Raw genomic sequence first — 111010 nt, 5'->3', positions numbered from 1 at the left:
AGGGGGAGAGGAGGGAGAGAGGTGGGGGAGGGAGAGAGGAGGGAAACAGGAGGGGGAGAGGCGGAGGAGATGAGGGAGACAGGAGGGGGAGGAGTGGGGAGAGAGGCGGTGGAGAGGAGGGAGAGAGGAGGGAGACAGGAGGGGGGAGGAGAGGAGGGAGAGAGTAGGGGGAGAGGAGGTAGAGAGGAGGGAGAGAGGAGGAAGAGAGGAAGAGAGGTGGGGGAGAGAAGGGGGTCAGGAGGGAGACAGGTGGGGGAGAGGAGGTACAGAGGAGGAGGAGAGCAGGAAGAGGGAGAGAGGAGGGAAACAGGAGGGGGAGAGGTGGAGGAGATGAGGGAGACAGGAGGGGGGAGGAGTGTAGAGAGGAGGAAGAGAGGAGGAAGAAAGGAGGAGGAGAGGAAGTAGAGAGGAGGGAGAGAGGAGGAAGAGAGGAGGGTGAGAGGAGGAGGAGAGGAGGAAGAGAGGAGGTGGAGAGGAGGGAGAGAGGAGTAGAGAGGAGGGAGAGAGGAGGGGAGGAGGAGAGGAGGAAGAGAGGAGGGGGAGAGGTGGGAGAGAGGAGGTGGAGAGGAGGGAAAGGGGGTAGAGAGAGGAGTGATAGAGGAGGTGAGGGGGAGAGGAGGAAGAGAGGAGGGGGAGAGGAGGGGAGAGAGGAGGGAGAGAGGAGGGGGACAGGAGGGAGACAGGTAGGGGAAAGGAGGTACAGAGGAGGAGGAGAGGAGGAAGAGGGAGAGAGGAGGGAGAAAGGAGGGGGAGAGGGGGAGGAGAGCAGGGAGACAGGAGGGGGAGGAGTGGAGAGAGTGGGGAGAGAGGCGGTGGAGAGGAGAGAGGAGGGAGACAGGAGGAGGAGAGGGGGAGGAGAGCAGGGAGACAGGAGGGGGAGGAGTGGAGAGAGTGGGGAGAGAGGAGGTGGAGAGGAGGGAGAGAGTAGGGGGAGAGGAGGGGGAGAGGAGGGAGACAGGAGGGGGGAGGAGTGGAGAGAGTGGGGAGAGAGGCGGTGGAGAGGAGGGAGAGAGGAGGTGGAGAGGAGGTAGAGGGGAGAGAGGAGGGGAGGGGGAGAGGAGGGAGAGAGGAGGGGGACAGGAGGGGAGACAGGTAGGGGGAGGAGTGGAGAGAGTGGGGAGAGAGGCGGTGGAGAGAGGAGGGAGAGAGGAGAGAGGAGGAGACAGGAGGAGGAGAGGAGGGAGAGAGGAGAGAGGAGGAGGAGGAGGAGGGAGACAGGAGGAGGGAGGAGTGGAGAGAGGTGGGGAGAGAGGAGGTGGAGAGGACGAGGAGAGGAGGAGGAGAGGAGGAAGAGTGACAGAAAGAGGGAAACAGGAGGGGGAGAGGCGGAGGAGATGAGGGAGACAGGAGGGGGAGGAGTGTAGAGAGAGGAGGAGAGAGGAGGGAGAAAGGAGGAGGAAAGGAAGTAGAGAGGAGGGAGAGAGGAGGAAGAGAGGAGGGGGAGAGGAGGGAGAGAGGAGGTGGAGAGGAGGGAGAGAGGAGGAAGATAAGTGGGGGAGAGGAGGGTGAGAGGAGTGAGAGAGTAGGGGGAGAGGAGGTAGAGAAGAGGGAGAGGAGGAAGAAGAGAGGTGGGGGAGAGCAGGGAGAGAAGAGTGAGAGAGTAGGGGTAGAGGAGGGAGAGAGGAGGTAAAGAGGAGGGAGAAAGGAGGAGGAGAGGAAGTAGAGAGGAGGGGGAGAGTAGGGAGAGAGGAGTGAGAGAGGAGGGGAGGGGGAGAGGAGGGAGAGAGGAGGGGGAGAGGAGGAAGAGGGAGAGAGGAGGGAGACAGGAGGGGGATAGGGGGAGGAGAGGAGGGGAGGGGAGGGGCAGAGGAGGGAGGAGAGCAGGGAGACAGGAGGGGGGGAGGAGTGGAGAGAGTGGGGAGAGAGGCGGTGGGGAGGAGGGAAAGAGGAGGAAGAGAGGAAGGGGAGAGGAGTGAGAGTGGAGTGAGAGAGGAGGGGAGGTGGGAGAGGAGGGAGAGAGGAGGAAGAGAGAAGGGAGAGAGGAGGGAGAGAGGAGGGGGGAGAGGAGGGAGAGAGGAGTGAGAGAGGAGGGGGAGAGGAGGGAGAGAGGAGGAAAGAGAGGAGGGAGAGAGGAGTGAGAGAGGAGGGGAGGGGGAGAGGAGGGAGAGAGGAGGAGGAGGGAGACTGGAGGGGGAGAGGAGGAGGAGAGGAGGGAGACAGGAGGGGGAGGAGTGGGGAGAAAGGAGGTGGAGAGAAGGGAGAGAGGAGGGGGAGAGGAGGAAGAGGGGAGAGAGGAGGGAGACAGGAGGGGGATAGGGGGAGGAGAGGAGGGAGAGAGGAGGGGGAGGGGAGGGGGGCAGAGGAGGGAGGAGAGCAGGGAGACAGGAGGGGGGAGGAGTGAGAGAGTGGGGAGAGAGGCGGTGGGGAGGAGGGAAAGAGGAGGAAGAGAGGAAGGGGAGAGGAGTGAGAGTGGAGTGAGAGAGGAGGGGAGGGGGAGAGGAGGGAGAGAGGAGGAAGAGAGAAGGGAGAGAGGAGGGGGAGAGGAGGGAGAGGAGGAGTGAGAGAGGAGGGGGAGAGGAGGAAGAGAGGAGGGAGAGAGGAGTGAGAGAGGAGGGGAGAGGAGGGAGAGAGGAGGAGGAGGGAGACTGGAGGGGGAGAGGAGGAGGAGAGGAGGGAGACAGGAGGGGGGAGGAGTGGGGAGAAAGGAGGTGGAGAGAAGGGAGAGAGGAGGGAGAGAGGAGGGAGAGAGGAGTGAGAGAAGAGGAAGAGAAGGGGGGGAGAGAAGGGGGTTAGGAGGGAGACAGGTGGGGGAGAGGAGGTACAGAGGAGGAGGAGAGGAGGAAGAGGGAGAGAGGAGGGAAACAGGAGGGGGAGAGGCGGAGGAGATGATGGAGACAGGAGGGGGAGGAGTGTAGAGAGGAGGAAGAGAGGAGGGAGAAAGGAGGAGGAAAGGAAGTAAAGAGGAGGGAGAGAGGAGGAAGAGAGGGAGGGAAACAGGAGGGGGAGAGGCGGAGGAGATGAGGGAGACAGGAGGGGGAGGAGTGGGGAGAGAGGCGGTGGAGAGGAGGGAGAGAGGAGGGAGAGAGGAGGGAGACAGGATGGGAGGAGAGGAGGGAGAGAGTAGGGGGAGAGGAGGTAGAGAGGAGGGAGAGAGGAGAAGAGAGGAAGAGAGGTGGGGGAGAGAAGGGGGTCAGGAGGGAGACAGGTGGGGGAGAGGAGGTACAGAGGAGGAGGAGAGCAGGAAGAGGGAGAGAGGAGGGAAACAGGAGGGGGGAGAGGTGGAGGAGATGAGGGAGACAGGAGGGGGGAGGAGTGTAGAGAGGAGGAAGAGAGGAGGAAGAAAGGAGGAGGAGAGGAAGTAGAGAGGAGGGAGAGAGGAGGAAGAGAGGAGGGTGAGAGGAGGAGGAGAGGAGGAAGAGAGGAGGGAGGAGAGGAGTAGAGAGGAGGGAGAGAGGGAGAGGAGGGGGGAGAGGAGGGAGAGAGGAGGTGGAGAGGAGGGAAAGGGGAGAGAGGAGGAGTGATAGAGGAGGGGAGGGGGAAGAGGAGGGAGAGAGGAGGAAGAGAGGAGGGGAGGGGAGAGGAGGGAGAGGAGGAGGGAGGAGGAGGGGAGAGAGGAGAGGAGAGAGAGGAGGGAGAGAGGAGTGAGAGGAGGAGGGGAGGGGGAGAGGAGGGAGAGCGGAGGAGGAGGGAGAGACGGAGGCGGAAAGAAGCGGGGAGAGGAGGAGAGGAGGAAGAGAGAAGGGGGGACAGGAGGGAGGACAGGTGAGGGAGAGGAGGTAGAGAGGAGGAGGAGGGAGAGAAGAGGGGGAGAGGAGGAGGAGAGGAGGAAGAGAGGAGGGAGAGAGAGGGGGAGAGAGGAGGGAGAGGGGAGTGAGAGAGGAGGGGGAGAGGAGTGAGAGAGGGAGGAAGAGAGGAGTGAGAGAGGAGGGGAGGGGGAGAGGAGGAGGAAAGCGGAGGAGGGAGGGAGAGAGGAGCGGGAAAGAAGCGGGAGAGGAGGAGGAGAGGAGGAAGAGAGGAGAGAGGAGGGGAGACAGGAGGGGGAGAGGGGGAGGAGAGGAGGGAGACAGGAGGGGGGGAGGAGTGGGGAGAGAGGAGGAGGAGGGAGAGAGGAGCGGAAAAGAAGCGGGGAGAGGAGGAGAGGAGGAAGAGAGAAGGGGGACAGGAGGGAGACAGGTGAGGGAGAAGAGGTAGAGAGGAGGAGGAGGAGGAGAGAGGAGGAAGAGAGAGAGAGGAGGGAGACAGGAGGGGGAGAGGGGAGGAGAGGAGGGAGACAGGAGGGGGAGGAGTGGGGAGAGAGGAGGTGGAGAGGAGGGAGAGAGTAGTGGGAGAGGAGGGGGGAGAGGAGGGAGAGAGGAGAGAGGAGGGGAGGAGGAGAGGAGGGAGAGAGCAGGGAGACAGGAGGGGGAGGAATGGAGAGAGTGGGGGAGAGAGGCGGTGGAGAGGAGGTAGAGAGGAGAGAGGAGGGAGACAGGAGGAGGAGAGGAGGGAGAGAGGAGAGAGGAGGGAGACAGGAGGAGGAGAGGAGGGAGACAGGAGGAGGGAGGAGTGGAGAGAGTGGGGAGAGAGGGAGGTGGAGAGGACGAGGAGAGGAGGAGGAGAGGAGGAAGAGTGAGAGAAGAGGGAAACAGGAGGGGGAGAGGCGGAGGAGATGAGGGAGACAGGAGGGGGAGAGGAGGGACAGAGTAGGGGGAGAGGAGGGGGGAGAGGAGTGAGAGAGTAGGGGGAGAGGAGGTAGAGAGGAGGGAGAGAGGGTGGGGGGAGAGCAGGGAGAGAGGAGTGAGAGAGAGTAGGGGTAGAGGAGGGAGAGAGGAAGAAGAGAGGTGGGGGGAGAGCAGGGAGAGAAGAGTGAGAGAGTAGGGGTAGAGGAGGGAGAGAGGAGGTAAAGAGGAGGGAGAGAAGGAGGAGGAGAGGGAAGTAGAGAGGAGGGGGGAGAGTCGGGAGAGAGGAGTGAGAGAGGAGGGGAGGGGAGAGGAGGGGGAGAGGAGGGGGAGAGGAGGAAGAGGGAGAGAGGAGGGAGACAGGAGGGGGATAGGGGGAGGGAGAGGAGGGAGAGAGGAGGGGAGGGGAGGGGAGGGGCAGAGGAGGGAGGAGAGCAGGGAGACAGGAGGGGGGAGGAGTGGAGAGAGTGGGGAGAGAGGCGGTGGGGGAGGAGGAAAAGAGGAGGAAGAGAGGAAGGGGAGAGGAGTGAGAGTGGAGTGAGAGAGGAGGGGGAGGGGGATAGGAGATAGAGAGGAGGAAGAGAGAAGGGAGAGAGGAGGGAGAGAGGAGGGGGAGAGGAGGGAGAGAGGAGTGAGAGAGGAGGGGGAGAGGAGGGAGAGAGGAGGAAGAGAGGAGGGAGAGAGGAGTGAGAGAGGAGGGGAGGGGGGAGAGGAGGGAGACAGGAGGGGGAGGAGTGGGGAGAGAGGAGGTGGAGAGAAGGGAGAGAGGAGGGAGAGAGTAGGGAGAGAGGAGGTAGAGAGGAGTGAGAGAAGAGGAAGAGAAGGGGGGGAGAGAAGGGGGTTAGGAGGGAGACAGGTGGGGGAGAGGAGGTACAGAGGAGGAGGAGAGGAGGAAGAGGGAGAGAGGAGGGAAACAGGAGGGGGGAGAGGCGGAGGAGATGATGGAGACAGGAGGGGGAGGAGTGTAGAGAGGAGGAAGAGAGGAGGGAGAAAGGAGGAGGAAAGGAAGTAAAGAGGAGGGAGAGAGGAGGAAGAGAGGAGGGGGAGAGGAGGGAGAGAGGTGGGGGAGGGAGAGAGGAGGGAAACAGGAGGGGTAGAGGCGGAGGAGATGAGGGAGACAGGAGGGGGAGGAGTGGGGAGAGAGGCGGTGGAGAGGAGGGAGAGAGGAGAGAGGAGGGAGACAGGAGGGGGAGAGGGGGAGGAGAGGAGGGAGACAGGAGGGGGAGGAGTGGGGAGAGAGGAGTGAGAGAGGAGGAGAGAGGAGGGAGAGAGGAGGAAGAGAGGTGGGGGAGAGGAGGGTGAGTAGAGTGAGAGAGTAGGGGTAGAGGAGGGAGAGAGGAGGTTGAGAGGAGGGAGAAAGGAGGAGGAGAGGAAGTAGAGAGGAGGGGGAGAGTAGGGAGAGAGGAGTAAGAGAGGAGGGGAGGGGGGAGAGGAGGAAGAGGGAGAGAGGAGGGAGACAGGAGGGGGATAGGGGGAGGAGAGGAGGGAGAGAGGAGGGGAGGGGAGGGGCAGAGGAGGGAGGAGGGCAGGGAGACAGGAGGGGGGAGGAGTGGAGAGAGTGGGGAGAGAGGCGGTGGAGAGGAGGGAAAGAGGAGGAAGAGAGGAGGGGGAGAGGAGGGAGAGAGGAGTGAGAGAGGAGGGGAGGGGGAGGGAGAGAGGAGGGAGAGTGGAGTGAGAGAGGAGGGGAGGGGGAGAGGAGGGAGAGAGGAGGTAGAGAGGAGGAGGAGGGAGAGAGGAGGGGGAGAGGAGGAAGAGAGAAGGGAGAGAGGAGGGAGAGAGGAGGGGGAGAGGAGGGAGAGAGGAGTGAGAGAAGAGGGGGAGAGCAGTGAGAGAGGAGGAAGAGAGGAGGGAGAGAGGAGTGAGAGAGGAGGGGAGGGGGAGAGGAGGGAGAGCGGAGGAGGAGGGAGAGAGGAGCGGGAAAGAAGCGGGAGAGGAGGAGAGGAGGAAGAGAGAAGGGGGACAGGAGGGAGAGAGGTGAGGGAGAGGAGGTAGAGAGGAGGAGGAGCAGAGGAGGAAGAGGGAGAGAGGAGGGAGACAGGAGGGGGAGAGGGGGAGGAGAGGAGGGAGACAGGAGGGGGAGGAGGGGGGGAGAGAGGCGGTGGAGAGGAGGGAGAGAGGAGAGAGGAGGGAGACAGGAGGGGGAGAGGGGGAGGAGAGGAGGGAGACAGGAGGTGGAGAGGAGGTAGAGGGGAGAGAGGAGTGAGAGAGGAGGGGAGGGGGAGAGGAGGGAGAGAGGAGGGGGAGAGGAGGGAGACAGGTAGGGGAAAGGAGGTACAGAGGAGGAGGAGGAGAGGAGGAAGAGGGAGAGAGGAGGGAGACAGGAGGGGGAGAGGGGGAGGAGTGGGGAGAGAGGCGGTGGAGAGGAGGGAGAGAGGAGAGAGGAGGGAGACAGGAGGGGGAGAAGGGGAGGAGAGGAGGGAGACAGGAGGGGGGAGGAGTGGGGAGAGAGGAGGTGGAGAGGAGGGAGAGAGGAGTGAGAGAGGAGGAGAGAGGAGGGAGAGAGGAGGAAGAGAGGAGGGAGAGAGGAGTGAGAGAGGAGTGAGAGTGGAGGGGAGGGGGGAGAGGAGGGAGAGCGGAGGAGGAGGGAGAGAGGAGCGGGAAAGAAGCGGGAGAGGAGGAGAGGAGGAAGAGAGAAGGGGGACAGGAGGGAGACAGGTGAGGGAGAGGAGGTAGAGAGGAGGAGGAGGAGAGGAGGAAGAGGGAGAGAGGAGGGAGACAGGAGAGGGGGAGGAGAGGAGGGAGACAGGAGGGGGAGGAGTGGGGAGAGAGGCGGTGGAGAGGAGGGAGAGAGGAGGGAGAGAGGAGGGAGACAGGAGGGGGAGGAGAGGAGGGAGAGAGTAGGGGGAGAGGAGGTAGAGAGGAGGGAGAGAGGAGGAAGAGAGGAAGAGAGGTGGGGGAGAGAAGGGGGTCAGGAGGGAGACAGGTGGGGGAGAGGAGGTACAGAGGAGGAGGAGAGCAGGAAGAGGGAGAGAGGAGGGAAACAGGAGGGGGAGAGGTGGAGGAGATGAGGGAGACAGGAGGGGGGAGGAGTGTAGAGAGGAGGAAGAGAGGAGGAAGAAAGGAGGAGGAGAGGAAGTAGAGAGGAGGGAGAGAGGAGGAAGAGAGGAGGGTGAGAGGAGGAGGAGAGGAGGAAGAGAGGAGGTGGAGAGGAGGAAGAGGGAGAGAGGAGGGAGAGAGGAGTGAGAGAGGAGGGGAGGGGGAGAGGAGGGAGAGCGCAGGAGGAGGGAGAGAGGAGCGGGAAAGAAGCGGGAGAGGAGGAGAGGAGGAAGAGAGAAGGGGGACAGGAGGGAGACAGGTGAGGGAGAGGAGGTAGAGAGGAGGAGGAGGGAGAGAGGAGGAAGAGGGAGAGAGGAGGGAGACAGGAGGGGGGAGAGGGGGAGGAGAGGAGGGAGACAGGAGGGGGAGGAGTGGGGAGAGAGGAGGTGGAGGGAGAGAAGAGCGGAAAAGAAGCGGTAGAGGAGGAGAGGAGGAAGAGAGAAGGGGGACAGGAGGGAGACAGGTGAGGGGGAAGAGGTAGAGAGGAGGAGGAGAGGAGGAAGAGGGAGAGAGGAGGGAGACAGGAGGGGGAGAGGGGGAGGAGAGGAGGGAGACAGGAGGGGGAGGAGTGGGGAGAGAGGAGGTGGAGGGGAGAGAGGAGTGAGAGAGGAGGGGGAGAGGAGGGAGAGAGGAGGAAGAGAGGAGGGAGAGAGGAGGTGGAGAGGAGGTAGAGGGGAGAGAGGAGTGAGAGAGGAGGGGAGGGGGAGAGGAGGGAGAGAGGAGGGAGAGAGGAGGAGGAGAGGAGGGAGAGAGGAGGGGAGGGGGAGAGGAGGGAGAGAGGAGGAAGAGAGGAGGGGGAGAGGAGGGAGAGAGGAGGTGGAGAGGAGGTAGAGGGGAGAGAGGAGTGAGAGAGGAGGGGAGGGGGAGAGGAGGGAGAGAGGAGGAAGAGAGGAGGGGGAGAGGAGGGAGAGAGGAGGGAGAGAGGAGGAGGAGAGGAGGGAGAGAGGAGGGGGAGTGGAGGTAGAGAGGAGGGAGAGGGGAGGGGGAGAGGAGGGAGAGAGGAGGAGGAGGGAGAGGAGGAGGAGAGGAGGGGGAGAGGAGGGTGAGAGTCGGGGGAGAGGAGGTAGAGAAGAGGGAGAGAGGAAGAAGAGAGGTGGGGGAGAGCAGGGAGAGAGGAGTGAGAGAGTAGGGGTAGAGGAGGGGGAGAAGAGGGGGAGAGGAGTGAGAGAGGAGGGGAGGGGGAGAGGAGGGAGAGAGGAGGTAGAGAGGAGGAGGAGGAGGGGGAGAGGAGGGGGAGAGGAGGAGGAGAGGAGGAAGAGAGAAGGGAGAGAGGAGGGAGAGAGGAGGGGGAGAGGAGGGAGAGAGGAGTGAGAGAGGCGGTGGAGAGGAGGGAGAGAGGAGAGAGGAGGGAGACAGGAGGGGGAGAGGGGGAGGAGAGGAGGGAGACAGGAGGGGGGAGGAGTGGGGAGAGAGGAGGTGGAGAGGAGGGAGAGAGTAGGGGGAGAGGAAGTAGAGAGGAGGGAGAGAGGAGGAAGAGAGGAGGGGGAGAGGGGGAGGAGAGGAGGGAGACAGGAGGGGGGAGGAGTGGGGAGAGAGGAGGTGGAGAGGAGGGAGAGAGTAGGGGGAGAGGAAGTAGAGAGGAGGGAGAGAGGAGGAAGAGAGGAGGGAGAGAGGAGGGAGAGAGTAGGGGGAGAGGATGGGGAGAGGAGGAAGAGAGGAGGTAGAGAGGATGGAGAGAGGAGTAGAGAGGAGGGAGAGAGGAGGGAGAGAAGGGGGAGAGGAGGTAGAGAGGAGGGAGAGAGGAGAGAGAGTAGGGGGAGAGGAGTTAGAGAGGAGGAAGAGAGTAGGGAGAAAGGAGGAGGAGAGTAGGGAGAGAGGAGTGAGAGAGGAGGGGAGGGGGAGAGGAGGGAGAGAGGAGGGAGAGAGGAGGGGGAGAAGAGGAGGAGAGGAGGGAGACAGGTGGGGGAGAGGAGGGACAGAGTAGGGGGAGAGGAGGGGGAGAGGAGGTGGAGAGGAGGGAGAGAGGAGTGAGAGAGGAGGAGGAGGGGGAGAGGAGGGAGAGAGGAGTGAGAGAGGAGGGGAGGGGGAGAGGAGGGAGAGAGGAGGTAGAGAGGAGGAGGAGGGGGAGAGGAGGGGGAGAGGAGGAGGAGAGGAGGAAGAGAGAAGGGAGAGAGGAGGGAGAGAGGAGGGGGAGAGGAGGAGGAGAGGAGGAAGAGAGAAGGGAGAGAGGAGGGAGAGAGGAGGGGGAGAGGAGGGAGAGAGGAGTGAGAGAGGCGGTGGAGAGGAGGGAGAGAGGAGGTAGAGAGGAGGAGGAGGGGGAGAGGAGGGAGAGAGGAGGGAGAGAGGAGGGAGAGAGGAGGGAGAGAGGAGAGAGGAGGGAGACAGGAGGAAGAGAGGAGGGGGAGAGAAGGGGGTTAGGAGGGAGACAGGTGGGGGAGAGGAGGTACAGAGGAGGAGGAGAGCAGGAAGAGGGAGAGAGGAGGGAAACAGGAGGGGGAGAGGTGGAGGAGATGAGGGAGACAGGAGGGGGGAGGAGTGTAGAGAGGAGGAAGAGAGGAGGAAGAGAGGAGGGGAGAGGAGGAGGAGGAGAGGAGGAAGAGAGGAGGTGGAGAGGAGGGAGAGAGGAGTAGAGAGGAGGGAGAAAGGAGGAGGAGAGGAAGTAGAGAGGAGGGAGAGAGGAGGGAGAGAGGGGTGAGAGAGTAGGGGAGGGGAGGGAGAGATGAGGAAGAGAGAAAGGGGAGAGAAGGTACAGAGGAGGAAGAGGGGGAGAAGAGGGAGAGAGGAGGAGGGGGAGCGGCGAGAGGAGGAGGAGGAGAGGAGGAGGGAGAGAGGAGGGGGAGAGGATGGAGACGGGAGAGGAGGAAGAGAGGAGGAGGGAGAGAGAAGGGGGAGAGGAGGAGGAGGAGACGAGGGAGAGAGGAGGAGGGGGAGAGGAGGGAGACAGGTGGGGGAGAGGAGGTGGAGGGGAGGAAGAGAGAGAGAGGAGGGAGACAGGAGGGGTGAGGAGTCGAGAGAGTGGAGAGAGAGGCGGTGGAGAGGAGGGAGAGAGGAGGAGGATAGGAGGTAGAGAGTAGGGAGACAGTAGGGGGGAGGAGTCGAGAGAGTGGGGAGAGAGGCGGTAGAGAGGAGGGAGAGAGGAGGAAGAGAGGAGGTAGAAAGTAGGTAGAGAGGAGGGAGAGAGGAGGAAGAGAGGAGGGGGAGAGGAGGGACAGAAGGGGGAGAGGAGGTAGAGAGGAGGAAGAGAGGAGGAAGAGGGAGAGAGACAGGAGGGGGAGAGGGGGAGACAGGTGGGGGAGAGGAGGTGGAGAGGAGGAGGAGGGAGACAGGAGGGGTAGAGGTGGAGTAGAGGAGGGAGATAGGAGGGAGAGAGGAGGGGGAGGAGGAGGGAGAGAGAAGGGGGAGAGGAGGAGGAGGAGAGGAGGGAGAGAGGAGGAGGGAGAGAGGAGAAGGTAGAGGAGGAGGAGGAGAAGAGGGAGAGAGGAGGAGGAGAGGAGGGAGACAACTTAGTCCTGAATAGAATTGGAATAAAAGACCATCAGTTTAACTCTAAACTTGTTCTCTTTGACTCTCAGTTACTTGAGTGAAAACAAGAATCCAATCACAAACAATTCCAGCTACCAAAAACCATCCAAGCTTTATCAGTCAAGATATCCTAAAACAGCAGATGCAATAATAAACTTGATCAGAGAAGCGTATTTAAAGATTCTACTTTGTCTTAGTTCAAGTGATCCAGCTGGATGTCGTCCCCCAAAAGTCAAAGCCTGACAAAAAGTATCATCATTAAACTTTCTATGAACGAACAACAAGTCAGGAAGTAAAGAAAGAAAAAAGCCATCAGATGTGTCAGATGATAAACTGCAGCTGTGTCGTGTCTTTTTCTCTCCATCAGATTTCTGTGAACTTGAACTGGACACAAACTCAGTAAACAGAAAACTCAAACTGTCTGACAACAACAGGAAGGTGATGAAGGTGGAAGAAGATCAGTCATATCCTGATCATCCAGACAGATTTAACAGGTGTCCTCAGCTGCTGTGTAGAACTGGTCTGACTGGTCGCTGTTACTGGGAGGTCGAGAGGAGAGGAGGTGTTGAAATAGCAGTGAGTTACAGAGGAATCAGAAGGAGAGGAGACAGTAATGACTGCTGGTTTGGAAGGAACGATCAGTCCTGGAGTCTGATCTGCTATAATGATGGTGGTTACTCTGTCTGTCACAATAAAAGAGTAACGTCATCCTCCTCCTCCTCCTCCTCCTCCTCCAACAGAGTAGCAGTGTATGTGGACTGTCCTGCTGGCACTCTGTCCTTCTACAGAATCTCCTCTGACACTCTGATCCACCTCCACACCTTCAACACCACATTCACTGAACCTCTGTATCCTGGATTTGGGTTCTGGTCAGATGGTTCCTCAGTGTCTCTGTGTTCTCTGTAGGAGGAAGAGTCTGTGGAAGTGACAGCAGCTTTAAATGTTGATGGTGGATGAAGTTTCTCTTTGGTTCACCGTTGAATCACTGATTGTGATGTCAGAATATGTTTTGTGTCAGAAGTAGTGAAATGATGTCCTCACCTCTGAACTTTGACCTTCACTTCCATGTGGACAGATGAAGGTCAAACTGAGCTCTTTGGCTGATAAACATCAGCAGATTCTGGAAACCTGCTGCAAGACGGCCTGAAAATAACTTTTACACTCGTCATGAATCCTGTTGAAATGTTTTCTGTGTTTGAGTTGATGAAATAAAACGTGAATATTTGAATAAAGTTTCATTTAATGTGTGTTTTCTGCCGGGTTGTTTAATATGTTGTTAGAACAAACTGAGTCCACCCCTGTGTGATCTCCCTGAAAGGTTCTGCTTCTGTTCTGCTTCTTAATGTGAGAAAACCAACAACGACGTCACCCGTCGGTTTGTGAACGGATGTTTTAAACCCTCCGTTATGACATTCAGCCGTCGACATCTCCGCCAGAAATGACCATATTTGGACGAGCTGGGGAGGAGGGAGGGGTCTAACGGAGACGGAGGACACTATGCCCCGCCCACCGATACAGGAAACATGACTTCCTCCCAGGCCTGTCAATCAAACATACACGCCCCCAAACATAACAATGTTCAAGGTGTGAACTACTGCCCGTTCTGTCATCATCACCTACGACTCCACGTCATCACTTGAGTATCAATGTCGTCGTCTCCGTCCTGTCGTCGTCGTCTCCGTCCCGTCGTCAGCACTGACTGTTTCCTGGGCAACGATATCTGGCCTCAACTTCCTGTTTACGGCCTACAAGTGTGAATCATCCAGAACGTTTTGTCACGATGTGAACGAACCAAACCGTGGTTCAGTTTGATCCGGACGGAAACGTTCTCTTTTAGTCAGATCAGATTCTGGTACTTTGGTCCGAGGCTCCTTTCACACAATTCACAATTCAGTTTATTTTAATTTAAAAAATCAAGTAAAACGTTCGATATAAAGATAGAAATGCTCTATAATTAAAATCCACTAATTAAAGTCAAATCAAAATGACACTTTTATAGACACATATTTTCTTATGTCAGCTTTTTGTAATTTTTCTTTTCTTTTTTTCAGAACTTTATTGAACAAGATGTAAGTTTACAAACAGTGTAGATTAACACTCATTATTTCGTACAGAAAAGGCAGCAATGTGGAGATAACCGGACAGTAAATAACAAACAACAAAAGAAACAAAGAAAATACAAATGAAGAAACATACATCGATTTAAATACAGAAATTCCCTCGATGCAAAAGTAGTTTTGTTTTGTGTTTGCGCCCCACGGTAGACGTCACGCGTTGGGGGCGTGGCTTTACGACACTCTGAAACGCTATTGGCTGAGCGTTAAATTTGAAACGTAACGGGAGCAGCGAGCAGCAGCTCGGAGGACGGAAACACCACAAACGATGGAACTTATCAGCAGAAAACGGATTTGTTCATCCAGTCGTCCCGATAAGAGTTTAATATATCCACAGCAGAGGAGTTAAATTACTTGTTTTGTTCAGACGTCTTAAAAACTCTTCAAATGGACATCGCTGCGTATTTACAGGAAGTCGCGCGGACGTTAGCCGGTGTTAGCTGACTGCTAACGTGTTGCTGTGTTATGAGCACTTTATAAAAGATTTAACTTTTATAAAATGGCCTTAACGTTCCTTCATTTTCATGGATTTCTCCGACTTTATTTTTGTAGGTGTTTTGAAGACAGTTTGTCCTCGTACACGGGAGACGACCCACTGGATCCGTGGGACAAGTGAGTAACGGGATTGTTTTTAAATGAGGAAACGTTCGTCTCTTTATTGTCTGTAACGGAGAGAATTAGAGAAAACACACTTTAACAGCAAAAACAATACAAATGCACATCTGAAATCACACCAGGCATCACTTCAAACTATGGACATAAGAGACATTTGCATTAAAAGCTTGAGTTGTCATGAATACAGACTCAGCTCCGAGTATGAAGGTATCAGCTGTGCATCTGTTATATTTCTTTAAGAAGTGTTTAAAGAAGTCTTCCTCTTGTGTTCCAGTTTTTATTGACCTTTAAAAGCTTCTTTTTTTGACCTTCCTGTGATTATCCGGTTCCTACCTCAGATCCATTTGTTTCATGATCTTATTTTTTTAGCTTCATGTCTCCCAACCTGGATGTTTTGTTATATTGTGTGATTGACAGCTCAGTGTCCCCTCTCCTCCCCCCATCAGGTTGGTGGAGTACCTGGAGCAGATGCGACCGGCGGAGGGCGGCGGGATGTCGCTGGTGTTGGACAGCCTCGTCCAGAGATTTCTGAACGTGGAGCGATACGCCAACGACGTCAGATACGTGAACTACTGCATCAAATGCGTGAGTCCGGACTTCAAACACGACGACGGCGTGAAGCGGTCACGCCTTTTTCCTTCTTCACGCTTCTCTTCCCGCGTCTTCGGCAGGCGAGGCACCGGTCCGACCCCGTCGCCCCGTACGGCCACGTTTTCGGCCGCGGCGTCGGCGGCGGGACGGCCGCCCCGTACGCGGCCCGGGCCCGGCGGCCGGAGCTCTGGGGGACGGACGAGCAGGCGGACGCCGTGGACCAGAAAGCGGTGGAGAACCGGGCCCGGCCGGCCGACGCCGTCCTGCACGAGTACAGGTAAACCAGATGTTTTGGAGGTGTCCGATTCAGCGCTTCAAACTGTAGAACGACGTGTCACCGACAGGACCTTTTTAAATCCTGCAGGCGGTTTCAGACCAGAACCAGGATCCCGGCGCCGGCCTCAGGTGGGACTTCTGGTTCTCCTCCGTTGGTTTCTTTTTAAAAGTCGCGTCTGCCGTCTTGACTTTTATTTCGTGAAAGCGGGTCGGACCGCGCTGCAGAACTCCCACTTGACCGATCAGATGTCCTCCGACGGACAGGCTCAGAGCGTGGTGGGTGTGCGTCTCCGTGGTAACGGTTTAATAACGCCACGTTATCCTGTGTTTTAGTTTTTTAAACCTCGCTAACACCCTCTGTGCTCTCTGTCCCAGCCGTCTGTGGAGTGCCCGTTAAAAATGTCTCTGAACAGGACGACCGTGACGTAAGTGGACGGTTTCAGTTTTAGGATCTTTTTTTTAGATTGTATTGTGTTGTTTTTAATTAGTTGACTCAAATAACTCCAGGATGTCTCATCCACGGTCTCCTCCGCAGAGTGTCCCGCTCGGAGACGTCGGGGACGATCCCGTCCGGCCGGAGCTCCGGGGTTCAGAACGTGTCCGAGTACCTGGAGGACGAACTCGTCTGCGAAGGATCCCAACTTTGTTTCGAGGAGGTCCGAGCTCAGAAATACTTCCGTAAACTCCAGGAGAGACGGGAGGAGCAGGAGGAGGAGGAGGAGGAGGAGGAGGAGGAGGAGCGGAGGGAAACCGGTGAGTCAGCGCTTTCTCAATCTACCGTTTAAAAAGAAAAACCTTCATTAAGTGAGATTATGACGTGGTTTTTGGTTTGGCTTGAAGCAGAGAAGGAGCAGAAGGAGCAGAAGGAGCAGAAGGAGCAGAGGGAGGGAGTCCGCAGCCTGACAGGTCTGATGGAGATAATGAACCAGGATCTGGGGTGTTTCGGTGTTTCAGGACCGGCTGAGTCTCAGGAGGTGAAACTTCAAACTCCTTCAATGCTGCATTAACAGTTAAATATAAAAACTACAACAGAGTAAAAAGTAAAGAGACAATTAAATATTTATTCAATCAAAGGCTGCTTTTAAACATCTGAAACCTGGTATGTCTGGTTCTTCAACATTTAAGCAGGAAACTCATCTCATGAGAAAACATCCTTTTCCTTGTTTTTTTCAGCTCTGTGCAGCAGAACCAGCCACCAGTGGGAACCCGGATCCTTCCCAGCATGCCTCTGGGTGTCCCCGACCCTCCGACCGCCTGAGCAGCAGGAACTCTCTGGGCCTGAGGTTGCACACCGAGCCGGCCTTCATCCACGAGGCCGCCGAACCTCCTCCTCCTCCTCCTCCTCCTCCTCCTCAGCAGACAGACGCTCTGCGCTCTGAGATTTCCCATCATGCCTCTGTGCCGGCAGATGCGGAGCCGCCGCTCCACGAACCCGCCGATGTTCCCCACCAGGACGCCGGAGAACCGGAGGAGGCCGACGGCATGCAGCAGGGTGCCATCGCCCACCGTCAACAGGAGGGAGGCGCTGGGTGAGCACAACCGTCGGATGGGGAGGGGGGAGGAGGTGAAACTCATGTAAAACTCCTCAGATTACATCTCAGTGTTGCTATGGAAACGTAAATAGAGCTAACCCTACTTTTACTGTGAATTCACCGCAGCTCTCCGAGCGCACCGTTTCTAGTTGACGTAGTTTGTCCGGCGCCATCGAACCGTCTCCGTGTCGTCTCTCAGGTGTGATCAGGGACACGTTCGCGGCCCCGACGTTCCTCCGAGACCCGTTCGGCGACGCCTCGGCGCTCCACGCCGCCGAGCGGGAGTTGGACGCCGGCGGCCCGACGAACGGTAAATACGCAGCGAACTGTGTTTGTTTACATGAAGAACATTTCTACAAGTGGAATCTGTCACCTGTGTTGAACATCAACTTCTGAACTATTAAATATGATTATTATTGTCAGTATTCACCTCAACTGAAGCCAGTTTCCTGCTGACCTTCATCCTCCTTTATGATTGACAGGAGGCCCCTCCTCGTGCATCAGCCCCCCTCCGCTGCCCCGTTCACCATCTTCCAGGACAACAACCACAAACAAAACGGAAGGTAAACAAAACAACAACTCAATCACATGTTTTTGTCAGACTGACTTTTTGTCAGTGCGAGCTCCGTTTCCACAGCAACACACGGGGTTTGACTAAGAAGTGGAAAACAATCGGCAGACTCTCATGGTTTTACTTCGTGGTTTCTGCTCAGCGCTGCTGCTCGTCCCACCGAGAAGTCCAAACCCGTCCGAGCTCTGGCTCCGGTCGCGCCGCCGAAGGCAGACAAACCCAACGTGAGTTCGTTTTTACGAAGACGTCGATTCGTCACGAACACGTTTCGTCGGCGAAGTGGTGAAACAGACGTTGTTGTTTTTGTCCCCGTCTCTCCAGGACACTCCTCCCGACCCGATGCCGGACGAGAGCACCATGTGGGGCGCTCGCTACAACTCGCTCCACTCGCTGGCCGCCTGTCCCAACAGCACCTTGGACTTCGCCATGTTGGCCCAGTGCGTCTCCACGCCGTTCACTCACAAGACCCCCCTCAGCGGCAACTTCTACCAGGACCCAGGTACCGGTACCGGACCCGGACCTCCCCGCCTCACAACACGGTTCTTTTTCTTCTTCTTCTTAATCTGGTGACAAACGAAGACTTTTTCGGTTCTTCACAGAGAACAACGGCGGCGATGCTGACGACGACGCTTTCATCCGACGTCAGACCCAAAAACTCAGGTAAGCGTTGTGTCCTCAGGTAACAGAGGTTGTGATGAGCATGTCTCACTGACTGACCGACCCCCCCTCCTCCCACCCTCCCTCCCCCGGTGTCTCCCCCCCTGCTGCCCCATCATGGAACAGAGTCCGACCGACGACAAGCTCTCTGAGACGGCCGTCAGCCAGCTGGTTCCCTCCTCGGCGAGGCAGGGCACCATCGTTGGGGAGGGTCTGGCTCAGCACTGCCTCGCCACCTCCTCCGTCACCTCCTCCATCACCGTGGTGCAGCCTCCTCGCCCCGCCGTGCTGTCCTTCAGAGACCAGACGCTTTGTCCCGCCGACTCCTCCGGGACCTCCGCGGCCTCGGCTCGACCCGGCAGCGAACCTTTTCAGATCACGGAGGATCTCGGCGAAGGTGCGTTCGCGACCGTTTACCAGGCGACGAACCCGGTGACCTCGGAGAAGGTGGTTTTAAAGGTGAGACGTCATCTCCACGATTCGCTCTCTTTTCACAAAACTCCTCAACGGATGTGATTCTTTCTTTTTAGTGACCGCAACATTAGTTTTTTTAGAAGATCTGCAGAACTTGAAAACTTTCCTGCGGAAACAAAACAAAGAAATTCCCCAGAAAGGGTTAAAAATTCTTAAATTAAATTCTTTTAAATGTCCTGAATATAGTTGAATGCAGCATTTGGACACATAAAAAAACACTAAAGCTAAATCATAGCTGAATCATTTTCTTTTACATAATGAAAGCCAGTATTTTGAGTCCCTGAACCTAATTTAAACTCCTTTTAAAGGATTTAATAAAGTTGCAGCGCCCCCCAGTGGTCCATTGGTATGAAACAACATTGTTTTTTTAATGTGTTGTATGTTTTTTTTGTCTAAATCTCAGAGATTTGACTTTTCCTGTGAAACATGTCCAAACAGTCACAGTTCAGTTTATTGGATCTGAGTGACGTTGGACAGAAAGACTCTTGACGTCCAACGTGTCTCCCTGCAGGTCCAGAAGCCGGCCAACCCGTGGGAGTTTTACATCCACACGCAGCCGGACGCCCGGCTGCAGCCCGCCGTCCGTCACCTGTACGGTCGCGTCAGCTCCGCCCACCTCTTCCACGACAGCAGCGTGCCGGTCGGCGAGCTGCACGACTACGGCACCCTGCTGGTCCGCTGGTTTATAACCGCTCCTTCACGCCCAGAGAGTCTCTGCTCCTTTTTCCACGTGTGAAGTTTGATTCTTTCTTTTTTTCACCTCCACCTTCAGAGCGCGGTGAACGTCTACAAATCCCTGAGCGACGAGGCGATGCCTCCGCCGCTCGTCCTGTACTTCAGCGTCTGCATCCTGCGCACGTTGGAGCGGCCGCACGCCGCCCGCATCGTCCACGCCGACGTCAAACCCGACAACTTCCTGCTGGGAGAGCGGTACGCCCGCGACACCGTCGATTCTACCGACGTGGACGCGTTGACTTTGGAAGGAAACGTCTTCGTGTGTTTGTTTTATTTTTTCAAAGCTGCCGCTGTGTTTTTTTGGAGGTTCCTGGAGAACAGCTGCTTCGACCCGGACGGCGTGGACCACGGCCTCGTCCTCATCGACCTCGGACAGAGCATCGACATGCGGCTTTTCCCAGAAGGCACGGCGTTCACCGCCCGCTGTTTGACGTCGGGCTTCCAGTGCACCGAGATGCTCAGCGGGAAGCCGTGGAGCTACCAGGTGAGGACGCGCTGCCGCGGTTTGTCTTTCACACGTCTCTCCGTTTTCCTGCATCTTCACCTCGTGTGTTTTCCAGACCGACTACTTCGGGCTCGCCGGGACGGTCCACCGCATGCTGTTCGGGACGTACATGCAGGTGACGAACGACGGCGGCGTGTGGAAGACGAACGGCGTCTTCAGGAGGTAACGTCCGTCTCCGGTCCGTCTCCGGTCCGTCTCCGCAGAGTCGTTTTGTCCGATTAATTTGTATTACTTTTAGAAACACCAATATTGTGACAACAATACGAGTCCAGTTTGAATCGGACCGGGACCAGAGGTCGTCTGACCGGGTGGAAGCTAACCGGGACTCTTCTCGTCCTCCGGGAACCCTCACGGCGACCTCTGGCTGGACTTCTTCCACGTCCTGCTCAACGTGCCGGACGGCGGCTCGGCGCCGAGCCTGCGGAGCCTCCGGTGCCGGCTGGCGTCGGTCCTGCAGCAGAACTACAGCAGCAAGCTGCCGGCGCTGCTCAGACGTCTGGTGGTGCTGCTGCTGGAGAGCCGCAAGGCGCCGCGGAGATGACGGGAAACCCAACCACAGAAACGGGTTTCAGAGAGAGAGAGAAGGGTTGAAGGTCAAAGGTCACCGCAGGAGCAGCGCTTGTTTGGACATTTAAAAGAATGAAGTCATTTTTATGTACTTTACTTTGGAAATTGAATTTTCTCGGCTTTCAAATTGTAAAAACTAGAGTTTGATTTTGTTTGTTTTAAAGAATAAATGTGTTGAGGTGCAGATTGTCTTCTCTTCATCTTCAGCTGCTCTTCTAAACTTCTCTTCTGATTTCTGTTTTTATGGAAATGAGTTTTGATATTTTCTTCCGTCACGTCATATTTTCTGCTTTTCGCCTTCAGAGAATCGGACGAGTCGAGCGGAGCTTTGTTCGGCTGTCGGACATTATTAGTAGTCAGAAGATCAATAAGAGAGAAGTCAAAACTATTTGAAGAATTATGTCAAAATTGTGATAAAAAAAATAATAAAATGTAATTATGCGATGAAAGTAAAAACATTTGTATGAATTAGTCCAAAATTCGGAGAAAAAAAAGTCAAAATTATTATTAGAATTGTTCAAGATTGTGATAAAAACAATCAAACTTGGATAAAAGTAAAAAAAATAATTCTAACTTAGTCAAATATTTAGGTTAAAAAAGATAAAAAGTCAAAATTGTGATTTAAAACATGAAGTGTTTCCTAAGACAAAATTTGAAATCAAAAAGCTCAAAAGGTTTTACTTAAAAAAAACAACAACTGTGTGTGTGTGTGTGTGTGTTGCATGTTGCGTGTTGCGTGTTGCGTGTTCAGACCTGCAGCTGCATACAAACATGCAGGAATGTTTGAAGTGTTTTCAGAGAAGCTGCAGCTCCTTTAACTCGTCTCCTCTGACAACATGTTGGACTTTCTTCAACTTTGAATGTTTATATATTTATATTTCCACAAATTATCACTGTTGATACGATATTTTCTGTTTCTTCCATCAATCAGTTGTTTGGACTGAATGATGTGCAAGAAGGAGGAGGAGAAGAGGAGGAGAGGAGGGAGAGAGGAGGGAGAGAGGAGGAGAGGAGGGAGAGAGGAGGGGGATAGGAGAAGGAGAGGAGAGAAGGAGGAGGGAGAGAGGAGGGAGAGAGGAGGGGGATAGAAGAAGGAGAGGAGAGAAGGAGGAGAGGAGGGAGCTAAGAGGGGGAGAGAGGAGGGGGAGAGGAGTTGGAGAGGAGGGAGCTAAGAGGGGGAGAGGAGGGAGAGGGGAGGAGGAGAGGAGGAGAAGGAAGAGGAGGGAGAGAGGAGGCGGATAGGAGAGAAGGGGGAGAGGATGGAGAGAGGAGGGAGCTAAGAGCGGGAGAGGGGGAGGAGGGAGATAGGAGGGTGAGAGGAGGACGGAGAGGGGAGGAGGAGAAGGAAGAGGAGGGAGAGAGGAGGTGGATAGGAGAGAAGGGGGAGAGGATGGAGAGAGGAGGGAGCTAAGAGCGGGAGAGGGGGAGGAGGGAGATGGGAGGAGGAGAAGGAAGAGGAGGGAGAGAGGAGGTAGATAGGAGAGAAGGGGGAGAGGATGGAGAGAGGAGGGAGCTGAGAGCGGGAGAGGAGGGAGAGGGGAGGAGGAGAGGAGGAGAAGGAAGAGGAGGGAGAGAGGAGGCGGATTGGAGAGAAGGGGGAGAGGATGGAGAGAGGAGGGAGCTAAGAGCGGGAGAGGGGGAGGAGGGAGATGGGAGGAGGAGAAGGAAGAGGAGGGAGAGAGGAGGTAGATAGGAGAGAAGGGGGAGAGGATGGAGAGAGGAGGGAGCTGAGAGCGGGAGAGGGGGAGGAGGGGGAGAAGAGGGAGATAGGAGGGTGAGAGGAGGAGGGAGAGGGGAGGAGGAAGAGGAGGTCACGATGTAGTATGATGTAGTCTGATTTTTTTTGTATCATATTTTAGACATAACATCATGACTTTTTTTTATCATATTTTGGACGACATGTTATAGTATGATTGTTTATTCAATTTTTAGATGACTACTAAATGACAGATGGTGAAGTAGTTAGCACTTTAGGCTCCCATGGAAGAGGTTATAGGTTTGATCCCGTTCTCGCTATTTTCACAGTGTTTTGCATGTTCTTCCACTATCTGACATTTTCATAGTATGACTTTTTTTTTCATATTTTAGCCGACATGCTATCATGAGTTGTTTTTTGTTTTTTTTAATCATATTTTGGACGACATGTTATAGTATGACTTTTTTGTCCATATTTTAGACATGTTATAGTATGACTTTTTTGTCCATATTTTAGACATGTTATATCATGACTTTTTTGCGACTTTTTGGAGTATGACCTTTTTCTGAACTGACATGCCTCAAATTACTTCTCACCGTGAGTCAACTCAACCAGTACACAATGAAAAAAAAAAGTCTCTTTTGGACTTTGTTTTTTTTTACCTGTGGCTTACCCTTACAGGGACTCGCCTTAGGAGGTCTTGCCCTCCGTGAACCATGTGTGTTACCTCGGCGGGTAAACCGTGAAACTCGTGCGTTGTGTTACCTCGGCGGGCAAACCGTGAACCTCGTGCGTTGTGTTACCTCGGCGGGTAAACCGTGAAACTCGTGCGTTGTGTTACCTCGGCGGGTAAACCGTGAAACTCGTGCGGTGTGTTACCTCGGCGGGTAAACCGTGAACCACGTGTGTTGTGTTACCTCGGCGGGTAAACCGTGAACCACGTGCGTTGTGTTACCTCTGCGGGGCTCGAACCCGTGTCTTCATGAGGTCGTTTCCAGCTGGGAGTCGGCGTCGTAGACCGCAGGACTATCTTCGGCGCCGGAGAATCAGTCGTGGCAGGAGAAAGTCACTCAGAGCTTCCAGAGACTCAGCCGACAGTCTGGTTAACTCAACAGGTAAAAGATTCTACTTCACCAAGGTTGATATTAATGGTTCAGATTCCACCTGTTGATGGTGATTCAACTTTTAGTGAAGTTGAAACGTTTGGGGAAATTGAAAAAGTTTTGCATTCACAACACATTACAGGAATATATTTAATATCACTGCAGACCCCCTTGAAAACATGTATATCTACTACCCAAAGAATGTCTGCGGCAATTTTGGTTGCATTTGAATGAATATTTGTGGACGGTGGAGGTATAGGTTGCAGTGAGCTAAAGATTTGTCACAATGCTGCCTAACTCCTGGGAAGATTAGTGGTGCAGTGGTTAGCATTGCTGCCTCTCAGCTGGACGGTTTGGGGTTCAATTCCACCCTTCTGTCATGACTCACAAAAAAGGACATTAGTAATTTCTGACTTTGAAAATGCCAGTTATTTTTTGAACAACATGCCGTAGCATGACTTTTGGGTCACTTTTTGTCCACGACACCACTGGCACACCGATCGACTAAAACAAATTATTTTGATAACTTTTAATTCCAAACATGTTCAGAGTGCACAGACTCAATTTCAAGTTGGTCCGAAAAGATCTGTGGGAGAAATTCGTTAAAGTACAACATGTGTGAATCGCTAAAAATGGTGACTAAATTCACCAAGGTTGTTATTAAAGGTTCAAATTCCACCTGTTGATGGTGATTCAACTTTCAAAGAAGTTGAAATGTTTGGAGAAATTGAAAAAGTTTTGCATACACTACACATTACAGGAAGATATTTAAAATCACTGCAGACCTCCTTGAAAACACGTATATCTACTATCCAAAGAATGTCTGCAGCAATTTTGGTCACATTTGAATGAATATTTGTGGACGGTGGAGTTATAGATTGCAGTTTTAATTTTTAATAATAATGTTTTTCTTCAAGTTAAGACAAAACAAGTTTAGATAGGCCTTTACACATATATTCTAAATAGAAAAAAATAAAACCGCAAAGTGCAAGCAAAAGAATGAAACAGCTTATTGCTTGAATGTAATGTTTTACATTATGGACTACATGCATAAGTTAGTCATCCACATTATGGATAACAAACTTTACTTTTAGGTTATTAGTTTTGCATGAACGTGCAAATTCCACCTTTAACAATCCAGGCGGGAATTGAACCTGGTACCTCCAGACTGAGAGACGACAACGCTGACAGGTGCACCACTGTGCTGGCATCCATAACTTGAACGGAAGTCATACTTATAGCATGTCGTTGAAAATATGACTTTTTGATCATATTTCGGACGACATGCTATAGTATGACTTTTTTATCATATTTTTTTTTTATCTTTGGTTTGTGGCTGTGGCTTACCCTTACAGGGACTCGCCTTAGGAGGTCTCGCCCTCCGTGAACCTCGTGTGTTACCTCGGCGGGTAAACCGTGAACCTGATGTGTATGACTTTTTTACCATATTTCGGACGACATCCTATAATTTGACTTTTTATTCATATTGTGGACGACATGTCATGCTATGATTGTTTATTAAATTTTTAGGTGACATTACTAAATAACCGATGGTGAAGTGATTCGCACTTTGGTCTCCGATGCAAGAGTTCATAAGTTCGATCCCATCCTGGTTATTTCCCTTTGTGATTTGCATGTTCTTCCACGACCTGACATTTTTTGACGAAATGCTATAGTATGACTTTTTTATCATATTTTAGACGACATGCTGTATTATGACTTTTTTTTTAATCATATTTTGGATGACATCCTATAGTAGGACTTTCTTTTTCATATTTAAGACAACATGCTACAGTATGACTTTTTTTTTATCATATTTCGGACGACATGTTATAGTTTCCACCATAGGAGAGAAGGGGGAGAGGATGGAGAGAGGAGGGAGCTAAGAGCGGGAGAGGGGGAGGGTAGGAGGAGGAGGAGGAGATTTGTCAGCTTCCTGTGAGTCAGTGAAACCTTCATCCAGACTTCGTCCAGGTTTCCACGGTGAAATCCCAAATGTTCACGTACCTGTGGTCACTAAAACGTGAGGAACTCAGGTGTTGATGTTGATAAAGAGACGAACGTTGGAACACTTCCTCATGAAGGTTGTTGCTTCCTGCTGCTCCATGAACATGCAGGAATTATATATATTTGTAAATATAAATCAGGTAGAACTTATAATTAAAAACAGTTGTTCCTCAACATACCTGCCTGGAACATCCACGGTACTGTTGAGTCTCTCTGAAGCCTCACATCCCTGCTGGCTGACTGGGAAAGGAAAGGAAATGCTTTCAGAAGAAACACCAAACTATGCAGCTCATAATATGATACTCTGATAATAGAAACTTCAAAACACCTTCAAGTTGATTATCAAACACACATGATGCTAAATTCAATCTACGACAGAGAAATACACGTTAAATAAATGACTCTTTCACTCCATGAATGCTTTGAGTTCCAGAAAGAGGAAATTCATCTCTAAGATAATAATAATGTCATTTTACGTGAATAATAAACTGTCGTAGAAATACGTTTTCTGTCATTCAAACAGTTGTGAGTGTGCTGATGTTATCTAGAAAGCTCCTTTTAGTAAATAAGTGTATTAAAACTAGTGTAGTAAAGTAAGCAGCTTACTGGATAACAAGCCATCAGCAGCAGAGCAGTGACTGTCTGACATCAGGGCGGCTAACATGAGCTCAGGACAAATGATAGCTGGCTTCAACTGGAGTTCACCAATTCATGGTGAAACTAAAGGAGCTTTAAGATCATCATGATTTTAAGATCTGGAACTGACGTGACACAAAACTCACATGACCTCAGAGGTGGTTGAATCTCCATCTTCTGCTCTTTTTAAATCCCTCCATTGAACTTTTTGTTCTCGGCTCCACGAACACGACTCAGAGAATTCTTTGGGACCGACTGAAAATGGCCGCCCTCCTCCACCACGGTGAGGGTCCATGTGAGCCGCTGCCCGCTGCTCTCCGACACGTTAGCTCTTAATCCGACATGAAGGATGACGCTGTCAGTCGGAGATCATCGATGAACCGTTCAAACATCACGTTAGTAAACTGGTGAAAGTTTCTAGTGAAGTTTGAAGTGATGGTGAAACATCAGTCCCGATGTGTTCCTCTCGCTGCCGAACTTCGTCTGAAAAACGGGGATTTTCTAACTTCTTCCTTCGTCGGTAAAACACAGTTTAATTTCATTTGACCGAAACACCATCTGAATCTGTCCTGACCTCAACTGTCACTCGGCGTGTGTTCAGTCCGTCACATGTTCTGATTTAAAGCAGGAAATATCTATTTTTCTGTCTGCTTTGATGAACTGAATCCACCTAACAGCTGATAACAACTAAAGTTTTATAGAAATACAACTTCCAAAGGTTTTCCTGCGCGCGCTCCTGTCGTTAGCCCCGCCCCTCTAAGAACCCGGTAGGTTACCAAGAAGGTCTCTCTGCTTGTCCTGATTGGCTGGCAACAGATTGACACCTGACCAACCAATACGGTGAGGACACGAGAGGTTCAAGGGCAACTCAAAACTGTAGGACACTTCAGGACTTTTCCAAACTACACTTCTCTGCTGATGAACACAAATGCAAATTCACTGTTACAGAATTACAAAGAAACACATGTAAACAAATTAGCAGGACGCTACAAGTGTTTATGGACATATTTGAAACATGCAGAAGGAAGTTAAATACTGCAGGTATTTGAGTGAAACTCCACCTTTATTTTCTAATGAATGAGGGATTATTTTCAGATGGACCTCCAGAAAACTAATAAGAAGGAGTGACTTTAGCTAACAACACCGAGATAACTCCTTAGAACACATTTATTGAATTTCATGAGAAGTTGAATGGGAGTCGATGGAGCCGGAGGGTTTTTAGAGACAACCTCTAGTGGGACTAGAAGGTACCTTATCAGTACGGTACTATAAGTAAGGTACTGTAATTATTTGTAAGGTACAGTTAAAACTACTAGAACCTCACAATCCACCATGAACTGCTTGAAGAAACACCAGCTCAGGCTGTTGGAGTGGCCCTCAGGGGCCCCTGACCTGAACATCACTGAACATCTGTGGGGAGATCTGAAACCTCCTGCAAGATGGCCTGAAAATGTCTCCGAACTCGAGGGGAAAAACTTTTACACCTCATAAATCCTGTTGAAATGTTTTCTGTCTTTCAGTTGATGAAATGAAACGTGACCGTACTTAGATATTTGAAGAAAGGCTCATTTAATGTCTGTTTGCTGTAGAGGTTGTTTAAGATGTTGTTTGAACAAACTATGTCCAACCCTCTGTAATATCACTGAAAGGTTCAATTATTGTAAATAATTCACATTTCTATCAGCTGACAATAATTGTTGAACTTAACCTGTTTCTGCTGAATCTACAGTTTGTTTCCAGCTGAAAGAAGTTGTTCATGAATGAAAACTAAAATCTGTATCAAGCAAATGCAGCTTTTAGAATTATTGACAATTTATCAGCTCCAAATATGTGAAATTAGAAGTTTATAAGAGCTTCTGTTGGTTTGTTATCAATAAAAGTAAAAAGTCTACTTTTTAGTAGTTGATTTTTTATATTTTAACCACGATTTAAAAAACATGACCGATCCCCAGTATTACCATCTTTACACTATTGTTTTACACGTACTCATGTTTTTGACTTACAAAAGAAAATTAACACATAAAATAACAATAATCTCATTTTACATGAGTATTAAACTGTTGTAGAAATACGTTTTATGTCATTCAAACAGTTGTGAGTGTGCTAATGTCATCTAGAAAGCTACTTTTAGTAAATAAGTGGATTAAAACTAGTCTCGTAAAGTAACCAGCTTACTGGATAACAACCTGAACCTCGACAGATAAAGATTTTTTTCGCTACAGCAGCATTATAGATGCAGGAACAGCAATCAAATAACAGAGTAAAAATATTAAATACTAAATATAAAAATGCACAATAAATAGAATAAAATAGAATAATATTAATTAAATTAAAACTAACTAAACAATAGTACAAGTGTTGGGGTTTCGACCCCTGAGAGACTGGTGTAAAGATGAATATTGACCACTACAGGGTTCCGGTCAGAGAACACAGACATCTGATTGTTCCACACCTTACTGTATTGAGTTTGGCATAGAGTATTATAATTTGGGAGACAGATGGAAAGATGGAATGATTGACAGATAGAATGATTGACAGATGGATGGATTGACAGATGGAGTTTCTGAAATAAACACAGAAAGCGAATTACAGAACCGAATTATCATCAATAGTTAACATTAACTAAGCATTAATACACATTCACAGGAATACAGGCTCGCCAGCCAGATTAGCCACTTAGCTCAGCGTTGGGCTATTATTTGAACGGCTAATTGCAGAACAAACTCTTACCAACACCAAATGCACTTAAGAGCATAAGTACAGCTATAAACGGAACCATTTTACCACATAAATCCAAAGTTACAGTACTATGACTTACATCATCAATGACTCGATCTGACTACACTGTCGGTTCTGCGTAGCATATACGATTAGCGCAACCGGAAGCGTAAACAGTTCGCGGCGTCAAAATAAAGTTTCAAGATAAGAGCGTCGTAACCGTTTTGTCTCTGTCCGTGAAGAATTCGCAACATGTATGTAATTACTTCCAGTAAATGCTTTCACTGAGGAAACATCACCACATCACTCTTGAGATTATTTCTCCCGTTTTCAGAGGCGTACCACTAAACATCAGCAGATTCTGGAAACCTGCTGCAAGACCGTCTGAAAATAACTTTTACACTCCTCATGAATCCTGTTGAAATGTTTTCTGTGTTGATGAAATAAAACGTGACCGTGCTTCAATATTTGAATAAAGTTTCATTTCATGTGTGTTTTCTGCCGGGTTGTTTAATATGTTGTTAGAACAAACTGAGTCCACCCCTGTGTGATCTCCCTGAAAGGTTCTGCTTCTGTTCTGCTTCTTAAAGTGAGAAAACCAACAGCGACAGGGTTTCTTTGAAGCGACCAAAACCAGGATGTTTTTTTGACCGCTTGGTTTCTGGTTCCTTAACGTAAAGCACCTTGTGTTTTTATATGAGATGCAAACGGCCACGTTGAACCAATGAAACATGAACTTTGGACGACAAGCACATGCAGCACGGTAAATGTTTCGCCCAATCAGAAGGCACGGCTGACTGTGGTCACCACCGGTCCGAATTTAAACGACAAAACATCGGAACTGCTTATAATCTTCATTTAATCAAATACAGCAAATGACCTTCAATCGTCTGTTGTATGAATGTCTCTAAAGAATAAAACCCATGAGCCTGGATCAGTGAGATGCAGGCAGACGTCTCCTGGACACATCAACTGAAAACTGCCTGACTGGAACAAAATATGAAAACGATGCAGAATTAACGGCATTGAAAACGTTAGAAACCGCAAAAACAGGGAAGTTCCCGACTTCCTGTTTCTCCAGAAAAACTGATGGTGAAACTCTCTCGGCTCACTGCAGCGATGATTCAGTCGGGTGTCAGCTGGAAGAAGGAGAGACGCGGAGGTATAAACGTGAGACTCTTCAGTTGTTCTGCAGGACGCTGGACGGACGAGAGGAGGAAGGTGGACACGGACCTCAGTGACATCACACACAGGTGAAGGACTCTGATCTCTGAATGTTGTGAGCTGACTCGAGGTCTGATGACGCTTAATGCAGGAAACTAACATCTTAAATCCGACTGTTTCAGTGGCTGTTGCACAGAAATGTCTTCATTTAATTTGTGTTTGACTTCTCTGCTTTTTAATTGACCGCAGCGAGAGTTCATCTACATCTTCATCGTCACCATGGGGATGAAGTCGATGTTGTTCTTTGTCGTTCTGTGGACCGTTGGAGGCTGTGAAGTTGGAGGTGAGTCGTCTGGGGGGTAGAGTAGAAACGTCTGCAGCGACCTAGAAAAAGAAAAGCACCTCCGTTTCTGTTCATCCCAACTTCAAACATACTTTTCCGAGCTCTACGTTGAAGTATAGATCGGCGGTAAATCTCCACAGCTTTTCTTCTTGTGTTTTCAGATCTGTCAGGGAAGCAGTTCAGTTTTCCCAGTGACCCCCGGGGCGTGAACCAGCCCCACGTTGTCCTTCACACCAAAGTGGCCTCCATCTCCACCATGACCGTCTGCCTCCGCTTCTTCTCCCAGCTGAACCGGATGCAGGGACTCTTCTCTCTGGCGACCCGGAACCACGAGAACGCTCTGATGCTCAACAAGGACGGCGACGGATCGTACAAGGTCCACGTGGCCAGCGAGTCCTACGTCTACGAAAAACTGCCGACCAAGAAGTTCGACTGGAACTCGGTCTGCTGGACCTGGGACTCTGGCACCGGGCTGACCCAGCTCTGGTTGAACGGACTTCGTACCTCGCAGAAGCTGGTGGGACTGAACTACGTGGTGAGAGGAGACCTGAACATTGTCGTCGGTCAGGAGCAGGACGAGTTTGGTGGAGGCTTCAAAACCAACGACTCGTTTGAAGGAGACATCACCGACCTGCACATGTGGGACCACGTCGTGTCCTCGTGTGACATCCGGTCCTACATGAACCAAGGCTCCTTCACACCCGGGAACCTCCTCAGCTGGAGCCAGCTGAACTATGAAGTCTTCGGGAACGTCTTCATCCAGGACGCCGACTTCAAGGAACCAATCTGTCAGTGAAGTGGACTTCATGTGGAACGACACTGACGGCGTCACGTTTAGAATATGAACGTCATGAATACGTGATTTTAAACTGTTTCTGCTCTCAGCTGTAACAGAAAATAAAAACTAAAGTGCTAACCTACGTCGCAGAGCAACAGACTATAATACTCTGAAATATGATGATTTATTTCTGTCTTCTGTGTCCTGTGTTTTTTTTCTCTGCCAAATCTCAACTGAAAAATCAGAGACATGAATAACAGTCAGACAACACTTTGAACTGTGGTTTCAACTTCAAACATTTACATCGTAAGAAATACTGACACAACTGAGGGCAAGTCTCAAGCATCTTAAAGAAAAAACATCTGAGTTGAACCACACAGTTCAACAACACCTGCCCCTCCTCCACCCTTCCTCCGTCCCAGGTGTCCCAGAAGACTTTATATGAAAGTGGATGTGACTTTCTGGTTGCGAAAAATGAGGCTGATGTAGAAGTGCCTTAAACTGCAATACCACAGAGTGCCACTAGAGGTTGGCTCCAAAAAGTGCGGTCTCTGTTCAACTTCTCTCATGAAATTCTCAGTCAATAACATTTTTCTACAAGTTGTCTGTATGAAATTTGCTAAATTCACTCTTCCAGATTTTTGTTCTGGAGGTCCATCTGAAAATAATCCGTCATTAATTACAAAATAAGCTTCAAAAACTGTGTTTTGGGGGGCATTTCTGTTTCATTGACAGGCCTTTGGGGCAGTCAGGTTATAGCTATCGGTGGGTGGGCTGTAGTATCGTTGGGTGTCCAATCAGATCAGTCAGATCCACTGCTGGCTCCTACCCCAGCTCGCTCAAATATGGTCACTTCCTGCTTCAAACCACTCCGAACTAGCAAAGATGGCGCCGGCCAAATTCTGAACTGGAGGCTTCATAACGGCCGCTCACAAACCAACGGGTGACATCACTGCTGGTTGCTGCTTGGGTGTCCCCCAGGGCTTGGTGCTCGGTCCTCTTCTATTCATCCTCTACACGCTGTCCCTTTGTAACATCCTACATCGTCAGGGCCTCCACTTCCACTGCTACATCGGCGACATCCACCTCTACATCTCCTCTACATCCTTCACCGCTGCACCTCCCTCCACCCTGACTAACTGTCTCTCTGACATGATGTCATCAGTGCAAACCAGCTCCCTTGAACTAAACTGTGATAAATCTGACACCACCATCGTCGGACTCATCACTCTCTCCACCCACCAGGGGTCCTCAGTCTCTCTCTCTCTATGCCCGGCCTCCTTCCTGCCACGCCCACCTCACCTGCATTCAGCTCTCCAACCTGCAGCCACTCTGCAGTCAGCCCACAAAGTGGACCGGCCCAGTCCGGTCTGCACATTCAAAGACTTTGAGGTGACTTTCCGGTGAGTCTGTGAGGGTTTAGGGCTGTCCCGCTGTCAAATCATCAAGTCCGTGAGGGCTCTAATGACGACTTTCTGTGAGTCTACATATCTGCAGACTCTCCTGAAGGACTCTCCCATCATTCGTAGTGAAATTGTGATGTGTAAATCGTGGTTGTCGGGTTGTCCCACCCACACAAACTGTAAACGAACCAAGCATGGATGGTGTAGAGAAAAAGTCTTGACAGAAGCTGGCTGCTCGCTGCTCTGGTTATTTATAGCACTTTTCAAAAATATTGTTTGGTAACTTCAAACAGAGGAAGTGTGGCACTCTTTCTTGGCAGATCTACTCCCATTCTGACACGGCTCGGCCCAATCTCCACCTAGAGGCCTAAAAACCAAAACCCTCACGGTCTGAACTGATGTCACGTGTGTGCTCAAGTGAATAAAAAGGTTGTTAAAGAAAAGTGTTTGGGATTAAAAGTCCATTTAAAGCAGAGACACCTGGAACCAGGACTGAGGACCAGATTTCAGGTCCCTAGCAGGAAGAACAGGCTGCTTTTTGCCTCATAAAAAAAAAAATCAACGTGTCCAACATATGTGTATGTGGTCCAAATTGCTGCTGCTTCATCTCATGTCTCTGTGCTGATCTTTGGTTGGTTTGTCAGCTCCATCTAGTGGACAGACAGCAGAGCTGCATCATGTGATCTTGGATTTCTCTGCCACAGGTTAGACTGGTTCTGACGTCACTCTGATGCTTTTAGACTGGGACTCTGAAGTTATGAGGAAGTGACTCACTTCCTGCGTCCTCAAATCAAACGCTCTCAGACACCAGGACTGACGAGGGACAACAAGCAGCTTCTTCTCTCCGAATCTTTCCTCCACACACGAAGGTGGAAAGATTCTGGAAGTGGACCTGAAGTCGAGCAGGTGAGAATTCTCCCAGAGAAATCTGTACATGTCTGATGAACTCTGACCTCACCGTGTTGGATCACTGACTGGACCCTAGAAATGTTTCCTGATGTCGATCGGCTGTTTCAAAACGTCTCCTGGATGCTTGTAGGTTTAAATATTGTTTCAGGATTTCTGAGTTAAAGAACATGACTTCAGACTGATTTCCAGGATTGTTGTTGGTGATTACCTGGTAAAGTGAACATCAGTCTGACTGTAATCTGATCTCGAGTCTTCAGTGAAAACATTCAGAGAATGTCAGAACTGGTTGAACAGCTTTGATCAACTGTAAACAGAAGAGCATTTATTTTAACCTTTTAATACCTGCAGTGTTCAACCAGCTGTCTTACAGCACTGAGACACTCGGTTTCACTCAACACCTGCATCACTAACATTTTGGGGAGGAAAAGTTATTTTAACATTTTTATGACGTTGTCGCAGCAGATTTTGAGGATATTAATACATATTTTGTGGATGCACAAATTCTAGAATTATTGATATATTTTCTGGGTCAAATTTGAAAACATCAAATACATTTGGTGTTCAACATTCTGGATTTGTGGAGGAATCTGGGGCGCTTTAACCAGTTTTAGACTCGTCCTGTTCAGGGCTCAAAGGTGTCTGTCAGTCCTGAGTTTTAGAGCCATGTTACAGACAGTGATGAGAACTAATGTGTCCTGTGCTGTGAATGTTGTTGTACATACTGAGCAGGTTGTTGTGTTTGTGTGAAGCTGTGGGCTCTAGTATAGATCAGTGGGAGGACAGAGAGGACAGAGTCCGTCCCTCTAAAACCACTGAACTGTGGTTTGTCAACTCCATCTAGTGGACAGACAGCAGAGCTGCATCATGTGATGTTGGATTTCTCTGCCACAGGTTCGACTGGTTCTGAAGTCACTCTGATGCTTTTAGACTCGGACTCTGAAGTTATGAGGAAGTGACTCACTTCCTGCGTCCTCAAATCAAACGCTCTCAGACACCAGGACTGACGAGGGACAACAAGCAGCTTCTTCTCTCCGAATCTTTCCTCCACACACGAAGGTGGAAAGTGTCTGGAAGTGGACCTGAAGTCGAGCAGGTGAGAATTCTCCCAGAGAAATCTGTACATCTCTGATGAACTCTGACTTCACCATGTTGGATCACTGACTCGACCCTAGAAATGTTTCCTGATGTCGATCGGTTGTTTCAAAATGTCTCCTGAATGCTTGTAGGTTTAAAGGCAAGGCAAGTTTATTTGTAGAGCACATTTCAACAAGGCAAATCAAAGTGCTTCACATAAAACCATTAAAAGCATCATAACATAAGGCAAAAGAAAAGGACATTTAAAAACAATTAAGAACAGTGATTAAAACATTAAAAACAGTCATTAAAACATTAAACTAGCTAAAAATAGAAAAAAGTGACAGTACAGTTTAAAAAAAATTAAATACAGTAATAAAATGCAGAAATGCAAGAAATGAATCAACATCCTTGAATCTGGTTCAATTAAAGGCAGCAAACAGAAAAGTCTTCAGTCTTGATTTAATGGATCTGAGAGTCTCAGTAGACCTGCAGCTTTCTGGGAGTTTGTTCCAGATATGTGGAGCATAAAAACTGAACGCAACTTCTCCATGTTTAGTTCTGACTCTGGGAACAGGAACTAGACCAGCAGATGACCTGAGGGATCGGGATGGTTCATAAGGTCGCAGACGATCAGAAATGTATTTTGGCCCTAAACCATTCAGTGCTTTATAAACCAACAGCAGGATTTTAAAGTAAATTCTTTGTTGGACAGGAAGCCAGTGTAAAGACCTCAGAACTGGAGTGATGTGATCCACTTTCTTGGTCATAGTGAGGATTCGAGCTGCAGCGTTCTGAATCCGCTGCAGCTGTCTGATTTACTTTTTACAGAGACCCTTAAACACACCGTTACAGTAGTCGAGTCTACTGAAGATAAATGAATGGACAAGTTTTTCCTAATCCTGTTGAGACATAAATCCTCTAATCCTTGATATATTCTTCAGGTGATAGCAGGTTGATTTTGTAATTATCTTGATATTGCTGTTCAGATTGAGGTCTGAATCCATAACTACAGATTTCTGGCTCGGTTTGTGGTTTTTAACATCAGTGACTGAAGCTGAGTTCTGACTTTCAATTGTTCATCTTTGGCACCAAACACAATTACTTCTGTTTTATCTTTGTTTAATTGAAGAAACTTCTGGCACATCCAGTTGTTGATTTGTTCAATGCATTTACAACCCTTGTATGGGATTATAGTCCCCTGGCGATATAGTGATGTAGATTTGTGTGTCGTCTGCATAATTACGATAACACACTTTGTTGTTTTCCATAATCTGAGCCAGTGGAAGCATGTAGATGTTTAACAGAAGAGGCCCCAGAATTGAACCTTGGGGAACACCACATGTCCTTTTAGTCCGCTCTGTTGTGTAATTAGCTGCAGACAAAGTATTCTCGCTCCTTCAGGTAGGATTCAAACCAGTTTAGTTCTGTGCCAGAAAGTCCAACCCAGTTGTCTGGTCTGTGTAGTAGTATGTCGTGGTCAACAGTATCAAATGCAGCACCGATATCCAGTAATACTAAGAAGTGGATGTTGTTGAAGTCCTGTGGTGTTGTCGACTGGAAGACATCAAAACAGTTATTTACGGCCAAGAAGTTGTTCAGCTGTTGAAAAACAGTTTTTTCAATTATTTTACTTAAAAATGGGAGGTTTGATATTGGCCTATAATTTTTCATTGTTGCAGTTCTTTAGGAGTGGTTTAATAACTGCATTTTTTAGGGCCTGTGGGAAGACACCTGAGAGAAAGGATGTGTTTACTATTTGTAAAAGACCAGTGGCCATGCAGTTAGAAATATTTTTGAAAAAGTGTGTTGGTAGAATATCCAATAAATATTGTAAAGAATTTCTCTGAGTTAAAGAACATGACTTCAGACTGATTTCCAGGATTGTTGTTGGTGATTACCTGGTAAAGTGAACAGCAGTCTGATTGTAATCTGATCTCGAGTCTTCAGTGAAAACATTCAGAGAATGTCAGAACTGGTTTGACAGCTTTGATCAACTGTAAACAGAAGAGCATTTATTTGAACCTTTTAATACCTGCAGTGTTCAAACAGCCGTCTTACAGCACTGAGACACTCGGTTTCACTCAACACCTGCATCACTAACATTTTTTGGATGAAACACTGTTTTTACATGTTTAAGACGTGGTTGCAGCAGAGTTAGGATTTTAATAAATATCTTTTGGATGCACAAATTCCAGAATTAAAGATTTATTTTCTGAGACAAATTTTAAAACATCAAATATATTTGGTGTTCAACATTCTGTATTTGTGGAGGAATCTGGGGCACTTTAAGCAGTTTTAGACTCGTCCTGTTCAGGGATCAAAGATGTCTGTCAGTCCTGAGTTTTAGAGCCATGTTACAGACAGTGATGAGAACTAATGTGTCCTGTGCTGTGAATGTTGTTGTACGTACTGAGCAGGTTGTTGTGTTTGTGTGAAGCTGTGGACTCTGCTATGGATCAGTGGGAGGACAGAGGACGGAGTCCATCCCTCTAAAACCACTCTGTGTGGGGAACATGAGAGCCGGACCGAAGATCAGAGGTGAGACGACCGTCTCTAACTGTTCACGACTCTTCTCCACGTCACAGCTCAGCACTCACATCACTGCACCATCATTATTCTCACTCAGAGCTCTGTGTGTTCTGTTGAAGAACAAAGCAGCAGGTCAGACCTCCTGGACCTGGGGCTGGACCTGGACCTGGACCTGGACCTGAACCTGGACCTGAACCTGGACCTGCACTTGAATCTGAATCTGGACCTGGACCTGGATGTGGACCTGGTCTCAGCTGTGTGTCCATGAAGAGTGACCGGTCCATGGGAGGACTTAGTCACTTCAAAGATGGACGCCAGTCTGTTAAACAAAGGCAATAACGTGAAATATTTTGTATTTGGTTCCAAACCCTCCTGATGTCATCACCATCACATCCGCTCAGAGGATCAAAGGACGTCAGAATTAATTTATTTAGTCTCTTTAGTTCAGCAATGCCAGTTTGTTGGAACTGCAGATTCCTGGAAACACACTCAATGTCTGAATTTCTTTTTAGCGTCTGTTAGAAAAATTACTCAGGAGGCTTGGTTCAAAATCAAACACATCGGACATTTTATTCTTGCAAGAAGGAGCAACTACATGCACCCTCAAAGAGAGGTGTTCAGCAGTGCTCCCCCCAGCAGTTCTCCAGCATGGCTTTCCAGCAGTCCTCTCCAACAGTCCTCTCTTTAGCCAGACTCTACCCAGCCTGGTTTCCCCGGGCAGTCCTCTCCTCCGTAGTCCTCTTTTCTCCTCAGGGCTCTCCCCAGCCGGGCTCTCCCAGTCCTCCTCCGCAGTCCTCCTCTTCAGTCCTCCTCTATTCCTTTCTCCTTCTTCCTAGGGCAGCTTTTATACAGTTGACAAACAGTTGACAGTCACCCCCATTCCCTTTGTATCTACTTTCGTATGGTAATACAGAGTTGGTTGTAGGTCACAAGATAAGGACACCGGGGAGTCGTCAATTAGATGTGGAAAGAATCACTTGCAAATAAGACAGAAAACAAAGGAAACTTTTCGGAGTCTGCTTGACTTTCCGTAACCACAATGCAAACAAGAGGAAGGGACACATTCTTTTTCTCCATCAGCGTCCAACAAAACACAATCTGAAGGGTTAAAACTGAAAGCTACACATCTCTTTCCATCAGGATCCTTCAGCAGGAACCAGTTTCTCCTGAACCCACCTGTGTGTCCATGAAGAGCAACCGGTCTAAGGGAGGACTTATTACCTTCAAAGAAGGACGCCAGTCTGTTGAACAAAGGTAATAATGTGAAATGTTTGTCATTTAGTATCAAACCCTCCTGATGTCATAATGTCTAAACTCAGTCTGCTGGTCCAGTGGCGCTGAACCCAACCTCCATGCGACATTGAAGAGAGGTGTCAGCCAAGACAGCCACGAATGTTCAAAACCTTTTGCATCTCAGGGCTGATCTGAGTCGATGACGTTCCAATAACTAAACTCCAGACATCACCATTATTGACAGGCCGAGCTTTGAGTGAGTTTTCTTGAATCATAAAGCAGCAACAGAGAATCTCCTGCACATCACCTGCAGGGTTTAAACCCACTGAATCCAAAGGTTGATAAAAGTCTGATGATCAAAGGTAAGAATGATAAATACTGGAGTCTGACTGGATTAATGATTTAAAATGGATGTTTTGTCTTCCTTTTCAGCTTCTGTCAGGTGTTTGTTGTCTTGGTAACTAAAACCATGAAGTCTCTTTACTTTATGTTTCTGGATTAATTCTGACCAAACATCTTCTGTTTTGATGTTGACTTTACAGAGTTGATCAGCAGGACTCAGACGTTCCTGAAACAAACCTGGACTCCATATTTCTGGTGTGTAAACACACAAACTAAATAGTGAATTACCAAAACTCACATTCTCCCTGCTGCACTCTGTAGATCAGCAGGATTTCAGTCCATATTTAAAATGATCTGATACGTTCTGTGTATTAAAGTTGATATATTTCTGTTGCAGCTGCTGGAGGAGAACATGATCAGTTTTGTAATGAATGAGCTGAAGAAGATGCAGAAAATTCTGAGTCCAGATTACCCAGAATGCTTAGAGAGTCAGAGTGAGGATGAGGAGGTGTTGGAGGGTGAGGATGAAGAGAAGAGGAGGAGCAGAGAGTCATTTCTGAAGATCACACTACACTTCCTGAGGAGACTGAAGCAGGAGGAGCTGGCTGACCGTCTGCAGAGCAGTAAGAGGATTTTAACAGCTGGAACATGATGGAAAGAGGAAACATGGGAGAAACTTAGATTTCCAAACTCTGCTGTTAATATGATGGAAACATCTTCATCACATCTGTGAATTCTTCTGGACTGAAAACAGTCAGAAACTGTTTGTCCACAACTGATGTGAAGAACTGATTTCATGGAGACAAAATATTTAAAATGTTAAAAAGTTTATCTTCAGATTTACTGAGACATTCACTTGTTGTTTGTTTGTTTGTTTTTTAGGAAGTAATCCTGCAGTGTGTCGACAACTCCAGTCAAACCTGAGGAAGAAGTTCCAGAGTTTGTTTGAGGGGATTTCTAAAGCAGGAAACCGAACCCTTCTGAATGAGATGTACACAGAGCTGTACATCACAGAGGGAGGGACTGCAGAGGTCAATGATGAACATGAGGTCAGACAGATTGAAACAACATCCAGGAAACCTGACAGACCAGAAACAACCATCAGACAAGAAGACATCTTTAAAGGCTCACCTGGAAGACATGAACCAATCAGAACAGTGCTGACAAAGGGAGTGGCTGGCATCGGGAAGACAGTGTTAACACAGAAGTTCACTCTGGACTGGGCTGAAGACAAAACCAACCAGAACATCCAGTTCATGTTTCCGTTCACTTTCAGAGAGCTGAATGTGCTGAAAGAGAGAAAGTTCAGTTTGGTGGAACTGGTTCATCTCTTCTTCACTGAAACCAAAGCAGCAGGAATCTGCAGCTTTGAACACGTCCAGGTTGTGTTCATCTTTGACGGTCTGGATGAGTGTCGACTTCCTCTGGACTTCCACAACAATGAGATCCTGACTGATGTTACAGAGCCCACCTCAGTGGATGTGCTGCTGACCAACCTCATCAGGGGGAAACTGCTTCCCTCCGCTCGCCTCTGGATAACCACACGACCTGCAGCGGCCAATCAGATCCCTGCAGAGTGTGTCGGCATGGTGACAGAGGTCAGAGGGTTCACTGACCCGCAGAAGGAGAAGTACTTCAGGAAGAGGTTCAGAGATGAGGAGCAGGCCAGAAGCATCATCTCCCACATCAAGACATCCAGAAGCCTCCACATCATGTGCCACATCCCGGTCTTCTGCTGGATCACTGCTACAGTTCTGGAGGACGTGTTGAAAAGCAGAGATGGAGGAGAGCTGCCCAAGACCCTGACGGAGATGTTCATCCACTTCCTGGTGGTTCAGGCCAAAGTGAAGCAGGTCAAGTATGATGGAGGAGCTGAGACAGATCCACACTGGAATAAAAAGAGCAGGAAGATGATGGAGTCTCTGGGAAAACTGGCTTTTGATCAGCTGCAGAAAGGAAACCTGATCTTCGATGAATCCGACCTGACAGAGTGTGGTATCGATATCAGAGCAGCCTCAGTGTACTCAGGAGTGTTCACCCAGATCTTTAAAGAGGAGAGCGGGCTGTACCAGGACAAGGTGTTCTGCTTCGTCCATCTGAGCGTTCAAGAGTTTCTGGCTGCTCTTCACGTCCATCTGATCTTCATCAACTCTGCTGTCAACCTGCTGAAGGAACAACAAACAACATTTTCTTTGTCTAAAGTCTTCAGACAGAAAAAACTAATCCATCTCCACCAGACTGCTGTGGACGAAGCTTTAAGAAGTCCAAATGGACACCTGGACTTGTTCCTCCGCTTCCTTCTGGGTCTTTCACTGCAGACCAATCAGACTCTCCTACAAGGACTGCTGACACAGACAGGAAGTAGCTCACAGACCAATCAGGAAACAATCCAGTACATCAAGAAGAAGATCAGTGAGAATCTGTCTGCAGAGAGAAGCATCAATCTGTTCCACTGTCTGAATGAACTGAATGATGGTTCTCTAGTGGAGGAGATCCAACAGTTCCTGAGATCAGGACGTCTCTCCACAGATAAACTGTCTCCTGCTCAGTGGTCAGCTCTGGTCTTCATCTTACTGTCATCAGAAGAACATCTGGATGTATTTGACCTGAAGAAATACTCTGCTTCAGAGGAGGCTCTTCTGAGGCTGCTGCCAGTGGTCAAAGCCTCCAACAAAGCTCTGTACGAGGATTAATCAACCATTTCAAACATGTTTCATTTTGTAAATGACAAATAAAACAGTTTGTGTTCATTGTTAATTATTCTCTAGGCTGACTGACTGTAAGCTGTCAGAGAGAAGCTGTGAAGCTCTGTCCTCAGTTCTCAGCTCCCAGTCCTCCAGTCTGAGAGAGCTGGACCTGAGTAACAACGACCTGCAGGATTCAGGAGTGAAGCTGCTTTCTGTTGGTCTGGAGAGTCCTTACTGTAAACTGGAGACTCTCAGGTCAGGAAACAGCTGGTTGTTGATCAGTTAAATCATTCTTTAAGTTCATGTTGGTGCAGATGTTCAACATCTGCAGGATTATCCTTTTTGTTTCTGGTGTTGATGATATTTTTCTGACTCCAGTCTGTCAGGTTGTCTGATCTCAGAGGAAGGCTGTGCTTCTCTGGCCTCAGATCTGAGCTCCAACCCCTCCCATCTGAGAGAGCTGGACCTGAGCTACAATCATCCAGGAGACTCAGGAGTGAAGCTGCTGTCTGCTGGGCTGGAGAGTCCTCACTGTAAACTGGAGACTCTCAGGTCAGGAAACAACTAATCCATCAAATTGGACTTTTATTTGAGTTATTTAAATTCTAATTTAACACATTTTCTGTTTATTTCAAATCAAATCTTTTTGAAAATCTCCCCTACATTATTGTGGTGTTGTTGTTGTTAAAACAGTTTTAAATTAAATGTATGTATCCTAACAAAACTCAAATGTTTAATTCCAGTAGTTTCGGTGATGTCAGGTTACCTAACAAACACAAACATGTAGAGATAAAAGTGGGGTAGCCAGTTATTACCCAAAGAAAATGGAAACATTTGTATATTTGAAGACGTTCTTAAATCATATCAAAATTAACATTAATTGGGTCAAATATGCACATTTTCTTTTCAGGCTGACTGGCTGTAACCTGTCAAAGAGAAGCTGTGAAGCTCTATCTTCAGTTCTCAGCTCCCAGTCCTCCAGTCTGAGAGAGCTGGACCTGAGTAACAACAAGCTGCAGGATTCAGGAGTGAAGCTGCTGTCTACTGGTCTGGAAAGTCCTCACTGTAAACTGGAGACTCTCAGGTCAGGAAACAACTAACCCATGAAACTGGAGTCGCATTGAGTCATTTACTTCTAATTTAACACATTTTCTGTTTCTATCAAATCGCAAATCTTTTCTAAAATCTCCCTGCATTATTGTGGTTTTGTTGTCAGTCAAACACTGTTCAATTAAATACATATGGAGTACCAACCTAATTAAATGTTTAATTCCAGTAGTTTCATTGATGTCAGGTTGCCTGACAAACACAAACATATTGAGATAAATGTGGGGTATTTCGTTATTAGCCAAAGAAAATGGAAACATTTGCATAATTGAAGACATGTTCTTAAATCGTATCAAGATCCAGATTAATTGGGTCAAATATGTGCATTTTCTTCTCAGGCTGACTGGCTGTAACCTGTCAGAGAGAAGCTGTGAAGCTCTGTCCTCAGTTCTCAGCTCCGAGTCCTCCAGTCTGAAAGAGCTGGACCTGAGTAACAACGACCTGCAGGATTCAGGAGTGAAGCTGCTGTCTGCTGGTTTGGAGAATCCTCACTGTAAACTGGAGACTCTCAGGTCAGGAAACAGCTGGTTGTTGATCAGTTAAATCATTCTTTAAGTTCATGTTGGTGCAGATGTTCAACATCTGTAGGATTTTCCTTCTTGTTTCTGGACTTGATGATATATTTCTGACTCCAGTCTGTCAGGTTGTCTGATCTCAGAGGAAGGCTATGCTTCTCTGGCCTCAGCTCTGAGTTCCAACCCCTCCCATCTGAGAGAGCTGGACCTGAGCTACAATCGTCCAGGAGACTCAGGAGTGAAGCTGCTGTCTGCTGGTCTGGAGGATTCTCACTGGAGGCTGGACACTCTCAGGTATGGACAGACAACCAGAGCTCACACATTACATTTTTTTTAACGTTGCATTTCATTTAGCTGACGCGATCCAAAGCGACTTACAACACACCGATGGTACACCATTGGAAGCAATTTTAGGGTTCAGTGTCTTGCTCAAGGACACTCAGGCATGTGGACAGGATGAGCTGGTATCGAACCATCAACCTTCCTATTAGTGTGTAACCCTGAGCTACAGCCTCCCTATGCACACAGTGCAGGTTTGTCTCGTTGATTTGACTTCATGTGTTGTTGCTCAGGTCCATCATCATGAAGGATGACTTGTTTCTCTTTTTTCTGTTCAGAGGAGTGAGGAGGTCTGAGTTAGGAAACATGTGGATCCTCAGAAGTCTTTTATCAAATGGAAACAGCTGTTCATTAGAAACATTGTGAAGTTGGTGTCAAATCCTTCTCATCTTGAACCATGTTATCATCCTGGCTGTAGGGACGATAGTGTTCATCAGTCGATCAGCACTTTATTCCAAACTGATTCATCTCAACAACTAATAAACACAATGAGATGAACTTCTGTTCACACAAATTTGAGAAGTTCAGGACTCAAAGTTCAGCCTCAGTCTTCACTCTGAAATACAGTCGTTTTTCAATGAAGTTCTAAAATCAAGTTAGTTTTATTTTCAGTCCAGAGTTATAACTTTTCCTCCCAGAGCTTCAGTCTCTACAGCTGACTCCCTCCATCATTACACCCTCGATTCTGAACATGTAAATTACACAAACCAACTGAATGTGGTGGTTGGACTGATCTGTGAACAGTCTGAAAACAGTTCAGCTGTTCATGTGAATGTTGGTCAAACTGTTCATTTTAAGGGACAACATGCAGAGACCAATATTTCACATGTGGGAGGACATCAATAAAAACAGAGCAGATCAGTGGAGACTGAGCTCTCTGATTATTTCTACATATCTTCTTCTTCTTCAGGTGTTTTCCTCACAGACAGCAGTGAAACCATCAGAGACAGTTGACACTGATGAGTTTCAGCCTGTTTGTGTCTCACTGACAAACTGAGGAACTCTGCTTCATGTTGAACAGCAGTTAGGACTCCTGTTGGATAGAAAATCATTGTGACTGTTTCTTCCTCCAGGGTGGACCATGGTGGAGAGCAGAGGTTAAAACCTGGCGTGAGGAAATGTAAGTTTGACTGATACACAAAAGAAAACTGACAAAATGTATCATCATTAAACTTTCTATAAATGAACAACAAGTCAGTAAGTAAAGAAAGAAAAAAGCCATCAGATGTGTCAGATGATAAACTGCAGCTGTGTCGTGTCTTCTTCTCTCCATCAGATTTCTGTGAACTTGAACTGGACACAAACTCAGTAAACAGAAAACTCAAATTGTCTGACAACAACAGGAACGTGACGAAGGTGGAAGAAGATCAGTCATATCCTGATCATCCAGACAGATTTGACTACTGGTGTCAGCTGCTGTGTAGAACTGGTCTGACTGGTCGCTGTTACTGGGAGGTCGAGAGGAGAGGAAGAGTTTATATAGCAGTGAGTTACAGAGGAATCAGAAGGAGAGGAGACAGTGATGACGGCTGGTTTGGAGGGAACGATCAGTCCTGGAGTCTGGACTGCTATGATGGTGGTCGTTACTCTGTCTGGCATAATAACAGACAAACATTCATCTCCTCCTCCTCCTCATCCTCCTCCTCTTCCTCCTCCTCTTCCTCCTCCAACAGAGTAGCAGTGTATGTGGACTGTCCTGCTGGCACTCTGTCCTTCTACAGAATCTCCTCTGACACTCTGATCCACCTCCACACCTTCAACACCACATTCACTGAACCTCTGTATCCTGGATTTGGGTTCTGTTCAGATGGTTCCTCAGCGTCTCTGTATTCTCTGTAGGAGGAAGAGTCTGTGGAAGTGACAGCATCTTTAAATGTTGATGGTGGATGAAGTTTCTCTTTGGTTCACCGTTGAATCACTGATTGTGATGTCAGAATATGTTTTGTGTCAGAAGTAGTGAAATGATGTCCTCACCTCTGAACTTTGACCTTCACTTCCATCTGGACAGATGAAGGTCAAACTGAGCTCTTTGGCTGATAAACATCAGCAGATTCTGGAAACCTGCTGCAAGACGGCCTGAAAATAACTTTTACACTCGTCATGAATCCTGTTGAAATGTTTTATGTGTTTGAGTTGATGAAATAAAATGTGAATATTTGAAGAAAGTTTCATTTAATGTGTTTTTGCTGCCAGGTTGTGTTTAATATGTTGTTTGAACAAACTGAGTCCACCCCTGTGTGATCTCCCTGAAAGGTTCTGCTTCTGTTCTGCTTCTTAATGTGAGAAAACCAGCAGCGATGTCACCCGTTGGTTTGTGAACAGACGTTTTAAACCCTCCGTTATGACATTCAGCCGTCGCCATCTCGACCAGAAGTGACCATATTTAGACGAGCTGGGGAGGAGCCGGAGGTCTAGCGGACACTGTGCCCCGCCACCTTTACTGGAAACATGACTTCCTCCCAGGCCTGTCGTTGTCGCCTACTTCCTCCCATCGTCGTCTACTTACTGTTGTTGTGGTCTTCGTTTTCGCGTACTTCCTGTCGGCCTCTCTTCAGTCTCGTCGTCGACCAAATAAGGTGTGGAAGAGTGTACGAGTCTTCTGCCAGCTGACACCAGTCTCTCACCCTGACTTTGAGTACATTAAGAAGCAGCAGTTGCCTGTAGCTCCTTCAGTCACCCAACCAAAGACCACAGAGGCTAACTGGCCTCCGCGCTCTCTACGCCGACAATCAACTCCCGTCGGATCCCGCCGACTCTTCCTCCGAACGCCTCGGCCCGCTCGGTCGTCCCGCCACCGTCGCCGTTAATCTGCGGCTCCGCTCACCTCCCTGATGTTCGCCAATTAGTCGCGTAATCGCGTCGTAACGGTTTTCTGGACGCAGCGGTTACGTAACTCCGCGTCAGAGCTGTAGATCTCATCTGAGCCTTCACTCCCCGTCCTGCAGTCTGAAAAGTTCACGCTTCAGCGACATCGTTCTCCTCCCACCGTCCTGACACACACACACTCAGCTCCTGGCTGTTCCTGCTGTATTGAAAGCGAAGATCCCATCGGAGGCTGAGGAGTCGACAGTTCATCAGATAAGCAGAGTGTTTATTAAAGTGGATTAAAGCAGAGTTCATTGCCGGAGATGTACTCGGAGTACTGGAACACGGCGCGGGGACGCAGACCGGACTACCGCCGATACACCGTGAGTATCACACACTTTTATCATCATCTTCTAAAATCTGCCCTGCAGACAACTTTCAAAATAACATCTTGCTTATAAAACGAAGTTAAAACGAGGAGGTAAAATCCAGCTCCGGTTTCTGTCAGTTCTGTGTTTGAATGTGAATCTTATTTTCATCGTACTTATTTGCCCACGTGTGCAAAGATTTGCTTTGTTCTGCTTTCATTTTGAAGGTGATTCTCGTTTTCTCTCCGTTGTTATCAGGTCACTAGATTAACACCGTTCCTCGGCTTCGGTCTTGATTTGACGTTGATTTAAAAACGTCGTGATATAAAGTGTGAAACCCGACTTTGTTAGTTTGTTGGAGGTTTCATGTCCGCGGTGTTACAGGTGTTTCTTTTGGGGAAATGCTTTTTGGGCTGCAGGGGAATTTGTACACTGGATATACCAGGAGAGACCTCTGGGACCAGTTGGCACCGTATCTGCTCTGTTAATACATTGATCCGTGAGACCGGACGGCACCGGTAGGTAGGAGGTCGTCGTTAAGGTGCGTCGTTACCTCGTCGTTGGTTGGAAGGAGAACAGCTCTCTGAACTCGCTGCTGGAACCGTTTCAGAAAAAGGTTTTTTGCTTGTGTTGTTCTCCCAAAGATCCCAAACGATTCTTGCTTGCAGTCAAACCAACTGCCTCATTCTTCCCACAATCCTCGGCTGTCTTGATTGGTCGGCACGCTGTCTGCAAAAATGTCAACGCGGTCCCTAAACTGGTCTAACTGGTCATGAGATCACCTGGGACGTCTGAGGTGGTGATCAGGGAGGTTATTCACTAATGAACTGACTTCACATTAACAGTTAGCTGCAGGTCTGAGTGAAGCACGGCGCGTGAATGAAGGCTTATTCAGACAGTGTTTTTCCTCTGTGTGGCTGCAGGTGGTGGAGGGGGAGACTTCTCTTCCTCTGGGCTGGACATGTCAGCGAAAGCGTCTTCGTTCTGCTGGAGAGGAGGAGGGGGAGACGAGGAGGAGCTGTGCGTCGCGGCCGAATCCCGAAGGCTCGTTGTCGGCCAGCGAACTGAGACGCTACGGCAAGATGGAGGAGGAGGAGGAGGAGGAGGAGGAGCTGCAGAGACTGTGTCAGCGCTGCCACATTATGGCGTCGCAGCTGAACAGACAGGCTGTCCAAAGATGGACACCAGTCTGTTTAACAAAGGTAATGATGTTTAAAGTTTGTCTTTTGGTTTCAAACCCTCCTGATGTCATAACGTCTTTGTGTTGAACTTATTATTCACCTCAATCGAAGATTGGAGACATCTGGAGAGACAGTTGGCAGCTTGGACAGATGATCTCAGGCAGTTGAATCTTTATCTATGTCAGTCTGAGGAGGCACTCCAGCTGCTCCTCCGGCCTCCTCCTCCTCACCGACGAGGATCCCTCGTACAGGCCTCGCGGCGGCCGGGAGGAGAGCAGCAAACGGCTTCACAGAGCCAATTCTCTGGACCCTCGGCTGGGCGCTGCGCAGATGACCGAGCTGCAGAAGCTCCAGGACCAGGTCGCTAACGGCAACTGCGACGGTTACTACATCGCGGCCGAGGCACCGCTACCGAACAACCCCGGACAGAAGGTCATCGTCGTGGAGAAGCTTCCAGAGACACAAAACTCTGCCAAAGAACCCAAAGAAGAAGAAGACGTCGACGACGACGATGATGATGATGATGATGATGAAGATGATGGCTACGTCCAGAACCGTTCCCCGACCAGCAGAGAGAAGATCTCCATCATGGCCGTCATCGACCGCTGCCGGGCCTACCAGGAATCCTACAAATACAAACAAAGGCAAGAGTCGAAGGTCAGAACCAAGCAGGCGAGGCCGCAAGAGCTCGACAAGACGGTGGTGGCCTCGGGCGATCAGGACGAGTCCCAGAGGACGAGATCGAATGGCAGACAGAAGACGGAAACCGGTCAGCAGAGCATCGTGAGAAACCTGAGAGAAAAGTTCCAGAGCCGGAGCTGAGAAACGTTTTCCAACTGTGACCAAACTCAACCAAAGAAGCACAGCTGTTCACAGCTGGACACATCCAGACTTATTTATTCTCACTGAGAGATTATTCTTGATTATACAAGTTGTTTTGAATCGTATATATATATTTAAATACTTCCAGATCATGCCGTTTAAGATTTAATATTAAAAACAAGCCAAATTCTTACAGTTTCATAACTATACGTGAACTGAATATCAAATCAGTTTTGAGTTTTAAGGGGGAAAAAAAGACAAATTGTGAGCTTCTTGTGTAAAAATCCCAAAACAGCTGTGTGTCGGCCTGTTTTTGACCGTTTGTAGATAGAAATCTGTAAATATTTGTTCTGTGTCGAAGCTCCTGTTTTTTTACAGGATGTTTCACAGTGTCGTCGGAGGAAACGGACGAGATCGGTCTCGTCGTTGCAGTCGTCTCTCGCTCTGCAGCTTCGTACGTCTCGAGTGCCGCCGGCGACTTTAACGCATGGAAGCTCATCCGTTGGGACTCCTAACCACTAAAACGTTCAGTCACACTGAAGGAACCTTCAAACACGTGTTTTAGCCGAGCTTAGCACAAAGACTGGCTGCGGAGGTCTGTGGATCTACGTGTCGTTGATCGAAGAGTTTCAGAAACTGATTCAAGAACCGCCGACTGAATTTTCTGTCGTCGTGTTTTGTGGATTTTTCTGACGTGTCGGTGGAGTCGTCTGCAGACTGCGTGTCTCACTAACCTGATGGTTTCAGGGTGAAAACAAAACGGTTGTGGTTTCATCTGTTTGTAGACCAGCAGCCTCCGGGCGCATATTCACAGTTTATAATGCAGCTGAGGGTCTGGAAGGGTTTGACTTCTTTATTCCAGAGGTGTCGTTCCCCTGAAAACCTCCAGCTTTCAGAAGTAGAGTCCTGCAGCTTCGCCTCACGGCAGAATTCCCTTTTTTCTCTTCAGCGATTAAGATCCGTGCCGAGATCACGAGAGGGACGCTGAACGTTCAGCGTACGGAGGACAGAATCTGCCTCACGACCAGAAACACAAATGAACGGGTGATATTTAAAGATGAAATTCATAAATGAGTTGTTTTTTGAAAATAAGGGAACTAATAAGTCCAACGGATGTGGAGTTTTTTTCACCTCAAGCAGACTTCATCTTCTCAAAATGAACTCGTTCATGAGCCTCTTTTATTTCTTTCCGTTAACGTGCACACGACGAGGTGACCTGAAAGATTTTTTTACTTCCGCTGTACAAACGGATTCATGTATTTACGCATCGATCAACGTGTTTCTCATTTGTGTGCCTTTTTGTAAAGTATCATTTTATTTCTCCTGTTCGTTGAATATGTTCCCGATGATGTCACGTTTTGTCCTCCGTACGCAGCGGCGGCGCTTTGCTCCAGAGGCACTGTGGCAGATTCGAACCTGTGACTCTCCTGTCAGCTCAACCACTGTTAACGTCCTATTTATTCCAGCCGATGTCAATAGAAACACGTGTGATGTGTCTCTTGTAACTGTGTGCGTGTGCGTGTCGTCTGTACAAACATGTCCGTATGACGTCTGTTCTGTTCCACATTAAACCACGAACAGGAACAACTGAGCGTGTGCAGTGATCTTTGTCAACTGACGGTTCACATCTGACATAATAATAAGAGGGATGAAACAAAGTACGTTGAGTTGAGCTTTATTCTGAAGTACGACTTCCCGGAACCGGAGCTTTTTTTTTGTTGTTATTTCATAAAGAGTTATTCTTCCACCTCACAGCAGCAGAGGAATTTATTTGTACTTTTCTACACATCTGTAGTCGCTGCGTCGGCGTCTCGTTCATGGACCTCAGCGGGGTTTTACGGGCCGCCATCACTCGAGTCGTCCGGTGAATTAAAAATGTGGCTGCTGCGTTGTATTTAACAATGAAGCAATGTGCAGCACGTCACGATTTTCTCTCTGGCCGATCAGAGGTTTGCAGTTTTTCGCGTCACCATTTAGTGTCGGCTCAGATCTGTTAGAACCTCGACGGGTAAAGTACCAGGAAGTTTCAACGGACCGTGAAAAAGCCTGAGGTGGAAAGTGGAGGACGAAAGTAAACAACAGACTGATTAGAAAACTATTCTCTTGGTTTGAAAAGTGAAGCCATGAAGTGTAAAACCTCTACGGGCCACTAGAGGCTCTAAAAATCACCTGTCTCCAATAGACTTCCACTCAAAAAGCATCAAATTCTCTCCTGAAATACAAAGTCAGCAGATCTTAAGTCATTCTGGTGACATTAGATGAACTCCCTCCTTCTGATCAGTGTTTCCTTCTGAAAATAATTCCAGCATTCATCAGATATCAGGACTCAAACATGTTTGATGGACACCAGTCAGGTTTTCTGCTCTAGGTGGGCGGGGCATAGTGCCCCCTAGCTCCTCCCCAGCTCGTCCAAATATGGTCACCTCTGGCTCCAAAGATGGTGACAGCTGAAATGTCAGACTGGAGGCTTGACAAACCGACAGGTGACGTCAAGGTTGGTTGCTGCATGAGTGAATGTCCTCACAAAGATAGAAGAACAGGACTGTGTCTGTTACATTTGATGCTGTCATCATATTTGACAGATTAATAGGATCGATAATTAATAATGGAGTGAAGCTGATCTGTTGGCTTTGCAGACTGCATCAACTTTTTTGAACTTTTATTTCCTTGTTGGTAAATTAATGTCATATTGAATCGCCTTATCTTTATGATGCAGCTGATAAGGAGTTATGATGTCTGTTAATGTTAAATCTTTATTCCAAAGGTCTGAAGGATCAGATTTCCTGAAAGAAGACTTCAGTCTGAAGAAGTCAGAGAGCTGAGAGACGTCTGAACTCGTCCTGCTGTCCGCTCCATGTTTCTTCTTTCTCTGCTCGGTTTCCATCTTAAAGCTGCTGATGAACTTCTTCACTCGCCGGCTTCACGACGATTATTTCCTCCATCAGAAGGTAACAAACAGTTTCCATCTTCATCTGATAGGTTTTTGACATGGAACCGGTCCGATCAATAAAAATGCCGTCGCTGTCTGTCAGATCAACGCTGACTCTTCTGAAGCAGCTCCTGAACTTTTAAACCCAGCTCAGTTTTCCTGAACTCGTTCTGTGTTTTCTGTTGCGACCGCATGAAGAGTCGACATGTTCAGTAACTTTGAAACCGTCGATCATTTTAACGGCCCGTGTGATTCAGTTAGTGGGAAGCGTTCACTGTCCGGTCTGACGTTGTTCACAGCTGGACTGGTTGGTTATTAACAGGTAATAAAGTCATCAAATATGTGACAGTCAGTCAGAGATCTTTGAAAATGTTCACAGTGAGGAGGAAACAGAAACACGTTCAATTCTCTTTCTGGAATAACGGAGCATGTTTTTCACATCATGTCTGCATCATGTGTTCAGAAACATGTTTTACATTCTCACTGTCTCACTGATGAATGTTTTGCTGTAGATGATGTGGGATTCATAAAAAAACAACAAGGTTCAAAGTTCTTTTATTGCAGCTATAAAATGATAAAACCTTCTGTGATGACATCGTTATCATCCATCAATGATTAAACAGCAAAGACATCAAATACGACACGACTACAGAAACAGTTTAAAAAGATGTTTTTCACTGAGGTCATGTTTCAACATCAGCGACTCTTAGAAACTACAGCTGTGTTGAATGTTTTCATGGATCTGTTCAGACTCTCTCAGCTCTTTGTTGAGCTTCAACACAGATGGAGGCGTCGCTGAAAAACAGCCTCAGCTCCTCCAAATGGAGCAGATTTTACAAGTCAAAGAAAATATGAACTTTTATAGAAAAGTTACAGCCTGTTTAGGTTTAATACTTTTACAGACTCTCTGTTCTTTCCTTCTTTCATGTAGCAGATAGAAATATTCACATTTATCTTTGGACTCGGAGATGTTTTATTTTCTTGTGATCAGAGTTGAACTCTGGTTTCCTGTCATCTTGAAGTTTCCAGACTTTGACAGTGAGGTTCTGAGAGGATGACGAAGACGTCAGACTGATGATGAAGCAGAATCAGCAGCAGCTTCTCTCTCTGTGTTTCCTCTGCAGGTGAAGGTAGAACGACTCTGTGACGGGATCTGAATTCACCTGGTGAGGATTTCATTCACTTCTGCCTGAATTCATCACATCACCTCCTTTAAACAAGTGAAATATAACTTTTAGCAGGTAGATCAGAAAAACACACCTGGACAGAAATGAAGAGAGTTCATGTTGTTTCCTAACATCCATCCTCAGTGGAAATCTGAACAGGATCTGAACTGTATTTACTTTGGCGCCCTCTGGTGGTGGAATCCAGAGTGACACTGTTGTAGTGTGAATGTTGTTGTACGTACTGAGCAGGTTGTTGTGTTTGTGTGAAGCTGTGGGCTCTGCTATGGATCAGTGGGAGGACAGAGAGGACGGAGTCCGTCCCTCTAAAACCACTCTGTGTGGGGAACATGAGAGCCGGACCGAAGCTCAGAGGTGAGACGACCGTCTCTAACTGTCCATGACTCTTCTCCACGTCACAGCTCAGCACTCACATCACTGCACCTTCATTATTCTCACTCAGAGCTCTGTGTGTTCTGTTGAAGAACAAAGCAACAGCTCAGACATGCTGGACCTGGACCTGGACATGGACCTGGACCTGGACCAGGACCTGGATATAGACATGGACCTGAAGCTGTTAGCAGCTGTGTGTCCATGAAGAGAGCCTGGTCTATGGACAAACCTATGAACTTCAAAGATGGACACCAGTCTGTTAAACAAAGGTAATAATGTTTAAAGTTTGTCTTTTGGTTTCAAACCCTCCTGATGTCATAACGTCTTTGTGTTGAACTTATTATTTACCTCGATAGAAGATTGGAGACATCTGGAGAGACAGTTGGCAGCTTGGACAGATGATCTCAGGCAGTTGAATCTGTATGTTCGTTGAAAGGAACCAAACTGTCTTCACACAGAGACTCAGAAGGAAATCTGTTCAGGGAGCTGGAGAGGAGGAAGAGTTGTCTGTAACAAGTAACCCTGCATGACGTGGTCCTACAGTCAGAAACCTCAGAGCAGGCCATCATGTTTGAGCTGACAGTGAAGATCAAATTAAAGAGGCCCACAAGAAGGAAATGGTCAAAGATCACAGGGGTGGGATCACCTCAGCTCAGAGGATCAAAGGACGTCAGACTCAGATTCTTTAGTCTCTTTAGTTCAGCAATGCCGGTTTGTTGGAACTGCAGGTTCATGGAAACACACTGGATGTATTCATGTTTCTGTTAGCGTCCAACAAAACACACAATCTGCAGGGTTAAAACTGAAAGCTACACATCTCTGTTTCCATCAGGATCCTTCAGCAGGAACCAGATTCTCCTGAACCCAGCTGTGTGTCCATGAACAGTGACCGGTCTATGGAGAAACCTCTTACCTTCAAGGATGGACACCAGTCTGTTGAACAAAGGTAATAACGTGAAATGTTTGTCATTTAGTATCAAACCCTCCTGATGTCATAATGTCTGAACTCATTGATCACTTTCTTTCCATTCAGTGTGAAACTGAAACCCAACTGTTCTTGTGTCCGGGTATTCAGAAAGAGGGTTTTCCAGTGTTCAGCAGGGGTGATCATATTTATACATTTAAAGACTCCATGCAGAGCCGGGCTTCATCGGACCACACAGAGGAGACCCATACAGACCAGGCTGGTGGCTGCCTCCACATGTCTCTCAGTCTCTTTACTTTATGTTTCTGGATTAATTGTGACCAAACATCTTGTGTTTTGATGTTGACTTTACAGAGTTAATCAGCAGGACTCAGACGTTCCTGAAACAAACCTGGACTCCATATTTCTGGTGTGTAAACATACAAACTAAATAGTGAATTACCAAAACTCACATTCTCCCTGCTGCACTCTGTAGACCAGCAGGATTTCAGTCCATATTTAAAATGATCTGATACGTTCTGTGTATTAAAGTTGATATATTTCTCTGTTTCAGCTGCTGGAGGAGGACATGATCAGTTTTGTAAAGAACGAGCTGAAGAAGATGCAGAAAATTCTGAGTCCAGATTACCCAGAATGCTTAGAGAGTCAGAGTGAGGATGAGGAGGTGTTGGAGGGTGAGGATGAAGAGCAGAGGAGGAGCAGAGAGTCATTTCTGAAGATCACACTGCACTTCCTGAGGAGACTGAAGCAGGAGGAGCTGGCTGACCGTCTGCAGAGCAGTAAGAGGATTTTAACAGCTGGAACATGATGGAAAGAGGAAACATGGGAGAAACTTAGATTTCCAAACTCTGCTGTTAATATGATGCAAACATCTTCATCACATCTGTGAATTCTTCTGGACTGAAAACAGTCAGAAACTGTTTGTCCACAACTGATGTGAAGAATTGATTTCATGGAGAGAAAATATTTAAATTGTTAAAAAGTTTATCTTCAGGTTTACTGATAAATTCACGTATTGTTTGTTTGTTTAGGAACTGTTGTTTCAGAGTGTCGACAACATCTTCAATCTAAACTGAGGAAGAAGTTCCAGAGTGTGTTTGAGGGGATTTCTAAAGCAGGAAACCGAACCCTTCTGAATGAGATGTACACAGAGCTGTACATCACAGAGGGAGGGACTGCAGAGGTCAATGATCAACATGAGGTCAGACAGATTGAAACAACATCCAGGAAACCAGACAGACCAGAAACAACCATCAGACAAGAAGACATCTTTAAAGACTCACCTGGAAGACATGAACCAATCAGAACAGTGCTGACAAAGGGAGTGGCTGGCATCGGGAAGACAGTGTTAACACAGAAGTTCACTCTGGACTGGGCTGAAGACAAAACCAACCGGAACATCCAGTTCATGTTTCCGTTCACTTTCAGAGAGCTGAATGTGCTGAAAGAGAGAAAGTTCAGTTTGGTGGAACTGGTTCATCTCTTCTTCACTGAAACCAAAGCAGCAGGAATCTGCAGCTTTGAACACTTCCAGGTTGTGTTCATCTTTGATGGTCTGGATGAGTGTCGACTTCCTCTGGACTTCCACAACAATGAGATCCTGACTGATGTTACAGAGTCCACCTCAGTGGATGTGCTGCTGACCAACCTCATCAGGGGGAAACTGCTTCCCTACGCTCGCCTCTGGATAACCACACGACCTGCAGCGGCCAATCAGATCCCTGCCGAGTGTGTCGGCATGGTGACAGAGGTCAGAGGGTTCACTGACCCGCAGAAGGAGAAGTATTTCAGGAGGAGGTTCAGAGATGAGGAGCAGGCCAGCAGCATCATCTGCCACATCAAGACATCCCGAAGCCTCCACATCATGTGCCACATCCCGGTCTTCTGCTGGATCACTGCTACAGTTCTGGAGGACGTGTTGAAAAGCAGAGACGGAGGAGAGCTGCCCAAGACCCTGACGGAGATGTTCATCCACCTCCTGGTGGTTCAGGCCAAAGTGAAGCAGGTCAAGTATGATGGAGGAGCTGAGACAGATCCACACTGGAATAAAAAGAGCAGGAAGATGATGGAGTCTCTGGGAAAACTGGCTTTTGATCAGCTGCAGAAAGGAAACCTGATCTTCTATGAATCCGACCTGACAGAGTGTGGCATCGATATCAGAACAGCTTCAGTGTACTCAGGAGTGTTCACCCAGATCTTTAAAGAGGAGAGCGGGCTGTACCAGGACAAGGTGTTCTGCTTCGTCCATCTGAGCGTTCAAGAGTTTCTGGCTGCTCTTCACGTCCATCTGACCTTCATCAACTCTGCTGTCAACCTGATGAAGGAACAACAAACAACATCTTTGACTAAAGTTTTCAGACTTAAAACAAAACTGATCCATCTCCACCAGACTGCTGTGGACGAGGCCTTAAAGAGTCCAAATGGACACCTGGACTTGTTCCTCCGCTTCCTTCTGGGTCTTTCACTGCAGACCAATCAGATTCTTCTACGAGGCCTGCTGACACAGACAGGAAGTAGGTCACAGACCAATCAGGAAACAGTCCAGTACATTAAGAAGAAGATCAGTGAGAATCTGTCTGCAGAGAGAAGCATCAATCTGTTCCACTGTCTGAATGAACTGAATGATGGTTCTCTAGTGGAGGAGATCCAACAGTTCCTGAGATCAGGACGTCTCTCCACAGATAAACTGTCTCCTGCTCAGTGGTCAGCTCTGGTCTTCATCTTACTGTCATCAGAAGAACATCTGGATGTATTTGACCTGAAGAAATACTCTGCTTCAGAGGAGGCTCTTCTGAGGCTGCTGCCAGTGGTCAAAGCCTCCAACAAAGCTCTGTACGAGGATTAATCAACCATTTCAAACATGTTTCATTTTGTAAATGACAAATAAAACAGTTTGTGTTCATTGTTAATTATTCTCTAGGCTGACTGACTGTAAGCTGTCAGAGAGAAGCTGTGAAGCTCTGTCCTCAGTTCTCAGCTCCCAGTCCTCCAGTCTGAGAGAGCTGGACCTGAGTAACAACGACCTGCAGGATTCAGGGGTGAAGCAGCTGTCTGCTGGTCTGGAGAGTCCTCACTGTAAACTGGAGACTCTCAGGTCAGGAAACACTGAATCCATCAAACTCGACTTTTATTGAGTTATTTAACTCTAATTTAACACGTTTTTGTTTCTTTCAAGTCACAAATCTTTGCGAAAATCTCCCCTACATTATTGTGGTTTTGTTGTAATTAAAACATTTTTAAATTAAATACATTTAGAGTAACAACCTAACTAAATGTTTGATTCCAGTAGTTTCAGTGATGTCAGCTTTTAAATAAATGTGGGGTAGCTAGTTATTAACCAAACAAAATGGAAACATTTGTATAATTGAAGACATGTTCTTAAATCGTATCAAGATTAAGATTAATTGGGTCAAATATGTACATTTTGTTTTCAGGCTGACTGTCTGTAACCTGTCAGAGAGAAGCTGTGAAGCTCTGTCCTCAGTTCTCAGCTCCCAGTCCTCCAGTCTGAGAGAGTTGGACCTGAGTAACAACGACATGCAGGATTCAGGAGTGAAGCTGCTGTCTGCTGGTCTGGAGAGTCCTCACTGTAAACTGGAGACTCTCAGGTCAGGAAATATCTGTTTGTTGATCAGTTAAATATTTCTTAATATTAATTTTAATGAAGATGTTCAATGTTTGTAGGATTTTCCTTCTTGTTTCTGGAGTTGATGATATTCTTCTGACTCCAGTCTGTCAGGTTGTCTGATCTCAAAGGAAGGCTGTGCTTCTCTGGCCTCAGCTCTGAGCTCCAACCCCTCCCATCTGAGAGAGCTGGACCTGAGCTACAATCATCCAGGAGACTCAGGAGTGACGCTGCTCTCTTCTGGTCTGGAGGATCCTCACTGGAAACTGGAGACTCTCAGGTCAGGAAACAATGAATCCATCAAACTCGACTTTTATTGAGTTATTTAACTCTAATTTAACACATTTTTTGTTTCTTTCAAATCACAAATCTTTTAGAAAATCTCCCCTATATTATTGTGGTTTTGTTGTCGTTAAAACATTTTTAAATTAAATACATGTACAGTAACAACCTAACTAAATGTTTGATTCCAGTAGTTTCAGTGATGTCACATTTGTATAATTGAAGACATGTTCTTCAATCATATCGAGATTTAGATAAATTGGGTCAAATATGTCCATTTTCTTTTCAGACTGACTGTCTGTAACCTGTCAGAGAGAAGCTGTGAAGCTCTGTCCTCAGTTCTCAGCTCCCAGTCCTCCTGTCTGAGAGAGCTGGACCTGAGTAACAACAACCTGCTGGATTCAGGAGTGAAGCTGCTGTCTGCTGGTCTGGAGAGTCCTCACTGTAAACTGGAGACTCTCAGGTCAGGAAATATCTGGTTGTTGATCAGTTAAATTATCTTTTAGTTCATGTTGGTGCAGATGTTCAACATCTGTAAGATTTTCCTTCTTGTTTCTGGAGTTGATGATATTTTTCTGACTCCAGTCTGTCAGGTTGTCTGATCTCAGAGGAAGGCTGTGCTTCTCTGGCCTCAGCTCTGATCTCCAACCCCTCCCATCTGAGAGAGCTGGACCTGAGCTACAATCATCCAGGAGACACAGGAGTGAAGCTGCTGTCTGCTGGTCTGGAGGATCCTCACTGGAGACTGGACACTCTCAGGTATGGACAGACAACCAGAGCTCACACAGTGCAGGTTTGTCTCATTGATTTGACTTCATATGTTGTTGCTCAGGTCCATCATCATGAAGGATGACTTGTTTCTCTAGTTTCTGTTCAGAGGAGTGAGGAGGTCTGAGTTAGGAAACGTGGATCCTCAGAAGTCTTTTATCAAATGGAAACAGCTGTTCATTAGAAACATTGTGAAGTTGGTGTCAGATCCTTCTCATCTTGAACCATGTTTTCAGCCTGGCTGTAGGGACGACAGTGTTCATCAGTCGATCACCACTTTGGTCCAAACTGATTCATCTCAACAACTAATAAACACAATGAGATGAACTTCTGTTCACACAAATTTGAGAAGTTCAGGATTCAAAGTTCGGCCTCAGTCTTCACTCTGAAATACAGTCGTTTTTACATTAAGTTTTAAAATCAAGTCAGTTTTATTTTTTAGTCCAGAGTTATAACTTTTCCTCCCAGAGGTTCAGTCTCTACAGCTGACTCCCTCCATCATTACACCCTCGATTCTGAACATGTAAATTACACAAACCAACTGAATGTGGTGGTTGGACTGATCTGTGAACAGTCTGAAAACAGTTCAGCTGTTCATGTGAATGTTGGTCAAACTGTTCATTTTAAGGGACAACATGCAGAGACCAATATTTCACATGTGGGAGGACATCAATAAAAACAGAGCAGATCAGTGGAAACTGAGCTCTCTGATTATTTCTACATCACTTCTTCAGGTGTTTTCCTCACAGACAGCAGTGAAACCATCAGAGACAGTTGACACTGATGAGTTTCAGCCTGTTTCTGTGTCTCACTGACAAACTGAGGAACTCTGCTTCATGTTGAACAGCAGTTAGGACTCCTGTTGGATAGAAAATCATTGTGACTGTTTCTTCCTCCAGGGTGGACCATGGTGGAGAGCAGTGGTTAAAGCCTGGTGTGAGGAAGTGTAAGTTTGACTGATACACATTACATTACATTACATTTCATTGAGCTGACTCTTTTCTGCCATGAGGGTACAAAACCCAGAACAACAAGAATCAAGAAAATACAATTTCTTCAAGAAAGCCAATCTACAAAGTGCTAAAATAAGTTCCATTTTAAGCTACTAAAGTTCTCCTATTCAAGGTGAAGTCGGAAGAGGTGTGTGTTTTTAGTTTGCGGCGGAAGATGTACAGAGTTTCTGCTGTCCTGATGTCGTTGGGGAGCTCATTCCACCATTTAGGAGCCAGGACAGCAAACAGTCATGATTTTGTAGAGTGTTTAGCTCAGTGAGGAGCAACAAGCTGATTGGCCGATGCAGAGCGGAGTGAACGGGCTGGGATGTAAGGTTGGACCATGTCCTGGATGTACACTGGACCCGATCTGTTCACAGCACGGTACGCAAGTACCAATGTTTTGAAACGGATGTGGGCGGCTACTGGTAACCAGTGAAGGGAGCGGAGGAGGAGGAGGAGGAGAAGGAGGAGGAGGAGTGAATTTTGGGAGGTTGAAGACTGGTCGAGCTGCTGCATTCTGGATGAGCTGCAGAGGTCGGATGGTACTAACAGGTAGACCTGCCAGGAGGGAGTTACTGTAGTCTAGGCGTGAGATGACCAGAACCTGGACCAGAACCTGGACGAGCGCCACTTTCTGAGTGAGAAGAGGACGTATTCTCCTGATGTTGTGCAGCATGTATCTACAGGAACGTGTTGTTGCAGTGATGTAGGCAGTAAAAAAGAGTTGACTGTCGAGTGTCACGGAGGTTCTTAGCAGTCAGGGTCGGGATAACAGAGTTGTTGAAGGTAGTAGTCAGGTCGAGGGTGGGAGAGTCTTTCCCTGGAAGGAAGAGCAGTTCAGTCTTGTGGAGGTTGATTTTCAGGTGGTGTGAGGACATCCACTGAGAGATGTCAGTCAGACAGGCAGAGATTCATGCTGCTACCTGTGTTTCAGATCGGGGAAAAGAGGATTAGTTGGGTGTAATCAGCATAGCTGTGGTAGGAAAAGACATGCGAGCTAATGACAGAGCCGAGAGAGTTGGAGTACAGAGAGAAGAGGAGGGGACCCGGGACGGAGCCTTGAGGGACACCAGTAGTGAGAGGACAAGGTTCAGACACAGATCCTCTCCAAGTTACCCGGTAAGTGAGGTCGTTGAGGTAGGATGAGAACAGGGAGAGAGCAGTAGTTGACAAAGTGGTTTGGTAGAAAGGAGGAGGGAGGAGAGGGGGTAGGGGGGGGTCAAGGAGGTTGGAGAAGATGGAGAAGAGGTTTTTCGGTTTGGAAAATGAGGTTGAATCCAGGTTTGGTAGAAAGAGCTTTTGGCTGCAGAAATAGAGGGAGAGAAAGAGGAGAGGAGAGATTGATAAGTGAGCAGGTCGTCAGGGTGGTTAGATTTTCTACATTTCCTTTCTGGTTCTCTCATAGTGGCTCTCAGACAACCACGGAGCTGGGGAGGACTGGAGGACATGGAGGAGGACAGAGACAATCAAGAGAGGAAGACAGAGGAGAAAGGAGAGTGTCTGTGGCTGAGTTAGGATGGGGGGGAGAAAGAGTCAGTTGAAGGGAGGGCAGATAAAACAGAGGAGGGAGAGAGGAGGGAGAGAGGAGGAGGAGGAGAGGAGAGGGGGAGAGGAGGGAGAGAGGATGGAGAGAGGACGGGGAGAGGAGGAGGAGAGGAGGGAGAGGGGAGGAAGAGAGGAGTGAGAGAGGAGGAAGAGAGGAGATAGAGAGGAGGGAGAGAGGAGGTAGAGAGGAGGGAGAGAGGAGGGGGAGAGGAGGTGGAGTATTGGGGGAGAGAGAAGGGGGACAGGAGGAAGAAAGGAAGGAGAGAGGAGGGGGAGAGGAGGGAGATAGGAGGGGGAGGGAAAGAGGAGGAAAAAAGGAAGGAGAGAGGGAGTGAATGTTGTGACTGACAGGTCCAGAGTCTGTTGATGTGGTCAGGTTGTCAGTTTGAGAGAGTCAGAGATAAAGAAGTGGTCGGAGACATGAAGTGGAGTTACAGTGAGGTTAGATGTGGAGCAGTTTCTGGTGAAATATAGTCCAGGTGGTTCCAACCTTTGTGAGTAGGAGGGGAAGGACTGAGTGAGACAGCAAAGGAAGACAGGAAAAGTCAAAGGTCAGATGACTTCTCTGTCTGGATGTTAAAGTCACCCAGAAGGATAAGTGGAGGACCATTTTCTGGGACGTTTGACAGGAGGACGTCTAATTCATCCAAGAAATCTTCCAAAGAACCTGGAGGACGGTAGAGGACAACAATGTTTAATTGGACCGGATGAGAAACTGTCACAGCATGAAACTCAGAAGACAGTGAGGTAGGAAGTGGAAGTGGGGAAAGAGAAAAACTCCATTTGGGGGAGATGAGTAAACCTATACCACCACCCCCCCCACCTCCTCCTCTACCAGGAGGTCTGGGGGTGTGGCTGAAGGAGAAGGCAGAGAGAGCAGCAGGGTGGATGTGTTGTCCGGTGTGATCCAGGTCTCAGTGAGACCAAGGAAGTCCAGCGATTGCTGGATATCAAAGCCAGAGATGAAGTCTGTCTTCAGCTGACTGTCAGTTCCAGAGTCCTCCTGTGACGAGGTGTTGGGTATGTGTGGAACGGGTGGGATAGATAAGAGAGGAAAGGTGACGGTGTTGGTGTGAACGAGTGGGAGGCTGATAGTATCTACGAGTAGATATACGCACAGGTACGGAAAGTACACACATATTCAGATAGCAGTAGTTATACTCAGCGTCCCCCGGAGACTCCAACAAAAGACTCCTTTGTCTCCATCCTCCGAGTCTTCGTAGGACAAGCCCTCACAGACGCTGAAGCTGACGCTTCAAACACTTCCTGGTTTTCCAACAGGGTTGGCTACAGCTGGTCAGACCACACCCCCTGCTCGTTAGGCCTCCCGTCACCAGGTGTTACAAATGGGCAGCAATAGAAACTCACCACTGATTTCTAAACAAAGAAAACTTTCACACAGTCTCTAAATTTGGTCCCAAACTGTTCCCGGAGAGTCTTTTTACCTCAAACGGTAGAAAGTAAAATACAACTTAGTCCTTAATAGAATTAGAATAAAAGACCATCAGTTTAACTCTAAACTTGTTCTCTTTGACTCTCAGTTACTTGAGTGAAAACAAGAATCCAATCACAAACAATTCCAGCTACCAAAAACCATCCAAGCTTTAGCAGTCAAGATATCCTAAAACAGCAGATGCAATAATAAACTTGATCAGAGAAGCGTATTTAAAGATTCTACTTTGTCTTAGTTCAAGTGATCCAGCTGGATGTCGTCCCCCAAAAGTCAAAGCCTGACAAAAAGTATCATCATTAAACTTTCTATGAACGAACAACAAGTCAGGAAGTAAAGAAAGAAAAAAGCCATCAGATGTGTCCGATGATAAACTGCAGCTGTGTCGTGTCTTTTTCTCTCCATCAGATTTCTGTGAACTTGAACTGGACACAAACTCAGTAAACGGAGAACTCCAACTGTCTGACAACAACAGGAAGGTGACGATGGTGAAAGAAGATCAGTCATATCCTGATCATCCAGACAGATTTGACGACTGGTGGCAGCTGCTGTGTAGAACTGGTCTGACTGGTCGCTGTTACTGGGAGGTCGAGTGGAGAGGAAGAGTTAATATAGCAGTGAGTTACAGAGGAATCAGAAGGAGAGGAGACAGAGATGACTGCAGGTTTGGAGGGAACGATCAGTCCTGGAGTCTGAACTGCTATGATGGTGGTTACTCTGTCTTTCACAATAAAACAATAACATTCATCTCCTCCTCCTCCTCCTCCTCCTCCTCCTCCAACAGAGTAGCAGTGTATGTGGACTGTCCTGCTGGCACTCTGTCCTTCTACAGAATCTCCTCTGACACTCTGATCCACCTCCACACCTTCAACACCACATTCACTGAACCTCTGTATCCTGGATTTGGGTTCTGGTCATATGGTTCCTCAGTGTCTCTGTGTTCTCTGTAGGAGGAAGAGTCTGTGGAAGTGACAGCAGCTTTAAATGTTGATGGAGGATGAAGTTTCTCTTTGGTTCACCGTTGAATCACTGATTGTGATGTCAGAATATGTTTTATGTCAGAAGTAGTGAAATGATGTCCTCACCTCTGAACTTTGACCTTCACTTCCATGTGGACAGATGAAGGTCAAACTGAGCTCTTTGGCTGATAAACATCAGCAGATTCTGGAAACCTGCTGCAAGACGGCCTGAAAATAACTTTTACACTCGTCATGAATCCTGTTGAAATGTTTTCTGTGTTTGAGTTGATGAAATAAAACGTGAATATTTGAATAAAGTTTCATTTAATGTGTGTTTTCTGCCGGGTTGTTTAATATGTTGTTAGAACAAACTGAGTCCACCCCTGTGTGATCTCCCTGAAAGGTTCTGCTTCTGTTCTGCTTCTTAATGTGAGAAAACCAACAACGACGTCACCCGTCGGTTTGTGAACGGATGTTTTAAACCCTCCGTTATGACATTCAGCCGTCGACATCTCCGCCAGAAATGACCATATTTGGACGAGCTGGGGAGGAGGGAGGGGTCTAACGGAGACGGAGGACGCTATGCCCCGCCCACCTATACAGGAAACATGACTTCCTCCCAGGCCTGTCAATCAAACATACACGCCCCCAAACATAACAATGTTCAAGGTGTGAACTACTGCCCGTTCTGTCATCATCACCTACGACTCCACGTCATCACTTGAGTATCAATGTCGTCGTCTCCGTCCCGTCGTCGTCGTCGTCTCCGTCCCGTCGTCAGCACCGACTGTTTCCTGGGCAACGATATCTGGCCTCAACTTCCTGTTTACGGCCTACAAGTGTGAATCATCCAGAAAGTTTTGTCACGATGCGAACGAACCAAACCGTGGTTCAGTTTGATCCGGACGGAAACGTTCTCTTTTAGTCAGATCAGATTCTGGTACTTTGGTCCGAGGCTCCTTTCACACAATTCACAATTCAGTTTATTTGAATTTAAAAAATCAAGTAAAACGTTCGATATAAAGATAGAAATGCTCTATAATTAAAATCCACTAATTAAAGTCAAATCAAAATGACACTTTTATAGACACATATTTTCTTATCTGTCAGCTTTTTGTAATTTTTCTTTTCTTTTTTTCAGAACTTTATTGAACAAGATGTAAGTTTACAAACAGTGTAGATTAACACTCATTATTTCGTACAGAAAAGGCAGCAATGTGGAGATAACCGGACAGTAAATAACAAACAACAAAAGGAACAAAGAAAATACAAATGAATAAACATACATCGATTTAAATACATAAATTCCCTCGATGCAAAAGTATTTTTGTTTTGTGTTTGCGCCCCACGGTAGACGTCACGCGTTGGGGGCGTGGCTTTACGACACTCTGAAACGCTATTGGCTGAGCGTTAAATTTGAAACGTAACGGGAGCAGCGAGCAGCAGCTCGGAGGACGGAAACACCACAAACGATGGAACTTATCAGCAGAAAACGGATTTGTTCATCCAGTCGTCCCGATAAGAGTTTAATATATCCACAGCAGAGGAGTTAAATTACTTGTTTTGTTCAGACGTCTTAAAAACTCTTCAAATGGACATCGCTGCGTATTTACAGGAAGTCGCGCGGACGTTAGCCGGTGTTAGCTGACTGCTAACGTATTGCTGTGTTATGAGCACTTTATAAAAGATTTAACTTTTATAAAATGGCCTTAACGTTCCTTCATTTTCATGGATTTCTCCGACTTTATTTTTGTAGGTGTTTTGAAGACAGTTTGTCCTCGTACACAGGAGACGACCCACTGGATCCGTGGGACAAGTGAGTAACGGGATTGTTTTTAAATGAGGAAACGTTCGTCTCTTTATTGTCTGTAACGGAGAGAATTAGAGAAAACACACTTTAACAGCAAAAACAATACAAATGCATATCTGAAATCACACCAGGCATCACTTCAAACTATGGACATAAGAGACATTTGCATTAAAAGCTTGAGTTGTCATGAATACAGACTCAGCTCCGAGTATGAAGGTATCAGCTGTGCATCTGTTATATTTCTTTAAGAAGTGTTTAAAGAAGTCTTCCTCTTGTGTTCCAGTTTTTATTGACCTTTAAAAGCTTCTTTTTTTGACCTTCCTGTGATTATCCGGTTCCTACCTCAGATCCATTTGTTTCATGATCTTATTTTTTTAGCTTCATGTCTCCCAACCTGGATGTTTTGTTATATTGTGTGATTGACAGCTCAGTGTCCCCCCTCTTCCCCCCATCAGGTTGGTGGAGTACCTGGAGCAGATGCGACCGGCGGAGGGCGGCGGGATGTCGCTGGTGTTGGACAGCCTCGTCCAGAGATTTCTGAACGTGGAGCGATACGCCAACGACGTCAGATACGTGAACTACTGCATCAAATGCGTGAGTCCGGACTTCAAACACGACGACGGCGTGAAGCGGTCACGCCTTTTTCCTTCTTCACGCTTCTCTTCCCGCGTCTTCGGCAGGCGAGGCACCGGTCCGACCCCGTCGCCCCGTACGGCCACGTTTTCGGCTGCGGCGTCGGCGGCGGGACGGCCGCCCCGTACGCGGCCCGGGCCCGGCGGCCGGAGCTCCGGGGGACGGACGAGCAGGCGGACGCCGTGGACCAGAAAGCGGTGGAGAACCGGGCCCGGCCGGCCGACGCCGTCCTGCACGAGTACAGGTAAACCAGATGTTTTGGAGGTGTCCGATTCAGCGCTTCAAACTGTAGAACGACGTGTCACCGACAGGACCTTTTTAAATCCTGCAGGCGGTTTCAGACCAGAACCAGGATCCCGGCGCCGGCCTCAGGTGGGACTTCTGGTTCTCCTCCGTTGGTTTCTTTTTAAAAGTCCCGTCTGCCGTCTTGACTTTTATTTCGTGAAAGCGGGTCGGACCGCGCTGCAGAACTCCCACTTGACCGATCAGATGTCCTCCGACGGACAGGCTCAGAGCGTGGTGGGTGTGCGTCTCCGTGGTAACGGTTTAATAACGCCGCGTTATCCTGTTTTTTAGTTTTTTAAACCTCGCTAACACCCTCTGTGCTCTCTGTCCCAGCCGTCTGTGGAGTGCCTGGTTCCTGTCCCCAAGAAGACGACTCCATCTGGCCTCAACGACTACCGACCGGTTGCCTTCACATCTCATGTGATGAAGGTGCTGGAGAGGCTGGTCTTGGCCCACCTCAGGCCGCTGGTGAAATCTTCTCTGGACCCTCTGCAATTTGCGTACCAGCCTCATGTGGGAGTGGACGATGCCATCATCTACCTGCTGCAACGAGCTCAGTCTCACCTGGATGGAATCAGTGAATCTGTGAGAATCACTTTCTTTGATTTCTCCAGTGCATTCAACACCATCCAACCACTGCTGCTGACTGAGAAGCTGCGGGTGGTGGGGGTGGACGCGTCCACCGTCTCCTGGATCAATGACTACCTGACAGGCAGACCATAGTTTGTCCGTCTGGGCAGTGTGCTGTCTGATACGGTGGTCAGTGGTACTGGAGCTCCTCAGGGAACTGTTCTGTCTCCTTCCTGTTCACCTTATACACCACTGACTTCCAGAACAACTCAGAGTCAAGACATCTGCAGAAGTTCTCTGATGACTCTGCAGTGGTAGGATGTATAAGGGATGGACGGGAGGACGAGTACAGGGCAGTAGTGGAGGACTTTGTGGAGTGGGCGGGAAGAAATCAGCTGCTCCTGAACGTGGCCAAGACCAGAGAGATGGTGGTCGACTTCAGGAGGAAGACGACGGCTCCACAACCGCTGAGAGTTCTGGGAGAGGAGGTGGACATGGTGGAGGAGTACAAGTACCTGGGTGTGTCCATGACAACAGACTGAACTGGAAGACCAACATCAACGCTGTCTACAAGAAGGTGATGAGTAGACTCTTTTTCTTGAGGAAACTTCGATCCTTCAATGTGTGCAGCGAGATGTTGGAGATGTTCTACCATCTGTTGTGGCCAGTGAACTGTACTTCACTGTGGTCTGCTGGGGGAGCAGCATTGGAGCCGGTGATACCAACAGACTTAACAAACTGGTTAAGAAGGCCGGCTCCATCATTGGCTACAAACTGGACAGCCTGGAAAAGGTGGTGGAGAGGAAGACGCTGAACAAACTATTGTCCATATTGGATAATCCTGACCACCCTCTCCACCACCTGCTGCAGGACAGAGGAGGAGGTTCTCCAAAATACTCCTCCAGCTGCTGTCACAAGGACAGATACAGGAGATCATTCCAGATACAGGAGATCATTCCAGATACAGGAGATCATTCCTGATACAGGAGATCATTCCAGATACAGGAGATCATTCCTGCCGACTGCAATAAGACAGTACAATAACTCACCTCTGGCAAAATCCATCAAAGTACAAAAACACTGTTGACTGTGTTTCTTGGTTTGTTTGTATATAATACATATAGATATATAATGTACTGTATATACTGTACATTTTATATTTATATTGCTATTTTTTTGCTTTTCTATTATTATATTCTATTCTATTCTATTATTTTATTCTATTATTTCTATTATTATCTTATTGCTTCTGTATGCTGCTGTAGCGACAAAATTTCCCCTCGGGGATTAAAAAGTAAATACCTACCTACCTAAAAATGTCTCTGAACAGGACGACCGTGACGTAAGTGGACGGTTTCAGTTTTAGGATCTTTTTTTTAGATTGTATTGTGTTGTTTTTAATTAGTTGACTCAAATAACTCCAGGATGTCTCATCCACGGTCTCCTCCGCAGAGTGTCCCGCTCGGAGACGTCGGGGACGATCCCGTCCGGCCGGAGCTCCGGGGTTCAGAACATGTCCGAGTACCTGGAGGACGAACTCGTCTGCGAAGGATCCGAACTTTGTTTCGAGGAGGTCCGAGCTCAGAAATACTTCTGTAAACTCCAGGAGACGGGAGGAGGAGGAGGAGGAGGAGCGGAGGGAAACCGGTGAGTCAGCGCTTTCTCAATCTACCGTTTAAAAAGAAAAACCTTCATTAAGTGAGATTATGACGTGGTTTTTGGTTTGGGTTGAAGCGGAGAAGGAGCAGAAGGAGCAGAGGGAGCAGAAGGAGCAGAGGGAGCAGAGGGAGCAGAAGGAGGGAGTCCGCAGCCTGACAGGTTTGCTGGAGATAATGAACCAGGATCTGGGGTGTTTCGGTGTTTCAGGACCGGCTGAGTCTCAGGAGGTGAAACTTCAAACTCCTTCAATGCTGCATTAACAGTTAAATATAAAAACTACAACAGAGTAAAAAGTAAAGAGACAATTAAATATGTATTCAATCAAAGGCTGCTTTTAAACATCTGAAACCTGGTATGTCTGGTTCTTCAACATTTAAGCAGGAAACTCATCTCATGAGAAAACATCCTTTTCCTTGTTTTTTTCAGCTCTGTGCAGCAGAACCAGCCACCAGTGGGAACCCGGATCCTTCCCAGCATGCCTCTGGGTGTCCCCGACCCTCCGACCGCCTGAGCAGCAGGAACTCTCTGGGCCTGAGGTTGCACACCGAGCCGGCCTTCATCCACGAGGCCGCCGAACCTCCTCCTCCTCCTCCTCCTCCTCAGCAGACATACGCTCTGCGCTCTGAGATTTCCCATCATGCCTCTGTGCCGGCAGATGCGGAGCCGCCGCTCCACGAACCCGCCGATGTTCCCCACCAGGACGCCGGAGAACCGGAGGAGGCCGACGGCATGCAGCAGGGTGCCATCGTCCACCGTCAACAGGAGGGAGGCGCTGGGTGAGCACAACCGTCGGATGGGGAGGGGGGAAGGAGGTGAAACTCAGGTAAAACTCCTCAGATTACATCTCAGTGTTGCTATGGAAACGTAAATAGAGCTAACCCTACTTTTACTGTGAATTCACCGCAGCTCTCCGAGCGCACCGTTTCTAGTTGACGTAGTTTGTCCGGCGCCATCGAACCGTCTCCGTGTCGTCTCTCAGGTGTGATCAGGGACACGTTTGCGGCCCCGACGTTCCTCCGAGACCCGTTCGGCGACGCCTCGGCGCTCCACGCCGCCGAGCGGGAGTTGGACGCCGGCGGCCCGACGAACGGTAAATACGCAGCGAACTGTGTTTGTTTACATGAAGAACATTTCTACAAGTGGAATCTGTCACCTGTGTTGAACATCAACTTCTGAACTATTAAATATGATTATTATTGTCAGTATTCACCTCAACTGAAGACAGTTTCCTGCTGATTCGTCACGAACACATTTCGTCGGCGAAGTGGTGAAACAGACGTTGTTGTTTTTGTCCCCGTCTCTCCAGGACACTCCTCCCGACCCGATGCCGGACGAGAGCACCATGTGGGGCGCTCGCTACAACTCGCTCCACTCGCTGGCCGCCTGTCCCAACAGCACCTTGGACTTCGCCATGTTGGCCCAGTGCGTCTCCACGCCGTTCACTCACAAGACCCCCCTCAGCTGCAACTTCTACCAGGGCCCAGGTACCGGTACCGGACCCGGACCTCCCCGCCTCACAACACGGTTCTTTTTCTTCTTCTTCTTAATCTGGTGACAAACGAAGACTTTTTCGGTTCTTCACAGAGAACAACGGCGGCGATGCTGACGACGACGCTTTCATCCGACGTCAGACCCAAAAACTCAGGTAAGCGTTGTGTCCTCAGGTAACAGAGGTTGTGATGAGCATGTCTCACTGACTGTCCGACCCCCCTCCTCCCACCCTCCCTCCCCCGGTGTCTCCCCCCCTGCAGCCCCATCAGGGAACAGAGTCTGACCGACGACAAGCTCTCTGAGACGGCCGTCAGCCAGCTGGTTCCCTCCTCGGCGAGGCAGGGCACCATCGTTGGGGAGGGTCTGGCTCAGCACTGCCTCGCCACCTCCTCTGTCACCTCCTCCATCACCATGGTGCAGCCTCCTCCTCCCGCCGTGCTGTCCTTCAGAGACCAGACGCTCTGTCCCGCCGACTCCTCCGGGACCTCCGCGGCCTCGGCTCGACCCGGCAGCGAACCTTTTCAGATCACGGAGGAACCGGACGAACCCGCCTACGACGTTCCCATGAGCCCCGAGTGCGCGCTCAAACCGGACTGGCTGTCCGTCAGGAGCCCCGAGGCCGCGGTGGAGCCGGACCCGGACGCCTTCGTGAGTCCCCGTCGTCCCGTCGTCCCGGACGCGCCGTCCACCCGGAACCGAGACGTCCCCGTGAGTCCGGAGCAGCCGCGGCTCTGCGCCGACGAGCCCGTGATGAGTCCGCACGGAGAGCCGAGCGCCGACGTGTCCATGAACGCGGCGACGGCAGCCGTCCACCTGGTGTCGGATCCGTGGGACGACCAGCTGATCTCCGGCCTGCTGGCCTCGCTGACTCCGCCCCTCTCCGCCCACCCCTGCTGCGTCAGCTGGAGGTGTGGCGTCCCCAGCTTCTCCCCCGGGAGGACCCTCAGCATGGGTAAGAAGCACAGCTGCTGCTTCACATCTCTTATTTATTATTTACTTATATCTGTGAAGTGGGAGGAGTCAAAGCAGTTAGCTTAGCTTAGCATCAAGCCTGATAAATACACTTTACCGATCTTGAGCAATTAACATATTTTGTTTGTTTAGTCTGTATGAAATCACACGTATGATTAGGATTCAATTAAATTCACAATAATTCGTTTGACAGTGAGTTTTAGGTTTTTTAGGTGGCTGCAATAAATAGTTATATTTAATTTCCTATCAACTACGTATGTCAGCTATCAAAAACAAATGAAAAACTAGTTTTAAAAAGGAAATACTTTTTTTTTTTTTAAATCCGAGCACCGGTTCTTTTATTTAAACAAAAAATACCTTTTATCTCTTTTTGTTTATTTTGGAAGTTTTATTTCGTACATTTTGACCAAATCTATGCTTATGATGATTAATTCTCCTTTATTATCATTTTATTCTTGTGTCTGCATGTCAGTCATATAACAGTCAATAACTCACACTGATGGTTTTTTTCCACTCGTTGGAGGTGAAGTTATTAAAGCTGCCACTAGATGGCGTGTTCTTTAAACGTTTTGCCCTCCGACAGGAACGTCGTCCCTCCGAGTCGACGGCGTTCTCGGCGAAGGTGCGTTCGCGACCGTTTACCAGGCGACGAACCCGGTGACCTCGGAGAAGGTGGTTTTAAAGGTGAGACGTCATCTCCACGATTCGCTCTCTTTTCACAAAACTCCTCAACGGATGTGATTCTTTCTTTTTAGTGACCGCAACATTCGTTTTTTTAGAAGATCTGCAGAACTTGAAAACTTTCCTGCGGAAACAAAACAAATAAATGCCCCAGAAAGGGTTAAAAATTCTTAAATTAAATTCTTTTAAATGTCCTGAATATAGTTGAATGCAGCATTTGGACACATAAAAAAACAGTAAAGCTAAATCATAGCTGAATCATTTTCTTTTACATAATGAAAGCCAGTATTTTGAGTCCCTGAACCTAATTTAAACTCCTTTTAAAGGATTTAATAAAGTTGCAGCGCCCCCCAGTGGTCCATTGGTATGAAACAATATTGTTTTTTTAACGTGTTGTGTGTTTTTTTTGTCTAAATCTCAGAGATTTGACTTTTCCTGTGAAACATGTCCAAACAGTCACAGTTCAGTTTATTGGATCTGAGTGACGTTGGACAGAAAGACTCTTGACATCCAACGTGTCTCCCTGCAGGTCCAGAAGCCGGCCAACCCGTGGGAGTTTTACATCCACACGCAGCCGGACGCCCGGCTGCAGCCCGCCGTCCGTCACCTGTACGGCCGCGTCAGCTCCGCCCACCTCTTCCACGACGGCAGCGTGCCGGTCGGCGAGCTGCACGACTACGGCACCCTGCTGGTCCGCTGGTTTATAACCGCTCCTTCACGCCCAGAGAGTCTCTGCTCCTTTTTCCACGTGTGAAGTTTGATTCTTTCTTTTTTTCACCTCCACCTTCAGAACGCGGTGAACGTCTACAAATCCCTGAGCGACGAGGCGATGCCTCCGCCGCTCGTCCTGTACTTCAGCGTCTGCATCCTGCGCATGTTGGAGCGGCCGCACGCCGCCCGCATCGTCCACGCCGACGTCAAACCCGACAACTTCCTGCTGGGAGAGCGGTACGCCCGCGACACCGTCGATTCTACCGACGTGGACGCGTTGACTTTAGAAGGAAACGTCTTCGTGTGTTTGTTTTATTTTTTCAAAGCTGCCGCTGTGTTTTTTTGGAGGTAGTGAGTTTTTTATACATTTTTGGATAACATCCAAAAAAGTCACGATGTAGTCTGATGTAGTCTGATTTTTTTTTTTATCATATTTTAGACGACATAACATCATGACTTTTTCATCATATTTTGGATGACATCCTATAGTAGGACTTTCTTTTTCATATTTAAGACAACATGCTACAGTATGACTTTTTGTTAAATTTTTTGATGGCCTTGCTACATCGTTGGTGAAGTGTTTAGCACTTTGGGCTCTGATAGAAGAGGTTATATTTTCGACCCCACGCTGGGTTATTTCCCTTTGTGATTTGCATGTTCTTCCACGACCTGATATTTTTCGATGAAATGCTATAGTATGACTTTTTTTTTAATCATATTTCGGACATGCTGTAGTATGACTTTTTTTTATCATATTTCGGACGATATGCTATCGTGTGACTTTTTTATCATATTTTGGACGACATGTTATAGTATGATTGTTTATTCAATTTTTAGATGACTACTAAATGACAGATGGTGAAGTAGTTAGCACTTTAGGCTCCCATGGAAGAGGTTATAGGTTTGATCCCGTTCTCGCTATTTTCAGTGTTTTGCATGTTCTTCCACTATCTGATATTTTCATAGTATGACTTTTTTTTTCATATTTTAGCCGACATGCTATAATGAGTTGTTTTTTTGGTTTTTTTTAATCATATTTTGGACGACATGTTATAGTATGACTTTTTTGCGACTTTTTGGAGTATGACCTTTTTCTGAACTGACATGCCTCAAATTACTTCTCACCGTGAGTCAACTCAACCAGTACACAATGAAAAAAAAAAGTCTCTTTTGGACTTTGTTTTTTTTTACCTGTGGCTTACCCTTACAGGGACTCGCCTTAGGAGGTCTTGCCCTCTGTGAACCTTTTGTTACCTCGGCGGGTAAACCGTGAACCTCGTGCGTTGTGTTACCTCGGCGGGTAAACCGTGAACCTCGTGCGGTGTGTTACCTCGGCGGGTAAACCGTGAACCATGTGTGTTGTGTTACCTCTGCGGGGCTCGAACCCGTGTCTTCATGAGGTCGTTTCCAGCTGGGAGTCGGCGTCGTAGACCGCAGGACTATCTTCGGCGCCGGAGAATCAGTCGTGGCAGGAGAAAGTCACTCAGAGCTTCCAGAGACTCAGCCGACAGTCTGGTTAACTCAAAAGGTAAAAGATTCTACTTCACCAAGGTTGATATTAATGGTTCAGATTCCACCTGTTGATGGTGATTCAACTTTTAGTGAAGTTGAAACGTTTGGGGAAATTGAAAAAGTTTTGCATTCGCAACACATTACAGGAATATATTTAATATCACTGCAGACCCCCTTGAAAACATGTATATCTACTATCCAAAGAATGTCTGCGGCAATTTTGGTCGCATTTGAATGAATATTTGTGGACGGTGGAGGTATAGGTTGCAGTGAGCTAAAGATTTGTCACAATGCTGCCTAACTCCTGGGAAGATTAGTGGTGCAGTGGTTAGCATTGCTGCCTCTCAGGTGGAAGGTTTGGGGTTCAATTCCACCCTTTTGTCATGACTCACAAAAAAGGACATTAGTAATTTCTGACTTTGAAAATGCCAGTTATTTTTTGAACAACATGCCGTAGCATGACTTTTGGGTCACTGTTTGTCCACGACACCACTGGCACACCGATCGACTAAAACAAATTATTTTGATAACTTTTAATTCCAAACATGTTCAGAGTGCACAGACTCAATTTCAAGTTGGTCCGAAAAGATCTGTGGGAGAAATTCGTTAAAGTACAACATGTGTGAATCGCTAAAAATGGTGACTAAATTCACCAAGGTTGTTATTAAAGATTCAAATTCCACCTGTTGATGGTGATTCAACTTTCAAAGAAGTTGAAATGTTTGGAGAAATTGAAAAAGTTTTGCATACACTACACATTACAGGAAGATATTTAAAATCACTGCAGACCTCCTTGAAAACACGTATATCTACTATCCAAAGAATGTCTGCAGCAATTTTGGTCACATTTGAATGAATATTTGTGGACGGTGGAGTTATAGATTGCAGTTTTAATTTTTAATAATAATGTTTTTCTTCAAGTTAAGACAAAACGAGTTTAGATAGGCCTTTACACATATATTCTAAATAGAAAAAAATAAAACCGCAAAGTGCAAGCAAAAGAATGAAACAGCTTATTGCTTGAATGTAATGTTTTACATTATGGACTACATGCATAAGTTAGTCATCCACATTATGGATAACAAACTTTACTTTTAGGTTATTAGTTTTGCATGAACGTGCAAATTCCACCTTTAACAATCCAGGCGGGAATTGAACCTGGTACCTCCAGACTGAGAGACGACAACGCTGACAGGTGCATCACTATGCTGGCATCCATAACTTGAACGGAAGTCATACTTATAGCATGTCGTTGAAAATATGACTTTTTGATCATATTTCGGACGACATGCTATAGTATGACTTTTTTATCATATTTTTTTTTTATCTTTGGTTTGTGGCTGTGGTTTACCCTTACAGGGACTCGCCTTAGGAGGTCTTGCCCTCCGTGAACCTCGTGTGTTACCTTGGTGGGTAAACCGTGAACCTGATGTGTATGACTTTTTTACCATATTTCGGACGACATCCTATAATTTGACTTTTTATTCATATTGTGGACGACATGTCATGCTATGATTGTTTATTAAATTTTTAGGTGACATTACTAAATAACCGATGGTGAAGTGATTCGCACTTTGGTCTCCGATGCAAGAGTTTATAGGTTCGATCCCATCCTGGTTATTTCCCTTTGTGATTTGCATGTTCTTCCACGACCTGACATTTTTTGACGAAATGCTATAGTATGACTTTTTTATCATATTTTAGACGACATGCTGTATTATGACTTTTTTTTTTATTTATTTTTTTTTTATCATATTTTAGACGACATGATATAGTATGAATTTTTTATCAAATTTCGGACGACATGTATGTTTGACTTTTTTTCATATTTAAGACGACATGCTGTATGTATGACTGTTTGTTAAATTTTTTGATGACTTTACTAAATAACAGTTGGTGAAGTGGTTTGCACTTTAGGCTCTGATGCAAGAAGTAATAGCTTCGATCCCATGCTGGGTCATTTCACATCATGATTTGCATGTTCTTCCACTATCTGAAATTTTTCGACGACATGCTATAGTGAGTTTTTTTTGTAAATTTTTGGATGACATTCTATATGATTTGAGTATGATTTTTTTTTTACCATATTTTAGACGACATAAATGACTTTATTTTTTATCATATTTTGGATGACATCCTATAGTAGGACTTTCTTTTTCATATTTAAGACAACATGCTACAGTATGACTTTTTTTTTATCATATTTCGGACGACATGTTATAGTTTCCACCATAGGAGAGAAGGGGGAGAGGATGGAGAGAGGAGGGAGCTAAGAGCGGGAGAGGGGGAGGGTAGGAGGAGGAGGAGGAGATTTGTCAGCTTCCTGTGAGTCAGTGAAACCTTCATCCAGACTTCATCCAGGTTTCCACGGTGAAATCCCAAATGTTCACGTACCTGTGGTCACTAAAACATGAGGAACTCAGGTGTTGATGTTGATAAAGAGACCAACGTTGGAACACTTCCTCATGAAGGTTGTTGCTTCCTGCTGCTCCATGAACATGCAGGAATTATATATATTTGTAAATATAAATCAGGTAGAACTTATAATTAAAAACAGTTGTTCCTCAACATACCTGCCTGGAACATCCACGGTACTGTTGAGTCTCTCTGAAGCCTCACATCCCTGCTGGCTGACTGGGAAAGGAAAGGAAATGCTTTCAGAAGAAACACCAAACTATGCAGCTCATAATATGATACTCTGATAATAGAAACTTCAAAACACCTTCAAGTTGATTATCAAACACACATGATGCTAAATTCAATCTACGACAGAGAAATACACGTTAAATAAATGACTCTTTCACTCCATGAATGCTTTGAGTTCCAGAAAGAGGAAATTCATCTCTAAGATAATAATAATGTCATTTTACGTGAATAATAAACTGTCGTAGAAATACGTTTTCTGTCATTCAAACAGTTGTGAGTGTGCTAATGTTATCTAGAAAGCTCCTTTTAGTAAATAAGTGTATTAAAACTAGTGTAGTAAAGTAAGCAGCTTACTGGATAACAAGCCATCAGCAGCAGAGCAGTGACTGTCTGACATCAGGGCGGCTAACATGAGCTCAGGACAAATGATAGCTGGCTTCAACTGGAGTTCACCAATTCATGGTGAAACTAAAGGAGCTTTAAGATCATCATGATTTTAAGATCTGGAACTGACGTGACACAAAACTCACATGACCTCAGAGGTGGTTGAATCTCCATCTTCTGCTCTTTTTAAATCCCTCCATTGAACTTTTTGTTCTCGGCTCCACGAACACGACTCAGAGAATTCTTTGGGACCGACTGAAAATGGCCGCCCTCCTCCACCACGGTGAGGGTCCATGTGAGCCGCTGCCCGCTGCTCTCCGACACGTTAGCTCTTAATCCGACATGAAGGATGACGCTGTCAGTCGGAGATCATCGATGAACCGTTCAAACATCACGTTAGTAAACTGGTGAAAGTTTCTAGTGAACTTTGAAGTGATGGTGAAACATCAGTCCCGATGTGTTCCTCTCGCTGCCGAACTTCGTCTGAAAAACGGGGATTTTCTAACTTCTTCCTTCGTCGGTAAAACACAGTTTAATTTCATTTGACCGAAACACCATCTGAATCTGTCCTGACCTCAACTGTCACTCGGCGTGTGTTCAGTCCGTCACATGTTCTGATTTAAAGCAGGAAATATCTATTTTTCTGTCTGCTTTGATGAACTGAATCCACCTAACAGCTGATAACAACTAAAGTTTTATAGAAATACAACTTCCAAAGGTTTTCCTGCGCGCGCTCCTGTCGTTAGCCCCGCCCCTCTAAGAACCCGGTAGGTTACCAAGAAGGTCTCTCTGCTTGTCCTGATTGGCTGGCAACAGATTGACACCTGACCAACCAATACGGTGAGGACACGAGAGGTTCAAGGGCAACTCAAAACTGTAGGACACTTACGGACTTTTCCAAACTACACTTCTCTGCTTATGAACACAAATGCAAATTCACTGTTACAGAATTACAAAGAAACACATGTAAACAAATTAGCAGGACGCTGCAAGTGTTTATGGACATATTTGAAACATGCAGAAGGAAGTTAAATACTGCAGGTATTTGAGTGAAACTCCACCTTTATTTTCTAATGAATGAGGGATTATTTTCAGATGGACCTCCAGAAAACTAATAAGAAGGAGTGACTTTAACTAACAACACCGAGATAACTCCTTAGAAAACATTGATTGAATTTCATGAGAAGTTGAATGGGAGTCTATGGAGCCGGAGGCTTTTTAGAGACAACCTCTACTGGGACTAGAAGGTATTGCAGTTTAAGACACTTCCGCATTGGCCTGATTTTTCACACCCCGAAGTTACGTCCACTTTTATATACAGTCTCTTTCTGGAGACAAGTAAATAAAAAGGCTGTTAAAGAAAAGTGTTTGGGATGAAAAGTCCATTTAAAGCAGAGACACCTGGAACCAGGACTGAGGACCAGATTTCAGGTCCCTGGCAGGAAGCTCGGGCTGCTTTCTGCCTCATAACAAACCAACATGTCCAACATACAGTCCTGTATGTGGTCCAAACTGCTGCTGCTTCATCTCATGTCTCTGTGCTGATCTTTGGTTGGTTTGTCAGCTCCATCTAGTGGACAGACAGCAGAGCTGCATCATGTGATGTTGGATTTCTCTGCCACAGGTTAGACTGGTTCTGACGTCACTCTGATGCTTTTAGACTTGGACTCTGAAGTTATGAGGAAGTGAAGGCGTCCTCAGATCAAACGCTCTCAGACACCAGGACAGACGAGGGACAACGAGCAGCTTCTTCTCTCCGAATCTTTCCTCCACACTCGAAGGTGGAAAGTGTCTGGAAGTGGACCTGAAGTCGAGCAGGTGAGAATCCTCCCAGAGAAATCTGTACATGTCTGATGAACTCTGACCTCACCATGTTGGATCACTGACTGGACCCTAGAAATGTTTCCTGATGTCGATCGGCTGTTTCAAATCGTCTCCTGGATGCTTGTAGGTTTAAATATTGTTTCAGAATTTCTCTGAGTTAAAGAACATGACTTCAGACTGATTTCCAGGATTGTTGTTGGTGATTACCTGGTAAAGTGAACATCAGTCTGACTGTAATCTGATCTGGAGTCTTCAGTGAAAACATTCAGGGAATGTCAGAACTGGTTGGACAGCTTTGATCAACTGTAAACAGAAGAGCATTTATTTTAACCTTTTAATACCTGCAGTGTTCAAACAGCTGTCTTACAGCACTGAGACACTCGGTTTCACTCAACACCTGCATCACTAACATTTTGGGGATGAAAAGTTATTTTAACATTTTTATGACGTTGTCGCAGGAGATTTGTGGATTTTAATAAAGTATGTTGTGGACGCACAAATTCTAGAATTAAAGATTTATTTTCTGAGTCAAACTTTAAAACATCAAATATATTTGGTGTTCAACTTTCTGTATTTGTGGAGGAATCTGGGGAAACTTTAAACAGTTTTAGACTCGTCCTGTTCAGGTATCAAAGGTGTCTGTCAGTCCTGAGTTTGAGAGACATGTTACAGACAGTGATGAGAACTAATGTGTCCTGTACTGTGAAGGTTGTTGTACGTACTGAGCAGGTTGTTGTGTTTGTGTGAAGCTGTGGGCTCTGCTATGGATCAGTTGGAAGACAGAGAGGACGGAGTCCGTCCCTCTAAAACCACTCTGTGTGGGGAACATGAGAGCCGGACCGAAGCTCAGAGGTGAGACGACCGTCTCTAACTGTCCACGACTCTTCTCCACGTCACAGCTCAGCACTCACATCACTGCACCATCATTATTCTCACTCAGAGCTCTGTGTGTTCTGTTGAAGAACAAAGCAGCAGCTCAGACCTGCTGGACCTGGACCTGGACCTGGACATGGACATGGACCTGCTCCCAGCCGTGTGTCCATGAAGAGTGACTGGTCTATGGACGAAGCTATTGACTTCAAAGATGAACACAAGTCTGTTAAACAAAGGTAATATTGTTTAAAGTTTGTCTTTTGGTTTCAAACCCTCCTGATGTCATAACGTCTTTGTGTTGAACTTATTATTCACCTCGATAGAAGATTGGAGACATCTGGAGAGACAGTTGGCAGCTTGGACAGATGATCTCAGGCAGTTGAATCTGTATGTTCGTTGAAAGGAACCAAACTGTCTTCACACAGAGACTCAGAAGGAAATCTGTTCAGGGAGCTGGAGAGGAGGAAGAGTTGTCTGTAACAAGTAACCCTGCATGACGTGGTCCTACAGTCAGAAACCTCAGAGCAGGCCATCATGTTTGAGCTGACAGTGAAGATCAAATTAAAGAGGCCCACAAGAAGAAAATGGTCAAAGATCACAGGGGTGGGATCACCTCAGCTCAGAGGATCAAAGGACGTCAGACTCAGATTCTTTAGTCTCTTTAGTTCAGCAATGCCAGTTTGTTGGAACTGCAGGTTCATGGAAACACACTGGATGTATTCATGTTTCTGTTAGCGTCCAACAAAACACACAATCTGCAGGGTTAAAACTGAAAGCTACACATCTCTGTTTCCATCAGGAACCTTCAGCAGGAACCAGATTCTCCTGAACCCAGCTGTGTGTCCATGAAGAGTGACCGGTCTATGGGACGACGTATTACCTTCAAAGATGGACACCAGTCTGTTGAACAAAGGTAATAATGTCAAAAAAGTGAAGCTTTCTAACTGGACCTGTATTCAGGCAGCTGCTTGTTAACCCTCCTGTTATGTTTGTTTCTTCGGTACAGCAATGATGTTCCCGGGTCAATGTGACCCGGTGCATGTTTAATCATCCAAAAGTTGTCAGAAACCAAAGAATCCTAATAAATATAGTTTGTACCTCATCACCAACACCATTACTAACAATTCAATCAGTGTTTAGTGGAATGGAGTTATTCACCCCTCCATAGATCATAGTTCAATGAGGATAACTCACTCGTTTTCATGAAAAATACATGTTCAAACTATTTTTTAGGTACACTGGAAAAACCTAGATATAAATCTCATTATTCTACCATATCATGTATTTTTTCCTAACTTTTATTTGCATTTTGAAACGTTCTTTTTTTCATGGGGTGATGTAGATAAATAGAGATGAGACATCTCTGCTGTTCAGGGTCATATTGACCCGCTCACTCAAAATCAAGCCAAATGAGTCATAAGGATTGTGTTTCATCCAGCTCCTTCCACTTCTCCCCCAAAACATGTGTCCCTTCTAGATTAGTCATTTCTACAATGACTTTCTGTATTGAGTTTTGAATGACCAGCTCAAAAGCTGACTTGATGTCTGTGATACGAGTCACTACCATCCTGGTTGGGCCTGGCACTGTCTTTACAATGTTTTCAACAGACAGTCTTAGCTGATGTGTATCAGGTGAGGATGACCGCTGTATTTCATGATTTGTTGACACGAATGTCTCGCTTGGAGGAACAGGTTTATCACTTTCCTCATCTGATGGTTCATAATCAGTCCCATTATAATCTGAATTGACCTCAACATGGTCTTCATCTTCAGACACATCCTCCTCTATTTCACTGTCGTGATCAAGGATGTGCTCCAGAGCCTCCAGGGCGGTCATCCTTTAGTTTCTGTTGCTCATGTTGTCCTACAGTAAGCTGCTGAGTTGTATCTGCAGAGTGTATAGTTGGTAGGACTCCGAAGACACCATTTTGTATGTTTCGGCCCTCTCCTGCTAAGTGTGGGTGGAGGTTTCCTGCAGGAAAGAAAAGGTTCACTTCAAAACAGTATCTGTATTTCTAACACAGGTGGTAGTTAGAAAGAGAGAGTGTGAGATTGGGATGAAATAGGGTGTGGGTGTGTGTGTGTGTGTGTGTGTGTGTGTGTGTGTGTGTGAGAGACAGAAATGGGGTGAAACATGGTGGGAGGAAGTAAGAAAGACTGTCTCACATTTTCAAAGAAAGAAATGATCTAAACTTGACACTTTTGACCCCTTACAGCCTCAACTTTCACTGCCGGGTCAAATTGACCCAAACATCATATCTGTAATATAAACCTGCAGGGAGGGGTTGCAAATACATGATATTAAAAAAAAAAAAAAAAAAAAAAAAAAATTGCATTTACATTGATTAAACTAATTAAGGCAAGCAGAAGAAGTTTGATATTGAAAAAGTACTTCAGGCCGAGCTTTGAGTGAGTTTCTTTTCATCATAAAGCAGCAACAGAGAATCTCCTGCACATCACCTGCAGGGTTTAAACCCACTGAATCCAAAGGTTGATAAAAGTCTGATTATCAAAACTAAGAATGAGAAATACTGGCGTCTGACTGGATTAGTGATTTAAAATTAATGTTTTGTCTTCCTGTTCAGCTTCTCTCAGGTGTTGGTTGTCTTGGTAACTAAAAACATGAAGTCTCTTTACTTTATGTTTCTGGATTAATTCTGACCAAACATCTTGTGTTTTGATGTTGACTTTACAGAGTTGATCAGCAGGACTCAGACGTTCCTGAAACAAACCTGGACTCCATATTTCTGGTGTGTAAACACACAAACTAAATAGTGAATTACCAAAACTAACATTCTCCCTGCTGCACTCTGTAGACCAGCAGGATTTCAGTCCATATTTAAAATGATCTGATACGTTCTGTGTATTAAAGTTGATATATTTCTCTGTTTCAGCTGCTGGAGGAGAACATGATCAGTTTTGTAAAGAACGAGCTGAAGAAGATGCAGAAAATTCTGAGTCCAGATAACCCAAAATGCTTAGAGAGTCAGAGTGAGGATGAGGAGGTGTTGGAGGGTGAGGATGAAGAGCAGAGGAGGAGCAGAGAGTCATTTCTGAAGATCACACTACACTTCCTGAGGAGACTGAAGCAGGAGGAGCTGGCTGACCGTCTGCAGAGCAGTAAGAGGATTTTAACAGCTGGAACATGATGGAAAGAGGAAACATGGGAGAAACTTAGATTTCCAAACTCTGCTGTTAATACGATGCAAACATCTTCATCACATCTGTGAATTCTTCTGGACTGAAAACAGTCAGAAACTGTTTGTCCACAACTGATGTGAAGAAATTATTTCATGGAGACACAAAATGTTTAAACTGTTCAAAAGTTTGTATTCAGGTTTACTGAGACATTCACTTGTTGTTTCTTTGTTTGTTTTTTTGTTCAGGACGTAAACCTGCAGTGTGTCAACAACTCAAGTCAAACCTGAGGAAGAAGTTCCAGAGTGTGTTTGAGGGGATTTCTAAAGCAGGAAACCGAACCCTTCTGAATGAGATGTACACAGAGCTGTACATCACAGAGGGAGGGACTGCAGAGGTCAATGATCAACATGAGGTCAGACAGATTGAAACAACATCCAGGAAACCAGACAGACCAGAAACAACCATCAGACAAGAAGACATCTTTAAAGACTCACCTGGAAGACATGAACCAATCAGAACAGTGCTGACAAAGGGAGTGGCTGGCATCGGGAAGACAGTGTTAACACAGAAGTTCACTCTGGACTGGGCTGAAGACAAAACCAACCAGAACATCCAGTTCATGTTTCCGTTCACTTTCAGAGAGCTGAATGTGCTGAAAGAGAGAAAGTTCAGTTTGGTGGAACTGGTTCATCTCTTCTTCACTGAAACCAAAGCAGCAGGAATCTGCATCTTTGAACACTTCCAGGTTGTGTTCATCTTTGACGGTCTGGATGAGTGTCGACTTCCTCTGGACTTCCACAACAATGAGATCCTGACTGATGTTACAGAGTCCACCTCAGTGGATGTGCTGCTGACCAACCTCATCAGGGGGAAACTGCTTCCCTCCGCTCGCCTCTGGATAACCACACGACCTGCAGCGGCCAATCAGATCCCTGCCGAGTGTGTTGGCATGGTGACAGAGGTCAGAGGGTTCACTGACCCGCAGAAGGATGAGTACTTCAGGAGGAGGTTCAGAGATGAGGAGCAGGCCAGCAGCATCATCTCCCACGTCAAGATATCCAGAAGCCTCCACATCATGTGCCACATCCCGGTCTTCTGCTGGATCACTGCTACAGTTCTGGAGGACGTGTTGAAAAGAAGAGACAGAGGAGAGCTGCCCAAGACCCTGACGGAGATGTTCATCCACTTCCTGGTGGTTCAGGCCAAAGTGAAGCAGGTCAAGTATGATGAAGGAGCTGAGACAGATCCACACTGGAATGAAAAGAGCAGGAAGATGATGGAGTCTCTGGGAAAACTGGCTTTTGATCAGCTGCAGAAAGGAAACCTGATCTTCTATGAATCCGATCTGACAGAGTGTGGCATCGATATCAGAGCAGCCTCAGTGTACTCAGGAGTGTTCACCCAGATCTTTAAAGAGGAGAGCGGGCTGTACCAGGACAAGGTGTTCTGCTTCGTCCATCTGAGCGTTCAGGAGTTTCTGGCTGCGCTTCACGTCCATCTGACCTTCATCAACTCTGCTGTCAACCTGCTGAAGGAACAACAAACAACATGTTTGTCTAAAGTCTTCAGACACGAAACAAAACTAATCCATCTCTACCAGACTGCTGTGGACGAGGCCTTAAAGAGTCCAAATGGACACCTGGACTTGTTCCTCCGCTTCCTTCTGGGTCTTTCACTGCAGACCAATCAGACTCTCCTACGAGGCCTGCTGACACAGACAGGAAGTAACTCACAGACCAATCAGGAAACAGTCCAGTACATCAAGAAGAAGATCAGTGAGAATCTGTCTGCAGAGAGAAGCATCAATATGTTCCACTGCCTGAATGAACTGAATGATCGTTCTCTAGTGGAGGAGATCCAACAGTCCCTGAGATCAGGACGTCTCTCCACAGATAAACTGTCTCCTGCTCAGTGGTCAGCTCTGGTCTTCATCTTACTGTCATCAGAAGAACATCTGGATGTGTTTGACCTGAAGAAATACTCTGCTTCAGAGGAGGCTCTTCTGAGGCTGCTGCCAGTTGTCAAAGCCTCCAACAAAGCTCTGTACGAGGATTTATCAACCATTTCAAACATGTTTCATTTTTTAAATAACAAATAAAACAGCTTGTGTTCATTGTTAATTCTTCTCTAGGCTGACTGGATGTAACCTGTCAGAGAGAAGCTGTGAAGCTCTGTCATCAGTTCTCATCTCCCAGTCCTCCAGTCTGAGGGAGCTGGACCTGAGTAACAACGACCTTCAGGATTCAGGAGTGAAGCTGCTTTCTGCTGGTCTGGAGAGTCCTCACGGTAAACTGGAGACTCTCAGGTCAGGAAACATCTGGTTGTTGATCAGTTAAATTATCTTTAAGTTCATGTTGGTGCAGATGTTCAACGTCTGTAGGATTTTCCTTCTTGTTTCTGGAGTTGATGATATTTTTCTGACTCCAGTCTGTCAGGTTGTCTGATCTCAGAGGAAGGCTGTGCTTCTCTGGCCTCAGCTCTGAGCTCCAACCCCTCCCATCTGAGAGAGCTGGACCTGAGCTACAATCATCCAGGAGACACAGGAGTGAAGCTGCTGTCTGCTGGTCTGGAGGATCCTCAATGGAGACTGGACACTCTCAGGTATGGACAGACAACCAGAGCTCACACAGTGCAGGTTTGTCTCATTGATTTGACTTCATGTGTTGTTGCTCAGGTCCATCATCATGAAGGATGACTTGTTTCTCTTGTTTCAGTTCAGAGGAGTGAGGAGGTCTGAGTTAGGAAATGTGGATCCTCAGAAGTCTTTTATCAAGTGGAAACAGCTGTTCATTAGAAACATTGTGAAGTTGGTGTCAAATCCTTCTCATCTTGAACCATGTTATCAGCCTGGCTGTAGGGACGACAGTGTTCATCAGTCGATCACCACTTTGGTCCAAACTGATTCATCTCAACAACTAATAAACATGAGATGAACTTCAGTTCAGACATTTATGATCCCCAGCGGATGAACCCAGTAGGTTTACACTTTTAGTTTGTACTAAAGTATCTCAACAACTATTGATTGATGTATTACCATAAAAACACGCAGCAGATATCCACAGTGCAGAAAGAATAAACCTTCATGACCTCAGAGATAACCTGAATTTTCATTTTTCTCCATCATCATCTCAAATTTGAGAAGTTCAGGACTCAAAGTTCGGCCTCAGTCTTCACTCTGAAATACAGTCGTTTTTATATGAAGTTCTAAAATCAAGTCAGTTTTATTTTACAGTCCAGAGTTACAACTTTTCCTCCCAGAGCTTCAGTCTCTACAGCTGACTCCCTCCATCATTACACCCTCGATTCTGAACATGTAAATTACACAAACCAACTGAATGTGGTGGTTGGACTGATCTGTGAACAGTCTGAAAACAGTTCAGCTGTTCATGTGAATGTTGGTCAAACTGTTCATTTTAAGGGACAACATGCAGAGACCAATATTTCACATGTGGGAGGACATCAATAAAAACAGAGCAGATCAGTGGAGACTGAGCTCTCTGATTATTTCTACATATCTTCTTCTTCTTCAGGTGTTTTCCTCACAGACAGCAGTGAAACCATCAGAGAGACAGTTGACACTGATGAGTTTCAGCCTGTTTCTGTGTCTCACTGACAAACTGAGGAACTCTGCTTCATGTTAAACAGCAGTTAGGACTCCTGTTGGATAGAAAATCATTGTGACTGTTTCTTCCTCCAGGGTGGACCATGGTGGAGAGCAGTGGTTAAAACCTGGTCTGAGGAAGTGTAAGTTTGACTGATAAACATTACATTACATTATTTAGCTGATGCTTTTCAACCATGAGGGTACAAAACCCAGAACAACACGAATCAAGAAAATACAATTTCTTCTAGAAAGCCAAACTACAAAGTGCTAAAAGTAAGTTCCATTTTAATCTACTAAAGTTCTCCTATTCAAGGTAAAGTCAGAAGAGGTGTGTTTTTAGTTTGCGACGGAAGATGTACAGAGTTTCTGCTGTCCTGATGTTGTTGGGGAGCTCATTCCACCATTTAGGAGCCAGGACAACAAACAGTCATGATTTTGTAGAGTGTTTAGCTCAGTGAGGAGCAACAAGCTGATTGGCCGATGCAGAGCGGAGTGAACGGGCTGGGATGTAAGGTTGGACCATGTCCTGGATGTAGACTGGACCCGATCTGTTCACAGTACGGTACGAAGTACCAATGTTTGGAAAAGGATGCGGGAGGCTACTGGTAACCAGTGAAGGGAGCGGAGGAGGAGGAGGAGGAGGAGTGAATTTCGGGAGGTTGAAGACGAGTCGAGCTGCTGCATTCTGGATGAGCTGCAGAGGTCGGATGGTACTAACAGGTAGACCTGCCAGGAGGGAGTTACAGTAGTCTAGGCGTGAGATGGCCAGAACCTGGACCAGAACCTGGACCAGCGCCACTTTCTGAGTGAGAAGAAGACGTATTCTCCTGATGTTGTGCAGCATGTATCTACAGGAACGTGTTGTTGCAGTGATGTTGGCAGTAAGAGAGAGTTGACTGTTGAGTGTCTCCGAGGTTCTTAGCAGTCAGGGTCGGGAAAACAGAGTTGTTGAAGGTAGTAGTCGGGTCGAGGGTGGGAGAGTCTTTCTCTGGAAGGAAGAGCAGTTCAGTCTTGTGGAGGTTGATTTTCAGGTGGTGTGAGGACATCCACTGAGAGATGTCAGTCAGACAGACAGAGATTCATTCTGCTACCTGTGTTTCAGATCGGGGAAAAGAGAGGATTAGTTGGGTGTCATCAGCAAAGCTGTGGTAGGAAAAGCCATGCGAGCTAATGACAGAGCCGAGAGAGTTGGTGAACAGAGAGAAGAGGAGGGGACCCAGGACGGAGACTTGAGGGACACCAGTAGTGAGAGGACAAGGTTCAGACACAGATCCTCTCCAAGTTACCCGGTAGGTGAGGTCGTTGAGGTAGGATGAGAACAAGGAGAGAGCAGAGCCTGAGACACCGAGGTCCTGAAGGAGGAAAGAAGGATCTGGTGGTTCACTGTGTCAAATGCAGCAGAAGGTCTAGAAGGATCAGGACAGAGGACAGAGAGGCTGCTCTAGCAGTGTGAAGCTGCTCAGAGACAGAAGGAGGACCGTCTCTGTTGAGTGGTCTGTTGAAACCAGACTGGTGGTCAAGTAGGTTATTATGGCGGAGATAGGAGGAGAGTTGGTTGAAGATAGCTCGCTCCAGAGTTTTGGAAAGAAAGTAAAGAAGAGAAACGGTCTGTAGTTGTTTACTTCAGATGGGTTGAGGGAGGGTTTCTTCAGGAGAGGGTTCACTCTCTCCTTCAGAGAGTTCAGGAAACAGACCGTTGACAGAGAAGTGTTGATGAGATGGAGAGAAAAGGAAGAAGGTCAGGAGCAATAGATTGGAGAATGTGAGATGGGATGGGGTCAAGGGGGCAGGTGGTTGGGGGGGTGGAGGTTACCAAGGTCACAACTTGATTGGGAGACGGGGGCGGGGGGGGTGAAAGAGGATGATGGACATGAAGTTACAGAGAATGGGTTTGAAAATGAGGATCATATATCATCTATCTTTTTAGTAAAGTAGTTGACAAAGTGGCTTGGTAGAAGGGAGGAGGGAGGAGAGGGGGGGGGGGGTCAAGGAGGTTGGAAAAGATGGAGAAGAGGTTTTTGGGATTGGAAAATGAGGATTGAATCCTGGTTTGGTAGAAAAAGCTTTTGGCTGCAGAAATAGAGGCAGAGAAAGAGGAGAGGAGAGATTGATAAGTGAGCATGTCATCAGGGTGGTTAGATTTTCTACATTTCCTTTCTGCTGCTCTCATAGTGTCTCTCAGACAACCACGGAGCTGGGGAGGACTGGAGGACATGGAGGAGGACAGAGACAATCAAGAGAGGAAGACAGAGGAGAAAGGAGAGTGTCTGTGGCTGAGTTAGGATGCATGAGGGAGAAAGAGTCAGTTGAAGGGAGGGCAGATAAAACAGAGGAGGGAGAGAGGAGGGGGAGACGAGGAGAGAGGAGGAGGAGAGAAGGGAGAGAGGAGGGGGACAGGAGGGAGAGAGGAGGGGGAGAGGAGAGAGAGAGGAGGGACCAAGAGGAGGAGGACAGGAGGGAGGGAGAGAGGAGGAGGAGAATAGGGTGAGAGGAGGAAGAGGGGAGGGGGAGAGGAGGGAGATAGGAGGAAGAGAGGAGGGAGAGAGGAGAGGGAGAGGAGAGAGAGGAGGGAGAGAGGAAGGGGAGTGTAGGGGGAGAGAGAGGAGGGAGAGAGGAGGGGGACATGAGGAGGAGAGGGGGGAAACGAGGGGGAGAGGAGGGAGAGAGAGAGGAGGGAGAGAGGAGGGGGAGAGGAGGGAGAGAGGAGGGAGAGAGGAGGGAGAGAGGTGGGGAGAGGGAGTGAGATAGGAGGGGAGAGGAGGGAGAGAGGAGGGGGAGAGGGAGTGAATGTTGTGACTGACAGGTCCAGAGTCTGTTGATGTGGTCAGGTTGTCAGTTTGAGAGAGTCAGAGATAAAGAAGTGGTCGGAGACATGAAGTGGAGTTACAGTGAGGTTAGATGTGAAGCAGTTTCTGGTGAAATATAGTCCAGGTGGTTCAAACCTTTGTGAGGAGGAGGGGAAGGACTGAGGGAGACAGCAAAGGAAGACAGGAAAAGGAAAAGGTCAGATGACTTCTCTGTCTGGATGTTAAAGTCACCCAGAAGGACAAGTGGAGGACCATTTTCTGGGAAGTTTGACAGGAGGACGTCTAATTCATCCAAGAAATCTTCCAAAGAACCTGGAGGACGGTAGAAGACAACAATGTTTAATTGGACCGGATGAGAAACTGTCACAGCATGAAACTCAGAAGACAGTGAGGTAGGAAGCGGAAGTGGGTAAAGAGAAAAACTTCATTTGGGGGAGATGAGTAAACCTGTACCAACTCCTCCCCCCTCCTCCTCTACCAGGAGGTCTGGGGGTGTGGCTGAAGGAGAAGGCAGAGGAGAGAGCAGCAGGGTGAATGTGTTGTCCGGTGTGATCCAGGTCTCAGTGAGACCAAGGAAGTCCAGCGATTGCTGGATATCAAAGCCAGAGATGAAGTCTGTCTTCAGCTGACTGTCAGTTCCAGAGTCCTCCTGTGACGAGGTGTTGGGTATGTGTGGAACGGGTGGGATAGATAAGAGAGGAAAGGTTACGGTGTTGGTGTGAACGAGTGGGAGGCTGATAGTATCTACGAGTAGATATACGCACAGGTACGGAAAGTACACACATATTCAGATAGCAGTAGTTATACTCAGCTTCCCCCGGAGACTCCAACAAAAGACTCCTTTGTCTCCGTCCTCCGAGTCTTCCTACGACGAGCCCTCACAGACACTGAAGCTGACTCTTCAAACACTTCCTGGTTTTCCAACAGGGTTGGCTACAGCTGGTCAGACCACACCCCCTGCTCGTTAGGCCTCCCGTCACCAGGTGTTACAAATGAGCAGCAATAGAAACTCACCACTGATTTCTAAACAAAGAAAACTTTCACACAGTCTCTAAATTTGGTCCCAAACTGTTCCCGGAGAGTCTTTTTACCTCAAACGGTAGAAAGTAAAATACAACTTAGTCCTTAATAGAATTAGAATAAAAGACCATCAGTTTAACTCTAAACTTGTTCTCTTTGACTCTCAGTTACTTGAGTGAAAACAAGAATCCAATCACAAACAATTCCAGCTACCAAAAACCATCCAAGCTTTATCAGTCAAGATATCCTAAAACAGCAGATGCAATAATAAACTTGATCAGAGAAGCGTATTTAAAGATTCTACTTTGTCTTAGTTCAAGTGATCCAGCTGGATGTCGTCCCCCAAAAGTCAAAGCCTGACAAAAAGTATCATCATTAAACTTTCTATGAACGAACAACAAGTCAGGAAGTAAAGAAAGAAAAAAGCCATCAGATGTGTCAGATGATAAACTGCAGCTGTGTCGTGTCTTTTTCTCTCCATCAGATTTCTGTGAACTTGAACTGGACACAAACTCAGTAAACGGAAAACTCAAACTGTCTGACAACAACAGGAAGGTGACGAAGGTGGAAGAAGATCAGTCATATCCTGATCATCCAGACAGATTTGACTACTGGTGGCAGCTGCTGTGTAGAACTGGTCTGACTGGTCGCTGTTACTGGGAGGTCGAGAGGAGAGGAAGGGTTCATATAGCAGTGAGTTACAGAGGAATCAGAAGGAGAGGAGACAGTGATGACTGCAGGTTTGGAAGGAACGATCAGTCCTGGAGTCTGAACTGTTACGACGATGGTCGTTACTCTGTCTGGCACAATAACACAATAACATCCTCCTCCTCCTCCTCCTCCTCCTCCAACAGAGTAGCAGTGTATGTGGACTGTCCTGCTGGCACTCTGTCCTTCTACAGAATCTCCTCTGACACTCTGATCCACCTCCACACCTTCAACACCACATTCACTGAACCTCTGTATCCTGGATTTAGGTTCTGGTCAGTTGGTTCCTCAGTGTCTCTGTGTTCTCTGTAGGAGGAAGAGTCTGTGGAAGTGACAGCAGCTTTAAATGTTGATGGTGGATGAAGTTTCTCTTTGGTTCACCGTTGAATCACTGATTGTGATGTCAGAATATGTTTTGTGTCAGAAGTAGTGAAATGATGTCCTCACCTCTGAACTTTGACCTTCACTTCCATGTGGACAGATGAAGGTCAAACTGAGCTCTTTGGCTGATAAACATCAGCAGATTCTGGAAACCTGCTGCAAGACGGCCTGAAAATAACTTTTACACTCGTCATGAATCCTGTTGAAATGTTTTCTGTGTTTGAGTTGATGAAATAAAACGTGAATATTTGAATAAAGTTTCATTTAATGTGTGTTTTCTGCCGGGTTGTTTAATATGTTGTTAGAACAAACTGAGTCCACCCCTGTGTGATCTCCCTGAAAGGTTCTGCTTCTGTTCTGCTTCTTAATGTGAGAAAACCAACAACGACGTCACCCGTCGGTTTGTGAACGGATGTTTTAAACCCTCCGTTATGACATTCAGCCGTCGACATCTCCGCCAGAAATGACCATATTTGGACGAGCTGGGGAGGAGGGAGGGGTCTAACGGAGACGGAGGACGCTATGCCCCGCCCACCTATACAGGAAACATGACTTCCTCCCAGGCCTGTCAATCAAACATACACGCCCCCAAACATAACAATGTTCAAGGTGTGAACTACTGCCCGTTCTGTCATCATCACCTACGACTCCACGTCATCACTTGAGTATCAATGTCGTCGTCTCCGTCCCGTCGTCGTCGTCTCCGTCCCGTCGTTAGCACCGACTGTTTCCTGGGCAACGATATCTGGCCTCAACTTCCTGTTTACGGCCTACAAATGTGAATCATCCAGAAAGTTTTGTCACGATGTGAACGAACCAAACCGTGGTTCAGTTTGATCCGGACGGAAACGTTCTCTTTTAGTCAGATCAGATTCTGGTACTTTGGTCCGAGGCTCCTTTCACACAATTCACAATATAGTTTATTTTAATTTAAAAAATCAAGTAAAACGTTCGATATAAAGATAGAAATGCTCTATAATTAAAATCCACTAATTAAAGTCAAATCAAAATGACACTTTTATAGACACATATTTTCTTATGTGTCAGCTTTTTGTAATTTTTCTTTTCTTTTTTTCAGAACTTTATTGAACAAGATGTAAGTTTACAAACAGTGTAGATTAACACTCATTATTTCGTACAGAAAAGGCAGCAATGTGGAGATAACCGGACAGTAAATAACAAACAACAAAAGGAACAAAGAAAATACAAATGAAGAAACATACATCGATTTAAATACATAAATTCCCTCGATGCAAAAGTATTTTTGTTTTGTGTTTGCGCCCCACGGTAGACGTCACGCGTTGGGGGCGTGGCTTTACGACACTCTGAAACGCTATTGGCTGAGCGTTAAATTTGAAACGTAACGGGAGCAGCGAGCAGCAGCTCGGAGGACGGAAACACCACAAACGATGGAACTTATCAGCAGAAAACGGATTTGTTCATCCAGTCGTCCCGATAAGAGTTTAATATATCCACAGCAGAGGAGTTAAATTACTTGTTTTGTTCAGACGTCTTAAAAACTCTTCAAATGGACATCGCTGCGTATTTACAGGAAGTCGCGCGGACGTTAGCCGGTGTTAGCTGACTGCTAACGTATTGCTGTGTTATGAGCACTTTATAAAAGATTTAACTTTTATAAAATGGCCTTAACGTTCCTTCATTTTCATGGATTTCTCCGACTTTATTTTTGGAGGTGTTTTGAAGACAGTTTGTCCTCGTACACGGGAGACGACCCACTGGATCCGTGGGACAAGTGAGTAACGGGATTGTTTTTAAATGAGGAAACGTTCGTCTCTTTATTGTCTGTAACGGAGAGAATTAGAGAAAACACACTTTAACAGCAAAAACAATACAAATGCACATCTGAAATCACACCAGGCATCACTTCAAACTATGGACATAAGAGACATTTGCATTAAAAGCTTGAGTTGTCATGAATACAGACTCAGCTCCGAGTATGAAGGTATCAGCTGTGCATCTGTTATATTTCTTTAAGAAGTGTTTAAAGAAGTCTTCCTCTTGTGTTCCAGTTTTTATTGACCTTTAAAAGCTTCTTTTTTTGACCTTCCTGTGATTATCCGGTTCCTACCTCAGATCCATTTGTTTCATTCTCTTATTTTTTTAGCTTCATGTCTCCCAACCTGGATGTTTTGTTATATTGTGTGATTGACAGCTCAGTGTCCCCCCTCCTCCCCCCATCAGGTTGGTGGAGTACCTGGAGCAGATGCGACCGGCGGAGGGCGGCGGGATGTCGCTGGTGTTGGACAGCCTCGTCCAGAGATTTCTGAACGTGGAGCGATACGCCAACGACGTCAGATACGTGAACTACTGCATCAAATGCGTGAGTCCGGACTTCAAACACGACGACGGCGTGAAGCGGTCACGCCTTTTTCCTTCTTCACGCTTCTCTTCCCGCGTCTTCGGCAGGCGAGGCACCGGTCCGACCCCGTCGCCCCGTACGGCCACGTTTTCGGCCGCGGCGTCGGCGGCGGGACGGCCGCCCCGTACGCGGCCCGGGCCCGGCGGCCGGAGCTCTGGGGGACGGACGAGCAGGCGGACGCCGTGGACCAGAAAGCGGTGGAGAACCGGGCCCGGCCGGCCGACGCCGTCCTGCACGAGTACAGGTAAACCAGATGTTTTGGAGGTGTCCGATTCAGCGCTTCAAACTGTAGAACGACGTGTCACCGACAGGACCTTTTTAAATCCTGCAGGCGGTTTCAGACCAGAACCAGGATCCCGGCGCCGGCCTCAGGTGGGACTTCTGGTTCTCCTCCGTTGGTTCCTTTTTAAAAGTCGCGTCTGCCGTCTTGACTTTTATTTCGTGAAAGCGGGTCGGACCGCGCTGCAGAACTCCCACTTGACCGATCAGATGTCCTCCGACGGACAGGCTCAGAGCGTGGTGGGTGTGCGTCTCCGTGGTAACGGTTTAATAACGCCGCGTTATCCTGTGTTTTTGTTTTTCAAACCTCGCTAACACCCTCTGTGCTCTCTGTCCCAGCCGTCTGTGGAGTGCCCGTTAAAAATGTCTCTGAACAGGACGACCGTGACGTAAGTGGACGGTTTCAGTTTTAGGATCTTTTTTTTAGATTGTATTGTGTTGTTTTTAATTAGTTGACTCAAATAACTCCAGGATGTCTCATCCACGGTCTCCTCCATAGAGTGTCCCGCTCGGAGACGTCGGGGACGATCCCGTCCGGCCGGAGCTCCGGGGTTCAGAACGTGTCCGAGTACCTGGAGGACGAACTCGTCTGCGAAGGATCCCAACTTTGTTTCAAGGAGGTCCGAGCTCAGAAATACTTCCGTAAAGTCCAGGAGAGACGGGAGGAGGAGGAGGAGGAGGAGGAGGAGGAGGAGCGGAGGGAAACCGGTGAGTCAGCGCTTTCTCAATCTACCGTTTAAAAAGAAAAACCTTCATTAAGTGAGATTATGACGTGGTTTTTGGTTTGGCTTGAAGCGGAGAAGGAGCAGAAGGAGCAGAAGGAGCAGAAGGAGCAGAAGGAGCAGAAGGAGGGAGTCCGCAGCCTGACAGGTCTGATGGAGATAATGAACCAGGATCTGGGGTGTTTCGGTGTTTCAGGACCGGCTGAGTCTCAGGAGGTGAAACTTCAAACTCCTTCAATGCTGCATTAACAGTTAAATATAAAAACTACAACAGAGTAAAAAGTAAAGAGACAATTAAATATTTATTCAATCAAAGGCTGCTTTTAAACATCTGAAACCTGGTATGTCTGGTTCTTCAACATTTCAGCAGGAAACTCATCTCATGAGAAAACATCCTTTTCCTTGTTTTTTTCAGCTCTGTGCAGCAGAACCAGCCACCAGTGGGAACCCGGATCCTTCCCAGCATGCCTCTGGGTGTCCCCGACCCTCCGACCGCCTGAGCAGCAGGAACTCTCTGGGCCTGAGGTTGCACACCGAGCCGGCCTTCATCCACGAGGCCGCCGAACCTCCTCCTCCTCCTCCTCCTCCTCCTCCTCAGCAGACAGACGCTCTGCGCTCTGAGATTTCCCATCATGCCTCTGTGCCGGCAGATGCGGAGCCGCCGCTCCACGAACCCGCCGATGTTCCCCACCAGGACGCCGGAGAACCGGAGGAGGCCGACGGCACGCAGCAGTGAGTCGAGTCCTCCTGCAGCGCGTCGGCCATCTGAGAATCTTTTCTTTCTTCATCTTGTTTTTGTTTTTTGTTTCTCAGAGACGTCGGTGAACCGCCAGCAGAGCAGAAACTGGACGGGAAGTAAACCGCCCGTTCACCAGCAAGCTCCTCCCCCTTTCTGTCCCTCTCAGCTTCCTGTGACTGTCCCCACACCTCCCTCTCTCTCTCTGCGTCTCCCTCAGTGTCTCACGGCGGGACGTCCAACCTGTCTCACGTCACTCCCAACACCTGGCTGGGCTTCGTTCAGGCCACGCCCTCCAGGGTGCCGTCGCCCACCGTCAACAGGAGGGAGGCGCTGGGTGAGCACAACCGTCGGATGGGGAGGGGGGGGAGGAGGTGAAACTCAGGTAAAACTCCTCAGATTACATCTCAGTGTTGCTATGGAAACGTAAATAGAGCTAACCCTACTTTTACTGTGAATTCACCGCAGCTCTCCGAGCGCACCGTTTCTAGTTGACGTAGTTTGTCCGGCGCCATCGAACCGTCTCCGTGTCGTCTCTCAGGTGTGATCAGGGACACGTTCGCGGCCCCGACGTTCCTCCGAGACCCGTTCGGCGACGCCTCGGCGCTCCACGCCGCCGAGCGGGAGTTGGACGCCGGCGGCCCGACGAACGGTAAATACGCAGCGAACTGTGTTTGTTTACATGAAGAACATTTCTACAAGTGGAATCTGTCACCTGTGTTGAACATCAACTTCTGAACTATTAAATATGATTATTATTGTCAGTATTCACCTCAACTGAAGCCAGTTTCCTGCTGACCTTCATCCTCCTTTATGATTGACAGGAGGCCCCTCCTCGTGCATCAGCCCCCCTCCGCTGCCCCGTTCACCATCTTCCAGGACAACAACCACAAACAAAACGGAAGGTAAACAAAACAACAACTCAATCACATGTTTTCGTCAGACTGACTTTTTGTCAGTGCGAGCTCCGTTTCCACGGCAACACACGGGGTTTGACTAAGAAGTGGAAAACAATCGGCAGACTCTCATGGTTTTACTTCGTGGTTTCTGCTCAGCGCTGCTGCTCGTCCCACCGAGAAGTCCAAACCCGTCCGAGCTCTGGCTCCGGTCGCGCCGCCGAAGGCAGACAAACCCAACGTGAGTTCGTTTTTACGAAGACGTCGATTCGTCACGAACGCACTTCGTCGGCGAAGTGGTGAAACAGACGTTGTTGTTTTTGTCCCCGTCTCTCCAGGACACTCCTCCCGACCCGATGCCGGACGAGAGCACCATGTGGGGCGCTCGCTACAACTCGCTCCACTCGCTGGCCGCCTGTCCCAACAGCACCTTGGACTTCGCCATGTTGGCCCAGTGCGTCTCCACGCCGTTCACTCACAAGACCCCCCTCAGCGGCAACTTCTACCAGGACCCAGGTACCGGTACCGGACCCGGACCTCCCCGCCTCACAACACGGTTCTTTTTCTTCTTCTTCTTAATCTGGTGACAAACGAAGACTTTTTCGGTTCTTCACAGAGAACAACGGCGGCGATGCTGACGACGACGCTTTCATCCGACGTCAGACCCAAAAACTCAGGTAAGCGTTGTGTCCTCAGGTAACAGAGGTTGTGATGAGCATGTCTCACTGACTGACCGACCCCCCTCCTCCCACCCTCCCTCCCCCGGTGTCTCCCCCCCTGCAGCCCCATCAGGGAACAGAGTCCGACCGACGACAAGCTCTCTGAGACGGCCGTCAGCCAGCTGGTTCCCTCCTCGGCGAGGCAGGGCACCATCGTTGGGGAGGGTCTGGCTCAGCACTGCCTCGCCACCTCCTCCGTCACCTCCTCCATCACCGTGGTGCAGCCTCCTCCCCCCGCCGTGCTGTCCTTCAGAGACCAGACGCTTTGTCCCGCCGACTCCTCCGGGACCTCCGCGGCCTCGGCTCGACCCGGCAGCGAACCTTTTCAGATCACGGAGGATCTCGGCGAAGGTGCGTTCGCGACCGTTTACCAGGCGACGAACCCGGTGACCTCGGAGAAGGTGGTTTTAAAGGTGAGACGTCATCTCCACGATTCGCTCTCTTTTCACAAAACTCCTCAACGGATGTGATTCTTTCTTTTTAGTGACCGCAACATTAGTTTTTTTAGGAGATCTGCAGAACTTGAAAACTTTCCTGCGGAAACAAAACAAATAAATGCCCCAGAAAGGGTTAAAAATTCTTAAATTAAATTCTTTTAAATGTCCTGAATATAGTTGAATGCAGCATTTGGACACATAAAAAAACAGTAAAGCTAAATCATAGCTGAATCATTTTCTTTTACATAATGAAAGCCAATATTTTGAGTCCCTGAACCTAATTTAAACTCCTTTTAAAGGATTTAATAAAGTTGCAGCGCCCCCCAGTGGTCCATTGGTATGAAACAATATTGTTTTTTTAATGTGTTGTATGTTTTTTTTGTCTAAATCTCAGAGATTTGACTTTTCCTGTGAAACATGTCCAAACAGTCACAGTTCAGTTTATTGGATCTGAGTGACGTTGGACAGAAAGACTCTTGACGTCCAACGTGTCTCCCTGCAGGTCCAGAAGCCGGCCAACCCGTGGGAGTTTTACATCCACACGCAGCCGGACGCCCGGCTGCAGCCCGCCGTCCGTCACCTGTACGGCCGCGTCAGCTCCGCCCACCTCTTCCACGACGGCAGCGTGCCGGTCGGCGAGCTGCACGACTACGGCACCCTGCTGGTCCGCTGGTTTATAACCGCTCCTTCACGCCCAGAGAGTCTCTGCTCCTTTTTCCACGTGTGAAGTTTGATTCTTTCTTTTTTTCACCTCCACCTTCAGAACGCGGTGAACGTCTACAAATCCCTGAGCGACGAGGCGATGCCTCCGCCGCTCGTCCTGTACTTCAGCGTCTGCATCCTGCGCACGTTGGAGCGGCCGCACGCCGCCCGCATCGTCCACGCCGACGTCAAACCCGACAACTTCCTGCTGGGAGAGCGGTACGCCCGCGACACCATCGATTCTACCGACGTGGACGCGTTGACTTTGGAAGGAAACGTCTTCGTGTGTTTGTTTTATTTTTTCAAAGCTGCCGCTGTGTTTTTTTGGAGGTTCCTGGAGAACAGCTGCTTCGACCCGGACGGCGTGGACCACGGCCTCGTCCTCATCGACCTCGGACAGAGCATCGACATGCGGCTTTTCCCAGAAGGCACGGCGTTCACCGCCCGCTGTTTGACGTCGGGCTTCCAGTGCACCGAGATGCTCAGCGGGAAGCCGTGGAGCTACCAGGTGAGGACGCGCTGCCGCGGTTTGTCTTTCACACGTCTCTCCGTTTTCCTGCATCTTCACCTCGTGTGTTTTCCAGACCGACTACTTCGGGCTCGCCGGGACGGTCCACCGCATGCTGTTCGGGACGTACATGCAGGTGACGAACGACGGCGGCGTGGAAGACGAACGGTGTCTTCAGGAGGTAACGTCCGTCTCCGGTCCGTCTCCGGTCCGCAGAGTCGTTTTGTCCGATTAATTTGTATTACTTTTAGAAACACCAATATTGTGACAACAATACGAGTCCAGTTTGAATCGGACCGGGACCAGAGGTCGTCTGACCGGGTGGAAGCTAACCGGGACTCTTCTCGTCCTCCGGGAACCCTCACGGCGACCTCTGGCTGGACTTCTTCCACGTCCTGCTCAACGTGCCGGACGGCGGCTCGGCGCCGAGCCTGCGGAGCCTCCGGTGCCGGCTGGCGTCGGTCCTGCAGCAGAACTACAGCAGCAAGCTGCCGGCGCTGCTCAGACGTCTGGTGGTGCTGCTGCTGGAGAGCCGCAAGGCGCCGCGGAGATGACGGGAAACCCAACCACAGAAACGGGTTTCAGAGAGAGAGAGAAGGGTTGAAGGTCAAAGGTCACCGCAGGAGCAGCGCTTGTTTGGACATATAAAAGAATGAAGTCATTTTTATGTACTTTACTTTGGAAATTGAATTTTCTCGGCTTTCAAATTGTAAAAACTAGAGTTTGATTTTGTTTGTTTTAAAGAATAAATGTGTTGAGGTGCAGATTGTCTTCTCTTCATCTTCAGCTGCTCTTCTAAACTTCCCTTCTGATTTCTGTTTTTATGGAAATGAGTTTTGATATTTTCTTCCGTCACGTCATATTTTCTGCTTTTCTCCTTCAGAGAATCGGACGAGTCGAGCGGAGCTTTGTTCGGCTGTCGGACATTATTAGTAGTCAGAAGATCAATAAGAGAGAAGTCAAAACTATTTGAAGAATTATGTCAAAATTGTGATTAAAAAAAAATAATAAAATGTAATTATGCGATGAAAGTAAAAACATTTGTATGAATTAGTCCAAAATTCGGAGAAAAAAAGTCAAAATTATTATTAGAATTGTTCAAGATTGTGATAAAAACAATCAAACTTGGATAAAAGTAAAAAAAATAATTCTAACTTAGTCAAATATTTAGGTAAGAAAAGATAAAAAGTCAAAATAGTGATTTAAAACATGAAGTGTTTCCTAAGACAAAATTTGAAATCAAAAAGCTCAAAAGGTTTTACTTAAAAAAAACAACAACTGTGTGTGTGTGTGTGTGTGTGTGTGTGTGTTGCATGTTGCATGTTGTGTGTTGCGTGTTCAGACCTGCAGCTGCATACAAACATGCAGGAATGTTTGAAGTGTTTTCAGAGAAGCTGCAGCTCCTTTAACTCGTCTCCTCTGACAACATGTTGGACTTTCTTCAACTTTGAATGTTTATATATTTATATTTCCACAAATTATCACTGTTGATACGATATTTTCTGTTTCTTCCATCAATCAGTTGTTTGGACTGAATGATGTGCAAGAAGGAGGAGGAGAAGAGGAGGAGAGGAGGGAGAGAGGAGGGAGATAGGGGGAGAGGAGGGAGAGAGGAGGAGGAAAGGAGGAGAGGAGGGACAGAGGAGGGAGAGAGGAGGGAGAGGAGGAGGAAAGGAGGGAGAGAGGGGGAGAGAGGAGGGGGAGGAGGGAGAGAGGAGGAGGAAAGGAGGGAGAGAGAAGAGGGGGAGGGGATGAGAAGAGGAGGAGAAGGAAGAGGAGGGAGAGAGGAGGGAGAGAGGAGGAGAAGAGGAGGAGAGGAGGGAGAGAGGAGGGGAGAGGAGGAGGAGGAGATTTGTCAGCTTCCTGTGAGTCAGTGAAACCTTCATCCAGACTTCGTCCAGGTTTCCACGGTGAAATCCCAAATGTTCACGTACCTGTGGTCACTAAAACGTGAGGAACTCAGGTGTTGATGTTGATAAAGAGACCAACGTTGGAACACTTCCTCATGAAGGTTGTTGCTTCCTGCTGCTCCATGAACATGCAGGAATTATATATATTTGTAAATATAAATCAGGTAGAACTTATAATTAAAAACAGTTGTTCCTCAACATACCTGCCTGGAACATCCACGGTACTGTTGAGTCTCTCTGAAGCCTCACATCCCTGCTGGCTGACTGGGAAAGGAAAGGAAATGCTTTCAGAAGAAACACCAAACTATGCAGCTCATAATATGATACTCTGATAATAGAAACTTCAAAACACCTTCAAGTTGATTATCAAACACACATGATGCTAAATTCAATCTACGACAGAGAAATACACGTTAAATAAATGACTCTTTCACTCCATGAATGCTTTGAGTTCCAGAAAGAGGAAATTCATCTCTAAGATAATAATAATGTCATTTTACGTGAATAATAAACTGTCGTAGAAATACGTTTTCTGTCATTCAAACAGTTGTGAGTGTGCTGATGTTATCTAGAAAGCTCCTTTTAGTAAATAAGTGTATTAAAACTAGTGTAGTAAAGTAAGCAGCTTACTGGATAACAAGCCATCAGCAGCAGAGCAGTGACTGTCTGACATCAGGGCGGCTAACATGAGCTCAGGACAAATGATAGCTGGCTTCAACTGGAGTTCACCAATTCATGGTGAAACTAAAGGAGCTTTAAGATCATCATGATTTTAAGATCTGGAACTGACGTGACACAAAACTCACATGACCTCAGAGGTGGTTGAATCTCCATCTTCTGCTCTTTTTAAATCCCTCCATTGAACTTTTTGTTCTCGGCTCCACGAACACGACTCAGAGAATTCTTTGGGACCGACTGAAAATGGCCGCCCTCCTCCACCACGGTGAGGGTCCATGTGAGCCGCTGCCCGCTGCTCTCCGACACGTTAGCTCTTAATCCGACATGAAGGATGACGCTGTCAGTCGGAGATCATCGATGAACCGTTCAAACATCACGTTAGTAAACTGGTGAAAGTTTCTAGTGAAGTTTGAAGTGATGGTGAAACATCAGTCCCGATGTGTTCCTCTCGCTGCCGAACTTCGTCTGAAAAACGGGGATTTTCTAACTTCTTCCTTCGTCGGTAAAACACAGTTTAATTTCATTTGACCGAAACACCATCTGAATCTGTCCTGACCTCAACTGTCACTCGGCGTGTGTTCAGTCCGTCACATGTTCTGATTTAAAGCAGGAAATATCTATTTTTCTGTCTGCTTTGATGAACTGAATCCACCTAACAGCTGATAACAACTAAAGTTTTATACAAATACAACTTCCAAAGGTTTTCCTGCGCGCGCTCCTGTCGTTAGCCCCGCCCCTCTAAGAACCCGGTAGGTTACCAAGAAGGTCTCTCTGCTTGTCCTGATTGGCTGGCAACAGATTGACACCTGACCAACCAATACGGTGAGGACACGAGAGGTTCAAGGGCAACTCAAAACTGTAGGACACTTCAGGACTTTTCCAAACTACACTTCTCTGCTTATGAACACAAATGCAAATTCACTGTTACAGAATTACAAAGAAACACATGTAAACAAATTAGCAGGACGCTACAAGTGTTTATGGACATATTTGAAACATGCAGAAGGAAGTTAAATACTGCAGGTATTTGAGTGAAACTCCACCTTTATTTTCTAATGAATGAGGGATTATTTTCAGATGGACCTCCAGAAAACTAATAAGAAGGAGTGACTTTAACTAACAACACCGAGATAACTCCTTAGAAAACATTTATTGAATTTCATGAGAAGTTGAATGGGAGTCTATGGAGCCGGAGGCTTTTTAGAGACAACCTCTACTGGGACTAGAAGGTATTGCAGTTTATGACACTTCTGCATCCCCCTTGATTTTAACACCCTGAAATTAAGTCCACTTTTATATACAGTCTCTTTCTGGAGACAAATGAATAAAAAGGCTGTTAAAGAAAAGTGTTTGGGATGAAAAGTCCATTTAAAGCAGAGACACCTGGAACCAGGACTGAGGACCAGATTTCAGGTCCCTGGCAGGAAGCTCAGGCTGCTTTCTGCCTCATAACAAACCAACATGTCCAACATACAGTCCTGTATGTGGTCCAAACTGCTGCTGCTTCATCTCATGTCTCTGTGCTGATCTTTGGTTGGTTTGTCAGCTCCATCTAGTGGACAGACAGCAGAGCTGCATCATGTGATCTTGGATTTCTCTGCCACAGGTAAGACTGGTTCTGACGTCACTCTGATGCTTTTAGACTCGGACTCTGAAGTTATGAGGAAGTGACGGCGTCCTCAGATCAAACACTCTCAGACACCAGGACTGACGAGGGACAACGAGCAGCTTCTTCTCTCCGAATCTTTCCTCCACACACGAAGGTGGAAAGTGTCTGGAAGTGGACCTGAAGTCGAGCAGGTGAGAATCCTCCCAGAGAAATCTGGACATGTCTGATGAACTCTGACCTGTTGGATCACTGAGTCGACCGTAGAGGTCTTTCTTGATCCTGATTTTATTTTTCAGTCCATTTATTTCAAACATGCAGTTGAATTTGTCCGCGAGTTAAAGTAGAATGATTGTAAAATGATTTTCTGTCGGTGGTTCCTGAATAAAACCGGCAGCAGTCTGAATGTAATTCGATCTAGTCAGCTGATAAAAATGCAAACCATATCTGAACTGGTCTGACAGCTTGGATCAACTTCACTGTGTTTCCCGTTCAACTCTTCATTCACGGCTGGAACACACTTTTTCTGTGCAGCACCTTTCGCATAGTCCATTTCTCAAAGGTCCAAAAATCCTTCAGAAGGACCAGAAGTGGTTGAAGGTGAAGAGGAGCTGTGTGGCTTCTCAACCGTCAGGGTCCCACAGAGGAAAACAAAAAGAGGAATTATCCTGGTTTGTGTGATCAGATTTAAAGACATGTTTATACACAGAAAAAAGAGGCTTTTATATCCTCTTAACATGCAGATTTCCTCTGAATACATTTTGTTTGTCATCACGTTGGACAAACTGGAAGAACACATTTCATTCCTTTAGTGATCAACACAAATACCAAGTTTGTTAGAAAATGTGAAAAAATGGAGCAGGAGGAACAAATTTATCATATTTCTGGTTGCTGAAATGAAATTTAGGATTTTATATGATATGCCACACCAACTGTTGTGACTGTGACATGTTTTGCAGGTTTATGCAGCACTGAGAGAAGAACAGTAATTACAGGATTATAATGTGTTTGCAGAAAAGTGTCTGTCAGTCCTGAGTTTTAGAGCCATGTTACAGACAGTGATGAGAACTGATGTGTCCTGTGCTGTGAATGTTGCTGTACGTACTGAGCAGGTTGTTGTGTTTGTGTGAAGCTGTGGGCTCTGCTATGGATCAGTGGGAGGACAGAGAGGACGGAGTCCGTCCCTCTAAAACCACTGAACTGTTCCTGTTTGCTGGAGTTTCAGTTCCAGAACTAATTTTACTTGAATTACCTGAACAAGTGTTGCTGGTAGTTTCACTGTTGGATGTGATGCTGAAAACAACGTTCAGCTGTTCAACAGCTGCTGAAACAAAAAACTATTTCAGGGGTCTGAAATAGTCTATTTCAGTCTCCTGAGAGCGGGAGAGGAAGTCGGCCACAGTCATCTGCGCCCCCGGCCTATGGATCACCTTGAAGTTAAAAGGCTGTAACACCAGATACCACCGAGTGATCCTGGCGTTGGTATCCTTCATGCGGTGGAGCCACTGGAGCGGAGCGTGGTCCGAACAGAGGGTGGATGAGCGTCCCAGCAGGTAGTACTGCAAGGAGTCGACCGCCCACCGGATGGCCAGGCACTCCTTCTCCACTGTGCTGTACCTGGCCTCCCTCTCCGATAACTTCCGGCTGATGTACACAACAGGGCGGTCCACCTCCCCCCCCCCCACCTCCTGGGACAAAACGGCCCCCAGTCCTCTGTTCGACGCATCAGTCTGCAGAGTAAAGGGGAGAGAAAAGTTAAGGGTGTGGAGAAGTGGTTCCCCACAGAGAGCCTGTTTTACCTTCTCAACCGCCCGCTGGCACTGCTCCGTCCACTGGACTGGATCTGAGGCACCTTTCCGGGTCAGGTCGGTCAAGGGGCTGGTCAGATCCGCGAAACCCAGGATGAACCGTCTGTAATACCCCGCCAGCCCCAAAAACCGCCTCACGTCTTTTTTTGTCTTGGGCTGCGGACAGGCCGCGATAGCCGCCGTCTTGTCCACCTGAGGGCGCACCTGCCCGCTGCCCAAGTGGTACCCCAGATACCGTACCTCCCTACGTTCAACTGCACATTTCCCTGGGTTGGCGGTGAGCCCAGCCTGCCTCAGGGACTCCAGCACTGCGCCCACCCGCTGCACATGCTGGTGCTGTGGATGATGACATCATCCAGGTAGGCGGCCGCATATGTAGCGTGCGGACGCAGCACCCGGTCCATGAGGCATTGGAAAGTGGCTGGGGCACCGAACAACCCAAAGGGAAATGTGGTGAATTGGTATAACCCAAACGGAGTGGAGAAGGCCGTTTTTTCCTTGGACTCTGGCGAGAGAGGAATCTGCCAGTAGCCCTTGGTTAAATCCAGTGTCGTGAAGAAACGTGCAGTGCCCAGCCGGTCCTGGAGTTCATCGACCCAGGGCATTGGGTACGTATCAAATCGTGACACATCATTCACCCTGCGATTGTCCACACAGAACTGAATAGATCCATCCTTCTTGACAACAAGAACAATGGGGCTACACCAGGCACTGTTGGACTCTTCTATTACTCCTATCTCCAGCATAGCCGCCAATTCTCTCTGAACAATTTTTCTCTTGTGTTCAGGTAGCCTGGAGGGTCGCGACCGCACCGTCACGCCCGGAGACGTCTCAATGTTGTGCACTATGAGGTTCGTGCGTCCTGGCAGGAGGGAGAACACATCAGCAAACTGCTTCTGTAACTGGGCAACGTCTGTTCTCTGGGTCCCAGAGAGATTGGCGTCGAAAGGGAGCGAGGCAGGATTGGTGGACTTTGGAACCTCTGGCCCCAGCTCCTCTCTCTCAGATACCGCGGACACCAGAGAAACAGACTCCGCCTCTCTCCATGCTTTTAAGAGGTTGAGGTGGTAGAGCTGTGTAGCTCCGCCCCTGTCAGATTGCACCACCTCATAGTCGACGTCCCCTACTCGCCGTGTGACCACAAAGGGCCCCTGCCACTTGGCGAGGAGTTTTGAGCTGGAAGAAGGAAGCAATACAAGTACCTTTTCTCCCGGTGTGAATTGCCTCAGCTTGGCCACTCTGTTGTACAGCCGTTGTTGACGCTCCTGGGCCTGGAGCAAATTCTCCCGTGACATCTGACCCAGTGTGTGGAGTTTTGCTCGCAGGTCCAGGACGTATTGAATTTCACTTTTGCTGGAGCTCGGACCTTCCTCCCAGTTTTCCTTAAGCAGGTCGAGCACCCCTCGTGGTTTCCAGCCAAACAGCAGTTCAAAGGGAGAAAATCCCGTCGAGGCCTGGGGGACCTCCCGCACTGCAAACAACAGAGGATCAAGCCATTTATCCCAATTATGTTCATCGTCATGTATAAATTTACCAATCATGGATTTTAAAGTCTTGTTCAGACGCTCCACAAGCCCGTCAGTCTGTGGGTGATAAACACTGTTCCAAATAGACTTAATGCCCAGTAATCCATAAAGTTCTCTCAGTGTTCGTGACATGAACTGGGTTCCCTGGTCAGTCAGAATCTCTTTCGGTCTTCCGACTCGGGAGAATGACCTGAAACAGAGCCTGCGCAACACTCTTTGCCAAAATGCTGCACAACGGCACTGCCTCGGGATATCGTGTTGCGTAATCCACCAGAACTAACACAAAGCGATATCCGCGTGCGCTCCGGTGAAATGGCCTGATGAGGTCCATGCCAATACGTTCAAATGGGACCTCCATCAAGGGTAGAGGATGTAAAGGCGCCCTCAGAATGGCCGGCTGGTTTACCAGCTGACACTCCGGGCAATATGCACACCAACGGCGCACATCCCCCCGGATGCCCGGCCAGTAAAACAGGGCCATTATCCGGTCCAGAGATTTATCATATCCCATGTGGCCAGCCATCGGGTTATAGTGAACCGCCTGGAAAATCATTTCCTGACGGCTTTTCGGCACCAACAACTGGGTGTTTTCTTGACCTGTTTGAGTGTCACGACTCACTCTATACAGCCTGTCCCTAATCAATGAAAAGTGCAGGTATGACGGCGCTGCCTCAGGGCGCACCAGCTGACCATCAATTCTCATCACTTGGTCAAAGGCAAAGCGTAGAGTATCGTCCCGAGACTGCTCAAGTCGAAAATCCTCCATGGAGCGTAATTCGGGAACCGGTGGAGTCTCCACAGGAGTCTCCGCTGGTTCCCTCTCCCTTTCTGCAGCGTCGGACGACCTCGCGTCACCGCTGAGCGCAGCACACATCCCGCATGTCCCTGCCGGTCGTGAACGCACCTCCATACACTGCCCCATTAATTTATGAAACCCGGGCCAATCTGTCCCCAAGATTAGGGGGTGCGTAAGGTGGGAGCTAACCGCAGCCTTCACTTTGTGTTTTTTTTCCCCCATATCTAATTTCTACAGCCACCACCGGATAATCGTGAACATCCCCATGCGCACACTTAATTCTTACCCACGATGCCTCCACCAATGCCCCGGGCCGAACCAGGCTCTGGTGGATCAGCGACTGCATACAGCCCGAATCCACCATCGCCTGATGTGTAACCCCCTGGATCCTTACCGGAACACGATACGACGCTCCTGGACCGGGGGAGGGTGTTGGAGGGCCGGCAACCTGAACCGTCTGTCCCGCCTCCATTAACGGACATTCCCTCCAACAGTGTCCGGGCTGCCCACACCTCCAACACTCCTGCCCTGGCGGTTGAGGAACCCCCTGTAGGTTGGGAAGGGTGCCGGGGCCGGCCGGACCCGTGGGATCAGTGAACCTGGAGGTTGTTAGTGCCCGCGGAGATGGCAGGGCCCGAGCCACCCCCGGTTGCTGGATCGTCCTCCGCGGCGCAGGAATCGGTCGGGCTGCAGCTGGCGGCCGACTGCCATCCCCCTGCCTGCTGGGATAAACCGCGAGGTGGTCCTCGGCAAGGGTGATGGCGGCCTCTAGCGTCGCCGGACGGTGGCAGCGGACCCATGCCACTGTCCTGGCCGGCAGTTCCTCAGTGAACTGCTCCCCCACGATCTTGTGCACCATTGCCGGCGCTCCTCCGGCGCTCTCTGGCTGCAGCCATCTGGTCGCCGAGTCCCTCAATCGCTGAGCGAAGGCGAATGGCCGGTCCCGGGCCCAAGCCTCCCGGAAGCTCCTCCTGTGGTCCTCCGGGGACAGGCCGAGCCGGTCCATAATGACTCTTTTCATGTCTGTGTACTGTCATCGGGACCCAGGAGGCAGCCCCAGAGCCGCTGTCTGCGCCTCCCCTGTCAGAAGAGTCAGGAGTCGCACCGCCCACTCCGCTGCCGGCCAGGCACACGCCTCCGCCATCGACTCGAACATGTCCATAAAGGCCTGTACGTCATCCGCCGGCGTCATCTTGTGCATGGCCACACCTGTGAAGGACGCCGGTCCTGCCGCTGGTGGGGCCGCCGCTGGCCGGGCCTCTAGCTGTTCCCAGGCGTGGGTCTGTTGCGGGTCTGTCGCTCGGCTTGGGCCTGCAACGCGCCCAGGAGCTGGCGGCTCGCCTCCCCCTGATCGCGCTGGATCGCCGCGATCCCGTCCAGCATCTGCCCCTACGCGACGATCGGCTGCGTCGGCATTCCGCTCTGCTGTTCACCTGTGTCCATGCCCCCACAGTGGGCGCCACTGTAGCAAGCTTGGTGCTACCGGGGTCTCTCCTGGACACAGATGACACGCTCAGCCGTACGTTCAGGTGTAAAATGCTTTTATTTGCCCGGCCCATACACCATGCACTCATGTAACCACTTCCTCCCCTGGTCCTCCTTCTCCCTGCTCCCTTCATAGGGGAGAGCTCATTAGTCCACATCCAGCTCAGCTGTGCTCATCAGTCCGTATTCGGCTCAGCTGTGCTCATTATACCTGCCCGGCACTGTTCCCTGAACCACTCCTCCCACTCTCTACCCCCCGCAGCTGAGCTAACCACACCCCGCCACCACATGACCATATTTGGACGAACTGGGGAGGAGTAATGCCCTGCCCAACTATTCCGGAAACATGACTTCCTCCCAGGCCTGTCAATCAAACAGACACGCCCCCAAACATAGCAATGTTCAAGGTATTCACTACTGCCCGTTCTGTCATCATCATCATCTACGACCCGATGTCATCACTTGCGTATCAATGTCGTCGTCTCCGTCCTGTCGTTAGCACCGACTGTTTCCTGGGCAACGATATCTGGCCTCAACTTCCTGTTTACGGCCTACAAGTGTGAATCAACCAGAAAGTTTTGTCACGCTGCGAACGAACCAAACCGTGGTTCAGTTTGATCCGGACGGAAACGTTCTCTTTTAGTCAGATCAGATTCTGGTACTTTGGTCCGGACTTTGTTTCCGAGGATCCTTTCACACCTGAACTGAAAAATCTGAAGCTCTCAACCAAATAAGGTTTTGGAAAATTCAACTGCTTCAACTGTTTCCTTCAAAAGAACAAACTGCATGAGCGTCACAGCGATACGCACAAGGTAGTTTCAGTAATTAAATAAGGGGGGAAGTCCGTTTGGGGAACAGATGAACAAATCAGGACTTTCCCACTGGACACCTGGTGTTCCGGTCCAGGACAAAGCCAACGTCCACCAGGGATTCTTTGAAGTGACCAAAAAAAGGACGTTTTTTTCTGAACCACGACCGCTTTGTTTCCGGTTCCTTCACGTAAAGCACCTTGTGTTTTTATATCAGATGCAAACGGCCACGTTGAACCAGTGAAACATGTTAATTTTGGACAACAAGCACACATAGCACGTTAAATGTTTCGACCAATCAGAAGGCAGGGCTGACTGCGGTCACCACCGGTCCGAATTAAACGACAAAACCTCGGAAATGCTCGTAATCTTCATTTAATCAAATACAGCAAATGACCTTCAACCGTCTGTTGTATAAATGTCTGTAAAGAATAAAACCCGTGAGCCTGGATCAGTGTGATGCAGGAAGACGTCTCCTGGACACATCAACCGAAAACTGCCTGACTGGAATAAAATATGAAAACCATGCAGAATTAACGGCAGTGAAGTTCCCGACTTCAGCTTTTCTTCGTGTGTTTTCAGATCTGTCAGGGAGACGGTTCAGTTTTCCCAGATGCCGGTGCTTCCTCGGGCTGGTTTCTTTACTCCCGGTGAAACAAAATGGCGACCACGTAACGTCGCGAGCTCTGCTTTCAGCGAAATCTCAAATATAACAGGAGTAGAGAGCAGCAGCTCGGAGGACGGAAACACCACAAATGATGCTAACTTTCTTGAAAAAAATTGTTTGTAAAGCCAGTCGTCCCGCTAATTTTAATAAATCCGCAGCAGGAAAGTTAAATTACTTGTTTTTTATGTTTTTTTTAAGGACGTTTTAAAACTCCAAGTGGCATGGATATCGAAGGAAAACCACAGACTGCTTAGAAAACTGTTTTCTGGGTCGGAAAAGTCAAGCCATGAAGTGAAATTCCTCTACGGGCCACTAGGGGCTCCAAAAACCATCTGTCTCCAATAGACTGCCATTAAAAAAGCATCAAGTTCTCCTGAAATCCAAAGTCAGCAGATCTTAAGTCATTCTGGTGACATGAGATGAACTCCCTCCTTTTGATCAGTGTTTCCTTCTGAAAATAATTCCAGCATTCTTCAGCTGTTAGGACTCAAACATGTTTAATAGGCACCAGTCAGGTTTTCTGCTCTAGGTGGGCGGGGCATAGTGTCCCCTCGCTCCTCCCCAGCACGTCCAAATATGGTCACCTCTGACTCCAAAGATGGCGACAGCTGAAATGTCAGACTGGAGGCTTCACATACCGACAGGTGACGTCACGGTTGGTTGCTGTATGAATGAATGTCCTCAAAAAGATAGAAAAACATGACTGTGTCTGTGTTACATTTGATGACATCATTATATTTGACAGATTAATGGAACAATAATGAATAATGGAGTGAAGCTGATCTGTTGGTTTTGCCGACTGTATCAACTTCATCGAATTTTGATTTCCTTGTTAGGCAACAAATCTCAGATTAAATACTGATATCTTTATGATGCAGCTGATGAGGAGTTATGATGTCTGTTATTGTTTAATCTTTATTCCAAAGGTCTGAAGGATCAGATTTCCTGGAAGAAGACTTCAGTCTGAAGAAGTCAGAGAGCTGAGAGACGTCTGAACTCGTCCTGCTGTCCGCTCCATGTTTCTTCTTTCTCTGCTCGGTTTCCATCTTAAAGCTGCTGATGAACTTCTTCACTCGCCGGCTTCACGACGATTATTTCCTCCATCAGAAGGTAACAAACAGTTTCCATCTTCATCTGATAGGTTTTTGACATGGAACCGGTCCGATCAATAAAAATGACGTCGCTGTCTGTCAGATCAACGCTGACTCTTCTGAAGCAGCTCCTGAACTTTTAAACCCAGCTCAGTTTTCCTGAACTCGTTCTGTGTTTTCTGTTGCGACCGCATGAAGAGTCGACATGTTCAGTAACTTTGAAACCGTCGATCATTTTAACGGCCCGTGTGATTCAGTTAGTGGGGAGCGTTCACTGTCCGGTCTGACGTTGTTCACAGCTGGACTGGTTGGTTATTAACAGGTAATAAAGTCATCAAATATGTGACAGTCAGTCAGAGATCTTTGAAAATGTTCACAGTGAGGAGGAAACAGAAACACGTTCAATTCTCTTTCTGGAATAACGGAGCATGTTTTTCACATCATGTCTGCATCATGTGTTCAGAAACATTTTTACAGAAACAGTTTAAAAAGATGTTTTTATTCTGAAAAATAAAACGTTTCTGAATCCTGATCTGCAAACCTTCACTGACGTCATATTTCAACATCAGCGACTCTTAGAAACTACAGCTGTGTTGAATGTTTTCATGGATCTGTTCAGACTCTCTCAGCTCTTTGTTGAGCTTCAACACAGATGGAGGCGTCGCTGAAAAACAGCCTCAGCTCCTCCAAATGGAGCAGATTTTACAAGTCAAAGAAAATATGAACTTTTATAGAAAAGTTACAGCCTGTTTAGGTTTAATACTTTTACAGACTCTCTGTTATTTCCTTCTTTCATGTAGCAGATAGAAATATTCACATTTATCTTTGGACTCTGAGATATTTTATTTTCTTGTGATCTGTGTTGAACTCTGGTTTTCTGTCATCTTGAAGTTTCCAGACTTTGACAGTGAGGTTCTGAGAGGATGACGAAGACGTCAGACTGATGATGAAGCAGAATCAGCAGCAGCTTCTCTCTTCGTGTTTCCTCTGCAGGTGAAGGTAGAACGACTCTGT

The 111010-nt window shown here is 47.7% G+C and overlaps 9 protein-coding genes and 4 long non-coding RNA genes across 13 annotated transcripts in view; 10 read left to right on the top strand and 3 right to left on the bottom strand.

The window, feature by feature from the left end:
* The window catches only part of LOC138212242 (protein NLRC3-like), a 28548-nt gene extending 16205 nt beyond the window's left edge, over positions 1–12343 (top strand). Inside the window, exon 11 of the mRNA XM_069172546.1 lies at positions 11464–12343. Coding sequence (XP_069028647.1) covers positions 11464–12002 — 539 coding nt within the window. The 3' untranslated portion in view covers positions 12003–12343. The remainder of the gene's footprint in view (positions 1–11463) is intronic.
* A 995-nt stretch (positions 12344–13338) lies between these two features.
* LOC138212241 (mitotic checkpoint serine/threonine-protein kinase BUB1-like) lies at positions 13339–19805 on the top strand. Its single transcript, XM_069172544.1, has 19 exons — positions 13339–13822; positions 14272–14410; positions 14497–14693; positions 14781–14856; positions 15068–15117; positions 15228–15445; positions 15533–15666; positions 15866–16221; positions 16424–16534; positions 16707–16787; positions 16938–17019; positions 17117–17294; positions 17395–17455; positions 17581–17911; positions 18438–18599; positions 18699–18856; positions 18968–19145; positions 19222–19328; positions 19405–19805. The coding sequence occupies exons 1-19, from the start codon at positions 13710–13712 to the stop codon at positions 19799–19801; spliced, it is 3129 nt and encodes a 1042-aa protein (XP_069028645.1). The 5' UTR covers positions 13339–13709; the 3' UTR covers positions 19802–19805.
* A 4544-nt stretch (positions 19806–24349) lies between these two features.
* On the bottom strand, positions 24350–25845 carry LOC138212334 (uncharacterized). Its single transcript, XR_011179429.1, has 4 exons — positions 25322–25845; positions 24719–24779; positions 24540–24630; positions 24350–24414 (listed from the first exon to the last, which is right to left on the bottom strand). It is a non-coding gene; the product is annotated as an uncharacterized lncRNA (long non-coding RNA).
* A 3176-nt stretch (positions 25846–29021) lies between these two features.
* Positions 29022–30373, top strand: LOC138212318 (mucosal pentraxin-like). The gene is made up of 3 exons (XM_069172642.1): positions 29022–29146; positions 29307–29400; positions 29562–30373. Exons 2-3 carry the CDS (start codon positions 29337–29339, stop codon positions 30194–30196), a joined length of 699 nt encoding a protein of 232 aa, XP_069028743.1. The 5' UTR covers positions 29022–29146; positions 29307–29336; the 3' UTR covers positions 30197–30373.
* Positions 30374–36456: 6083 nt separating this feature from the next.
* Positions 36457–44456, top strand: LOC138212302 (NACHT, LRR and PYD domains-containing protein 3-like). Its single transcript, XM_069172610.1, has 11 exons — positions 36457–37350; positions 37872–37926; positions 38069–38294; positions 38554–40351; positions 40440–40613; positions 40737–40910; positions 41269–41442; positions 41804–41977; positions 42101–42274; positions 43393–43439; positions 43596–44456. Exons 1-11 carry the CDS (start codon positions 37283–37285, stop codon positions 44156–44158), a joined length of 3627 nt encoding a protein of 1208 aa, XP_069028711.1. The 5' UTR covers positions 36457–37282; the 3' UTR covers positions 44159–44456.
* A 5818-nt stretch (positions 44457–50274) lies between these two features.
* On the top strand, positions 50275–51962 carry LOC138212336 (uncharacterized). Its single transcript, XR_011179431.1, has 3 exons — positions 50275–50443; positions 51549–51590; positions 51860–51962. It is a non-coding gene; the product is annotated as an uncharacterized lncRNA (long non-coding RNA).
* Positions 51963–53466: 1504 nt separating this feature from the next.
* On the top strand, positions 53467–62628 carry LOC138212240 (protein NLRC3-like). Its single transcript, XM_069172543.1, is given in 9 exon segments — positions 53467–53686; positions 53948–55737; positions 55826–55999; positions 56340–56513; positions 57102–57275; positions 57398–57571; positions 58480–58526; positions 61979–62496; positions 62498–62628. Coding segments are annotated over 9 exon segments (3309 nt in total). The 5' UTR covers positions 53467–53473; the 3' UTR covers positions 62543–62628.
* A 1033-nt stretch (positions 62629–63661) lies between these two features.
* Positions 63662–71693, top strand: LOC138212239 (mitotic checkpoint serine/threonine-protein kinase BUB1-like). The gene is made up of 16 exons (XM_069172542.1): positions 63662–64345; positions 64795–64933; positions 65020–65216; positions 65304–65344; positions 65421–65491; positions 65591–65659; positions 67233–67422; positions 67562–67713; positions 67913–68240; positions 68466–68596; positions 68793–68970; positions 69071–69131; positions 69238–69929; positions 70533–70633; positions 71160–71321; positions 71421–71693. The coding sequence occupies exons 1-16, from the start codon at positions 64233–64235 to the stop codon at positions 71691–71693; spliced, it is 2898 nt and encodes a 965-aa protein (XP_069028643.1). The 5' UTR covers positions 63662–64232.
* A 3589-nt stretch (positions 71694–75282) lies between these two features.
* Positions 75283–76553, bottom strand: LOC138212335 (uncharacterized). Its single transcript, XR_011179430.1, has 3 exons — positions 76030–76553; positions 75427–75487; positions 75283–75338 (listed from the first exon to the last, which is right to left on the bottom strand). It is a non-coding gene; the product is annotated as an uncharacterized lncRNA (long non-coding RNA).
* A 4690-nt stretch (positions 76554–81243) lies between these two features.
* LOC138212331 (protein NLRC3-like) lies at positions 81244–90513 on the top strand. Its single transcript, XM_069172655.1, has 7 exons — positions 81244–81330; positions 81475–81697; positions 81967–83764; positions 83853–84026; positions 84149–84322; positions 85419–85465; positions 89637–90513. The coding sequence occupies exons 2-7, from the start codon at positions 81490–81492 to the stop codon at positions 90170–90172; spliced, it is 2937 nt and encodes a 978-aa protein (XP_069028756.1). The 5' UTR covers positions 81244–81330; positions 81475–81489; the 3' UTR covers positions 90173–90513.
* A 977-nt stretch (positions 90514–91490) lies between these two features.
* LOC138212238 (mitotic checkpoint serine/threonine-protein kinase BUB1-like) lies at positions 91491–97786 on the top strand (the record flags this gene model as incomplete). Its single annotated transcript, XM_069172541.1, has 17 exons — positions 91491–91994; positions 92444–92582; positions 92669–92865; positions 92953–93019; positions 93240–93289; positions 93400–93608; positions 94539–94695; positions 94900–95010; positions 95183–95263; positions 95414–95495; positions 95593–95770; positions 95871–95931; positions 96038–96386; positions 96913–97074; positions 97174–97331; positions 97443–97620; positions 97697–97786. Coding segments are annotated over exons 1-17 (2382 nt in total), but the record flags the coding sequence as incomplete, so codon positions are not given.
* Positions 93606–94532, top strand: LOC138212324 (uncharacterized). Its single transcript, XM_069172650.1, has 3 exons — positions 93606–93838; positions 94038–94354; positions 94436–94532. Exons 1-3 carry the CDS (start codon positions 93668–93670, stop codon positions 94479–94481), a joined length of 534 nt encoding a protein of 177 aa, XP_069028751.1. The 5' UTR covers positions 93606–93667; the 3' UTR covers positions 94482–94532.
* A 21-nt stretch (positions 97787–97807) lies between the features above and the next one.
* On the bottom strand, positions 97808–100916 carry LOC138212332 (uncharacterized). The gene is made up of 3 exons (XR_011179428.1): positions 100337–100916; positions 99734–99794; positions 97808–98144 (listed from the first exon to the last, which is right to left on the bottom strand). It is a non-coding gene; the product is annotated as an uncharacterized lncRNA (long non-coding RNA).
* Between the last annotated feature and the right edge of the window lie 10094 nt (positions 100917–111010).

This window comes from Embiotoca jacksoni, unplaced genomic scaffold (genome assembly GCF_022577435.1).
Source record: "Embiotoca jacksoni isolate LCO1_2020_lvr unplaced genomic scaffold, fEmbJac1.0.p SCAF_54, whole genome shotgun sequence".
Taxonomy (NCBI): Eukaryota; Metazoa; Chordata; class Actinopteri; family Embiotocidae; genus Embiotoca; species Embiotoca jacksoni.
The sequence above is the reverse complement of the archived record's forward strand: the minus strand, read 5'-3'. Positions and strand labels throughout refer to the sequence as shown.

Bases quoted from the DNA above. Each gene is read 5' to 3' on its own strand.
- LOC138212331 (XM_069172655.1), top strand. From the start codon at position 81,490: ATGATCAGTTTTGTAAAGAACGAGCTGAAGAAGATGCAGAAAATTCTG. The intron at 81,698-81,966 runs GCAGTAAGAGGA...TTTTTTGTTCAG, and splicing joins GCTGGCTGACCGTCTGCAGA to GACGTAAACCTGCAGTGTGT. The intron at 84,323-85,418 runs GTATGGACAGAC...TTCTTCCTCCAG, and splicing joins TGGAGACTGGACACTCTCAG to GGTGGACCATGGTGGAGAGC.
- LOC138212239 (XM_069172542.1), top strand. From the start codon at position 64,233: ATGGCCTTAACGTTCCTTCATTTTCATGGATTTCTCCGACTTTATTTT. The intron at 65,217-65,303 runs GTAAACCAGATG...TAAATCCTGCAG, and splicing joins GCCGTCCTGCACGAGTACAG to GCGGTTTCAGACCAGAACCA. The intron at 69,930-70,532 runs GTAAGAAGCACA...GCCCTCCGACAG, and splicing joins CGGGAGGACCCTCAGCATGG to GAACGTCGTCCCTCCGAGTC.
- LOC138212318 (XM_069172642.1), top strand. From the start codon at position 29,337: ATGGGGATGAAGTCGATGTTGTTCTTTGTCGTTCTGTGGACCGTTGGA. The intron at 29,401-29,561 runs GTGAGTCGTCTG...TTGTGTTTTCAG, and splicing joins TGGAGGCTGTGAAGTTGGAG to ATCTGTCAGGGAAGCAGTTC.
- LOC138212324 (XM_069172650.1), top strand. From the start codon at position 93,668: ATGACGTGGTTTTTGGTTTGGCTTGAAGCGGAGAAGGAGCAGAAGGAG. The intron at 93,839-94,037 runs GTGAAACTTCAA...TGTTTTTTTCAG, and splicing joins GACCGGCTGAGTCTCAGGAG to CTCTGTGCAGCAGAACCAGC. The intron at 94,355-94,435 runs GTGAGTCGAGTC...TTTGTTTCTCAG, and splicing joins GAGGCCGACGGCACGCAGCA to AGACGTCGGTGAACCGCCAG.
- LOC138212302 (XM_069172610.1), top strand. From the start codon at position 37,283: ATGAAGAGCAACCGGTCTAAGGGAGGACTTATTACCTTCAAAGAAGGA. The intron at 37,927-38,068 runs GTGTGTAAACAC...TTTCTGTTGCAG, and splicing joins ACCTGGACTCCATATTTCTG to CTGCTGGAGGAGAACATGAT. The intron at 40,614-40,736 runs GTCAGGAAACAG...TTCTGACTCCAG, and splicing joins TGTAAACTGGAGACTCTCAG to TCTGTCAGGTTGTCTGATCT.
- LOC138212241 (XM_069172544.1), top strand. From the start codon at position 13,710: ATGGCCTTAACGTTCCTTCATTTTCATGGATTTCTCCGACTTTATTTT. The intron at 17,295-17,394 runs GTACCGGTACCG...GGTTCTTCACAG, and splicing joins CAACTTCTACCAGGACCCAG to AGAACAACGGCGGCGATGCT. The intron at 19,329-19,404 runs GTAACGTCCGTC...TATTACTTTTAG, and splicing joins ACGAACGGCGTCTTCAGGAG to AAACACCAATATTGTGACAA.